The 144,179-nt window shown below is 34.0% G+C and overlaps 3 protein-coding genes and 1 non-coding gene across 5 annotated transcripts; all 4 read left to right on the forward strand.

The window, feature by feature from the left end:
- The first annotated feature begins 4,111 nt into the window (after positions 1-4,111).
- LOC111048049 (carboxypeptidase Q) lies at positions 4,112-19,628 on the forward strand. The gene is made up of 7 exons (XM_039425357.1): positions 4,112-4,201; positions 4,460-4,983; positions 6,497-6,647; positions 9,659-9,908; positions 13,537-13,777; positions 16,511-16,693; positions 19,014-19,628. Exons 2-7 carry the CDS (start codon positions 4,607-4,609, stop codon positions 19,270-19,272), a joined length of 1,461 nt encoding a protein of 486 aa, XP_039281291.1. The 5' UTR covers positions 4,112-4,201; positions 4,460-4,606; the 3' UTR covers positions 19,273-19,628.
- Positions 19,629-22,060: 2,432 nt separating this feature from the next.
- LOC111048038 lies at positions 22,061-40,773 on the forward strand. Its single transcript, XM_022333883.2, has 6 exons — positions 22,061-22,189; positions 24,891-25,050; positions 27,621-27,917; positions 33,757-33,954; positions 38,287-38,434; positions 40,122-40,773. Exons 3-6 carry the CDS (start codon positions 27,654-27,656, stop codon positions 40,139-40,141), a joined length of 630 nt encoding a protein of 209 aa, XP_022189575.2. The 5' UTR covers positions 22,061-22,189; positions 24,891-25,050; positions 27,621-27,653; the 3' UTR covers positions 40,142-40,773.
- A 3,972-nt stretch (positions 40,774-44,745) lies between these two features.
- LOC111046468 (U3 small nucleolar RNA-associated protein 6 homolog) lies at positions 44,746-90,489 on the forward strand. 2 transcript variants are annotated; one of them, XM_039425358.1, is made up of 11 exons: positions 44,746-45,003; positions 50,588-50,714; positions 52,418-52,558; positions 70,286-70,520; positions 71,920-72,079; positions 75,756-75,866; positions 79,047-79,248; positions 80,214-80,345; positions 81,567-81,821; positions 86,889-87,159; positions 89,818-90,489. In XM_039425358.1, exons 1-11 carry the CDS (start codon positions 44,909-44,911, stop codon positions 89,964-89,966), a joined length of 1,878 nt encoding a protein of 625 aa, XP_039281292.1. In that variant the 5' UTR covers positions 44,746-44,908; the 3' UTR covers positions 89,967-90,489. The 2 variants fall into 2 exon arrangements, with proteins under 2 accessions (XP_039281292.1, XP_039281293.1); XM_039425359.1 differs by lacking the exon at positions 75,756-75,866 and having other exon boundaries at positions 89,818-90,486.
- A 5,472-nt stretch (positions 90,490-95,961) lies between these two features.
- Trnar-ucg lies at positions 95,962-96,034 on the forward strand. Its single transcript has one exon. It is a non-coding gene; the product is annotated as a tRNA-Arg (tRNA).
- The last annotated feature ends 48,145 nt before the right edge of the window (positions 96,035-144,179 follow it).

Here is a 144,179-nt window from a genome sequence, read left to right on the forward strand (position 1 = left end):
AAGTTGATGCTACCATTTATTTCATAAGTTGGCCTAACTTTGAGTAATTAAGGCTAACCACCTGTACTACTTGTTTCACTCTATAACGCCTCAACTGGAAATTCCATTTTCACGTCCAAATATTTGTCCAAACTAGATTCTCCCATCATTTGAATCCCTTTATTGAAAATAGTAGATTTGTCAAGTTATTTATCATTTTTTATCATCAACCAGAAATAATTTTATTAAAATTGTTTGTTTTAACTTAATGATATTTTAGTAAAGCTTCTACATTTTGATTTGCACTAAAAAAACCAATAATAGTATTCTTCGCGTCAGGCAACAGTAGAGGACTCTTTAATTTTTATACAGGCCCGACAGTTGAGACCTACGACCGTAGAGGACTGAAAAACAGTCCTCTACGGTCGCAGGCCTCGACTGTCGCGCCCCCAATCTTCTAACTGAAATTAAATAATTCCAACTAAAACTACTGATTCATAAATAATCTTATATAAATCACTTTTTACTTTAAGAAGTAAAACAGTACTTTTTCAACTTATTTGTTAAGTTTGGACTTGCTTTAAGACACTGGTCTGTGGCACTGGGCTCCATCTTTAGTGTTCAACAGTGGGTACTCTAGTAGAATATTAAAGTATTCCCTGCCTTTTAAAGATGGGGCCCCATTGTCTTGAAACGCGTGCAGACTTAAAACGTATACTTTTGAATAAATGGGGATTCATAGGAGTAATTATATATAATAAGAGACGCTAGGACTGTTTTTGTACGTTTGAACCATCAATACGTTGTAGTATGGATATTAGACTCGAATTTCAAGAAAACTGCTACCAACAGGGGGGGGGGCACTTCGGCGAGCGTCAAGCGCACCGTAAGACCGAAAAGAAGAAAAATAAATGATTTAATAAATTAATTATAAATTCAATTTAATCAATTGGAAATTTCTTTATATTAGGTTTGAGATAAAAGTTAAATAATGGAATAAAGAAATTGAAGAAAAAGAATTGACCAATAACACAGTAAAATATTCCCACATGTCAGAATCAGTGTCTGCGTATGACTAAGTGCAAATATTCTTTTCATATAAGTTTCAATGGGGCCATTCATGCCTTCTTAGACATATATCAATTATTACAGTGAACCAAAGGAGTTCTGATGTAAAGCAAGTCAAAATTACGACTTTCGAGGCTTAACATTTTTATAATGAATTTTCTGTTGCTCTGCATATTATATAGGCTAAAAAGATAGTAATCTATAAAATATATTTTTTTAAATTCTAGATCGGAAACACCATGGTAGGCTAATTGTAAATTGTCTATATTTCCATATATAGTAATTTTCATCATACTATTTGATCAAATGCTCGGCATTTTCGAATCCTCTTCAATATAGCACATTATCATTTGTTAGTATTTGTAGATAGATGATAGCCCATTTGAATGGAATTATTTGTAATCTTCAATGGACTAGTAGTACATTCATTTCGCTCAAAATGTCATCGACCATGTTTACTCATGCATGAATCGTATATAGTATGATAACCTCTATTGACTTGAACTTTCTACAAGATAAATAATTCATTATTGCTTATAATGATCATCATAATCAAAATATTTTTTGTCGATGATAGTGAACTAAGTTATGATAAACTCAAATAGTTCTCAATTCAACAATTAGGCTGCTATTTTTTATTTTGTCCCTTGAGATGATTATTATAATATTTATAATTTATTAATGGAAATAAATGCAAGATTTTTGATAAATGTAAATTTTGATTTCCCGTTTTATAATGATCATTTATTATAACTTATACATTTAATTAGCTTGATAAAAGGCCCAAAAAGTGTGGTATCCTTTAGGTTGAGTTAAATTTTTTTGGGTCTGTAATGGAATGAAACTGTCAAATATATACACAGCTTCTGATCTGCTAGACACCATCTGATGTGGCTGGTGAAGCCACGAAATCTATATATATAAAAGCGAAATGGCACTCACTCACTGACTGACTGACTGACTCACTCACTCACTCACTCGCAGAACTAAAAATCTACCGGACCAAAAACGTCCAAATTTGGGTAGGTATGTTCAGTTGGCCCTTTAGAGGCGCACTAAGAAATCTTTTGGCAATATTTTAACTCTAAGGGTAGTTTTTAAGGGTTTGAAGTTCGTCTTTTAGCATGTATATTCTTCTTCTCCCAATCTCTTAATTATAATTGAAATTTCCATATCATATGTTACTATAGAACTATAATCTAGATAGAGTACCTCTTCGAAACAGTTGTTAACTGGCAACTAAATTAATAATTTTGTCAGATTGGCATTAAGTTGAGTTGACTTTGTTAGGTTGGCACCAAGTTGAAGATTTAAATGCATTTATCGCGGAAAAATTGATTGGGCACTGCTACTTCAATCCTGGGAATATTATATTACTAGCCGTCAGGCTCGCTTCGCTCGCCATATCCGTTTAGCCAGACGTTTAGTCTGGACCCTCGACTGGATTGTCCTAACATATGATAAAAATGCTTAAATGAAAAATGCAGGCGAGCGAAGCGAGCCTGCTGATCTCATTCCTAGACGATCCAGGGGGGCGGAGACCCCTGGCTAGACGGATATGGCGAGCGAAGCGAGCCTGACGGCTAGTGGCTTATATAATCGTTCACATAGCTTTATTTAATAATAAGACTCGTTATATCAAAATCAAAACTTGTAACACAACTTCATAAATATTATGCGACCCTTAAATATTATTAAAGTTGGATATTAATAATATGACTCAAGTTGAGTCAGTATGCTTGGCTAGTGCGGACGGTCTGTGAATAGCTCCTCCATTAATATAATACTCCCCCCAGACGACACTATGCCATGGGGATGAAAACGCATCACAATGATTTGCTTTGTGTACTGTTTTTTTTGTGGAATAATTGAATAAAGGCCATTTATCATTATTATTATTATTATTACTCATTCCAAACAATACACACGACTCTAATTTATGGTGTAGCGACAGTATATTTTTGACTTCTTCGAGTGAAATCCTTGTTATCGTACGTGAAGTACTTTTATATCCCTCAAATAGCTTACAGATAGAGGGATACTATCGCACTGTTGTAATATTCAAATAAATAAATTGGCTGTGGCTTCATTCACCTATTGAACTGGACAATTTTTTCAGGGTGGTAGGCTGACATGATTTCTTATCAAACTAATTTACTGTGCTTGAATATAATTATGTTTTCATTCTCTCCCTATTTTCCAGAACAAACACCTCATTATATAACTTAAATTGTTGACTTCCTGTTTTATCTAAGTTCTCTATGAAGGTGTAAGCTTCAATAATTGATTTCTATTGGTGGTATTCTGTTATTTAAATACATAGACTGTTCTAAGTCTATGTTTTGAAATATGCTTGTGTGTGAATGTGTGCGTGTATTTGTTTCAAATCAAATCACTTTTATTTTGACATCATCATAAATGATACTTTACATTATATAACATTTTGTAGATAATACACTTATCCAACTGGATTTGACAAAACAAAATGAATTTTGTTACCATCATACAAAATTGTGAATCGTTATAATTGGTCAAAACAAATAAACTACTTGCTATATTATAAAAAATTTGTTTGCAAGTAGGAGTCTCTTGTGATTTTTTTTTAATGCTACTACATTCACTTGTAGATTCACTCACTATTCATACAATTGAAGAATAGAAATTACCTGTGTACAAGTACTATTGATTTGCAACGAAATTAATTAATTACAATAAATAAACTGTCAATAAGTTCTGGTTAAATACTAATAAGCCATTTGAAAATCTGTTTTTTAAATGAAAAAATATTATTCTTTTTTCTCAACTCCTGCTCACATACAAAAGCTTCTTGCTTTTTTGTGAGTAGTAAAATTTATTGTTTGCTTCAATTATTTCTTGACATCATCATCATCATCATTTTTAATATTTAATTTAGAACTAATTTTTCATGGTGGAAGTCATCTGTATTTCATATCAAATTTTATTACTGAAGAAGAGTTCTTTTACGGATGATTTTTATGTTACAAATAATGTGAACAATAAAATTGATTCGATTTGATAAAAGTGGTTGACAATTTCAATTTGCGTTTTTCATTGTAGAAAAGTATTACAAGCACAACATCATACACTACACAACTGTAGTTTTTCTCTATTTTTCAGTCTATGAGTGAATTATGTTAGTTTGTTTATTATCAAATATTATATTCCATAAATTATGTTCTGCTGGTCTTTTGAAATTTGTTTTTTCTAGTTTCATAAATATAGTTAATTTAGAATTCCTGGTTTTGATAACTGATCTTGTTAATTTATATTTCTCATCAACTGCAGTGAGACATCTTTTACCTCTCTTGACCTCAATTTTATGATGTCAAATATCTCGAGCGCAGCTCCATCATTCTTGTCATTCATTTTTCAATCAAGTTTTTTTTTACAGGGATGGAAAGTCACTTGAAGAGATAACTGACACAGATTTGTGAAGGCTGCAAGCTGTGTGATTGCTACATTCTAATGATCGGAGGTTTGAATTCACTGACTGTGAACCAAACCACCGCCTCTCAATAACATTATTATTGTATCAGCAATGAAGTTCATTACTCTTTTAATTGTTGTAATTTATGCTTGTAACTGTTTGTGTGTAACTGACGAAGCAATAGCAACAAATGAAATTCCACGAGATGAACAGCGACAGAAATCTGTGGAATGTAGAATAGATGAAGAAGTAAAGCGAGAAATTCTCGGCTATAAGCCTGTTGTCGATAAAATTGTTAATGCTGTAACCAAAGGTGATTTCAAAGGGAAGGTTTACGATGAATTGGCCGCCTTTGTTGATAAGTTTGGTTCTCGTTATTCTGGAACTAAAAACTTGGAGGATGCTATCGATTACATGCAATCGGTGCTCAAAAATCATAATTTGGATAACGTTCACACGGAGCCAGTTACTTTTGATGGATGGTTCAGGTGAGTGATAAATGATAACTTTTCAAAATTAAAAAATTACTTTGTTATGCTCCAAACCATTTTGTACCACTTTAGTAAAATCAAGCATTCACTAGTTGAATTAATGCACATCGATTAACCTTCTTTATTTCTATCTTAGGCCCTGTTGCACAAAAGCCGGTTAAATTTTAACCGTGATTAATTCCATGAGAACCAATCAGAGAAGGCTGTTTTGATAAGACGGTTAAATTTCAACCGTGATTAATTTTATGAGAACCAATCAGAGAAGGTTATTTTGATAAGAAGGCTTCTCTGATTGGTTCTCGTGGTATAAATCACGATTAAAATTTAACCGTCTTATCAAAAAATCCTTCTCTGATTGGTTCTCATGGAATTAATCACGGTTAAAATTTAACCGGCTTTTGTGCAACCGGCACTTTTAGAATCGATTCCTACTATTGACGGCTATTGTATCGTACTCTATTGAACTGCATTAGCACTCAAATAGTACACTATTAATGCTACTGTCTGAGTACTTACTATCTGAGTACTACAAAACTGTATAATTATGTCAAATTTAACTATTTATCTAACTTTGTTCTGTTTCTATACTACGTTGTAATATCAATATACAATATCGGGGCACCGAGCTTCACTCGTTATTTATTTATTGATAAACAGAACTCTATTCTCTAAAATGATTGGAGAAGGACTAACAGGCACAGCCCAAAACTGTTTCTTCCCCGAATTTTGATTTATACACTTTAAATATTCCAAAAAGTAGTTTATGTTCCATACACTTGAATTCAGTCCAAATATTTGAAAACATAAAAGTTCCAATTTAGATTGTTTACATAACAAATTGAATAACAAAATAACACTCACTAATCACTTAGAACTGTAAAATAATGATTAACTTTGAATATTATGATATATACCATCTCATGTCAACAAAATTTCTAGATTTCTCGCGAGATACGGTAAGTTAATTGATTACACATCTGATCTGCCACACAGGCACACGCATCTTCTGTTATCGACAGATGACGAAATCATCATCTGTTTTTCCAAGGATGAATTATTATCCTTTTCATGTCCTTCAGCGAGTTTTCCCAGGGATGAGACCTATAGTGCAATCGAATTTTGATATCATAAACCTACTATATTACAAATTTCGTGAAAATCGTTAGAGCCGTTTTTGAGATCCGTTGAACATAAATAACCATATAACCAGATATAAAAATATAAACAGACATACAGAAATTGCTCGCTTAATATAATAGGATTATCAATTGTTTTAATTGATTTAGTAATGTGTAATAGAAGCATCACAGATTAAATAATTATGTATGATCGATTCATCTTCTGAATTCAGACGCCGACAAAATATAGCTTTGTCAATTATTATTTTTATTTAAACCTATATATTTTTAAATTATGATAACTAGGTACCGTACTCATTTAATTTGGATTTTTGGCTGGCATAATCTAGCATTTTCTGACGTTCTTGAATTATTTTGTGTTTTTTTTCTAGAGGTGAAGAGTATGCCACTCTTATCAAGCCACGTTTGTATGAGATGAAGATTCTGGGTCTAGGAAATTCCATTTCTACTCCCGGCAGTGGTATTGTTGCAGAAGCCTTAGTGGTGAATTCATTCGAAGAACTTGTGGCGAAGTCAGATCAGGTGAGCATAATATTTTCTAGATGCATTCAAATTTAATTCTCGTTTATTAATTATATCTTACTGTAGTAGATAGGTATAGAATTTTCATGCATCAAGACTACAGTGACACCACGTTCATCCGGTATTCGCTTATCCGATATTCCGGTTTATCTGCTATGGTTTCGAGGGAAAAATGAATAACATTGTAGTAAAAATGATTAATCGCAATCACTAAAACCGTCGTCTAATCAAAACCGGATAGACGAGGTTCAAAACGTTTTACAAATGTACCTAGAATGTATTCTAGGCACATTGCGTTTTACTGTACTTTTGAACTACATTCAATATATTTTTTATGATTTCTAATTTTGGTATAATGTACGGTTAAAACTAGTTTACAGTTAAACTAGTTAAACTAGTTTACAGTTAAGTTTACAGTTAAACTAGTTTACGGTTAAACTATTTACAGTTTGATTTTCTTTTGATGCAGCAGTAAAATTAAATTAAATTTGATTTCTCTTTAAAAATATTTCTATTATTAGGCTGCTTACGCAGTGAAGGTTTCAACCAAGACTGGAAAGTATTGTACTTGTACTCTTGCTAATCTTTTACTATGGCAACTTTCGCCTACTGGTGATTTAAACCATGCAAAATTATTTTACTTTATTCAAAACTAATAAACCTGAAAATTTTTGAGCAAAAAGCATGCATCTTTCTGATCTCCATTTGGAAATCACAGCTTCCACAAATTACAAAATATTCTGCTATTAATTATCCAATTTCAAGTCGTTTGGTTATCTCACTAATAATTTCTCAAACTTGTTCCCTTTTGGCAAATCTATTTTTCGTATCAATCCACGTTACATTCAGTGTCTTTATGCAAAATTTCAACAAACAAGCTTTTACACTAAAATAACCACTTGCAGATTATATAAACTGTGAAAATTTTACTCACTGGCTGGAGCATGTTTTCGAATCACGTGGGATTCATTATCAACAAATTTAATCACTGACTGGAGCATTTTTCACTGTTAATAAAGTCTGCAAGTCGTTATTCTAGTGTCAAAACTTGATGAAACATAATTATAGCAGTTTGTAATGGATAGAGAAATTCAGGACTTGAAAATTTCAAGTCGATCAGATCGGTAGCTCAGACGTGATGATGCGAAAGACAATTTACCCCTATCTGTTTTCAATCCCAAGTGATTTTTGAATAATTTCATTGAATTTCGATTTCTATTACCTCGTAATTTATTTATTTAATTATTGGATAGAGCATACAATACAATAGTCGGAAAAGAAAAAAACAGGTTATTGCTCAAAACTTCTACTTCCTAATTTTGTCTTAAATCGTCCAAATATTATGTAGGTTTTTATAATATAATTTTATATATTTTTTGGATAGTTGGATACTTCCTCCATTCATTCCACTGTTCTCTTCAACATTAATTGAATCATAATAATTTTTATGTTATTAAAATTTACAGATGAAAATAAATTGGAAGTTGCATTTGTTCAAATGCTAATTAATGAATAGTTATTATCAAACGAAAATCCCAATTAAATGCTGTAAATCACCTCTAGGACTTCTGCTACTGCAAATATTGACAACAGGGTAAACAGCTAGATGGAAATTCGATGAGCGCTACTATACAAAAATTGAAAGAATAAGACGTTGATATTGTCAATACCACTGTAATATTTCAAAAATCACTATATATCACTATATATTTTCAAAAATTAATTAATATTACAGAATATATTCATGGTAACACCTACCACATCTTCAAATGAACTAATGTGTGGTTGAAGGAACAACAACAACAAACATATTAGTTCAGCTGAAGATGTGGTAGGTATTACCATGAAACCTGGTTCTGTATTATGAATTAATTTTCGGATAAATAAAAGTGGTATTGACAATATGAACGTCTTATTCTTTCAATTTTTGTATAGTAGCGCTCATCAAATTTCCATCTAGCTGTTTACCCTGTTGTCAATTTTTGCAGGAGCAGAAGTCTTCGGTGTGATTTACAGCATTTAATTGGGATTTTCGTGTAATAATAATGTATGATATGAGATTTCAGCGATGGTAATTTTATTTTGACGTATGATGTTATCATCATATGAAAGTAGTCATGTGATTCATTCAAAAAGCCGAATCGTTGATAAAATAAATAATCAAGTTAGTTTTTTACGAGAAAAGCTCAATGTATAGATAAAGAAAATGTAAAATTTGAATGTGTGAAATTAATAAAAGTTATTGATTTATAACACGATATTGATTTATAGAATAAATATCGGGGACCGTGCTTCGCTCTGGAGTACAAAAGCATAAAACATTTATTACTAAAGAAGAAATTATAATAACATTCATACAGAAATGTTTTATCTAATCACAGTAAATTGAGATTAATTCCCAGAGGAATGCGAAAATTCCCCTCACAAAGGCCCAGTTGCACAAAAGCCGGTTAAACTTTAATCCTGATTAACTTCACGTGAACCAAATCAGAGAAGACCATTTCAAAAAGATGGATCTACTGGAATTAATCAGGATTGAAAATAACCCGGTTTTTTGCAACCGACACTGAGTACCTGATTGAATGATTACAAAAGTTCAACAGCTGAGTCATAATTTTGACACAGTCCCACACACATGAACTCGCTCACTCACTTTCATCACCAACAGACGACGAAATAATATTATTATCAACTGTTTTTCAAGGATGAATAATAATTATCCTTTTAATGTCCTTCAGCAAGTTTTCCCAGATATGAAACCTAGTGCAATCGAATCTTTATATTATAAACCTACTATGTTCTGAATTTCGTGAGAATCGTTAGAGCCGTTTTCGAGATCCGGTGAAATACAAACATATAAACATTTAAATATCTAAACACATCCAAACATCTAAACATATCAAAAGAAGTTTCTCGTTTAATAGTATAGGATATAGGATATCCTACAATAATTATTCTTGAAATTTGATTTTTATGTATTTGTTGATTGATTGATGAATGGAATGTGACAGGTGAAAGGTAAAATAGTGGTATACAACGAGGCGTTCAAATCGTACGGAGAGACGGTGAAGTACAGATCGATCGGCGCCATTGAGGCGGCTCGTCACGGCGCGGTCGCCGCCCTGCTACGCTCCGTGACGCCATACTCGCTCTACACGCCGCACACTGGAATGATGCACTACGACCCGAATGTCACCCGCATACCCTTCGCCGCCATCACCATCGAGGACGCCCAGATGCTCCGCAGAATGAGTGAACGAGGTCAGTCTATGTGGAAGACAGATGATAGGAACACACTGTTGCCACGTTTCCGTTTCCATCTCCTTCTACAGGGTGTTTCAGAAGTAGTGTCGAAAATTTTAGGATATTGTTCCTGGATGATAGGAGAACAAATGTCGTATTTCAAGTGTCCAAAACTCAGCGGTTATCCTTATAGCTGCCATTTTGTTTTTTTCACTTAGGAATTTTTATCTCAAGAACGAAATTATGTATTGATCTGAAATTTGGTATGAATATTTATGCTATGAAGATTCAACTTCAAAAAAATATAATAAAAACTTTTTGATGTAAATTTTCAAAATGGCAGCCATTTTAAATTGTTGATTGCAAATTTCACGAAAACCGTTCACTTTACAGAAAATTTACAAGAGACAAAAAAGTTAGCAAATTTCATCAAGATTTCAAGGATACCTCATTTATCAAGATTGGTCCGAGAATAACAGAGGAATTGATGATTATTTTCGTACAGCATGCATGATCATGAACAAACAAGATCATCTGAAAAACATTGTAAAATCAGCTGGATGGTCATATGGCGCCATACCGAGTTTCAAAGCTTCATCTTGAATACAATTTGAATTAAAAATGTAATATTGATGTTTAAATTGTGAAAAGTGGTCATGCATGCAGTACGAAAATAATAAATTTCTATGTTATTCTTTGACCAATCTTAATAAATGAGGTATCCTTGAAATCTTGATAAAATTTGCTAACTTTTGTCTTTTGTAAATTTTCTGTAAAGTGAACGGTTTTCGTGAAATTTGCAATCAAAAGCTTTAAATGGCCGCCGTTTTGAAAATTTACATTCATGCCAAATTTCAGATCAATACATCATTAGTTCTTGAGATAAAAATTCCTAAGTGAAAAAACAAAATGGCAGCTATAAGGATAACCACTGAGTTTTGGACACTTCAAATACATCATTAGTAGTCTCCTATCATCCAGGAACAATACCCTACAATGTTCGACACTACTTCTGAAACACCCTGTATAGTATATAGCTGTGATTCGAGTTATCCCGGTAATATGATCTAATATCAATGCTGATTCTAGTTAATTATGGTAAATTCAAATTCCTATACAAAGACCATAACAAAAATCAACATACAAAGTCAATTTAATCAAAATACAATTATAAATACTGGCGTCATGGTAGGGAGTGCTGAATTGAATGAAATTAGGAAAAATAACTATAGTGAGGTCCACGTTGTAATGGCAGTGGAGAAAGATAGGAGAACAACGTTGCCGATCCTCTTTCTACCTTCTATATACGGTAGCTGATACAGGTTTATTGATATAATACTGCTCATTCTCGTTTAAAATAATAATTTATATTTTATTAAGCAAGAAATTATATTTTCAATAATTTCATAATAAATTTTTATAATAATTATTAAGATAAATAGTTTGTTGATCAATTATCAATTTTACATTGTTGAAAGACGATCTGGCAACAGAGCAAAGAGAGAAAATAATTTTAAAATAATAATTTATTTTTTTATCAAGCAAGAAATGATGTTTTTCAATAATTTCATTATGAATTCTCATAATTTAAGATGAAATATTTTGTTAATTAGGTAACTATTAATTTTACATCGTTGAAAGACGATCTGGCAGCAGTGCAAAGAGAGAAAGAGATAGCGCTATCCGCTTTGTTGAATGATAGACAATGATAGAAATATCATTGCAAATCAAACACTTCCATTATAATGACATGTGGACCTCATTATAGCTAACTATGGGTTCCCATGTAATAGGATATGAAAACTTTGTGTAATAGGAATGGAAGGTGAAGAGGAGTGGAAAAGGGAAAACCGGGAGAGGAAGAGAGGAAAAAAGAGAGAAAAATGGTTTTTCTCCCTCAGGGATGTTGCCCTCGGCTTCGCCTCGGGCTTCAAACTTTTCCCTCAGGGAGAAAAAACAGTACTTTTCACTCTAGATATACAAATAACTATCATTCAAGAAAAAATATTTTTTGAATGATTTTTTTATAGGATCATTTTGTTAGTTCATTATATCGCTTCATAGTGTACAAACGATTTGACAAGGGTATGCGACAGGGTGTCTACCCGTCTTCTTGTCACTTCGGCATTCTGACCATAGGCGACAGCTTATCTCCTAGTGAATAAATATATTGCTGAACGGGTTGAAAAGTTGATGTGGTGACACCCAGACGTCTACCCTTTAGCAAGGGTGCGGAGCTAAAAAAGGATAGAGCTACATGCTTTGTCTAATGACAGACAAGGATAGCAAACCGATGTTAATCAGGTGCTGAATTTCAACGTGAATCTTAAGCTAGGTTTACACTATGTAGCAGAGCTACATGTAGCTCAGCTATATAGCTCTGCTACAAGTTCAAAAAATGACACTGGAGATCTGCTATATAGCAGAAAATGAGCTATCCAAAGTTTTCGGTAAACATCAAAGAGAATCTGAGCTATATGTAGCTCTGCTTTTCAATTTTTAGCTCTGCTCTTTGTCAATTTTTGCTCATAGCAGAGCTAGATGTAGCTGCTGTGGCCTTGAAGGCCGCAGCTGTTTAGTGCCTGCTGGGTTTACCCCAGATATACTGTAGTCATTTTGTCGTCAGAGTGCTAGTAGGCTACTGCGCATTGCGAGCATTTCTTTTTGATTTATATATTATTGTGCAATGATGGAGTATGAATTTGACTGGAATAGAAACAAAATTATCCAATGTCTTCTTTCTCTTCTCTCTGCTGAAAATATCACAGTAGCTGCGGCTGCTGCAAGAACTATCTACCTTCTTCGGCATCTGGCTGGGAACTGAGCAGTGAATACTGGCTTATTCCAAACAATTGGATGGAAGTTGATAAACTGTAATAGAATTGCAAGTTTCCTCAAAAGTAACAACCCACGATAATATGCTAATATCGTGGTACCGAGCTTTGCTCTGGAGTGTAAAAACATAGAAAATTTGTAACGATTTATACTACAGTCCAAATAAAAATCTAGGTTAAGCTACTATCACTCATCAAAATAACAATTTATTCACACTTTAAAAAACAAATACATCAATTACAAATAGATATACTATGAATTCGTTTTAGAATGATATAAGTTACTAAGTTTGCTACAATATTTGTTAATATACTATCTACTATTCTACACTACAAGCATCTAGTTACTATTTTGGACTTTCTGAAGTAAACATGTTTTTTTTAAAAAAAGAGAAATAAACGAAAATAAGTTTTTCATTTCGTGAGATCAGCTGAGGAATAACCCACACATGCACTCGTTCACTCAGTTCCATTACGGTATCGACAGACGACAAAATTTCCAGCTGTTTTTCCAAGGACGTATTTATCCTTTTAATGTCCTTCAGCGAGTTATCCCAGGGTTGAGACCTAGTGGAATCGAATTTTCATATCATAAACCTACTTTGTTCCAAATTTCGTGAGAATCGTTAGAGCCGTTTTCGAGATCCGGTCACATACAGATATATAAACAGAAATTGCTCCTTTAATATTATAGGATTTACCTATGTAACATTCTTCCATACTGCCACATATTCAGTGGGCTGTAACTTGTGTCATATTAATTTTTGTAAAAGAAACCAATTAGAACATGGATACCGTAACGTTTGTTGCAGGTTCAAGGCTGGAGATCGAGCTGAAAATGTCCAACTCGGTGGAGCAGGGCCTGAAGTCGCGCAACTCGGTGGCCGAGCTTGCCGGCAGGAAGCTCGCGGACAGAGTGGTGCTGGTGTCGGGTCACCTGGACAGCTGGGATGTCGGCCAAGGGGCCATGGACGATGGTGCAGGCGCGTTCATATCCTGGTACAGTCTGGCTGTTCTCAACAAGCTGGGTCTCAGACCTAAACGTACCTTGAGGTCAGTTCAAGGCTGAACATACTTGAAATACGCTGTTCTGTTTCAATGTCAAATTTAAAAGTATAGTAGATAATATAAATTTAAAATAGATAGATGTTTAATTCATTCAACACAGTGCACTCACTATTACACAAGCACACAGTTTTGAACGTCCTCAAATTAATACAAATGTAACCGCCCCCAGATGAGGGTAGAAGAGATCTCTAAATTCTAAAGAGCGAGTCATGGGACTGGACAAACAACAAACTTTTGCGTTCTATTAAACTTCTAAATTTTATTGAATTAATTAATCTAATTAAAATTTGGAAAAAAATAATCTATATCGGTTCATTGCACATTCTATAAAACTGCCTGTGGATTTTTGCTAACTATTCGTCTGGAATTTTAACTGTTTACGATGGTAGCGTGAACTTTATTCATTCTACTAATACAGTAAATAATTGGGGATTCGGTCAATTTGGGTTTTCTAAAACATGAGCTAGAAAATATAATGGCACTCACAATCTTTCAAATTAAATCCATTAGGTACTATTAGAATTTTACTACACTAATTGAACTTGACACTAATGGAATTTTGACTCACTAATATTAATCTTCAACAAACATTCACACATTCACTTTTAATAATTCATAAACTAGTTCAACGTAACCCACGGCGGAAAATAATACAAATTAACAAATTTAAACAATTAACACGTTAGTTATTGGGCCGTCGAGGCCCGAGGCTACCTCTGGATTTTAATCTTATTTCGATTCGCGGCTTGATTCGAACTGGTCTTTTTCCACGTAAATCATGTTCCCCTTCCACCAACGAGATGACGGTCCACGTGGAGGCAGAGCACAATTCCGTGGGAAAGGAAAGTGCGAGTTTGAAATATTCCCAAATACTCGTGTATTTTCCATCGCTAATGGAAATACAGTTCCGTGAGAATACTTCAACCCTGCATAAAATTTGAGTCTTCCCGGACGCAAGTTAGAAAAATCTTAATGTGAGAAAATTTATTTTTCAACAGAAAAATAAATTTCTCATGACAAAAAAATCACACGGAAACTCAACTACAAGATTACCAAAGTCTCATTATTGCTAAAGCTCTAATTATACTCTTTTTTAAATGTACCAGATCAATAAATTTATTTCAATATCATAACCATTACACAAATATAAAATACAGCCTACTAAAATCGACTAATTCTCCAAATACAACACCTGCACCGTGAAGTAGGCTTTGTCAGTCAGATATTTTTGAAGGTCGGCTATAAATCTATTAAGAAGAATGCTGGTGGATGCATGCTTTAAATATATAGGGAGCTTATTATAAAATTTGCAGCTTGAATAACTAGGCTTACCCTCAAAAAGCGTCCTCATATGCGGCTGAATAGCATTTAAGTTGTCTCTGCCTCTAGTGTTGTAGGATGAAAAAGTGATGTAGGCGCCGCACCATGACACACCGATTCAACCGAAATATAACCCAGAGAGATGATATAAATTTTCGTATATAGGTTGGAGATGTTTCAAGTTTATAGATGTACATAGACATAATGAAAGTTATGAGCTTGATGTCATTCTCGTTCAATTCCAGTCTAGTGTACCCGTCTACAGAAGAGCAATAAGGAGTGCGTATCGGAGATAAGTCTCAGGTACATTCTATTTTTTACAGTGAGTATAATAATTCTAAAAATCTGGTGTGGCGCACTCACACAACTTTCCTTGCCGTTATGAAAATTGATCACCTGACGCTAGTGTTCACACGCATCTCAAGTCTACTTATAAACAAGGATCTGAGCCAGCTGATGACAGGACAATAACGCTGGAGACATACGAGGTCTGCTATCTCTTCTTAGTGAATCATTTAATAGAATCAACATTTGCCAACAGTTTGCAATTGGATAATCACATTTTCTCGGATTTCGAGCTTATTTTCAATTTTGTGTGAAAGTGTTACTGAACATCAATTGTAGAGGTTTTCATGCTCAATCTTTTCCACTCAATTTTTTTTTTTGTATCTGAAGCCTGACAATTGGGAATCTAAAATCAAACTTTGCATAGATGGGGCGGAGCTCCTGAAATTTTTACAGATATAGGACTTGTGGCAGTTGATAGAGCTTATCAATGACTATTTTAGGTACAAATTTGATCAAAAATCGTTGGAGCCGTTTTCGAGAAAATCGCGAAAAACCCTGTTTTTGACAACCTTTTCTCCATTTTAGCCGCCATCTTGAATTGCATTTGATCGAAATTGTTCGTGTCGGATCCTTATATTGTAAGGACCTTAAGTTCCAAATTTCAAGTCATTCTGTTTTATTGGGAGATGAGATATCGTGTACACAGAAGCACATACACTCATATATATACACACACACACACACACACACACACACACACACACACACACACACAGCAGCAGCGACAATGAATTGAACGCATCCCTACAGGGGTGATTAAATCCAAGGCCCACTATATACCATATAGCCCTCTTTTGTAATACGAAGACCCACTGCATATTTTCCTTTGTAGTACAACCCCAAAGCTGTATACCATATGAAGGGAACAGGGGAAAAACGATCAAAGTCACAAAATATGTTTTCTTCTTCTTCTTTTTCTCCTTCTCATTCTCCTTCTCCTTCTAAGCTGAGAATATTGTTCGTTTTTCCCCTGTGCCCTTCATATGTGAGGTAACAGTAAAAAGTTGCAATAATTCATGAGTGTGTTGAGAATATTGTTTTTGTTTCCAGGGCAGTTCTTTGGACTGTGGAAGAGCTTGGTCTGATTGGCGCAAAGCAGTATGTAAAACGTCACTACAAAGATTTGGATAAATTCGATTTGGTAATGGAGTCTGATGAGGGGACGTTCACACCTTTGGGCATGGAGTTTGCTGGATCCGAAAATGCTGAATGTGTTGTACAAGAGATTCTCAAGTAAGTGATAATAGAAAGTTCATAGAATACTAAATTTGATTGAAAAGTAAGTTGAGTCACTCGAGTACGTAGAAACAAAGGAAAATAAATAAAAATAGAAATCTGAGTACCCTTTTAAATTATTTCGTCACAACATGTTTTGGGTATACAGGGTGTCCCACGAAAGGTGTAGCCGAAGACCATGGATTCTACATTGAATTTGCAACAAAAAATGTCCAGTAAAGTTTTCTTCTATCGACCTTAGTTTTCGAGATATATCGAATTTTTGAAAAACGTCAATAACTATAAAACTATCAGTCAAAATCTAATTCCAAGGAAATTGTTGGAAAGACATTTCCAATAAGATTCATATAATTTGTTCATTTGTTTGACGTTTTTGAACTTTTTATGAGCGTTCAAAGTTGAAAAAGTTCATTCGTCGAGTTCAAAGCCAAATTTCAACCAGTTTGAACACTCATAAAAAGTTCAAAAACGTCAAACAAAGGAATAAATTATATGAATCTTATTTGAAATATCTTCCTCTTTCCAACCATGTCCTTGGAATTAGATTTTGACTGATAGTTTTCTAGTTATTGACGTTTTTTAAAAATATTGAAAAATCGATATATCTCGAAAACTAAGTCGATATAAGAATGTTTTTATAAATACACTTTTCGTGGGACACTCTGTATGATGCCATTATCAAGACATGTTGTGACAAAATAATTTAAAAAGGGTACTTACTTACTTACTGCCATGGCCATACATATCTAAATAGATATTTCGCCGCACCAACAAAGTCCCTCCACCTCTCTCGATTGTCCGCGTCCTCCTCGGTTGCTCCAATTCTCTCCATATCGGCCTTACTTTACTTTACTTTTCTTGTTCGTCACAATTATTAAACTGCATTAAGGGAGCAACGATCCCGCAGTATAAATGACACGTCAAAGTTTAATCTAATATCTACCATCCCTCCTATTTCAACACAACAGATCCCACATAATCAAACATTATTCAACAAGGAATTATGCTAACCTGTACGGACACAATACAATAAGGAATTCCCTGAGTGTTTTTTTTAACTCCTTCAAGCCATCAATTTCTCTTTTGTGAGATGGGATTGAATTAAATATCTTCATTCCCTTATAAAACGGATTACTCTCCAGCAGGCTACTCTTCACTTGACTCCACCATTTCCGTCGTGGTCTTCCTCTCAGTCGTCGTCCTTAAGTAAAAAGGTTACTAAGATTTATATTTTTATTCATATTCAAAAGTAGCCCTAAAGAAAAATGACAAGCAAAGGAATATATTGTTTGTAGTACCCAATGTATATTGGAGAACTGTTTGACTCATCATTTAATTCATAGTGATATCATAGAGAAACGATAGCATAAGTAGATATCCCATGGTATAGGGAATTTATGTCGCAACTTTTACTGTTATCTCAAGCCGATTACTGTCGATTATTGTCAATTTTTACTGTTTTGTTGGGGTGAGAGTGTATGAACGGCACAATTTGAGAGACTACCAGCATCACACAGCTGCATAGGAAAGAACTACGTGAACTATCGGCTTGGGATAACAGTAAAAGTTGCGACATAAACGCCCTATACCATGGGATATCTACTTATGCTATCGTTTCTCTGTGGTGATATTCACTTCAAACTGCTTCTCATTCAATGATGTCAGTTTAAAGTGAATGTACTCTAGCCGCGCTACTAGAGTCGTCGATTAGGAATTGGACCTTAAGAAAGCGTGTTTGGTAACCATCCTCAATAATTTAGAGTCAATTGAACAAACTATGACGGAACTTAATTTAATTGATTTCAATTTCAACTGTTGGATATTATATTGCTCAAATCAACTTTATTATAATAATAAATAATACTAATAACTCAATATTATTCGTTATAAGTGGTAATTGAGTGGAATATTTTTAATCAATTTATTAATTCAAGCCATCTAAATTCAAAATTTATAGTTTTCATGTTTATTTTGGACTAAAATTTTATAAAAATTGTACAAGTGAAATTCTAACCTTATCTTGGACTTTGTCACCTATAAATTGGAAGAAAAGTAGCACAAGGACTATCTTATTATTTTATCTCCCAGTGTTATTACATTAGTGTCATTGGCATTGTAAATAAATAATATATATATATATATATATATATATATATATATATATATATATATATATATATATAAATTGGAAATGGGACAGTTTTGGGCATGAGCCTGTTGTGCCTTACCTCATGTTAAGTATTTGTGCACAATGTGATAAATAAATGAAAAAATAAATATTAATGACAAATTATTAATCGAATCTTACAATTTTCAGATTGATGGATTCGATAAATGCAACGAAATTCCAGAGGGGTAACAAAATGGGAATCGGATCTGACATTGTAGAAATGACAAGTTTGGGTGTGCCTGGTGCTAGTTTACTGAATCAGAACGATAAGTACTTCTATTATCATCATACCAATGCTGATACCATGACAGTAGAAGATCCAGATTCGCTTGATAAGTGCCTGGCTTTATGGGCAGCGTTTTCCTACGTTGTGGCCGATTTGAACAAAAATTTCAAAGACTTTTAGTAAGCTACGATGCTGTTTGCTCAACATCCAGTACTCTCAACGTTTCACAGGTGCAAACTCGGTTGGGCTCATCTGAAATTGCAATGATAAGACAACATTAATTGAGGAGAGATAAGACTAGGAAATAAAGCTATTTTATGAACAAATCAAAGATCAAATACACTGTTGTGCTCCGTCATAATCGTTTCAGCAATCTCTCTTAATGAAATATTTGTCTCATATTCTGATCAAATAGTAATCAGTCCATAATAATATGGATTTATTTATAAATACAACTAATGTACCTATATTTGAATATACTGTATGTAACATATTTTATATTGTGATATATGTATAAAATATTTATTCTTTATTGATGTTTTGATGCAATTCATTTTCTCATTCTGACTCATCCAATTGGTAGATTTTTTGCAAAGAAATTTCAAGTTTGAAAAAATATTTTCTATTCAGTTATATTTATCCTCCTTTAGAAAGTTTATACTAAAGAGAGGTTTTTAAACCTCCGTAATATTCCTCCACACAGACACTCCAATTCTAACCCTCATGGATAATAGTCCTTCATCGTGTTTGTGCTTAAGCAAGCCTAACAGCTGGTTGATGAATTTTTTTACCAGTTAGATTTTTGTATAATATGTTCCCTGTAGTTTGAAAAATGTTTGGTTAGTGATTCATTTTTATAGTTTTATTCATCAGTAGTGGATCACATTAATTTATTTATTTGTCAGTGACAGTGTGGGAGCATACAGAGAAATTACAAAAATTGCTCCCTGATCAATTACAAAACTTTACAAAATAACGAAGAGAAAAGGAAGAGAAATGAAATAAGAATTTTATTTAAAATCTGTCGTTAAATTGAGTAGGCTATTACCATTCTATGTCTAGTCTCATGGCTACAGGTTTACATCGAATAAATAAATAACTTTTGGATAAATAAAATAATGTTTCTACTTTATGATGTAATGATTATGTGATAATCACTGTTCATTGTAATGATTTTAATTTTCATGTAGTTAATTAGTAGTACAGTTACCAATCTACCTAGAATACATTTCTAGGTATTCTAGGTACCTTGACAGTTACTATTTTAAAGTACAGTTACTTAATACCTTTTTTTATTGTAGCTGTAATTATTTAGTAGTAAAAATGTATTTTATTATTTGTAAAAAAACAGAGAACACAATTCATTCAACTCAAAAATGAAGCACCCCATACAAAAGCTTTAAATATAATTAATAACTACATCTTAAAGAATGAAAAATAATAGAGCATTTGAAAAACAGTTACAGTACTAAATAATTAATGTCAAACCAATAAAATACAAAAATTGCACCTTTGAATAGGAGTACGGAATACTAAATTACTAGACATAGTGACTGGAACAGGCTAACCTTCAAATCTTCAAGGCTGTCTGTCAGGAGTCAATCATAGCCTGGTAATTGAATTCTAATTAATATCAATTACTTTCTCAAATTTAATGCCGCTTTTAGAAATGCTACCCCAATTCTTCCCATTCTACTGTAGTTTATTATAAAACTAGCTGGCCCGGCGAACTTCGTTCCACCAAATAGTTGATGCATCTCATGACAGACTTTAGCTGGATGCACACCTGAGGAGGCGCGATGCGGTATTTTGCATCCAGGTGCTTCTTGCCTATTGGTTTCAATGGAAGAACTCACACACACTGAATCGGGCATGGCGTGGAACGGTGTGATAAGGCAATCTCCATAAGATCAACACTTTGAATTACGAAGCTGCGCCTCCTCAGGTGTGCTTAGCCTTAGCTTAATCTGATGCACTATATTTTTATGAAAATTATCCAACAATCAGTATTTACATTTATATCTCGATGTGGACTTCCTATGTGCTTAGTTAGTTGTGCAGCAGTTTGTATTTTTAGATATAGTTGAATGCAGCTTGCTGGGGAAATTGAATGGTTCTTCCGTGCATATTCTGAATTTACAGCATTTCGAATTCTACGACCCAAGTTTGGACGTCGTTCGTACCGCGGCATTATTATTAGAATTGAAATTTTGTAAATCAGTAGAAAGAAAATAGAAAAACAGATCTACCGACTGCTGTTGGATGACGCAATTATAACAGTTGATTTTTATTTCTGTGTGTGACCAGCTCACAAATCTTCTACCATAAGGATTACAAGTAAACTTTGAAAGACCGTAGGAAAGAGTCCTGAAGTCGGATCATAAATTTGACAGGCCATAAACCTGCTCCTGAACATAACAAACAAAGCTGAAAAAAAAATCAAATTCGGTGCACACATAAAAAAGTTATTGAATGTCAAAATTTGAGACTCGATTCTTATTTATATGGATGATATAAGAAACCTACTCATGTCAAACCTGTGGTCTGTGACTGGATTATAGAAATATTCTGACAGCAGATTCAGATGATGAGTGAACTTTTTATAGATTCATCGATTTCTTCATCACGACCAAAAGTTTTAATAATAATTGGAAGGATCTCCCTTAATTCCGTTCTTTCAGAATAGGTTATGAATGTATAATGGGTATATATTTTCCTTAAATATCCTTCTACGCTACTTTCAAGATCAATCTAGCAGTTTTGTAGGTTACTCAAACGTAGTATAAAATTGAAACGTGGATTATTTGGAATATCAACTTGAAGAACGATCGGAACTAATCGAATTTTCAACTCCTAACATGTTTTTAGATACGGTAGCTAGGGAAGCAGTCTGAGTAAGCCCACAAAGATGTGATAACAGCGATTCAGAATGCTCCAACAGCAGTGATGTAACTTCACCCTTTCTGACCCCACGGTGCGGGGGGCCGGGTTGATGCTATGTTATATTTGACGTTTGTCTCGTGCCCAGACTGATCATATTTATCTGAAGATATTAACGACTACGGTAACAATTCGTAGCAGGGGGAGGAATACTAAAGTAAATTATTCAACATCAATACTGTTGTCAAACAAAAAGAGTTATTTCTGAATTCTAGCTATACTTTCCTTATCGTCCTTTTACACAGTCAATAGATATAATTATCATATATTTGGTCAAATCTTTGTTCGTTCATAATATACAAATATTTGCTAGTCTAATAAGTTGAACGTTGATCGTTGATCAAATAAATACAGAATCATAATATTTGACTGTACAATGGTGCCCTTGCTAAGGAAAGGTCAAGGAAAGTTGAACAAAATATTTGTATAATAATACCTATTTCAATCAATTATTGAATAAAATTCAACCAATGACATTTAAAGCAACAATTATTCCAATCAAGTACTTCTAGTTCTTAAACATATCAAATTTTGAATATCTGGTGTGGCGCACTCACACAACTTTCCTTGCAATTATGAAAATTGATCACCTGACGCTAGTGTTCACGCGCATCTCAAGTCTACTATTCAAAGATCTGAGCCAGCTGGTGACAGGACAATAACGCTGGAGACACACGAGGTCTGCTATCCCTTCATAGTGAATGATTTAATAGAATCAACAGTTGCCAACAGTTTGCAATTGAATAATCTCATTTACTCGAATTTCGAGCTTATTTTCAATTTTAGGTGAAAATGTTACTGTAGAAATATTAACTATAGAGATTTCCATGCTCAATCTTTTCCACTTGAAATTTTTTGTTTAAACTGTATCTGAAGCCTGATAATTGGGAATCTAAAATCAAACTTTGCATAGATGGGGCGGAACTCCTGAAATGTTTACATAAATGGGAATTGTGGCAGTTGATAGAGCTTATCAATGACTATTTTAGGTATAAATTTGATCAAAATTGTTGGAGCCGTTTTTGAGAAAATCGCGAAACCCCTGTTTTTGACAATATTTTAGCCGCCATCTTGAATTGCATTTGATCGAAATTGTTCGTGTCGGATCCTTATACTGTAAGGACCCTAAGTTCCAAATTTCAAGTCATTCTGTTAATTGGAGGATGAGGATATTCTATACACATACACTCATACACATACACACACTCATACAGACCTTGAAACGTATAGAAATTTAGAAATTGGGATACCTTAATTTTTTTTCGGAAAGCAATACTTTCCTTACCTATGGTAATAAGGCAAGGAAAGTAAAAATTGTTTGGAAATATTTTTCTCTTGAACACACACTTGAAAAATAAAATTTACTGATATAGCTTTATCACATACTGTTTGGTAGTGGAATACAAGCAAGGTTTGAAGTCCACTCAGTGATATCTTCCAATAATTGAATAATTAATCAATTAAATGATTCGAGTAACGGTTTTAGATGGTAGTGACTATTTCATATAGTGAGGTCCACGTTATAATGGCAGTGGAGAAAGGTAGGAAAAAACGTTGCCGATCCTCTGTCTTGTCAATGCCTTCTGTAGACGGTAGCTGATACTGGTTTTATTCTTTATTTTTTTTTACAATGAAGCACAGATCGGGAGAGAAAAACTAAGAATACCTTGTACTATTATTAATTTATTTCATTGATGTAATATTAACGGTTCATTCTCGTTTAAAATAATCAATTATATTTTATTAAGCAATAAATTTTATATTTATATAATTCCATAACTAAGATGAGATATTTTGTTAATTAATTATTAATTCTACATTGTTTAAAGACGATCTGGCTACAGAGCAAAGCGAGAAAGAGATAGCGCTATCCGCTTTGTTGAATGATAGACAAGGATAGCATAACCATTGCTAATCAAACACTGCCATTATAACGTAACCTCACTATATAGGTACGGTATTGGTAAAAGCAAATCACGGGATGTCATTGTTAAATAATAGTACGTACAGTTTTAGAATGAAAATGAATAATAATTATGAAGATCTGATTTCAGACGAATTATATACATTTTATTCTAATAAGAACATTCTATCGCAAGCAATAATAACTTTCAATTTGTAATTGAGTTCATCTCTGTAGAATAAATCTTCTTATCATTTCCATGCTAAGCAAGTTGCATATCACAGTCGGAAGCTTATTGTCAATTATATAATATACATTTTTTTTCAAGTTAGATAGTGAATAAATGAATGAATGAATGAATTTTATTTGCCAAAAACAAAATACAAAAAAGCTTTAAAAAAATAAATATAAGTATATGATACTGCAATTAAACCAAGAAACATACATTTATTTAATTAGATATAATAACGAAATGATATCCTTTCTATTATAAATAATAGTTATAAAATGAAGATTTAATTTATGTTCATATGCATAAGTAGGTACAGTAGGTGAGGCAAAAACACCGGCAAAAGGAAGATTCCTTGTGCGCCAGTGTGAGTCGTAAATCAGCTTAATCAGGCATGTAATATATCAACTTGAATTTAGCGTATGAAGTGTTCGAAAATGTAATTTGTAATATGAAATTGATTATTGTATAAAAGTCAACGATTGGAAATAATTCAAGTTCAGCCATACCTCTATGACTCTTTTTCTGTGTTTATTATTTCGGAAATTATTATATATTATCAAATAATAATTTATTGTCAAATAAATAATATAAAACTATTTTAGAAAAGAAAGTTTCCAATAGTTAGTAATAATTTGTTGAAACGGTTGTTAGAACACAGTTGCAGATTGATGAAACATGAAGAGCTTATCAGGGTAGATAAAGCTGTTATCAGTTGTTTTTCAGTGGCTGAGACCTATTCAAGCCCGCAGCTTGATGTCAATTTTATCTCGTTTTCATGTCGAGAAAGGTTTCCAGACAGGATTAGGAGGAACGAACCACTTTCCGCTGCCTAGTCTGTTCATTCTAGCTGCAGAACTGCCTCGAGTAGGAGCATTTTAATCCGGTAAGTCCTCCTCTACAAAATTCACTCCTTTTTTCCAAATTCTCTTCTGAAATATTTTCAATTTCCTTATTCTGAAATCATTACTATTTCCAAATTAAGTTCTGGGTATTTTTAATTAATGTCTTTAGGGGTTTAACATACAGATTTTGAAATTGGTTTTTAAAAAAATTGGTATTTTGAAAAATTCGCTGAATACTTGAAACTTTAGTACCGCACTTGAAGTTCGGAACTCCAATCGAAACTACCATCAATTAGCTTATTGTTAAAAAATATAATCTTTAATCTTTAAAATTCCGCATTTATTAAAAAGAAACACACTTTTTGTTGAGCCTATTAGTAGCTTCTTAATAATTTCAAAACTTTTATAGGAAGAAAAATTCAAATTCAAAATTCAAATTCTTGTAACATTGCTCCAGTTTTATTATAATATTCATTCTCTAATTATTCATAGCAACCGAAATTCATTAAGGTACTCAAAAAAGTGAAACATTAATATAATGCAATAAACATGATTTTCAGTCAGGAATGTTCCTGAAAATAGAAAACTAGGCAAGCAGCATGCAACTTTTGGCTTATATTACACATTTTTTGAAATTAAATAATTCTTGCTGAGCTTCTTGTGATTATTATTTTTTTTTAATTCAAGTTTCCTTTTAAATTTATAGTAAGTATAGGTCTACAAATTATTGCATAACTTTGAAAAAGTTATTGTGAAATATATTATATTTATAATAAATAAATATATTAGTGATAATTTATTTTAGCCGCTCGAACAGCCTTAAGGAGAAAAATCTCACATTTATATAACAAAAGCGATATGTAATAGTATAATAATTTATTTTCTAATTCCAGCCTAGCTTAAAATTATAGACTTTTTTGAATTTAGAATTAATTTACTTGAAAATGAAATAATATTAATATAAACTCCAATAAAATTATATTCTAATCTACAAGTTAATTGATGAATAAATAATAACTGAAAACTAACTACAGAAAAAATTCAATTTTCATCCATTTGTAAAAATCTCAAAATATTACGGTATGGAATATCTTGTTTGAAACATTATTCTAGATTACGCTATTTTGTTTCAAAGAGTTTTGTTCTTTTTCTATTATTTATTTCTGATGTTTCTAGGAAAATTAGCTATATCTCTTGATCAATTTTCATCCATTTGTAAAAATCTCAGAATATTACGGTATGGAATATCTTGTTTGAAACATTTTTTCAGATTACGCTAATTTGTTTCAAAGATTTTTGTTCTTTTCCTATTATGTATTTCTGATGTTTCTAGGAAAAGTAGCTAATTAAATGCTCTCTTGATATAGTATTTGATCCTCTGGTCAGTAATTCATAAAATAATATACAGTACTACCTACTGATAAGTAGCTTGAAATCCATTCGAATGAACATTGACAAACTATTATTAAACTATTAAACAAACTACTATTAAATTGACAAACTATTATTTTCAACTTGAAAATGACCTAAGTTATGGTTGAAACTAGTCGTTGTAATATTTCAAATAATAAAGGGTACTAAAAGTTTTCATATTGTTCTTATTAATTTGTAAAAAAGTAGCCCATTCAAGAGAAGTGTTTTTACAAACTATTATGTTTATTCAATTTATATATCTTCATTTTATATGGCAATGAAAAGAATTTTCTACAATAACTTATTTTTCAAAAAAAAAAAAAAATTTTTATTCACCGTTTGCTTCAAGAAGCTAATTTTCTGTAGCTAAAACTGATGTTGAATTTTTCTATTAATTCTATATATATATATATATATGCATTCATAGGCCAAAATTAAAAAAAAAACATAATTTTACACTTAATATTTTAAATACTAATAGAATTTAGAAAGTTCTGGAGCCACTGAAATGCATCTTCTCCAGCATCATGGAATATTAATTCTTATTCTCAGGTTTATATTGGAATCCACTGTAGGCCTATATAATAATTTATTATTGTCATTTTTAAACATCAATAAACTTTTTCAAATCAACTTTTATTACTCTAGTAATTGAAAAAACACAGTTCTATTTTGTGTAGTCAACATTTATTTGACATTAATACAGTCTAGTAGTTACTCTAGTAATTCATGAAATTAACTACAATAAATAGCAGTATAAAAAATATTCGTTATTAATTCGATGCATTACTACTGAATAAATAATAATAATAATTGATGAGTTCTATTTTTGTTATTTTCACTAGATTTACCGAAATGTACCTAGTCGATGATATTTCAATTGAAACTATTCAAACAATAATAAGTACTTGAAAAAATTAAATAATTATTATATGTCTATTAGGTATATCAAGTGAAAATAATGAAAGTTCAAATCGCAGTTCGTATTTGATTAAACAGTTTACATAACTTTACGATTTTTACTCTCAGGTTTTCAATTGCTGTTCATATTATTTGTATATTTGTTCCTATTTACATCTGTCTTATGTAACTTGTATTTTGGAGATTTTTTTAATAATAATAAATTCATTTATTATTCAATAAATATTGTATTCTATTTATCGAAAAATTTACACCGTTTCGTGATTTCTATCCTCAGGTTTTATACGTAAAGATTTGAAAGCAATCGAAAATGAACGGCAACGATCACCAGGTTGATGCAGTGGCCAGGAGGCAGGATGATGACGTCATTCCGACGCTTGCTACCGAAAAAGAGAAAAGGGAATTGGAGAAATTTACTGAAGCTACGGGTCTTCATCCTCCCAAAAAACTTCCCTCACCCCCACCGCTTTGGACTCCGGAAGGTCGTCTGAGATTTCCCTCCAAACTATACGAAGATTTGACAATCATTTCGAGGCCGCTTGATTTGACAACCTGTGTCTACAAGACTGTCAAGGTAAGTTGATTGTCTCACAAGTTTTTATATTATGTAAGTTCATGTTTCTCTATCTATCAAGTAATAATTTTCGATATAATAATTATTATTGATTCAGGTATTTTGAAAGCTCTGAAAGAAAACGGATCTACTAACAAGGCATGCAGTTATATTTAAAAAATCTGGTGTGGCGCACTCACACAACTTTCCTTGCTCATTGATCTATAAGCAATTTAGGGACAATTTAAGCAATTTTGAGGACAATTTAGGGAATAACATTATGCCGATTGGCGGCTAAATAGTTAAAACTACGATTATACTATTGTGATTGTGTTCAGAGTACATTTTCCTTTGTTTGAATTATGAAATTTGAGGATTTTTCAAAAGTTGTCAAAACAGCTGTTCTACAAATAAAATATCGACATGTGTTCTTTTGAATAAACTGCTCTATCTACCCAACGTTAGTAGACAGACTGTATACTAACTTTGCTACCTACCTACATCACGTAGGTATTACATAATCAGAATTACATAATTCTTTTCAGAATTAAATTCTCTACAATTTTAATCGTGAAAAATTATTTGTTCACTGGTCATTAAAGAAAGTTATTGGGCATCAAACGTAGAAGTCTGAGTTTTTCTACTTCGATTTTTTGCATATTTCAACTTTTTTCTCAAAAACTACTCACACTACAGCTTCCAGACTAGTTTTATTCAATTTTCAGATATTTTTCCATATGAATCCAGCATAAGTTTTTTAAAAACTAGTCCCCAAACAATTCAGCATCGGTGTATTTCACCAGAGGAACTGAATTCCGGGCGAAAACTTTCACCCTGTATAGCTCGCTAATGAAGCATTTCTGGATATATGTTTATGAGAACTTTTCTTCTTATTTTTACCTCTACTATCACGTATTAAATTATCTTACCATAATTTTGAATCACTCTGTATATAATATACAGAGTGTTTACGAACTCTCTACCAATGCTCTAGGGCATTGTTCCTGGGTGAAAACATATCTAAATATCATATTTAAATTGTCAGGAAGTTTTCAGTTTCTCACACAGTGGCCATTTTGCCTTTTTCACTTATTTTTTTCTGAATAATGGTGAAACATAAGAAATTGAAACTTTTCACGATCATTTATAACAACTAGAAAAAGCTAGAAAAAATATAATAATTTATGAAAGTCATAGAACAAAATGGCGCCCATTTAAGATTTTGTTTTTTAAATAACTCAGAAACCGTTGGTTTTTACAAAAACTCTACAAGAATAACGTTTTTTAGAAAATTTAATTGCCAATCGATTGGTACCAGATTTTTTAAAATTGGATCAATATTAACTGAGATATGGTAGCTTTTGTTGTTGGTGACCTACCTTTAGAGGGTTATGTAACGTTATTTTATTCTTTGAAATGACCTAAAATCGCTTACTATTAACATTCAATGCAAATAGAGATTGTTGCATCATTGAGGAGATTTTATCAGCATGCCTTGGTTTGCACTGCAACAAACTTTCAGTGGTCACCTATCACTAAAGCTGCCATATCTCAGTTAATATTGGGCCAATCTTACAAAATCTGGTACCAATCGATAGGCAATTGAATTTACTAAAAAAAGTTATTCCTGTAGAGTTTTTGTAAAACCAATGGTTTCTGAGTTATTCAAGAAACACAATTTTAAATGGCCGCCATTTTGTTCTACGAATTTCAATAATTATCATAATTTTTTTCTAGCTTTGTCTAGTTGTTATTAATGATCGTGCAAATTTTCAATTTTGTCTGTTTAACCATTATTCAGAAAAAATTAAGTGAAAAAAAGCAAAATGACCGCTGTGTGAGTTAAGACTTCCGGACAATTTAAATATGATACTGTATTTAGATATGGTTTTCACCACGGTATTTAGATGAAAACGGTAGGGGTCATGAAATGTGTGCGCAGTGGCCAGCCAGCTAGATTACGTCATCACCACCAACCAAGGTTTTTAACACCTATTGGCAATTTTATGAAACTTATTAGTTAAAACCAGATGATTGAATTTTGCTCCTGGTTTTTACCCAGGAACAATGTCCTAGAGTATTGGTAGGGAGATCGTTAACATCCTGTATATGATATTTTTATAGAAATAGAATATGATTTGAATAGTCTATTATTTTGAAGATTATATTTGAATGATAAAGCCTTGTGCATACCACTGCGTTTCGCTTGACGGCAACGTGGTTGAAACTGGATTCCCATATCAGTGAACGTACTGTGAGAATATTATTCCCATAAATTCTAGTTTGACTATCCATACTCGCTCGGACTGAGTGGGAAAAGCACGAATTAAAACTCATGGAAATAGTTATTTGTGCAACTAGTGCGCAAAGTGACAGTTTGCTGCACCGAAAGAAACGTTTACGCCCGAGCCGTAGGCGAGGGCAGAATGGTTTCTTGAGTGCAGCAGAGGAACTTTGCGCACGTATTTCACATTAAGTTTTTCCTACAGTTACCATTGAATATGAAAAGTGGGTAATTATGGGTAAAATTGCCTGAAATCCATCAAATAATGTTTTTCTGTGTAATTTTATTATTGATAAAAACCTTAATCCTAAAATCCTAAAGTCCTCGTTGTCCTTGGTTATAATATATAATGAATAATAATTAGCGCGTTGTGCTTCGTTGCACCTCTGCTCTCCTCTGATTTGCAACATGGCAACACAAAATACTTAGTAGGTTATATGGAGCAACAGTGCAGCAAAATCAAAATGAAGTTGGTAACAGTGACTGCTGTGGCTGCTATAGTGAGCAGAGGTGCAACCAAGCACAACGCGCTAATTATTCATTATATATTATAACCAAGGACAACGAGGACTTTAGGATTTTAGGATTAAGGTTTTTATCAATAATAAAATTACACAGAAAAACATTATTTGATGGATTTCAGGCAATTTTACCCATAATTACCCACTTTTCATATTCAATGGTAACTGTAGGAAAAACTTAATGTGAAATACGTGCGCAAAGTTCCTCTGCTGCACTCAAGAAACCATTCTGCCCTCGCCTACGGCTCGGGCGTAAACGTTTCTTTCGGTGCAGCAAACTGTCACTTTGCGCACTAGTTGCACAATAGTTATTTGTGCAACTAGTGCGCAAAGTGACAGTTTGCTGCATCGAAAGAAACGTTTACGCCCGAGCCGTAGGCGAGGGCGGAATGGTTTCTTGAGTGCAGCAAACGAACTTTGCGCACGTATTTCACATTAAATTTTTCCTACAGTTACCATTGAATATGAAAAGTGGGTAATTATGGGTAAAATTGCCTGAATAATGTAGTAGTGTTTGAATGGCGGGGGGCAGCTGTGTGGTGTGTGCTGTGGTGGCACTGTGCTGTCGTTGTCCTCCATTATAATATCTACTTAATAATTAGCGCGTTGTGCTTCGTTGCACCTCTGCTCACTATAGCAGCCACAGCAGTCACTGTTACCAACTTAATTTTGATTTTGCTGCACTGGTGCTCCATATAACCTACTAACTATTTTGCGTTGTCATGCTGCAAATCTGGAGTACGCAAAGTACTCACTTTGCGCACTAGTGCGGAAAAGTGATTCTTTGCAGCCTGCAATCAGTGCACAAATTGTCACTTTTCAGGGTATCTGTAGGAAAATAACTATTTCAGTGTGCGACTCACTTTCACTGATACTAATATGAGGGAATTCACATCGAAGTCGCCATCTTGAATCGTCAGAGCTTTTTTCCGCGAAAACCAACTTTAGTAATCTGTTAGGATTTCGGAAAGATTCGCTTTATACTTGATTTGACCTGCAGTATAGGCCTAATTGTGTGAGATCTATGAGTTTATTGCATGTGACTACTCTTATTTCCCTATCTTTAAAAGAATCGGATATTAGAAAATGAAATAAATTTTCTAATAGTATGAGAAATACGTAGTATAATTGATTGAAACATGAAATCGTTAATATCATGTATTAACTTGAGACCTCTTCTATTTAATGTTTCCTAACCAGTACCCTTTTCCTATATTATTTTCTTTTAGGGGCACAACCAAAACCTGTTCCATAGAGACTTTTCTCATTCTAACAGCAAAAGAGTTCTAGTTTATTCAATTACAAGATGAATTAGATACCGGTAAACCGGGGTGACTTTGTCCCAATTTTGGGGAGTTGAGATTTTAAACCGCTTGCAACAAATCTCTCGAAATATTTTTTATTGTATACTGCAATGTTGGAAGAGTATTTTTCATTATAAAAAATTCATATATTTCTCCACTTAAACAAAGATATATTTTTTTAAATTAAGAGACAATGTCAACCAGGGTGGGGTGACTTTGTCTCACTTTGAAAAAAGTTCATTTTCAAGATTTAGACAAAGTAAAACAAACTACATATTAACTTTTAAATTGAATAATGACATTGAAAACAAATTTAATGAAATCCACTTCAAAAAATCACAAATTATTTTTTGAAAAATATTTCAGTTTCTGCTGTCTTAGATCTTTTTTAGCGTCGAGGCATGTTGGCTCCAGCTGCAGTATCAGCTAAAAATGAATATTAAGATCATATTGATCTCATGCAAGGTGAATATTTCGTTTTATTAGGTAGAATACCGTACATGATATTTATCATATTTTGGATTGTATTTGCATCATATCCTGCATAATATCACCATTTTTATACTGGGACAAAGTAACCTCAAGTTTAACCTAAAAGTGACCTCGTTGTATTTAACTAGTAACAGAACCCTAACCAGTTTAACTATGGATATTATATATATCAAATCAAATCAAATTAGCTTTATTCCTCAAAAATATACATTACAGGAAATTGAACACACTTTACATAGATACAGGAATACCCCTACAAGACTATTCGTCTGTGTGTAGGGGTGAGTTCTGGGTAGCCTAAAATATATCAGGCTGCTAAGTTAAATAAAGTAATAAATTAAATTGTGAGGAGAAAAAATAAATATTAATATTTGGTTAATAAATAATGAATGAGTTAGATAACTAACTACAAAGAAATTATATTTACTTAAAATATAAATAGAAGTAATTTGAAAAGTTAATGGAAACATTCAAATGGAATGCTAGTAAAAAAATAAATAAATAAAAATAGATAAGGAAAAAAAATTAAAAAAATGATAGAACATGATAGAGCAGGGACAAGCAGAGCCTCAGGTAAGATTTTGGAATTGAAAAAAAATATATATATGAAGGGATATGAATAAGAGAAATGGAAATATCTGGGTGTATTCCAAGCATCGTAGAGGATGATAGATTAATGCCAGTACATTGACCGATGTACATATATACCAATTGAAATATAATAAAAAGGCCAAAATAATATGTACTCACCGATATCATAAGTCGATTAGTAATAAGTTTTCTAATAGGAAGTTTTCCGACAACGAAATCACAAGAAGAAAGCAAGTAGTTTGGTTTTATGCCAATAATTCAACTAATATATCGAGATTCAACAAGATATCGATTGTAGAACCTCGATAATGATCAGGGCTACGGCTATCAATGTTGAACTTCGACTTCGGATAACAGAGATCGGAGATGAACAAGATTTGAATATTTTTCCGCGAGGTGGGACAAAGTTACCCTGGTCGACGGTACCCTATAAAAATCTTCCATTGATCATGAAATATAATTATTATGACTTCCATTACTGAATGATAACATTCAGATAAACAATTTTCTGACTCTAGCTGATTAAAGTCTAGAACTTATTAGCTAAAACCCGAGCTCGGAAACCGTTTTTAATACATGTAATTATAACGCTGGCTATAAATCGAAATCATTTTATTTTTTTTTATTTCTTCATTTGCAAATCATTTTAAACTTTTTGTATTTTACAGAACTCAAACTTTCTCTTTCTCTCACGTTTCTTGTGTGATCAAGCCGAAAGGACAGTAGGTTGTTTGCGGAGCACCGCAGGTGATATGATTACCTATATCTTGAATCCAAATTTAATCAAAGATGTAGATGATTTTTTGTGCTCAGCGCTTGATTGTGTGGAAACCACCGTGCCTTGTATCAAAAAGTCTCCTGCTACGGTGAGTAAAAGCTTAATTTTGAAAAGTTTGTATCAAATTAGTTACGCTCATGTCTATCTGTCTGTAAATTACTAATTTTTCAACGCAATTTTGCACCATTTCCTGACTAGCTAGAGACTTGAAATTTCAGACTTGAACTTGAACCAGTTTACAATGCACTATTTACTCATTTGTCGTATAAATTGATTAATTTATTTATTCGCCCTTTTTGAGAATAAGTAACAGGATATCATTAGAAATGCATAGGAATAAATCTGTAGCGAGTTATCATTTCAATTCACATGGAAGATAACAACATACGAAATCAAATCATCTGAATATATCAGGTCTTTTTTAAAACTTTTAAGAGCTTGGCTAATGTCTTCCCAAGAATTAGTTTTTCTTGATGCAACACTGACATAAGTATGAATATGTTTATAAAGAAGCAGGTACTAATAATATATACAGATTAAACTTTTTTTTTCTCTTTTCAATAATTAGAATCGTGAATAACACATGTGAGAAATATATCGTAGAGTAGTAATGGTTTTTTTAATACATTCATATAAAATAATAATGATAGTCTATATTTTTTGAATATTCAAGATAAATTGTACTGGCTTTATATTTTTGTTCACATTGGTTTGCAGACGTCACGGAGTGCAAGAGATTTTTAATTACGCAGTGGCTACAGTTTTACGGTAGGCCTAACCGTAGCTCCAGTTCGCGTTCCGGTAAAGTTATGAATTCGTTTGCGCATGCGCCAACATACTTCGTTTGTCACAGCACTCATTACCGGAGCTTACCTTGTCTAAATACAGCATTGTAATGCCTATATATATATATATATATAATTGAAATGAATTTGAATTTGAAAAATAAATAAAAAATAAATTCGTATGGCTTTTGTTGGTGGGGAGTTCCCTTTCGGGAATGTTCCACCGCCTGAATATATAATTTAAGCCGTCAATGGGCCTTACGACTGTCATACTTCAGCCGGGACCGACAGTTTAACGTGCCCATCCGATAACACGGGAGTGATCTGGTTAAAAAACTTTTGGTAATGAGAGGGGTTCGAACCCGGGATCTCTATGCTGCTACGCAAGCACTCTATCCACTAGACCACGGATCACTCCAATTTGAAAAATGAATTTGATAATTATATCCATATACGCATTACAATGCTGTATTTAGACAAGGTAAGCTTAGTGTGTATATGCGGATGTATGGTGTAGCAGATCTGAATAGAGCATAATTATATTGTAGCAGCTGAAAATTGAACACCAACTGAAACTGAAAGTATCACCTCTGAAGTTGTTTCGTAATCTATCTTTCGGGCTTTCGGGTACAGAACCCCCCTCTACACCCACCACCACACCACGAAAAAAATCGGGAGTTTAGGTGATAAATAGCTTAGGTCTATAATGATTCTTAGGCTCTTCGCATAGCTTTTCCTTAAACTTACTTTTTTTTGGTTGATGTCACTTGGACTTACTTTTCATTACACCACCATGAGAACATTTGTACTTATGAGTATATACAAGCTCATCCTTTAAAATTTTATTTTCTTTTCACTACTATATTTTTTTAAATCCTGGAAGTATGTAAACTTCATGATTGAAACAATAGGTTACTTAGAAATCATAACCATCCATGTGACCAAAAACCACCAACACTACAATGCACATGTAAATAGTTGTATCCGCGCATGCGCAAATCTTTACCGGAACGCCAACTGGAGCTACGGTTACCGTAACTGTAGCCAATCAATCAATCAATCAATCAATCTCTTTATTCAAAACATACATCAAAATGTACATGAATGTGTCTTTCTTTATTATTTTCAAAATAATAAAATAAATACAAGTAAAAAACAAAATACATCAACAATAGGTAGTCTAAATACATAATGAGTTGGCACTATAAAATTCTTCATAACTGTATAATTCTAATTCCACGATATACTTTTTCAGTTTGTTTTTAAACCTTGTAATATCTTTTTCATGATTAATCTTAGTAGGAAGGTAAGTGATGAATTTGATGCCCATATAGGTCGGGCTTTGTTTGTACTTCTCTTTACTATGTTCTTTGATAATAAAGTTGTTCCTATTTCTTGTATTATAGTCATGCACACTGGTTTGCCTGGGGAATTTGTCTTCATTATTTTTACGTGTAATATTGTTTTATAAATATAAAGTCCATACACAGTCATTATTCTAACTTTTTAAAAATGTCCTGCACGACTCTTGTCTATTTAAATTAAATATTTTTCTTACTGCTTCTTTTTGGAGTTTTAATATCCTATTCAAGTTAAATGCACTAGTCCCACCATAAATCTCAATGCCATATGAAATATGAGAGTGGACAGTGGCATAATACACGGATCTCAAAGTTAATAAATTACAAATGGGTGCCAGCCTTCTTAGTGCAAATATTCCTGTACTTACTTTTTTACATACTCTTGATACCTGCTCTTCCCAATTGAGTTTGTTATCTAGATCTACGCCTAAAAATTTTATGTTATTTAGGTTATTTAGCTTCAGTGTACTTTTTCTTTTGGGATTTCTACAGGTGAAATGTACAAATTTCGTTTTATCATTATTTAATAAAAGGTTCATTTTACTTAAAACGTTTTTTAAAAGCAATATTGTGTCATTACATTTTTCTTCGATTATATCCAAATCTTTGTCGAATATGCTTAAACTAATGTCATCAGCGTACATACAAAATTTAGTACTTTCAATTACTAAAAGTTATTACGTGAAGTAAAGTGAAGTTACGTGAAGTTATACGGCTAGTAAAAAATATAAATCTAAGTACTAGATTTACTAGATTGGAAACTAATTCCATCACTTGATAATGGATGGCATCATAAAGCCGAAACATGTTACGCCTAAATAGATAAAACCACAGCGTTTTAATTACGGTAATGCCGGACTCAAAAATAAATGTATTTTATTTTGTATAATTTTAAATCAAGTTATAACCAATTTGTATTTTTTTAGTAATGATGATTTTTTCATTTTTTCTGTTAGTTGACCACGAATACTGGTTAGAGTTCCTACTTTTTTAAATTGTAATTTGCTATTTTTTTGTGAAAAGGAATCAGTGAATTCTAAATATGATCATAATGATATTTATCGCTAATTTAATTGGGAAGAGACAAAACATCAGTTTCGTGGGATTCTATTCTCTCCCATGATACGTTCGAATTTATCATAAGTCTTGCATGATCATTCCAGATTTGACAAACTATCATGCAAGACTGAATTGGATGGCAGCGTTCACCGTTCATATACTCTCAAATAACAGATGCTCTATTCAGATGAGCATTCCAGAGTGGAACACAGTGTTAGACAAATCACCAGTCAAATGAGTTATACCATAGCCAGCGTAGGCCTAGAATCGAATACATGATTGGTGAAAAAGATCAGCTGGTATTTTTAAAAATCTTTTCCACCAATCATGTATTCGATTCTAGGCCTACGCTGCGACGTTGCAATATCGTAGGCCGGGGCCTTGTATTAGAGGTGGCTATGGTTATACTCGAATGTGATGTAATGTGACAATTATTAATGAAATAAAATTGGCTGTATTTGATTGCTTTGTCAAATTTCTAAAAGCTACTATTTACATCGGTGCAAATGTTCTAATTCTAATGTCTCTTCCTCTTCCTCAGGATCAAGCAGTGCTAGTCTAAGGGCCAAGCCACACAAAGCTGTTTTTTTCAGGCGTTTTAAAAGGAGTCGGCAGGGCAGGAAGCTCTCGGATAGGTTTGGCGTCCGGGAATTAGCTGATAACCAATTGGAGAGCTTCCTACCCTGCCTACTCGTCTGAAAAACGCTTAGTGTGGCTTGGTCCTAAACCTTGAGCTTGAATAGAATGTGAGTGCGGGTTATATGAGATGTTGAAATAGTTATTGGTGTTAATAGTTGAGTGAGTGAGTGACTACACAACCGATTTTCAAAGTGATTATTTTTCAATCCTCTTTCAAGTTTTATTTTGATAATAATAATCACCATAACACACTTGAAGAGTGAAACATATAACTAATTCTTAAATGATAAATTTTTATCTGCCAATCGATTTTAATTTGAAAATACTGCTATGATTGAGTTATGCTATGTTTATTTATTATTATCATCAATAAAAGCAATAGTTATTTCATATTGTTCCGATTTTTTCCATTCATTTCCTATTGATCACTGTTAGGAACTTCTATTTCATGACTAACTAAAGATCATTGTTACTCTTACCTAATATTATCCTGTTATAATATTTATTAAACGAAAGTCGAAATCATTTTATTCCTTCAATAAAGCAATATTAAATTATATAATTTATTGTTTCCAGATGATGGTGTATGTATGCACAGGAAAGTGTGCACTGGATTGCGTGTGTCAAACAATTGAGCTTACTATTGAAATAGCCGGCAAACTGATAAATTTAGTTATTTGTAAGAAGTACAGACAGAAAGTATTAGACGACATCAATTCACAAGGTCAGTTGCACATTGTCGTGTTTATAACCACTTCTCACATTGAAAATTCAAATTTTATGATAAGATCGTGTTTAGATGTTTCTGGAGCTACAAACCTTCAATTAAATACTTTAATTCAGGAATCTTGTTCGAATTAGATTAGATACTGTATTATTATTATTCATTCCAAATACTATTGATTTGAATAGAAAACATGGAATCCCAATTCCCAATCAACTAAGTGAAAAATGAATGGTCTCTTGAAAAATGATTGCAGACTTTCTTACACATCTCATTTCACTATTTAGTGTTCGAAAATAACGTTTCAGTTGATGAGATTATGCTCTCTCATGTTTTTAGATCAATGAATTCTCCCACTTCAATCCTTCTTTCTGTTTATCTCTTTTCTGTATAGGGCTACTTGTAATATAAATATAAAGAAAATAAAAATCTCAGTACCCTTTTTTAAAATATTTTATCGCAACATGTTTCGGTCATTTATGCCATTTTCAAGTGATATGAGTTAAATCATAACACTCAAAATTAACTCATATCACTTGAAAATGGCATAAATGACCGAAACATGTTGTGATAAAATATTTTTAAAAGGGTACTGAGATTTTCATTTTCTTTATATTTACTTCTTTCTGTTCTATGGGACTAGATCTATACACTATCATCACAAGAATATTTTTTGCTACTATGCAATTCAGCTAAAATTCATTAGATGATCAGATCTCTCCTAAATATCAATGCTCAACTCTGAATTGATACGTTTTTTTGACTAATGAGCCGATAGGTGTATTGTAATCATATTGAAATTATTGTAAATTCAAATTATTATTGATAATGAAAAACATTCTCATTTGCTCGAATTTCACATCTAGACCAAGTCATAGGAATATAAACTAGTAGACATTAGTTGAACGATTTGTAATGAATATCACTCCCTCGCATTTGCTAGTTTTTATTGATACAGTACAATATTGTGAAAATTTAATCCAGTCATCATAATCTCGTGAATATCGAATTTATTTTATTGAAGTACAAACCAAAAAAGGATATTTAGAATGGATTAAGAAGGATCTAAGAGAAACTATCGCCAAAAAAGGGAAAATCCAAACTTTATGCGTCCTATTCACTTGAGATGAATCACAATAGGTGTATTTTTAACGATAGCACCTAGCTGAAAATCGTTGATTGCATGACTACAAAACAACGTCGAGTGATGAAAATGTCATACTATTATAGACAAATCTAGTCTCACATTATCACATTTACAGATACTTACTGATGGGCTGTGCTATTTTAAAGAGGAAGAACTTCATGATACTGTAAATTGATTGAATTTTTTGTGAATATATTGTGAAATTATGCGTGAGAATAGTTAGTTGCATTAGCAAAGTGTAAAATTTTGAAAATTTGACTAAAAAATTAAAAAAAATTGTCAAAAAAAATTGACAAAAATGCCATACGCTAAAAAAATAAATGCATTAGCACTTTTATTATTTTTAGTCAATGAAAAAACACATACCGTTACTAGTCCATCATAAGATGCTAACAATTAATACATATTGTGGACATTATTGCGAATAAACTTGAGTAGAATCAATATTTTACAATTTTTTTACAAAAAAAAATATTTATGAGGGTAGAACATTTTTGTTGATGCCTTATGTTTGTTCAATTTTATTTATGTCTGTTTCAGTGATACCTACTAGGACCTGATCGTTGGGTGGTCAGAATAGTCCAAGCAGCTAGAACCTGACTTCAAAATTTCTAAATGTAGAGTGTAGTAATCGTTCAACAAATGAGTTTAAGTGTAATTATATAATTTATCATTTCAATGTGATTTTATCATGAAATTTTTAATGATGATTGAATGTGATTGAATGCGAGTCTTGAAAGTTTTCTTTGTTATTTGTTGAAATCATTGTAAGAGAAAATTTTAAGTGTCATAGCCATGAATCTTGACAATGTTATATTTTATTTTCATATTAATTTCGTATTGCAGTCATTTTTTCAATTGTGATATTTTTGTCACTCGTAATGAACGCCTGTGATTGAGAACTGGACATTGTAGTACAAGCTATGAAAATTACTTCAGTGTTTTTGTAAACTATTTATTGTTATCAATGTAATATTGCTCGTTATTGGGCTTTAGAAAGCACATAATAAGTATTGTAATGAAAATGTTATACCAATGTATCCTTTTATGATGAATATTGAATGTTGTTTTTAAATGTTTCATTCGAAATCTTGAATGTCGATTTATTTGAATGTTTTTAGCGTACGTACTTGATTCAAAAATGTTTGAATAGTGAATGAAATTTTTTATAAATAAATACTTTCCCACATTATACCGTTGTTGAAATCATTGCGAATCCTTCTTGGAATTTTATCAATTTCAAGTTCAGTTACTTATTCAACATTTTGTCCAAAAATTTACTATTAATACTGAAGAATTAGTTACTAGTAATACGAGAGAGTTAAAAACTCCAATATAAATGAGTGTATTGTCTCTAAAAACATTTTATTCTCAATTGAAATTATTGTCTGTAGATAGGTTTCAGTTGTACCTATATTTAATAAAAGAGAATAATATTCTCATTGTTATCTGTATTAGAAAACTCTTAAATCAGAATTGAAATTGATATTTTATTAGAATTGAAATGAAATGTAAATCTAGAATTGATTCATGTGGGCCAAGTATGTCAACTATGCTTAAAAACCTTCATATTATTTCAGAGTTATAGCAATATTATTCAAGCAGAATGCAGCTTGTTAGAAACTACAGTGAGGTCCACGTTATTATGGCAGTAAAGAAAGATAGGAGAAAAACGTTGCCAAGTCTCTCCATTTTGCCACTGACTGTACACAGCTGTTACTCAATTCATCCCATTAAATTTAATCAAATAATAATTATCATTTCCTTGATAAAATAATTAATTTAATGTCAAATTAATCAAGAAAATATATATTTTCATAATTTGATTCAAAAATTTGCTTTCATAACTGAGATCAGATTTTTATTTTTATACAAACTTGAAATGGCGGCTAATCTGAAAAACTGTGATACAATAATCTGAATTTCAAAACAACAGAAAATTAAGTTATTTGGTAGGTATTCTATTACAATTTCTTTTTAAAATTATAGAAAAATAGAAATCCTGTTTAAAAATAAGTATTTCAATGGATTAATTCTGAAATAACTTTTCAATATTATTTATACCGGTATGAGTAGGTCTAATCTATACGGGTAGGCTAACTGAAGCATGGATGAAGTCTAGGATGGTTAGTTATCAACTTTTAAAATGCCATTTCAGGTATTTTAATTTGTGTTTCTCATACGGTAATGTTTAGAAATTATTTCATTGTTTCAAAAATACATTTTAAATCAATTATACGACTTGTGTACTCAAGTATTTTGATAGAATGAAGAAACAAAAATGGCGGCTGAGAATTGTTTGGTCAGTTTTATACAGTCACTGTCAAAAGTGAATATAAAATATTCTGGCAAATAGACAACATTGCAAAGCGAGAGAGAGATAGTGCTTTCTGTTTTGTTGTATGATAGAAAAGGACAGCAACAGTATTGTCAATCCTGCACTGCCATTATAACGTGAACCTCACTATAGTAGTGAATATCTAGCGTCTATTAGAAATTTCAATTTCAATTTTATTGATGTCATGCATTGTACAATAATACAATATTGACACAAGTCAAATACATAGTCACATTGGTAAATTACATTGTAAAAAATATTAAGATATTAAAATGACAAAATTAACTCAATTCGATGACAAGAATCACATCATTCTAAAAATGTCTCAATTCAAAAAGTTCCATTACACTGTAAAAGGATTTTTCAATCAGCCAGTCCTTCAACTCAATCTTCAACAGAACTTCAGAGTCAATCTCAGATATAACAGGTGGGAGAGGGTTCAATATTTTCCTGCTCATGTGATCAGGACTACCTTGGAAAAAAGACGTTCTATGAGCATCTAGTCTTAGAGCATTCCTAGACCTCGTGTTGTACCCGTGTATATCCGATCCTCTAGCCCAGGAAGCTCTATGTTTGAGTCCATGTAGTGCAGCTTCGAGTATGTATACAGGGAAGCGTCAGAATCCTTGCACTTTGGAACAGTGGTTTGCAAGGAGTTCTGGGAGGTTTCCCCAACATCATCCTGACCACTCGCCTCTGTGTCTTGAATACTCTGACAATTCCAGTTGATGAGCCCCAGAAGATCAAGCCGTATGTCAGTAAAGGTTGAAAGTAGCCATAATAAGCCGAGAATACTACTTTCTTGATCACACTCATCGTTAATCTTGAGAACTTTACATCAAAAGAGTACTTGGAATGATGTTTTATTTTAACTTGACCACGTACCTTTATTTAATGACTCATTATGTGAACATATATCATAGCCACCTCTAATACATGTATTAGAGGTGGCTATGCATATACATACGACTCAAAAGTGTTGTGTATGCGTTCCTTGAGAAATCATGTCGAACAACGAAACTATATTCACGTATTTCAAACTATCATTCATATTAACTCGAAACTAAGTGATCACAAGCAACTTCAATATATCAAATATCAATACTGCACGTCGCAAAAAACCGAGTTATCTTCGAATAAACAGGAACCAAAAACCAAAAAGTACGTCAGGCCATTCTCATTCTTATCTCACGCATTCTAATCTCGTCACTATTATAGTGTGGTTCGGAAAACATTCCAATCATTCTAAAAATCTAAGGGCAAGAAGGACAGAACCCTTGTACCCTTCAATCACTTTATAAAAAAGTCACAAAAGCAGAAAAACCAGAGACTTGGGTTTTCTTTGAAATCTTGCAGTGAAAGTATTATTCAGTGCAGAAGTTTTCTTTATATCAACAAGATTTTATATCACAAGAGTTCACGAAAGAGTGATAATTTTTTATTAAAGTACCTATAAGAAAAAAAATAAACGTAGAAAACTTGATGTCTGCACAATGCCTAGTTTTTCCGAGTGTTATCATGAAAAGCTAGGGCTCATTTGAATTACTATGCATGACTGTACCTAGATAATAAATAATCCTTTGATAGAAGAAGTAACTTTGTCTCCCAAATTGCTTAGAGGTCTACTGTCTTTAATAGAATAGAATACAGATTTTTTGTGATATTGAAAAGCAGTATAAATGAATAGAAATAATAATCTAAATGTCAAACTACTGTATAAGCATATGGAATATATATACTGTAGTATATAACATACAGCACAATAGATAGATTCAACAAGGAGACTGGCTTGTAAGCATAGTTCCGATTCTATTCTCACAATTTGCAATATCACAACATTGTACTTTGTTTTTTTTTCTGTTTCGTACACTATTTTCAACCGATAATCATGAAAATGGTACCAAATTGTTCAGAAAGATTTGCATTTGGGCATCTCTTGCCTTAGGCCTACCACCAAATTTCAATTTTCCAACTATAAAATGACATTAATTAAAAGTCGATGAACTTGGAGAAAATTTGGCAAAGTTTGACCTTCAATAGAAAAAAATGGGTGATATCAAAATTTGGAGGTAAGACGTGAGATGTCCAAATCTTTCTGAGAACAATTTGGTACCATCTTCATGATTATCGGTTTGAAAATAGCGTCCGAACAGAAAAGAACGGAGTGCCTGTTTTAGCCCTTTTTTCCGAACAGGAACAGTGCTCTTACGATGACTCGAATACGCTGCGCTTCGTGTTGATAAAACAAAATTGGATTCTATTTTATGCCTATTTTCAATTGAGAGAAACCGTCATATTATTTCTGGGGGTTTTCCGGAGATTCCGGCACTCAAATCAAATCAAAATCAAAAAAATTTTTTTTTTGACTCCGGGTGATCCGGCGCGATACGGTGCTGACTGAAACCGAGAGCACAGAATAGGTAGCCTAGAGTGGCGAGGGTGGTTTGTATTGGTATTGATTCCGGGTGATTGGTGATCTATTCCGGGGAAACTTTTGGGTAATTCCGTCAATTGCCATTGGCATCACTGGTTTGTTCATTTTGGCACAGATTCTGGCACATTCTACATACAGTATGGAAACTCGGCTTGTGCCCTGGCACAAAAATCCGCCTTCTTGTTAGAAAGTTCCGCATTGTAATATAATTTTGGAGGCTCGGATCACTTTACTGATCCGGATCAATTGATCTCGTTCACTGACGTGAGCCAATCAAAAGACCAGGATTGTAATCTCTGACAAGATGGCGCAGTCACGTGACGTGTCTGATATTTGTGCCATGTAAAAAGCATTGGTTGGATAGGTGTTTGATTACTAGTTTTCATTCTGTATCTATTCTGAGATTCTGGTTTGTGTCTACTGTCTAGTGTCAACTTTCAAGTCAACTCAACAGGTCTGATCTGAGTTATCTGAGGTCAACACCGAAATTGAACTACCTAGTGCATAGTACATACCAAGTACTATCTTATAGGTTAACCGGCTTAATTGTACATCATGGCTATGGCAGAATCTAAAAATGAAGGTGAAGATCTTCATGATGAGTTGGAGTTGATGGAGAAGCTGGATCTATTCACAAAGGATGAGATTAAGTAAATAATAATCTGTTCTATTATTCAATTATATGATCACATTTGTACACTTGCTTGCATGTCTTGGGTACAGTTCACATAATCCTTTGAGTCTATAGTCCAAGAGATATTACTATTTACACGTCTCTCTCTCGAAAACAGAGAGGCCCGTTTGCCTTCACTGTTTCCTTCATCAATCATTCCCACTACCTAACAGCATACTACTCCTTATTAATGTGTCATTATCCAATTGTTAGCAGCATGATTAGTCCTCTCCACTTCTCTGTCAATGCTACAAACTGTAGAAGGATGAAGCCAGATGTGACCTAACCAAGCCTTACCTGATGGAAACTGAGCAAGCCCAACCTCACCTAAACTAGCCATAACTAACCGCACGTAAGAAAGATCTTACCTAACCTAATCCAACCAAACTGAACTTTATATTAGCCTACCCACACTAACATAGCCACCTCTAACACAAGGCCCCGGCCTACGATATTGCAACGTCGCAGCGTAGGCCTAGAATCTTAATACATGATTGGTGAAAAAGATCAGCTGGTATTTTAAAAAATCTTTTTCACCAATCATGTATTAGACTCTAGGCCTACACTGTGACGTTGCAATATCGTAGGCCGGGGCCTTGTATTTGAGGTGGCTCTGACACTAACCATGTCTAACCTAACCAAGCCTAATGTGATAGTTGAACTAGGCTAGGTTAGATTGGTTAGGCTACTGGCTGCACTTTAGTATATGGACCGTGGAATCTAGCATTGAGACCTACATAGATCGATAGAGGAAATCAAGACGAGATCAACTATGTATAACATTGTTGTCGATTTCCAAGGATTAGCTGAAAAAACATGGCGGAAAGTTCAAAATTTTTATATCAAATTTTATTTTTAATATTTTTTTTATGGCTACAATATTTTTAAAACCAGTGCTATCTTATGTAAAATTTGACGAGAAATCTAATGAAACTAATTTCAGGTTCGTAACTTCAGTAGTTTTTGAGATATTGCAAAAAAATGTGCGAAAAAGTGCAAATTTTTGGTTTAAAAGAGGTGAACCGGTTTGCATGGTGATTGATAGGTATTTTAATCGGCTACTAACCGATTGGGCTTGGTTGCGATACTTGCCTACATATTGCGATACTTGTTCTCAAACCCCTCAAATGTGTCTTGATTGTTTCAATGCAGTGCACTAACAAACAGAATAATTCAAGATCAAATTGAAGAGACTGGCATTTCTACCTAATTATAGTTTTTCTTTCCAGATAGGGGTGTTCAGACAAAAAATAAATATTTGATTATACTTTTAACTTCCTAGGCTGAGTTTCTCAGAAATTTTTACCTTATTTCATTTTTTACTATTGTATTACTGTAAATGTTTGCCTGATTTCATTTTTTACTATTGTATTACTATAATTTACTACTTGAAATGATTATTTACTAGACAATATTTCCAGAATAAATAATTTTTGTTATGATAATTACATTTTTTCATTTACTTTGGTAAAGACAAAGTCTGTGCCAATTTGCTCAAACCACGGGCCAAACCAAGTACACATACATGTTCACTGTGGGCCACGCTATAGTCTTGCCATTAGAAATGCATTTGTAGTCATTCAATGAAATATAACATCCTGAGTCTTGGCATTCAATGTGACAAGTAGGTTAACAGGGAGATTGACAAGAATAGTAACAGCATTCACATAGATGACACACCTTAAGCTGCGTACAGAAATACGCGCTTCCAACCCGCTCCGCGCACGATCCGCATTCGTTCCTCCATCGCTCTGCAGTCGCTCCGCCTCCGCTCTGCAGTCGCACCGATCATGAACGTTACGGGAGATGTTAGCTCTTCTCGCGTTCCACTCTTGCTCCCCGGTCGATCATCAATCGATCTGCTCGAGTGACGTTCGGTTGCGGAGCAGAGCGAAAGTCTGTACGCACCTTTACAGTTCACAACTTAGTCAAAAATGAGGAGCAGCCCTTATATTGAACATTCAAAGTATTCAGTCAATGAATAATATGCTCTCTCCATCAATTTATTCTTCACAACTTACTTGAATTTCATTTTTGGCAGCTCTTCAACAGCTGAGGAAAGACTGTTGTAAATTTTTATCTGCTGAAATAGGTGGCTGTCCCTTGTTTTAGAAAGCCTTACCTGTGGGATTGAAATATCATTTCTATGCCGGGTTGTGTATTCATGATTGTTTCCCTTACATGAGTAAGATTCTAAATAGGTTTTGACATGCAGATAGCTACTCATTATGAAAATTGAAGGGTCTGTCAATATCCTCATTCTTCGAAAGCTTTCTCAAGCTCTCTGTTTCTCAAGTTGTCTAACACTCTCATTGCCTTTTTTTGCCATATGTGTGTGTGTGTGTGTGTGTGTGTGTGTGTGTGTGTGTGTGTGTGTGTGTGTGTGTGTGTGTGTGTATATGTGCGTCTGTGTACACGATATCTCATCTCCCAATTAACGGAATGACTTGAAATTTGGAACTTGAGGTATACTTTTGGTCCTTACGATATAAGTATTCGACACGAACAATTTCGATCTGATGCAATTCAAAATGGCGGCTAAAATGGCGAAAATGTTGTCAAAAACAGGGTTTTTCGCGATTTTCTCGAAAACGGCTCCAACGATTTTGATCAGATTTACACCTAAGATAGTTATTGATAAGCTCTATCAACTGCCACAAGTCCCATATCTGTGAAAATTTCAGGAGCTCCGCCCCATCTATGCAAAGTTTGATTTTAGATTTCCAATTATCAGGTCTCAGATATAATTTAAACGAAAAATTTCTAGTGGAAAAGATTGAACATGAAAATCTCTTCAATTAATGTCTAGTAACATTTTCACCTAAAATTTAAAATAAGCTCGAGATCCGAGAAAATGTTATTATTTCAATTGCAAACTGTTGGCAACTGTTGATTCTATTGAATTATTCACTATGAAAAGATAGCAGACTTCGTGTGTCTCCTGCCTTATTGTTCCGTCACCAGCTGGCTCAAATCTTTGAATAGTAGACTTGAGATGCGCGGTAACACTAGCGTCAGGTGATCAATTTTCATAACGGCAAGGAAAGTTGTGTGAGTGCACCACACCAGATTTTTACCTATATAAGTTGAATGTTGACCCATCCTCTGTCCACTATTGTGGATGTTCAGGACATTATAAAAATCTAATCTAATCTAATCTACATATTTTCCTCCACTTTTCTTAGAAGACCCATCTCTCTGTGTTACAACCTTACTTATATCAAGTCAGACACCTGCATGATCAGAAATGATATCTTGCGGCAGAATAGAGACATAAAAATACTCAGAAGAAATGTTCAAATGAATGCTGTCCAAGCAGGCATTGAAACGAGTTGGAGTTTTGTTAGAACTGTAAAGATCAAATAATCTTGAAACACCCAGCAGCTCTAAAGTTTCTCTACTATTCTCATCCAAAAGATTCACATTTAGATCCCCAGCCACAGCCAGCCAATCTCGTTCTTTCTCATGTACTTATTGACATGAAGAAGAAGGTACTCAAGACTCTCAACAAAAATCTGAAATTAGCCTGTGGTGAACGATAAATGCATAGAATTATTAGATTGGACTTCGTCAACCTAATAGCCGATGCTTCACAAACACTATCCTGACAAAAGTTTGATACGTCAATACACTTGAAAGAGTGCCTGTTTTAACAAAAATTGTTGATCCACCATAAGATGTTCCTCTCGCATAAATACTGGTTAATACAAAACTGTCAGGCACATAACTAGTAGTTCTGTGAACAGTAGACCTCACGCAGTATTTTCATCCACAAGTACCTGATTGAAACTATAGACCTTATGGAAATACAGTATTAGACTGGCTTCTCCACACATCTGTGTAATCACTTGTCAGCTGATTTATGATGAATAATTCAAATAGTCTGATTTTTACTCTAATATTGGCGTATGAAGGAGGCTCCTTTTTCCTTTTATATTATCCTTGAAATGCAAAATTTCCAAAAACCTTGTATATACGTCGACGCGCAATTTAAAAAGGAACATACCTGTCACATTTCATGAAAATCTATTAACGCGTTTCGCCGTAAATGCGAAACTTATAAATATATAAACATTTAAACATTAAGAGAAATGCCAAACCGTCGACTTGAATCTTAGACCTCACTTCGCTCGGTCAATAATCAACTTCTTCTTTACATAACCAATGTTCATTTACACACACTACGGTATGACAGTAGGTTTTGAGCCAAGAACTGCCTCCAACTGACCAAGCTTACCTCTAAGAGATCTTATATTGAGCAGGAAAATGTTTTTGTCACCTTTATAAAAAGGAGCTCTATTCTGAGCCTTGTCGTTATTTACAAGTTTGAATAACTGCTGCTAAAATGTCCTTTTTATATAGGTGACATAATTATGTTGACCCGTTTATGTACTAAGTTAACTGTACTTTTGTTCGTTCGTTCGTGTCAGGTGGTTATATATGCCAATATTTGAGTGATAATCAACTGTTACAGCAGCTTTGTCATTAAAGATGAAGAGGTCATATCTTGTGCATTCTGGAGCAAGACAGCATTTTAAGAGGTGGCCTCATCTGATTGTACATCAGCACAGTCGCAGTGCAGGTCGTCAATCTGCCTTCAGGTTGTGCAGTTTTCTCCTGTGCAAGCACATTCAGCTCTGAGTTAACTGTACTGAAGCGAAGAAATTTTACAACACAGTCTGAGGAATTTGTTCTTCTTTCTCGATCCCCTTCTGCCTCACAGCGTAGGGTGGTTTGAAGATTCCTCGGCCCAGCGTCTCCACTCCCCACGATCCTCAGCCAATCTTTTCATCCGCTGCCAGTTTTTACCCCTAGCAGCCCCCATTCTTTCGACATTGTTTTCAAACGTTATTCTTGGTCGTCCTCTTTGCCTCACTCCAATAGGTTTCATTTCCCATATTTGTTTGGTCTTTCTCTCGTTTGTCATCCTTGTTACATGACCGAACCATTTCAACTGCCTTTCTTGCATTTTGCCAACCAGGGGTTCAATCTCCACTTCCTGCCTTATGACTTCGTACCTTATCCTGTCTCTTCTTGTTTTTCCCACAATCTTTCTAAGGAATTTCATTTCAGATACTCTGATTTTTTGGGCTTGCCTTTCAACAACTGACTAGCTTTCTGTGCCATAGAGGATAGTAGGTACATACACTGCTTGGTATATTCTCCTCTTCGCCGTTTTACTGACTTCTCTTTTACCCAATAGAGTATTATTTATTGAATAAAATATATTATTGGCTTTTTTGATTCTATTCAGAACTTCACTGTCAATCCTTCCATCTCTTCTTATTTTGACTCCCAAGTAATCATATTCATCTTCTTGTTTCATTTGTTTTCCTTCCAGAAAAAGTTCTATTTGCTCCTCTTCATCTTTCCCAACATGCATTAGCCTACTTTGCTTTTATCAATATTAAGCTGCATTCCTTTCCATTTCAGAATCTCATGCCATTATGAGGAATTTCAATTCCATAAATATTAAATTGCTAATTTTATCAGGAATAGGCAGCATGTTGTATTTCCATGAATATGTGCGAGGTAACGGTTTTCTCCATTTTTATTTACAGAACAATTAAAAAGAAGAGGGAGGATTTCGAAGCCACGTTGGCTCGTCACTCGAGTAACAAAGAGGATGTTCTCCAGTACATTGAGAGCGAGGTAGCAATTCTCAAGACGGTTCGATCTCGAAAATTGGTAAAGTCGTGATTTATTTATTCAATTTTAGTGTTAAGGTGTGTACAGACTTATGCGCCACGAACATGAGAAAAGCGAAATGCCTCATCACTGATGATAAGCAAAATGCACTTGTTACGCATAAGTGACGCGTAAGTCTGTACGCACCTTTAGATGAATAGCATGTCAAACGTAATTGAAGCATTGAATTGGAGAAAACTCTCTATTCAGTGCAATTTGCATAATTACACTGGTAAAGGCTTAATTTGTTAATTCGTAATCTCTGAATCTTTATGAAAAGCTCTGATCTTTATGAAATAATTTGATTGTTTTGAGGTACATAGCCCAATAATTTGATTGTTATAATATAGCCTACATAGTCTTAAATGTACCTACAATAGCCCAATAATTTTATTGTCATAATGTACATAGCCTTCATGAAGTTTAATAATAGTTTCACCATCTATTTTATTTCTTGAAGCTGTAGGCTATTCATTCATTCATTTCAATACTGTATTTTGTCTTGATATATAAGCGGAGTTGGATGATTGGTTAAAATAGTTATTGAATTTAAGTTGAGAATAATCCTCATGATTCATAATACCCATGATGTAGGTACTTTAAACTTTCCTTTGCGAATCTATTCCATCATAATTCATAATCATTTTTAATTATTCCATTCTATCATCATCATTATTTTTATTCTTTATTTTTCAATCTAGTCTGTAAACGCATATTTTTATCATTATATATTTTAAATAATTTGCTGATATTTCATTTATCTAATCTGATCTAAAATCTTCAAGTTTATAATATTCCTCTAAATAAGGCAACTATCTATTACGTATTTAATTTGGTAATTTGGATTGATTGATTGTAAAGAACTTAAGTACATCTTTATCTCTCTCGCAGTGTCAAAAGTAATATCTTTCTGATCTTTGGTATGTTATTGACCTTAGGTATAGGTATGTCAATATATTTCTTTTTAATTGTTTGGTTTGTAGCTACAACTTTTAATTTTGTTGGGCCATGTTTTTTTTGCATAATTCTCATTGTAAATGTAATTTCAGTTACCCCTTGATAATAATAAAATAATGTGTATTCAACATTGTTGCTAGGGTGATTTACCGGTAGTAGTGCAATTGTTTTTTTTTATGGTTTTACAATTAATAAATTGTAAATTTTCAAACTTCTTCGTTCTGTCAGAATATCCTGAATAGTTTTGATTTTTTTCTGAATAATTATTGCAATATTATAATCATTAACTCACCCTTTATCTTGATAATCTGTATCTATTGGTAATTCGAGATCTCCTGGTTCCATTATACATGACCAATACAATTCATATATATTACTATTCATTCATAGTTGAGTATGATATTGTAACCTATGTTTTAATGTATAAATAAATATTTATCAATTTTATTACTATAAATAATATAAAATCAATATAAAAATGGTAAATTTTGAATAATATTCTGATTATATTACAGAATTTAGGGGTATAGGACGTTTTGGCAACTCTATGGCTTATCTATTTTTAACTTTCAGTGATAAAAAATACTGAGTTCGGCAAAGTTAACATTGCTGCTCAAACTTTGCCAAGACATAAGTCATTCAATATTATTACTTTGAATGAATGAATTATTTTTCGAGGGACAATACTGTATTCATGTTCAAACTCTCTCACGTGCGCCTTTCAACTGGATCTTCAATGCTTACAGGAAAAAGAACTGCCGTCAAACAAATCCACTATCGAATATGCTATCGCTAATCGTGTCAAAAGTTTGTTCAATGATGCAATACGAAGATATTCCGACGATGTTAAAATTTGGATATCCTACGTCAACTTCTGCAAGCAAATTGTAAGTTGTAAACTCTTTAATATTTTCCAAATAACGTGAAATTTTTAAAAAAATTCTAGAAATAAACTGATGAAATTAAAAAAGTCCTTGGCGTTACAGCTCATTTAGAGCCTTGACCTCCTTCAAAAAGCCTCTCCACTCGTCTTTATCGGCAGCCTTACGTCTCCATCCCCTGACACCCAGCTTCCTAATTGACCGAGCGAAGTGAGGTCTAAGATTCAAGTCGACGGTTTGGCATTTCTCTTAATATTTAAATGTCGCCTAGATGTCTTCTAGTTTTCTCGCGCTAAATTCCGGAAAGCGTTATATGATAATTAAATCTTGTGTAAGCATGATCTGATCAAATAAATAGTTAGTGTATCAGTGTGGATGTGCTTATGGTTTGGGACGTCGTTATAACTGCGCGAGGTCTACTGTTCACAGAACTACTAGTATTGTAAGCAGTGTTTCCTGCTCTGTTTAGGGTTCTTATATTCCAGGTAGCAAGGAAAAGTTCTCTCTTTTTTCTGGGATTTTTGCGTCTTTCGGTTGTTCCTATTTTATTATTAGTTGTCCGTGTATTTTTCCTGTTATTCCGGTCCCATTCCGAGGCTTTTTTTAGTTTTCGTAACAATACTTTTTTACATGGCAAGGGGGTTAGCCTTGCGCCCAAACCCTAACCTGGAGGACCAGGGTCGTTTTTATAGAGTCGTTATCTCCTATAGTGAGGTCCACGTAATGACAGTATTTGATCAATTTTAATTTTGCTATCCTTGTCTATCAATTGACAAAGCCGGTGGTAATATCCTTTTTTAGGTTCACAACGATGCCAATTATGTTTTTGACAGTGTAGAAATATAATTAATTAATACAGAGAATCGGCATCGCTATTCTTTTATCTTTATCCACTGCCATTATAACGTGGACCTCACTATAGACACTTGCTTTCTCTGCACCTCTCAGAATGTGCCTAACCTGGATTTGATTCGAGTTAACTCCCTAGGCTCTTCCGCCGTTGGAATTTCTCCTCATCCGCCTTAAGGTAGGCGCACACAGATCGTCATCGGACGGATGGCACGCATCGGACGGATCGGATGATTAGATTTGATGCATTGTTTTCAATTGAAGTGCGCATACCTATACGATGCGGATAGGTATCTGCACTCCAATTAAAAACAATGCACAAAATCTAATCAACCGATCCGTCCGATGCGTGCCGTCCGTCCGATGACGATCTGTGTGCGCCTACCTTTAGAGGCCGTTGACAGGTTCTGGCGAGGTGCAGGACGACTTGAAATGGGGTGATCAGATGCAGCAGGGTCTCTTGCATAGGATATCTGCTATTCTGTTCTCGCTGAGGTGTTTCATTGATTGAGTACTTTATTTATCCCATTCTTCGGAAAGAATATTAAAAATAGACATTGATATGTCCAAAGCTCCGCCAATTTATGTAGATGAATAACAATATAATTATCTATAGTTATTATATTATAAATTGCTTTTTCATATCATATACAGTTCAATAATTATTTTCTTAGTCTAAATTATGTAAATTCATCCATAATTTTGCTGTATTGTAAGCTATTGTATACTAGTAGCTCTGCGAACAGTAGACCTCGCTCATGAATACAACTTTCAATCTAACTTACAATCAACTTACAATCAATGAGAAGGGCCAGTACAGTAATTACAGTATATTGTGAAGATTTAGCCATGTCATCTATTATTTTCTCAATTGAAAGTGCTAGAGGCACTGTTTCCAGGGACACTGGACTTATCAAGGAGTACCTTTATATCAAATACATACCTTTTAAATGAAAAAGATTAAGAAATTGTCAAAAAACCACAGATTCATTGATACTCAGAAAGACCGATTTTGGTCATTATCAGAGATTGACAATGGTGTAATTACCGAAACAGGTATTTCTAAGTATCAATAAATCTGTGTTTTTTACAATTTCTTGGTCTTTTTAATTTAATGTTAATAATTACCACAATATCAACTTCTCAACTACACAAAAAGGAAAAAAAATACCTTTATACCTTTACATACAAATTTTTCTCTACAACTGCAGTATTGGACTCCAATACAATAAAGATTTTTTAAAATAATTTATCCAATTAATTTGTTAAATCAATTCAATAATAATAATAATAATAATAATAATAATAATAATAATAATAATAATAATAATTTCAATTTCAATTTATTTCATTTAAAGTTACATAGTATCATATACATACAGTGTTTTGTTGCTCCTCTAGCTTAGAGCTAATTGAGGAGTATTCAAATTTCATACTACATCATAATAGTTATACATTCCATAATAACACTGCAAATGAAAATTTTTGTAAAGTGTTCAATAAACTAAATTGAAAGTCTATCTGGGATTATATTAAAGTTCTAATTTCTACCACTTGAATCACAACATTAGTCACTCTATATTCTACTAAATCGGTGATCAACCTTGCAGACATTATTGTCTCTTGCATTTAGGTGGCTGTGAACAGCTGACTAGCTGAACCAACATGCACATCAACAATAATTTTACAACACACACACAGTCATAGAATGCAAAAACATAACCTATCCTCCAAAAAAACATTTATTAGCCTATACTACAAACTGTAATATACACTCTCTTAATCATTTTCACTGCTTCTAAAGCACTTTTTTGTTTACAATATTAAAATCATTCTTATTATTTATTCATCCATAGTTTTTTCTTTTCCATTTCCCATTGTACAGTGCAGTTTGTTATTGTCTACTATGTGCAAACTAACCTATCTACTAACTAACCTATTAGAATATTATCAATAATCTTCAACATATATTTCTATTCAAACAATTCCTATAAAATAATTCTTAAGTTTAGTTTTTATTTCATTTCTTTGTAAATTTTTCAATTCTGGTGGCAAATCGTTCAACAGGTAAGGGATTCTGTATTTTAATAGGTTCTTACCATAATTATTACTATAACGCTGTGCTCTAAATAGCCTATTTCTCAAACCATAACTTATTTCGTTTATTTCCCTTAATTCATCTTCAAAATAATGTCTGGACAAATCAGTGTATTTTGCGAGAGATTCTGGTGTCATAATACCCAATATTCCAAGCTCGACTCCATTAAATAATGTATTTGCTACTCTTCTAACTACATCATACAACGGCTGTCTCAAATACACTGGTGCTAAACTATGAATTGTAATACCATAGAATATTATACTTTGAATCATAGAGAAATAGATAATTCTTTTAATATTTATTGGAAAACAGTGGCTAATTCTAGAGCATTTGTATAAAGCAGCTTTCATAATTCGCAGCATCCTATTATTGTGTGAATTGAATTTCATGTCTGCATCAAAAACAACTCCTAGATGCTTAATATTCTCACTGTATTCCAAATGCTGACACCCGCATGTGTTTCTCAAATTATTATATCTTAGACATTCTGCTTTATGGCAAATTAATTTATAATTGTACAAACCTACGTTAATTCTAGGATTTCTAAATATAATTACCTTTGTTTTCTGTGAATTTATCTTGATACCGTTGTTGAAAAAATATTTATTAGCCAAATTGAGATCCTCTTGCATGTATCTTATGCCCATCATTAGATCAGTGTGTGTCATATATAGCAGGTTGTCATCCGCATACTGCAGCACCTTACTTTTGAAACTGAGACTAGCTAGATCGTTTACGTACAGATTAAATAGAACAGGAGACAAAATGCTGCCCTGAATAAGTCCACAGGATTGATTATAATCGGTACTAATATATTCACCTATACTAACATGTATTTTTCTATTTTCAAAATAGTTTTCAAACAAGTTGAATAGCTTTCCACGAATACCTATTCTATTGATTTTTTGTAACATAATTTCATAATTAACCAAATCATATGCTTTTGTCAAATCTGTTGCAACAGTTATGACAAATTTATTGTCATTTAAAGCTTCAAATATATTTTCTGTTAGTTTTTCTAATAAATCTATTGTTGATTTTTTGGAATAAACCCATATTGAGCATTATTTATTATGTTCTGATTGATCAGGTATTGATTCAATTGCATACAGATGAAATGTTCTAGAATTTTCATAATTACTGAGATTGATCCTATTGGCCTATAAGAACCTACATTTTTCTTTGCTCCATTCTTGAAAATTGGTCTGAGATGTGTTATTTTTAGACGCTGAGGTATTTTTCCTGTTTCAATTATCCTATTAATCAAATGCATCAGGATCAGCTTTAGATAGAAAATGTTATTTATGATATCTTTTGGCCTAATTTTGTCAGGTCCTGCAGATGATCTATTGTTTAGTTTGTTAATGATACTATAAAGTTGATGTTCTTTCATTTTTTTAAAATTCATACTCATCCTATCCCCTATTGTATAGTTACCTTCTTTTAAATATGGTATTATATCAAAGTGTTGCCCGTTCATTTCTGTTGTAATTTCTTCTATTTTTTCTTTAAAGCTGTTTTTAAATTTCTCTGTTAGGTTCATAATTTGATGATCTTCATTGATATTGAAATTTAACTTAATTGATTCCTTTAGAGACGGCCTATTCTTCTTATTTATAAAATGATTGATGATTTCCCAAATTTTCTTAGTATTGTTGGAGTTATCATTGAAAGCCCTATAATAATATTTCCTTTTCTCATTACGAATCATGTCTGTTAACTTATTTCGTATGTTTCTAAACTGATTTCTCAAATCCACATTATGTTTATCTCTTTTAACCATTTGCCATAAATAGTTCTTTCTCTCTATCATCAGCTTAATTCTATCATTGAACCAGGAATTATGTAGTTGCTTAGTTTTTTGTTTAACCTTTATGACACTTTTAGCATATATATTTTCGAACCTCTGAACTATATCATTATAAATATCTGATGGTTCTCTTAAGTCTAGAATCGGCCACCAATTTTCAGTTTGAATCAATTCATTTACTCTCCCCGTTAAAATGACACTTTTATATTCATTTTCCATAGTCTGGTGTGTACCATCTGTACATGTTTCTAACAATTTAATCCCTGTCCAGTAATGGTCTGCAATTTTGCTTTCAATCAAAAATGAAATATAAGAGTTGTTAGGATCTAACTTTACATTAACATGATCTAGGCATGATGATACAACTGTGTTACCATATGTTTCCTCTCTAGTTGGCTTTTGTATAGTATTGTATAAACCATAAGAGTAGAGTACACTTATATAATTATTTGAACCATACATATCTGACAGGTAACATATATTTATATCTCCTACCATGATAATGTTTTTTTCTTGACTCATTCTTTCTGATGTTAAAAGCCTCTCCAATTCTTCATTAAATAAATTCACATTTTGATTAGGTGGTCTATAAATAGCTATGATTATTATTGTCGTATTTCTATCACAAAACTTAAAGATATTAATTCAGCAGAAACAAAATCTATTTCATTTTTCTCAACTTTAATACCTGCTCTGTAAAAAATTCCCAATCCACCTCCCCCTCTCCCATCGGACCTACATTTAAATAGACTTGTAAAACCCTGAATTCCATACAAATTTGTTTCTTCACTATTAATATTAATTTCGCTAAGCACAAGAATATCTATTTCATTGATTATACTGTTAGTTTCTGCTCTCAATGTATCCCAATTTTTTCTGAGTGATCTAATATTGGTGCATAAAATATTTAGTTCATTCACTGTCTTGTTCTTCTTCAAAAATTCTTTGGACTGATCCAAGTCTTGAAATACTCTGAAATCCCTGTCGTTATTTAAATCTTCTTCATTTAATTGAAAAATTTTGATTTCTAGAAAGTTTTATGGTTATATTTTTATTTACCTATAATATTATTGTTTGGTAGATTTATTAGGGAGAAAAGATAGTAACTTAACCTTATTGAGCTACTAATTAAATTGTAAATGTAGTATCCTGGCCTTGAGAACTTTTAATTACCGTATCTTTATATTATTTTTTCTAAATCTTCAAACCTTATTATTTTTATTGCTCTAGCTGTCTCATCTTTTTTAATCATTATTCTGTCCCCATTCATCCACAGAAATTTGTATTTCTTTGTGATTTTCATTTCCTTCACTTTTTTGAATAAATTGTTGAAATAGGGGGTAAGATGGTCATTGAAGTAAATTGATTTGACTGTCTTGGTCTCGTTGAACATGGACGTGGTAGGTCTAATCGCCCTGGCCTTTTTAACTATCATATCCCTCACTGATCGAGAGCTCAGCTGTAGGATAGTTGGGCTTTCTGCATTCTTCGATGGCAGGCGATGAGTAGTTATGTCTTCTCTTCTCAGTTCAATATCCATCTTCTTCATAAGCGTGAGTATTTTCTCTTTCAGATCCTCATTCCTCGAAAACGGAATACTGGATATGATGATGTTTCTGCTTCTTCCATACTGTCGCTCACATTCCAAGTCCACTCTTAAGTCATCAATATCACTTTTTAAGATTTCTGTCTTCTTTTTAAGGTTTTTATTTCTTCTAAAACCCCCCCAATTTTCTCTTCAATTCCGGTGAACAGCTTCTTCATTTCCTCCATTTTTTTCACCATCACTGCTTCATGGTCACTGAGCATCTTCTCCACTAGACGTTTCAGCATCAAATGTGTCCCATCGGTGAGTTCTTCTTCAGTACTGTTTTTCCTTGGTCTTGCTGCACCCCTACATTGAGGACACTCCCATTCTGCTTTTTTTTGGACACTTTTCGCCTTCCATGTTGACTTAGATACTCCCGAACAGTGAAAGTGATATTCCAATTGACACTTACCACAAGCCACACAATCGTTATCAATCGGCAAAGCCTTATCGCAGACTGAACAATCCATATTTAATCTATTGATAATATTTCACTGAATAGCAGTTAAATTCTAAGATTGTTGGTTAAAGTTTTTGTTTTCCTAACCTCACTTTTTCGAAATCTAGGCTTACCGACTTCAAAGTTCCCGTGACTCGTAGCAAATATTATTTACACAATAATTATCAAGTTCTCTGCCAAAAAATAACTTAAAACATTATTATTTTCTTTCAACTTTTATACTGAAGCACTTATTTCTCACTTGCTTATTCTTACGTTATTATAATAGTCACTGCCTTCGTAATAATGATGATTATTAATAATAATAATAATAATAATAATAAGATGATTCAATTCAATTATTCTATCTTAATCATAATAATTTATTTTATAATGATATATTATTAGAATAAGATAAAACAATATTAGTATTATCTGCAAAAAAACCTGGCAGGAACGAGAATTGAACCTGGGTCCCACAGTGTGACAGACCACGGTCTAACCGACTCGACCACCATGTGCTCGTAACAATTGATGCGAAAAAGTATGAGAATGAATTGCTGTATCTTCAAAGACACATCCTTTCTGGATTGAGCTTAGTTCGCGGCTTTTTAAATATCACAAAAAAACCAGAGGTTTTATCAAAAATCGTTACACATACGTTTCTGCGCCTTGTTTCAAAATAATTTCAAGATATAATATATAATATTATATAATATATAATATAATATTATATATTATATTCTATATAATATACAGGCTGTCCAACCAAGGTTGTAACAGCCGTTGACCATAGATTCTACACGACATTTCATGCTATATTCTAGATTCAGGCTATATGCTATAGAAAATAATGCAAAATCAGGTGATTTAACCCTAGGATCACCACTTGATGCATAATTATGCATGCTGTTTGTTAATTTCCTCATTTTGAAGGTGTTCATTCTAGATATTAGCATTTTTGAACACTTTATCATGGAACTTACCTTTCGAATTTATACTCATTCGAAAGCTTATGAAATAGAAAAGTTTTCGAAATATTGAAACCACTATAATCACCCGGAGAAAAACCGGTTTGAAATTTCACTTTGAATTAGAAGAATAGCATTTTTTCAAGTTTAAGCCCTAATAAAAAACTACAAAATATCTCACAACAAATAAAATTACATTAATCTTGTTTGAAATGTTTTTCTATTTCCAACAGTACCCTTGAAATTGAAATTCAACCAGTAGTTTTCGAGTTATTGAGTATTTAAGGACCGGAAGTAGGCATATTCTGAAAATATAGAAAAATCGATATATCTTGAAAACTGAGGTCGATAGGAAAAGAGTTTACAAAACATTTTTTGTCAGAAATGTCGAGTAGAATCTATAGTCAACGGCTGTTACAATCTTGGTGGGACACTCTTTATAGACTGATATTGTTTGTGATGTATGTATAGGTATTTGTGTTGTAAAGATGTCATATTTTGATCATATAGATGTGTGTCACTATTCCATTAATGGCAAGATCAAGAATATATAATCAAAATGAAATTCAACAATAATTTGATAATTTTGACGAAGTTTTGTACTATAATTAAAGAAATTCTAGAAATGTTCACTGTGGTCTATTTTATGTACGTTGTATGAAGTTCTACCATGGCCTATATTATTAATTTCTTTTGGTTTCCACTAGCAAATGCAAATATTGTGGATAATACTATGCTCATTGTTGTGATTTTTTCGAAGTCGTGCTACGTCCTATACTATCAATTAGTATGGATTAGTAATATATATATATATTACTTAGTAATATCATAGAGAAACAATAGCATAAGTAGATATACCACGGTATAGGGCGTTTATGTCGCAACTTTTACTGTTATCTCAAGCCTATAGTCCACGTAGCTCTTTCATGTGAAGCTTTATGACGCTGGTAGTCTCTCATGTTGTGCTGTTCATACACTCTTACCCGGTCAAAACAGTAAAAATCGACAGTAATCGGCTTGAGATAACAGTAAAAGTTGCGACATAAACGCCACATACCATGGGATATCTACTTACGTGATTGTTTCTCTATGGTAATATACAGAGTGAGTCATATGTATGGGAACCCTTCAATAAGTTGGAGACTGTTGTATATATAATACTGTAACTTCCAGGATTATTAAAATAATCTAGGTAAATACTTACCTTTTGACGTACAAATGAATTTCAACCCATCATCAGCGGGTGACTTAGGGGTTGTAACTCGAATATTCTAAATGTGAACACACTTTGTGTGGTATATCATTTTAAAGGCCTTTTTAAAACAAGAAAGATGGCATCGATAAAAATGCTGTTCTATGATACTTGTATCTGTGCCGGGCACTCTCTTTAATTCAGGCCTTTTCCCAAGTTATAATAGTAAATTTAATACGCAATAGACTAGAGCCATTATTGTAAGTGAGTTAGCGAAATAAATTATTTTCTCTCTCTATTATGAACGGCCATGACTTCGAGTTTCCCATGATAGATATTTAAAAATTGTGGCTCCGAGTCGTCGAGGAATGTAGATTATGGAATTATCTCTAAAACTTAGCCTTCTTGTCGCGACATAAAGTGCGATAAGTTGGAAAACAGCAAGCATTGAAATTATAACAAACTACCGATTTTGCAGTTACTATTTGGTCCAAAGGCTCTAGAAGCCACGCGACGATTGGTCAAATTGATTCCTTTCGCCCAATAGGAGACCTGTTTCTAAATACAGTAGTGGGGCGATTCCCCAGCCGACAGACCAGATTACGTTCCGGAGGACACTTTGCTAGGAGCACTACGAGAGTAAAGATGTAGTCACTATGTTTCCCCCTTTTTGGGCAGGTTTATAAGTTTATTTCAGTAGTTAATGTAGGAGCTAGTTTTATTTTTTTATTAATGTTTAAATTTACTAGTAGTGCCATGTCCTGAAAGGTTTAATTGTGTTTCTTCATCATGTACGAATAATTGTTTCTTCAAATAACCGCTAAGGTACGTAAACTAAGGTTAAAATATAATTTAGGGAAATTTAATTGATTGAAACTTCCATAAGAGTATTGAATTAATTAAGCCTGTTATTTTTCAAGTTAATAATGTTGATTGAGAATAATCCTTTTGATTTTATTAGTGATGGAAGATACTTATAAATTTTTTTTCTAAAGAAGTATAGAAAGTTTTCCGTTACGTTACATTTGAGTTATTGTTTCTGGAGATATATTATCGTAGAGTATTGCTGAAAGTCCGGAAGATAGCCTTTAAATTGGAATGAAACTTTTAAGAATTGTTCATATTGAGTTTATGACATTTTTTTAATTTATATTTTTCAGACTCTGTTTTCTTATGTCATTAAGGCTTTTGAATGATTTAGTAAATTTTTTATGATAGAAAAAAGTTTTTCTTCTCCAGGAAATTAATATTAATGAATGTTCAAATTTTAATACAATTTAAATTATTTTCTATGTGTCTACTAATTTTATTTAATTAAAGGTAAAAACTATCCACAAGATGAATCTTATAAGGCAAACATTATCTTTCCTTAAAGTGAAATTTTCAATATTTTTTTCTTTTATTGTGTTATAAAGTGTCTTGTTTTATTAGGTGATAAATTCATAATTTCAGTTGATACTAGTTTTTGGACTTGTATTTGTAGGTAAATCAAATCATAAACTCTGGAATGTTCATTTTTAATTAAGGTTCTGAGCAGTTTTGGGCGAATGCCCGTTATTTACACTTGGATTGCGTCCTATAGTTCATAAATAATAAATAAAATAAATGTTGGCTGGCGCACAAGTTTCCAACAATACTAGCCGAGCTACTATATGAAAAATTATATTTGATTTCGCAAACCAAACGAAAAATATCATATAAGTTAGCATCATTTCAATTTGATTATTTGTGAAGAAAGATCCATTAATTCTGATAAAAGATCAGTAGTTTAAAGATAAAAATCTATATAAAATGAGGATTCAAAGAATGAGAGAATTTAATTAATTGTAATCAATAGATAACTCCTGTTTTAGCTTTTGATGAATTGTAGGAAGAGTTAGAAATTAATGCTGTAATACATTTATTTACAGCGGTTCATGTGTGTCCCCAAACCAACTTCTTGTACTACCACCCCTTTGGTTCCGCAACTTTATGTAACACCGCTTCAAGACACCCGTTCAGACGACAGGTCTAGGGACGTAAGAGGACGTCGCCGTCAAGCCAAATTCAACCGGTAAAAGCTCACCGCCAAAAACAAGGTACTGTAACCCCGACGATAAAGCAACGTACAGACCAACGAAAGTGCAGTGTAGTGAAACAAAGGTTCATTCGAGAATGTCAATCAAAAGTGGGGATTCAAAATTATTATGAAATGGGTTATATGGGTTACTATCGACGAAACTTGGGTTCAACGGGCTTTTCTTTCTTGAGTAATTTTATGTTGAAGTTAATTATTTGTTATTTGATGACTGATATTGTTTGGTTTTGTGACGTATTGCTATCTAAACGGGGATAGTAATGCGCCCCCGAATCAGATGAAGAATGTCAACAAAGTAACATGAAATTGTTGTTTCTGTTGTTCGATTTTAGTTGCCAATGTTTATTGAAGCTGTTTGTATTTTTTAATTATTTCAAATTGTAGTGTTATTCTATAGTATAAACCTATTAAATCAGGCATGGCAAGATTAATTGAAGTTTTCTTGACTCTAGCCCGTTCACCTGCATGAATTAGGTGTAGACTCAGGTATTTTCTAGATGTGTCGGCCTATTTCTAAATCTAAATTTTATTCAAATTATCTTATCTATTATCTTTTAAAAAGTGCAGGCACACAACTGCGCCACTCTGCTGTCTAGAGATATTAAATCTCTGGAATTCAAATTTTCTAAAAAATTAAATTTTTCATAACTTACTCTAATCATACTAGATCAATTTTTCTGAGTCTATACTTAATAATTCATTCTGTGAACGTGTTAACTGTCAATATTTTGGGTTTGGAGTTGAATGAATAATTTATTGTTGCTACTCCAATTTTTCTGAAGTTTAAATAATTGTAGATGAAACAGGAAAGTTATTCAGTTATGTTAAACCATTGAAATGAAAATCTTTTGAAGTGCTTAAAGATAAAGTTAGGTATCATTGAAGCTCAAGTTGAAAGTATTCTAAAACTTTATATTGAAATTGATTGACAAATTAAAGGTTTAACGATAGAATAAAAATTGGTAGAAGAAACTAAGATAGGTGAAAAACAACTGATTCTAAGTGCTGGATAAATTTTTTGCATTCTGTAATTCCGTGAATGATGATAGAAATTATTGTAATGTCAACGTACGTATTCTGGTCTCACGTCTGGTAGTTGAATATCATTATAGTAGTAGTGAAAGGGAATATTGAGATTTTAAAGGTCAACCAAATTAAATTAGGAAAATTCGGAAATTATTATGGGAGAATGTTTGAGGAAAATAGGAAATTTTTTTGATAAGTTTAGGTAGATCGAAGGTAATCAGAGAATAAATAGGAAACTGTTTTATTAGTTATTGTTGATATGTAATTTTGAAAAGTTGATGAGTAGTTTTGGCCTTGAGATGTTTAAACTAAATAATTGGGTATTGTAGATTAAAGTTGAAACGATAATCAAATCCTTGGGAATTTGTATGAAAATAAGTTGATTCAGATGAGGTTGTTAAGTCCCTTTATCAGTAATGTTTATTCTCGAAAAGGTGAATCAGTTTTATTATTGGAAATATTTTTTTTTAGGTGTGATTTTTGCGGTAGGCATGCGTAGTGATAGTGTAAGATCCGTTGTGTTGATGACGTGTCCTGTAGACTGTGGGGAATTTTTTTGTTTAGTTGAGACTCAAGATTTAGAGGAGGACAAGGGGATGTCCTGCCTATGTGTGTTGTTGTTGAATTTAGGTAATCGGCGCGAGTGTAGGTCCGTGTCCAGAGAGAACGGAGCACTGCCCGATAGTTGTCCATGTAACAAATCAAGGAATTTAGCTGTGACTAACCTTGCAAATTTGTACGGTGGAATTGTATAATTTTAGCGAAAGGCACCGAAGATGGTGTGAGCTAAGATTTTTTTTGTATCTAGTAAGCGGTCTGGTTCATTCGAGAGTTATGGGGCTCGTCAGTAGAATAACATAAACCGAAATCTAGAATATTCAGTGAGTCTTCGTAGTGATTGTAAGGAAAACAATCAGCGTAATGCAGTTTAGGGAAGCCCAGTCAAAGGTTCGTTAATGTTTGGTAGGAAAGTCAGCCGCAAAAACACAAGTAATAATTGGTAAAGAAGGGATATTATTGAGTTTAAAGTTGCTTAGAAATTTAGTATGGAAACGAAAATTGAAAGTTTTAGACAATGAATATTTAAAGTGATTAGTTAAGGTATACAAATAAAATAACAGAGAAAAAATTCTCGAGTAGGTAATGTTAAAATGGTTATCAGTGAAAGTAGAAATAAATACTGGAACAGTACTGAACGGGTTAAATTAAAATAAAATTAACAGTGAAATTCTTCTAGTTGAATTTGAAATGAAAAGGGAAAATCTCTTGAGTTAAGCATGAGTTTAAATTATTCTGTAATTGAGAGTTGAAAGGTTGATTAAAAATTTAAATGGGGATATAAAGTAGAAATATGTAGGAAAATTCGTGTCAAAAAGGAAATAGAATTTTTGTTGGGAAAATTAAATTGAGGTAATTAACAGTAGTAGGACCCTTTAGAGATAAGTAGTCAAAAAGAATTAATAAAAAAAAAAAATGGGAAAATCTTTAATGAAATGATAAATTTTTTAATGATGAATAGTAAAATTGCAATCAAGTTTTCCATGCGAATAAGTTGGGATGTTTTGAGATCTAGTAGAATAATTGAAACTAGTTGGATATGAAGTTTATTGTTGAGAAATAATTATGTGAGGCTCCAGTAAGGTTGAAAATGTCAGTGAACTTGAGAATCAGTAATAGTGTATTAGTAGTCTATTAATGTGTTAATGTATTGGTAAATTTCATAATGTTGATAATCCGAAGTCAAACATTAGAAGTCCTAAGCTAGTTGATCGAGCTGGATTATCATGTTATTAAATCATGCCTTGAGAATTACTCTTCCAGTGTTTAGAGAAAATGTCACGTACTTTGAGTTTGCGATAAATAATAGCCTGGCACTCGATCATAGTTTTGTTTTGACTAGCGTTCTGTGGTAGAGGTTTCCTACTGGAATATTTATAATGAAAAGTGTTCTTCTCATGATTGCGGAATGCAAAATTGCGCTTGTGTCATATAGCTCTCGCGTTGATCTAATAATGCAATTTCAATCATTATTATCTTTGAATCGTAGCCTATGTAGAATAGTATTGCCTACTAAATTGCTTTATATTGTTAAAAATATATTACACTCTCAACTCTATAGTAATGATAGTTAGATTTAAATACATTCAGCTGAGTGAAAAAGTTTCATCCTTTACTATTATAATCAATGTACTTCATATTTTACAACAGCAGAGTAACATAGAACCAATTAAAACTATGATGTCTTTTGAACGTTTTCCCTTGTTACAGTTTGCCAAGAAAATAACCAGGGACTCAATAAAGTGATTGAAGTATTCAAAGATTATTATACTCGGTCCATCTTTAGTGCCTACTTAAAACTGCTGAATTTCGGAATGATTAAAGAGATTTCTTTTGAAGAGGGCCCCGCTTCAAATTGGATCCTACTATCAATCCAGAAATTCGACTCTCCAAATCATACAGAATGCCTCTATGGTAACATATCCTGATTAGATTTCTTTTTGCGTGTTTCACACCAGGAAGGAAGGGGAGTGTGCCGGGCACTCTCTTTAATTCAGGCCTTTTCCCAAGTTATAATAGTAAATTTAATACACAATAGACTAGAGCCATTATTGTAAGTGAGTTAGCGAAATAAATTATTTTCTCTCTCTATTATGAACGGCCATGACTTCGAGTTTCCCATGATAGATATTTAAAAATTGTGGCTCCGAGTCGTCGAGGAATGTAGATTATGGAATTATCTCTAAAACTTAGCCTTCTTGTCGCGACATAAAGTGCGATAAGTTGGAAAACAGCAAGCATTGAAATTATAACAAACTACCGATTTTGCAGTTACTATTTGGTCCAAAGGCTCTAGAAGCCACGCGACGATTGGTCAAATTGATTCCTTTCGCCCAATAGGAGACCTGTTTCTAAATACAGTAGTGGGGCGATTCCCCAGCCGACAGACCAGATTACGTTCCGGAGGACACTTTGCTAGGAGCACTACGAGAGTAAAGATGTAGTCACTATGTTTCCCCCTTTTTGGGCAGGTTTATAAGTTTATTTCAGTAGTTAATGTAGGAGCTAGTTTTATTTTTTTATTAATGTTTAAATTTACTAGTAGTGCCATGTCCTGAAAGGTTTAATTGTGTTTCTTCATCATGTACGAATAATTGTTTCTTCAAATAACCGCTAAGGTACGTAAACTAAGGTTAAAATATAATTTAGGGAAATTTAATTGATTGAAACTTCCATAAGAGTATTGAATTAATTAAGCCTGTTATTTTTCAAGGTAATAATGTTGATTGAGAATAATCCTTTTGATTTTATTAGTGATGGAAGATACTTATAAATTTTTTTTCTAAAGAAGTATAGAAAGTTTTCCGTTACGTTACATTTGAGTTATTGTTTCTGGAGATATATTATCGTAGAGTATTGCTGAAAGTCCGGAAGATAGCCTTTAAATTGGAATGAAACTTTTAAGAATTGTTCATATTGAGTTTATGACATTTTTTTAATTTATATTTTTCAGACTCTGTTTTCTTATGTCATTAAGGCTTTTGAATGATTTAGTAAATTTTTTATGATAGAAATCTTAATAGATGAAGAAGAAAGTTTTTCTTCTCCAGGAAATTAATATTAATGAATGTTCAAATTTTAATACAATTTAAATTATTTTCTATGTGTCTACTAATTTTATTTAATTAAGGTAAAAACTATCCACAAGATGAATCTTATAAGGCAAACATTATCTTTCCTTAAAGTGAAATTTTCAATATTTTTTTCTTTTATTGTGTTATAAAGTGTCTTGTTTTATTAGGTGATAAATTCATAATTTCAGTTGATACTAGTTTTTGGACTTGTATTGTAGGTAAATCAAATCATAAACTCTGGAATGTTCATTTTTAATTAAGGTTCTGAGCAGTTTTGGGCGAATGCCCGTTATTTACACTTGGATTGCGTCCTATAGTTCATAAATAATAAATAAAATAAATGTTGGCTGGCGCACAAGTTTCCAACAATACTAGCCGAGCTACTATATGAAAAATTATATTTGATTTCGCAAACCAAACGAAAAATATCATATAAGTTAGCATCATTTCAATTTGAATTATTGTGAAGAAAGATCCATTAATTCTGATAAAAAGAATCAGTAGTTTAAAGATAAAAATCTATATAAAATGAGGATTCAAAGATGAGAGAATTTAATTAATTGTAATCAATAGATAACTCCTGTTTTAGCTTTTGATGAATTGTAGGAAGAGTTAGAAATTAATGCTGTAATACATTTATTTACAGCGGTTCATGTGTGTCCCCAAACCAACTTCTTGTACTACCACCCCTTTGGTTCCGCAACTTTATGTAACACCGCTTCAAGACACCCGTTCAGACGACAGGTCTAGGGACGTAAGAGGACGTCGCCGTCAAGCCAAATTCAACCGGTAAAAGCTCACCGCCAAAAACAAGGTACTGTAACTCCGACGATAAAGCAACGTACAGACCAACGAAAGTGCAGTGTAGTGAAACAAAGGTTCATTCGAGAATGTCAATCAAAAGTGGGGATTCAAAATTATTATGAAATGGGTTATATGGGTTACTATCGACGAAACTTGGGTTCAACGGGCTTTTCTTTCTTGAGTAATTTTATGTTGAAGTTAATTATTTGTTATTTGATGACTGATATTGTTTGGTTTTGTGACGTATTGCTATCTAAACGGGGATAGTAATGCGCCCCCGAATCAGATGAAGAATGTCAACAAAGTAACATGAAATTGTTGTTTCTGTTGTTCGATTTTAGTTGCCAATGTTTATTGAAGCTGTTTGTATTTTTTAATTATTTCAAATTGTAGTGTTATTCTATAGTATAAACCTATTAAATCAGGCATGGCAAGATTAATTGAAGTTTTCTTGACTCTAGCCCGTTCACCTGCATGAATTAGGTGTAGACTCAGGTATTTTCTAGATGTGTCTGCCTATTTCTAAATTCTAAATTTTATTCAAAATTATCTTATCTATTATCTTTTAAAAAGTGCAGGCACATATCCAAAATGGCGGCTGATTGAAGTTCTAGTTTTTAAGGAAATGAGGGGTTGTAACTCAAATATTTTGAATGTTAACACCCATTGTGTGATGTATAATTTTAAATGCCTTTTCAAAACGTGAAAGATGACATCAAAAAATTGTTCTTTGATACATTTATCCAAAATGGCGGCTGATCGAACTTTATCAATTATTTCTTAAAAGGCATTAAAAATGATGTATCACACAATGGGTGTTCACATTCAGAATGTTTGAGTTACAACCCCACATATCCTTAAAAACTAAAACTTCAATAAGTCGCTATTTTGGATTCAAGTATCATAGAACATTTCTATCGATACCATCTTTCTTGTTTTAAAAAGGCCTTTAAAATTATGTACCATACAATGTGTGTTTACATTTAAAATATTTGAGCTACAACCCCTAAGTCACACCCTGATGAGGGGTTGAAATTCAGTTGTACGTCAAAAGGTAGAGTATTTGACCAGTAAATTATCCTGAAAGCTATAGTATTGTATCTACAACAGTCTCCAATTTATTAGAGGGTTCCCATTCATATGACTCACTCTGTATATTAGTAATTATACTATGAATTAGTATGAAATTATGCACAACATTTTCAGATATCCATTTCATTCGTCGATTGTTGATGATTTTGCAGGGTTTACATTCGTCTGGTAGTCAGGTGTTCCAGCAAATGTTGAAGTATCACAGCGACAAGGTGGGTGTGTTCGTTCTTGCCGCCAACTGGGAGTTGGAGGAGTGCAAAAACATTGAAAAGGCGCGCAACCATTTACAGGCCGGACTGCATATTCACAAGGACTCTGAAAAACTTTACATTCAGCTTTTCCGTCTCGAATTGACGTCCATCAGTAAAAAACTGAATGAGGAACAAGGTGAGTTGCTACACAGCTAAAGCGTTTATCATATAATTTATTTTAAAATTCGAAAGTTTTTCACATTTTGAATTTGTGATCGATATGAGATTACATTCTGAACAACACTCGTGAATTTGATTTGTATATTAAACTATAGTGCATTACATGAACCAAAGTCAAAGTTCTTAAGACATGAACTGCATTACAGTATAAAATATTTTGAAGTTCGAGGATCATTCAAATTTTTTATTTGTACTAGTAATAGTCCAGTCTCTATATACATCGGTGCTTGCATTTCTTTTTTACACACACATACAAGTTTAATACAGAGAATAACAAAAAGAATACATGCAAACAACAACAACAACATCAACAATACACATTAGAACAAAATAAAAAGAAAGTGGTGCAAAAAAAGGATGGAAGATTGAATTTATACAATTTGTATTCTAAGCTGCGTACACATATACGTTCTTCCAACCCGCACCGAGCACGCTCCTCCCTCGTACCGCCCTCGTTCCCCCATCGAACTACAGTCGCGCCGCCCACGCACCCATCATGAACGTTACCGAAGATGTTAGATCTTCTCGCGTTCCCCGGTCGAACCATTGTTGCTCCCCGGTCGATCATCAATCGCTCTGCTGGAGTGACGTTCGGTTGCGGAGCAGAGCGAAAGTCTGTACGCCCCTATAGACTACAATTTATATTGTAGTTCTGATTTTTTAATATATTGTTTGGATACATAAGAGAAGTCCAGAGCCAACTTTTTCATGCAAAATTTTCTTGTGCTAGACACAGGATGTTCGAAAATACGAAGTTTTTGGGCCAACCTGCATCTAGCACAAGGAAATATTTCATGAAAAAATTTAATATAAAGAAAACTTCTTTATTATGCAACTATTTTTTACTTGACAGTAAATACAGTTTACTTTTGAGTCGACAGTATTGACTAATAAATATAGGTTATGAGTTTTTATTTTGAAAGGATTAACCAGCTAAAACAGAAAAATTAATTTTCTCATTCAATGGGAGAAAATATTCCATTGTAATCAGGTTGAATAAATTAAGTTGGATCCAAGATAGCAGATCAGATTTTTGAAGCCACAGAAAAGCAGTTTTTCAATCAAAATAGGATCCCCAAACTTCTTAATTAGTTCTTCTTCACTGTTACTTCTCTCTTACTTCCTCTCTGTGATAGCTCTCTTAATTCTTCCCTGGAATTTTTGAAACTGAGGAGCCAGTAAACAATGATCCTTTACTATCAATAACTATTCATATTTCTAAACACATTCACTTGAAAATTCGAGAAAACTATATATGCTTCAAAAACAACCACCTTCCAAAATGTTCGACATTGTCTTTTATTTGGGAAGGACTAGCGCGTGTTAATGGCTCAAATATCAATGATTGATTCCAGATAAATCTACGCCCAATCCAGATGAGTCGATCTACACGCCTCTTGATGCCATCTACGACACCGCTGTGAGAAAAATTAACAACGTGCAATTCATGGTTCAGCTGTTGGAACGCGCCAAGCCCTACGAATTCACCGCCAATCTGCAGAACAAAATCGTAGCGTACGTAATGAAAATACTATTCCTTAAAATATTGAAAGCTCATGTTTAGGTAGGGAGGTGAGTATGTACTTCTTATTTATGAACCAAACTTGAAAAAACTCCTTAACTAGCGAAATGTTTCCCATTTATTTATGATCAGGGATTTGATCACTTTTGATAATGATCCATTTGTTTCAGCATTGAACAAATATCAAATAATAAAAAAAACAAAGATATTTCAAATCTCACTATAATATTTATTAAAAACTTTAAAACAGTACCATGGTTTCACGTTTACCAACGCATCATCAGCTGTACTGAGGAATGAAGAGATTTCACAACATCACCATCAATTCTACTAATTTTATTAAATATCATATAGCTCAATTGATGCTTTGATACTAAATTTATACTTTAATCTACTGATTGGACTGAGCGCTAAGTAACATAATGATGACAGTTGATGCTACTCAACTCTAGTGTGAAGTGTGACCTGATTATGATCATTCTATTATAAGTAGTTCTTTAAAATTCTATACTGATAGCTCCAGAATGTCCAGAAATAACAAACTGTCTAAAAATAGAGATTCAAAAGAATGGGGCCTGGGGGTTTTTTGGCCTGCAAAACATTTTTCTGACCCTGAGAATTGGCCAGGATGTTTTTGAGGGACTGACCTCTAGAGAGGATTTGGTTGTTACTGAGTATGATGCCCTATAGTGAGGTCCATGTTATAATGACAGTATTTGATCAACTTCAGTTTTGCTATCTTCGTCTATCATTCAACAAAGCCGGTGGTACTATCCTTTTCTAGGTCTACAACGATGACAATTATGTTTTTGACGGTGTAGAAATGTAATTAATTAATGCAGATAATTGGCATCGCTATTCTTCTATCTTTATCCATTATATCTTTGCCATTATAACGTGGACCACACTATAGGTATGTGCTCATTATAATAAATTATAATTATATGAAAATAATGATATGTGGAGTGAGAATAGCGTTTGACTCAATAGGTTGAAATAAACAGTTCACCAAACTTGAAGCAATAGGTTTTAAAAATAATTCTCCAAACTGGTTTAAAAGCTATGAGGATAGGAAACAAAAATGTCCATTGAATGGTGTGGACAGAGAGTTGACAGGGGTTGATTAAAGTGTTGTGCAGGGAAATACCTTGGGTCCACTACTCTATAATCTTAATCTTCTATATAATATATATATATATATATATATATATATATATATATATATATATATATATAAATGCGAAATGGCACTCACTCACTCACTCACTCGCAGAACTAAAAATCTACCGGACAAAAAACGTTCAAATTTGGTAGGTATGTTCAGTTGGCCCTTTAGAGGCGCAATAAGAAATCTTTTGGCGATATTTTAACTCTAAGGATGGTTTTTAAGGGTTTAAAGTTCGTCTTTTAGCATGTATATTCTTCTTATTTCAATATCTTGAAATTATAATTGAAATGTCTATACCATATGTTAATATAGAACTATAATCTAGAGAGAGTATCTCTTCGAAACAGTTGTTCTGGTAACTAAATTAAAAATTTTGTCAGGTTGGCAAGTCAAGTTGAGTTGACTTTGTTAGGTTAGCACCAAGTTGAAAATTGAAATGCATTTATCCAGGACCTCCTAAATATCAATTTATCCAGTACCTCTTATATACCTTTTTAGGAGGTCCTGATTTATCGCGGAAAAAATTGATTGGGTACTGCTACTTCAATCAGAGCTATTCCTGGGAATATTATATTACTAGCCGTCAGGCTCGCTTCGCTCGCCATATCCGTTTAGCCAGACGTTTAGTCTGGACCCCCGACTGGATCGTCCTAATATATGATAAAAATATGACATAACATTTCAAATTTTGTTGGTGTGTTCAGTTGGCCCTTTAGAGGCGCAATAAGAACGGATTTGGAAAAATTTCCAAAGATACGCCCAAAATCTGCGTTTTTTAGCGTTTTCTCAGCTTCATCGAGAACAAATAAACAGAAAATGTTCAAATTTACTACAGAAGCTTAGCTGGGGTGCAATAATGTTGTGTTAGAAGGAATTTGAAATAACGCCAAAGATACGCCCAAAATTAGGGCCAAAATTTTCTCAGCTTTTCTGAGTTTCCTCACCTTTTTCAATAATTGATGGAAATATATTAAAACAAATTCAGTACACAGGTTTAGCTGAGGTGGAAGAATTTTGTTAGCCAAAGATACGCCGATATAGTAACAGGTGTTTTTCGAGATCAAATTGACATAATACGTTCAAATTTGGTACAGAGGTTCCGCTGAGGTCTACATGCAGGCGAGCGAAGCGAGCCCACTTATCTCATTTTTGGACGATCCAGTCGGGGGTCCAGGGGGCGGAGCCCCCTGGCTAGACGGACATGGCAAGCGAAGCGAGCCTGACGGCTAGTTTAATATATATCAATAATATTTCCGAAGTTGAACCTACATGGACATGGTCAGCTGTATCTTTATACCGCACTGGTGTCTTCTGTAGACCTAGTAAAGTTGAAAAACTGATTCGAAAATAACATGTTGTCAATAAATATTGGAAAAACCAAGTGTTTACCTGTTTTTCTACGAAACAGCCCTGGACCCATGGAGCTGCATGTGATGGATGTGACTGTCCACTGTCCACCCATTCAACAACTCAAACAGTTCAAATAACTGGTTATTATTTTTTATTATAAACTGTGTTAAGTGGCTTATGTGCAGTATCTCAGGCGTAGACTGAACTATGCATTTGGGCAGGAGATTATCTCCTGCATTCTGGGTGCTGGTCACTCCAAATCCGTTTATCATGCTTGTGTGCGGACACTGCTTCAGTATATTACAATACCGGGTGTCTATAAATGAATATCGGGGTTTTAACGCTTTATAAGATTTATTACATTATACTAACAGTTATTAATGATATGTCAAATGAAAGAGCAACTCAAACAGTTTTTGTTCGTTGGTGAGCAAGATGGTGCGCCACCTCACTGGCATAACGAAGTACGCGATTGGTTGAACGTAACTGTACCCGACCGCTGGATTAGCCGCAAGGGGCCCAATGACAGAGCTTGCTATGGGTGGCCTCCACGGTCACCCGACCTAACGCCATGCGATTTTTACCTTTGAGGTTTCATCAAGGATCGTGTGTATGTGTCTCCGTTACCAGCTGACCTCCTTGGATTACGAAAGAGGATTGAAGCAGCTGTTGCAACAATTACAGAAGACACACTACTCAACGTTTGGGAAGAACTCGGCTATAGACTTGATGTGTGCCGTGTGTCAAATGGTGCTCACATAGAACACTTGTAAGCTTGTATATAAAACTGTTTGAGTTGCTCTTTCATTTGACATATCATTAATAATTGTTAGTATAATTTAATAAATCTTATAACTTAAAGCGTTAAAACCCCAATATTCATTTATAGACACCCGGTATTAGTAACTTTAAAAAACTTGAGTTTTTGTACTATTAATCAACCCCTAGTACTTCAACAATTTTATATGATATATTTTATCTTTAAATGTGATTTTTCACTTCCTGAAGTACTGTGGGTGATTAATAGTACAATATTAGTATTAAATTTAACATTTTATACACTTGCAATGATGTTTTTAATTTATTTTGTAATGTATTTATCTCTGAATAAAATTGTATTGAATTATGTTTTTTACTTTTTTTTCTTATAGTGATATGCAGGAGAAGTTCCCCAAAGAAGAAGTCACTTGGGATACTGTAGCCAAAATGGCCCTGTATAATACTAATAACAAGAAGAAATCTTCTGCAAAAGAAAGATTGAGGTAAATTTTCATTGTGTTCAAAAACGCAATCAAATTTAGTTGTTTTGGACTCTTTTTATTCTATTATTTCAATGACGTAATTTATAAACTGTATTTTTTCATAACAGGATCTTATCGGCTATCAATCACCTAATAGAATCTTTTTAGTAATGTGGTTGGATCACCACAGCAATCTTGGCTTGAAAAAATCTTGAATTAGTCTGTTAAGACGAACCTAAAATATTATAAGATTAGTGCAAAACAGCCCAAATCTCTCCAAAACAGCATTTTGAAGAAATTTCTAAAAATTGTAGTATTTTTGTGTTATGAGCAGAGAGAACCCTTCAATTTATTACAGGTTTTTTTTTGCAATTTACAAATTTATTTGTTTTACAGGTTTTTTTTTACAATTTACAAATTTATTTGTTGGAATTTACTATTTATTTGTTGTAAATAAATAAATAAAAATGTGGTGTGGCGCAATCACACAACTTTCCTTGCCGTTATGAAAATTGATCACCTGATGCTAGTGTTCCCGCGCATCTCAAGTCTACTACTATTCAAATTTCAAAGATCTGAGCCAGCTGGTGACAGGACAATAACGCTGGAAACACACGAGGTCTGCTATCTCTTCATAGTGAATTATTTAATAGAATCAACAGTTGCCAAGAGTTTGCAATTGAAATAATCACATTTTCTCAAATTTCGAGCTTATTTTCAATTTTAGGTGAAAATGTAACTGAACATTAATTGTAGAGATTTTTATGCTCAATCTTTTCCACTTAAAATTTTTTGTTTAAATTGTATCTGAAGCCTGATAGTTGGGAATCTAAAGTCAAACTTTGCATAGATTGGGCGGAGCTCCTGAAATTTTTACAGATATGAGACTTGTGGCAGTTGATAGAGCTTATCAACGACTATTCTAGGTATGAATTTGATCAAAATCGTTGGAGCCGTTTTCGAGAAAATCGCAAAAAGCCCTGTTTTTGACAACATTTTCGTCATTTCAGCCGCCATCTTTAATTGAATTTGATCGAAATTGTTCGTGTCGGATCACTATATTGTAATTACCTTGAGTTCCAAATTTCAAGTCATTCCGTTAATTGGGAGATGAGATATCGTGTACACAGACGCACATACACTCATACACACACACACACACACACACACACACACACACACACACACACACACACACACACACACACACACACACACACACATACAGACCATTACCCAAAAACCACTTTTTTGGACTCAGGGGACCTTGAAACGTATAGAAATTTACAAATTGGGGTACCTTAATTTTTCTCGGAAAGCAATACTTTCCTTACCTATGGTAATAGGGCAAGGAAAGTAAAAACCGCAACAGTATACTGCAGCGGGAACCAAAGTTACGAGCGCATGATACTCTTGTTTAATAGGCTCTGTGCTATAACCAATATAATTAATAACATAACTATTTATCAGCTTAAAAATAATTTTCTGCTGGTTAAAAAATCAAAACACACCTGAAACTAATTCTATATTCCATACCTATACTATTTATGGAATTCCAATTTTTCATATTGAATATAGTTTGTTATTACTCAGAATTCATAATCTAGTTTAATCAATTACTATTTGTTGAATATTTCATTATAAACGACCTAAATTTACTGTCATTAGGTCCATTATCATCATCCATATGAACCTATATGAAATTCCAATTTTTCATAGTTTGAATATAGTTTTTTATTACTCAGAATTCAGAATCTCGTTTAATCAATTACTATTTGTTGAATATTTCATCATAAACGACCTAAATTTATTGTTATTCTAGACGAGCAGATTTTAGTATACTGTAGTTGTCTTTGATTTAATTGATAAATTCAGGCATCTGTGCTTTCAACTTAGAAACGATATACTTATATAACATCACTTTTGCTGAAACCTCTTGAAATCCATACGTGGATCCATAAAAACTTTGGTGAGAATTTGTACAGTTGAACCCAATATAGTGGAACTCACGATATGAAGAAAAATTCATTGTATCGGGGTATTCTTTATAACAAGAGTACTTTTTAAAATTGTAACTTGTAATTCTAGAGTAACATTAAATTGATACGTTACAAGGCTGACCCCTTAAGCCTAGTTTACATAGTCTTTGGATATTGTCATCACGTGGTTGCGGATTGTCGGAGGCCAGGCCAGTTAAACGAGAAAATGTTTATACGCGGCCAACTATTGGACCGGCAGTTGACAGCTAAACATGTCCGAGCTCTCGTCATCTGTTGTGACTGAACTGGCAAAACCAAGACAGCGCACTGGCCTACATCGTTCACACAGCGCCAATTATCGCGACAACTGAGATTCCGAGTGGGGGGGGGCTCGCTGGGCCCAATTGACTGTCCATAGTCTACTCCCGGAGACAGTTGAATTTCGGGACAGTTGGCAAGACAATTGGCCTGAAGTGTTTATACGAAGACAATAATTTTATGCTAGTTAGTTGCCTTATGACAATTGTCTCGCCAATTGGCATCGTATAAACTAGGCTTAAACAGCTGAACTGGCAAAACCAAGACAGCGCTACTGGCCTACACCGTTCACACGGCGCCAATTGTCGCGACAACTGAGATTCCGAGTGGTGGGGGGCTCGCTGGGCCCAATTGACTGTCCATAGTCTACTCCCGGAAACAGTTGAATTTCGGGACAGTTGGCAAGACAATTGGCCTGAAGTGTTTATACGAAGACAATAATTTTATGCTAGTTAGTTGCCTTATGACAATTGTCTCGCCAATTGGCATCGTATAAACTAGGCTTTACAGTGGAGATTAGTGTCTCTTCCCTTCAAATTTACAGCTGTATGTAGTAGATATTTAGTAGTCTACTCGTCGTATTTCTGCCAAAATGTTACATTCATAGTGACTATCATTGGTTTCGAAAATGTCTTTTAGTATACTGTCTAAGGATAGCCTGTACTACTATTTCCACAGTGAAATATTTGTCTTTTTTATTATTAGAAATTATAGTGATATCTAGATAATATGTGATATCTAATACGTAGATATTTGTAGTAAGAATTATTGCAATTGCGGTGAAATACCCTAAAAGATTCTGAAACTGCAGTCTGCAGATATTGACAACTGAAATATGTTATTTTCCATTGAATTATCCGATTTTATCATATTAATAAATGAATAACACTTTTTTAATTCACAGCAACTGCGTCAGTGAGTACAAAACAGCAGTGAAGAACGTAAATACAGAGAAAATGTGGAGTATGTACCTTGAGACATTAATCAACGTGCAGAATGACAACGTTCAGTTCCCTTTACCTAATTACAAGAGGAAGCTGAATTGCCAAGCTTTCAGTGCCGCTGATGAAGCTATCAATCTTTCTGAAAAGTACTATCTGCTGTGGGTGAGTGCATTTATTACATCTCTGTTCATAAAAAAGAATAATTTATTACAATATTAGTGTCTGATACAATTTTTTTAGTAACTCAATCTTGAGCATAAGTTCAAGTAAATTTTAAGTTTGAATCTAGTCAAGTAAGACTTCAGTGAGTCAATCTTGAAATGAATTAAAAGAGAAATACAAGTAGAAATAAGATAAAAGGTCAGCTGTGTCAAATCAAATGAAAATCATCGTGAAACCGCACAGAGCAAAGACCTTGAAATTGAAGGCCGCCATTGGGGTATTTTAGCACGAGATATTATATCTATATATTTGTAATGTTATAGATTACAAAGGCTTTGGTATGTAATAATCTTATAGGTTGCCCCCTCAATGGCCGATTTCAATTCCAAGTACGACACTAGCGCTGCATGTGAGTCTATGCAGCTTTAAGGTCTTTGGCACAGAGCATAACCTAACCTAAGAGGATTCTCATAATTGCAACGTTTTATTGTTATGTCCAAAAAAATCATGAAACACTTCTGTTAACCATCTTGAATTGAAATTTATTACAGAATAGCTTGTTATTAACAACATATTAGAACTAATTTGAATCATAATTATAATTATATGGTGTATGGCGGTCATCAGCGAATGTAACTACAGTTAAATTTTCTCTCAATAGGTAATAGTACCTAGGTAATATTACTAATGTACCTAGAATACAATGTATTCAACATACATTGTATTCTAGGTACCTTGGAAATTATCTACCAATTACCTAGAATACAATGTATTCAACATACATTGTATTCTAGGTACCTTGGAAATTACCCTTAAAACGTTTCTATTTTGATAATTTGATAGTATCCAAATCGGAAAGCTTTGAATAATGTCACCAGTAAAGATTTCCCAAATACCTGTTGCACAGCCTTGATACGAATAAATATTGTAATGCTCATCTAGTTCTTGTGTTTATTAAACAATAGATCGAGCAGCTGCGGAAAGACATGCCGTGTTTTGAACCGTTGAAAAAGTCGCAAGTTGATGACACAAAGAAGCAGACGTCAGGCAGCCAAGACGACTCTAGCCCTGAAAAGCTGGCTGAATTCCCTCCTCAGGTAACACATTAAATTGTTCTCATTTGAACTATATCATAGAGAAACAATAGCGTAAGTAGATATCCCATGGTATAGGGCGTTTATGTCGCAACTTTTACTGTTATCTCAAGCCGATTATTGTTGATTTTTACTGTTTTGACCGGGTAAGAGTGTATGAACGGCACAAAATTGGGGGACTACCAGCGTCATAAAGCTTCACGGGAAAGAACTACGTGGACTATCGGCTTGAGATAACAGTAAAAGTTGCGACATAAATGCCCTATACCATGGGATATCTACTTATGCTATTGTTTCTCTACGACTATATTCACTGAAATTAACTCATTGAAGCTGTATAATAACCAGCTTCGCATTGGAGAAAATCATCAATTTCTGTTAGTAGGTGTAGTTGAACGTACTGACTCACTACCTCCGTAAACAAAGCCGTAGCGCATTCGTGTGACGTCAGCACAGGTAGGACTCCTACACCGATAAAAATTCGTTGATTTCAGTTGATCTATATCAGCTAGTGTTTTTATTGGTGCAGGAGTCCTACCTGTGCTGATGTCACACGAATGCACTATGGCTTTGTTTACGGAGGTAGTGACTGACTTGCTTTTCTGTTCACTTTTGATGGATACATTATTTCATCTGAGAGTTTACCTTTTGAAAGTGACAGTTATTTTATTGTAAGTTGGATTAGGATTGTACATAAAAGTTACAAATCAAATTACCCATTTTAACTTATATTTTTTTATTTGTCACATGTTTCATCTTTGAATTCTTTTTCAAGTGAATAAGCATAATAAAAACGTTAAATGTCAACAATAATAATAACGAATACTTGTATAATATGAACTCTCTATGAACTTTAATAATACACTAATATTTTCTAGAGTCAACAAATTACTGCTGTTTGATTACTGATAAATGCATAATATGAACAGCTATCTTCAATAGACACCAAATTATTCAATAGTAAAGACTAGTTACTCGACTTTAGGTCCATAAGCAGTCTAAATACTAACGATTTGTTGTGAAGGAGCAAACTAGCAAAATAATAATAATAAACTGGCATATGAGAATTATGCAGAAAGCAGCAATTCTTGGTACAACTAATATTGTACGCAAGTTTCTAAGCCTCTAATCTAGAAAAAAAGTGAATGATTCTCTGCTTTGAAGTGCAACTATGTAGTCTTGAGATCAGGATATATTATAATAATTGAAATTATTGTATTGCAGGAGAGTTCAGGTGACAAGAGTTCATCGTCGAAGAGTACAAGTTGGGAGACACTGTGCCAGGTCCTAGAGAAGGCGACAGAGAAACACAGCTCTAGTTTTGCTCTTTGGGACAAGCGTCTCAGTCTGAACATGACGTGGGGTGGCGATGCTGCTGTAGATGCTATCTTTGAACAGGCAATCGTACATCTGCAGGAGAACTCGCTTCCGCTTTGGAAGCTGATGCTGCAATACTGGCAGCTCACTGACCCCGATAAGGTAACCCGTGCTTTGCACTGCAGCTATGAAAAAAGTTAGCTGCAACACTCTCACCTATTCTACTTGTATCTAAATATTATGGTCTTCGGTTTTACTGTAGCAGTATTAATGAGAATAGAAAAGGCAGTATCCATTTGGAAAAGGGCTAACCGTTTGAAAAAGGCTATCACCTTTAGAAAAGGCTGTCGCCTTAAACCTAGACCTTCTTCTACCTTTCAGGTAGAATGATAATAATGATCAAAATATTTTTGATGAAATTTATCCCATTATTCTGCATATTTCCAACCAATCAATTTCCACTAGCTACCGTATTCTAAGTTATTTTCAAAGACCTTAAAGATGCATAGACTCACATGCAGCGCTAGTGTCGTACTTGGAATTGAAATCCGCCATTGAGGGGGCAACCCATAAGATTATTACATACCAATGCCACCAATGCCTTTGTGATCTATAGTATTACAAATAAATAATATATAATATCTCGTGCTAAAATACCCCTATGGCGGCCTTCAATTTCAAGTAAGAGCTATCATTGGGAAGGCATAGGCATTGTGGGTCTATATCTCTTTAAGGTCTTTGGTTATTTTAGATTATTTTAATAAGAATATTTATTGGCCATTAAACAAATATAGATGCAATAGGCTTCGTCAATTAACATAATACATAGTCAAACATATATCACATAAAAAATAATTATGATATAGGTATTCAAGTTACAATTCTATGGTACTAGTATCACAGTCCATGAACTCTTTAATATTATAAAATGGATTTTTTCCAAGCCATTAATTACTGTCTTAAAGCGTTTTACATGCAAATTTCTTATTCTAAGAGGAAGCTTATTGAATAATACATATCTTTGATACATATGACTTTTATGTGTCTTGGACAGTCTTACGTAAGGAGTTTGGAGATCAGTGTCAATTCTAGTATTATATTCATGATTATCAGTGATTCGAGAGAAATTGTTCAATTTGTTCTTAACCTGTAGCAAATTGTGATATACACTGTGATTCAATAGTTATTTGTGCAACTAGTGCGCAAAGTGACAGTTTGCTGCACCGAAAGAAACGTTTACGCCCGAGCCGTAGGCGAGGGCGGAATGGTTTCTTGAGTGCAGCAGAGGAACTTTGCGCACGTATTTCACATTAAGTTTTTTCTACAGTTACCATTGAATATGAAAAGTGGGTAATTATGGGTAAAATTGCCTGAAATGCATCAAATGTTTTTCTGTGTAATTTTATTATTGATAAAAACCTTAATTTATTGTCAAATTGAATAAAAATGTTGTCCTTGGTTATAATATATAATGTAATAATTAGCGCGTTGTGCTTCGTTGCACCTCTGCTCACTATAGCAGCAGCCCAGTCACTGTTACCAACTTCATTTTGATTTTGCTGCACTGTTGCTCCATATAACCTACTAAGTATTTTGCGTTGCCATGTTGCAAATCTGGAGTGCAGAAAAATTTTTCCCGCACTAGAGCGGAAAAGTGATTCTTTGCGTTCTGTAATCAGTGCAGCAATGGCCACTTTTCAACGTAACTGTAGGAAAAAAGAATACCACAACTTTGAAAATTGATAACTCTGCAAACAATAAACGGAGAGTAAAGCACTATCTGTCATCGATTTGAGGAAGCTCTAAAGTTTTTTTAGTTCCTTATTTAGTCCCATTGGCACTCATCTGTCCGTTCCTATTTGAATGAAAACTATCCGAGGCAATGGATCGGCTGCGAAGCAGCTCGAGACAGAGCACTTCATCACTGGTCTCCAAGAAGCCCTGACCTCACCCCCTGAGATTTTTTTCTATGGGGGTACGTTAAAGATAAGGTGTATCGACCGTCTCTACCAACTAACATTGAGGAGCTCAAACAAGAAATAACAGCAGCTATACAAACTGTTACGCCTGATATATACTACTGAGGGTGAGGAACGAGTTCGAGTATCGTATTGATATCACTCAAGTGTCTGGAGGGGGTCAAATTGAACATTTGTGAACTTGTTTTCTAGTGGGGAAAAACTTAATTTAATACTCTCCATTATGATTTATAACCCAAGTTTCTATTATGTTTCCTTGATTAAATACAGATTTTCAAAGTTGTGGTATTCTTTTCGAATCATTCTGTATATACAATGAAGGTAATTAAGCTATTTTAGCCAGTAAACCGTTTTGCTACTTAAAATAAATGACTGCATTTTGGTATTTGAATAACAAAATAGTTTGGTAATTTCATTTTAATAATAATTATTGTCTAAAATAGGGCTATGTTCAGCATTAAAAAATTAATTAATTGAAACTTCAATTTGATTTCAGGCTGAAAGATTGATGGAGAGAGGCTCAAATCAGACAGATCAGCCGAATTTATGCAACCCGCTAAGAGTAATACGGCTGGAATGGATTGCTCTGACCCAGGGGCTTGCAGCTGCTCGCAAGCTTTATTACAGATTAGCCGAAGACCCTCCTACTTCCCTGCAGCTGCATCGAAAGATGATGGCGCTTGAGAATATGCAGCCCAGAAAGAGCATCAAAGACTTACGCATTGTGGGTCTATATCTCTTTAAGGTCTTTGGTTATTTTAGATTATTTTAATAAGAATATTTATTGGCCATTAAACAAATATAGATGCAATAGGCTTCGTCAATTAACATAATACATAGTCAAACATATATCACATAAAAAATAATTATGATATAGGTATTCAAGTTACAATTCTATGGTACTAGTATCACAGTCCATGAACTCTTTAATATTATAAAATGGATTTTTCCAAGCCATTAATTACTGTCTTAAAGCGTTTTACATGCAAATTTCTTATTCTAAGAGGAAGCTTATTGAATAATACATATATTTGATACATATGACTTTTATGTGTCTTGGACAGTCTTACGTAAGGAGTTTGGAGATCAGTGTCAATTCTAGTATTATATTCATGATTATCAGTGTTTCGAGAGAAATTGTTCAATTTGTTCTTAACCTGTAGCAAATTGTGATATACACTGTGATTCAATAGTTATTTGTGCAACTAGTGCGCAAAGTGACAGTTTGCTGCACCGAAAGAAACGTTTACGCCCGAGCCGTAGGCGAGGGCGGAATGGTTTCTTGAGTGCAGCAGAGGAACTTTGCTCACGTATTTCACATTAAGTTTTTCCTACAGTTACCATTGAATATGAAAAGTGGGTAATTATGGGTAAAATTGCCTGAAATGCATCAAATGTTTTTCTGTGTAATTTTATTATTGATAAAAACCTTAATTTATTGTCAAATTGAATAAAAATGTTGTCCTTGGTTATAATATCTAATACTAATAATTTGCGCGTTGTGCTTCGTTGCACCTCTGCTCACTATAGCAGCCACAGCAGTCACTGTTACCAACTTCATTTTGATTTTGCTGCACTGTTGCTCCATATAACCTACTAAGTATTTTGCGTTGCCATGTTGCAAATCTGGAGTGCAGAAAAATTTTTCCCGCACTAGAGCGGAAAAGTGATTCTTTGCGTTCTGTAATCAGTGCAGCAATGGCCACTTTTCAACGTAACTGTAGGAAAAAAGAATACCACAACTTTGAAAATTGATAACTCTGCAAAGAATAAACGGAGAGTAAAGCACTATCTGTCATCGATTTGAGGAAGCTCTGAAGTTTTTTTAGTTCCTTATTTAGTCCCATTGGCACTCATCTGTCCGTTCCTATTTGAATGAAAACTATCCGAGGCAATGGATCGGCTGCGAAGCAGCTCGAGACAGAGCACTTCATCACTGGTCTCCAAGAAGCCCTGACCTCACCCCCTGAGATTTTTTTCTATGGGGGTACGTTAAAGATAAGGTGTATCGACCGCCTCTACCAACTAACATTGAGGAGCTCAAACAAGAAATAACAGCAGCTATACAAACTGTTACGCCTGATATACTACTGAGGGTGAGGAACGAGTTCGAGTATCGTATTGATATCACTCAAGTGTCTGGAGGGGGTCACATTTAACATTTGTGAACTTGTTTTCTAGTGGGGAAAAACTTAATTTAATACTCTCCAATATGATTTATAACCCACGTTTCTATTATGTTTCCTTGATTAAATACAGATTTTCAAAGTTGTGGTATTCTTTTCGAATCATTCTGTATATACAATGAAGGTAATTAAGCTATTTTAGCCAGTAAACCGTTTTCTACTTAAAATAAATGACTGCATTTTGGTATTTGAATAACAAAATAGTTTGGTAATTTCATTTCAATAATAATTATTGTCTAAAATAGGGCTATGTTCAGCATTAAAAAATTGATTTATTGAAATTTCAATTTGATTTCAGGCTGAAAGATTGATGGAGAGAGGCTCAAATCAGACAGATCAGCCGAATTTATGCAACCCACTGAGAGTTATACGGCTGGAATGGATTGCTCTGACCCAGGGGCTTGCAGCTGCTCGCAAGCTTTATTACAGATTAGCCGAAGACCCTCCTACTTCCCTGCAGCTGCATCGAAAGATGATGGCGCTTGAAAATATGCAGCCCAGAAAGAGCACTTCATCACTGGTCTCCAAGAAGCCCTGACCTCACCCCCTGAGATTTTTTCTATGGGGGTACGTTAAAGATAAGGTGTATCGACCGCCTCTACCAACTAACATTGAGGAGCTCAAACAAGAAATAACATCAGCTATACAAACTGTTACGCCTGATATACTACTGAGGGTGAGGAACGAGTTCGAGTATCGTATTGATATCACTCAAGTGTCTGGAGGGGGTCACATTTAACATTTGTGAACTTGTTTTCTAGTGGGGAAAAACTTAATTTAATACTCTCCAATATGATTTATAACCCAAGTTTCTATTATGTTTCCTTGATTAAATACAGATTTTCAAAGTTGTGGTATTCTTTTCGAATCATTCTGTATATACAATGAAGGTAATTAAGCTATTTTAGCCAGTAAACCGTTTTGCTACTTAAAATAAATGACTGCATTTTGGTATTTGAATAACAAAATAGTTTGGTAATTTCATTTCAATAATAATTATTGTCTAAAATAGGGCTATGTTCAGCATTAAAAATTGATTTATTGAAATTTCAATTTGATTTCAGGCTGAAAGATTGATGGAGAGAGGCTCAAATCAGACAGATCAGCCGAATTTATGCAACCCGCTGAGAGTAATACGGCTGGAATGGATTGCTCTGACCCAGGGGCTTGCAGCTGCTCGCAAGCTTTATTACAGATTAGCCGAAGACCCTCCTACTTCCCTGCAGCTGCATCGAAAGATGATGGCGCTTGAAAATATGCAGCCCAGAAAGAGCATCAAAGACTTACGCATGTACCACATATTAACGTGTCTCGAATTCGGCGCTGATAATGTGGGTAGGTACTATGAAATCCTTATTTAAAAAATTCTATTTGTCGTACTGATGGAGAGAACCATTACCAAATAAATCAGAAAACATTGTAATAACTTGACCCTCAATTACACGCTAAGCGGCATAGCGTACCGCACTTCTGCATATTTGTACTTTCAAGGTGGCTGCAATGGCTGCCATTTTCCAATGCTGCGACATTTTCGTTCATCATACCTTTCCGTAGTAGATGAGGGTTGGAAGGAGTGTGGGGACGTTTCTTTAGTGTGCAGCTGACTGTTGAAGTCGGAAGACCTCATTTTTAAGATAAATCAACTTCACAATATTGCACTCAATAATTTTTTCTTTCTATAATTTTATTTTTATTTTTTATTGCTAAAGTTGATAACCACTTTTCCTTATATACTATTATTAGTATTTTGTATTTTTGTTTTCTTTGCAAAACCAACAATTATTATTAGATAGAATATACAATTTTCTCAATTTCTATTTGAATAACTAAGGCTATCATATTCAAAAAGTTTTTTCTCATTTTCATCACCTATGTACAGCTCAAATTCTATGAAGAAAGATTTTAAAACACACAATTTACATATAGCGGCACTCGGTGCCGCGCGCGTGTAATATCATTAGGAGGCGCCTAGCGTGTAGTTGAGGGTTAACCATGGCGGCAAACCAATGGGACACCACTGATGATCTAGTCTAATACGGGCTCAAATATCTTGATATATGATGAAAAATGTATTGTATAATATCTTACGATAGTCATTGTAAACGTTATACCAAACTAAACTAAATTTACAAGTGGCTTGTTCCAAAACAATAATATTATCGACCTTTTATGTGCAGGTTTTATATTTATTATGGAAAAATATTTTTTTTGTCAAAATTAATGGTGGTGCAATTTAGCAGTTTTTTGACAGAGCTCAAACTTTACTGCTTGGAATAAGGCGCCAGCAAATTTGAACGAATCAAGCGGCCCTTGGTGTGTTTAGACTATTTGTCAATAGATGATAACTTTTGTAGGATATTTTGTCAATAAACGTTGAAAAAATTGATAAAGTTTTCAATGAAACTATGAGGAAGATTAGTGGGACATTGAGACCAACAGAGACTGAGTGGCTGCCTGTGCTTAGTAACATCATGCCTTAGATCTCAGGAGGGTTGAGAAGATGAACAGGTTCATTTCCCAGTTGCAACAAATTCATGGAGGTCTCCCAGACTCTAGAGATTTGGCTAACCCTCCACCAAGGCGCCTCAAGTCAAGAAAATACTCAATACTTGATGGACAGGAAGAAATAAGCAGTGTGAAGGAGTTATGGAGACTGAGATGGTTGCAGGGAGAGGTTAAGAACAGAAGTCTTGTGGATGACCCCAATGACATTGTCCCTGGCACCCAGCTGAGATGTAGAGAGTGGTGTGGCCTTGACCGGTTCAGGACGCAGGGTGTAAGGTGTGCTGAGTTGACGACAGCATGGGAATACACCTCTGACCCTCTGTGCCAATGTGCCCGTTCTGGGAACATGAAACGTGGTAAATTGTCCGATTCACAATTTACCCGGTGAAAAGTTTTGCGTCCCATGGGAACAATTTTGACAGATTCTGTACCAGTAACAAATTCCTGCCCCACCATCGAAGACTGGTAAATTGTGACAGTTTACATTTGAAGAGCTCTGATTGGTCGATTGAATTGTAGTCTGCTTGCTTCTCTGCGCTTGCGTAGGCAAAACAAGATATCTTCTGCTTTCTCCACATTTTAGAACCATTCTATTGTCTATTGAACTATTATGAAAAATCAACCTGTCCTGACACCATAATGATAATAAAAATAAAATGTTTCCATTTACAACATAGCCAACCTAGAACCTACCTGTATAAAGTATTCTTTAATCTGCTATAGCCAACATAGAATATTTGCGTGCACCAGCACCAGCTACTTGATTTGAATTTGTACTATTGCGTTAAATCATAAAATTAATTTTATAATTGAAATCCTATTATATTAAGCGAACAATTTCTGTATTTATATATCTGGTTATTTTTATATCAGGCTATTTATGTTTAACGGATCTCGAAAACGGCTCTAACGATCTTCACGAAATTTGGAACATAGTAGATTTATGATGTAGAGATTCGATTGCACTAGGTCTCATCCTTGAGAAAACTCGCTGAACGACATTAAAAGGATAATTCATCCTTAGCTGAAACAGCTGTGGATAGTAAAAAAAGGGAGTATGTGAAAAATCAAAATTGTGCTCACTATAACCTTAGTGTCCGGTTTCCCATTAGGGAACTTTGGACTATATACGGCGAGGTGGAACTACCTTTGGGTCTCCCCACCATTCAAAGCCATACGCTGATAATAATAATAATAACATATACATACATACAAATAGAACCGTCGAGAAATTCTTTCGGGGCTGTTCCCTGAAAAACGACCATTTGACTGGACTATTTTCTGTTGGAGGTTAGACTATTTTTGTATTATTATTTATCGTTAATGCTATTTCATTTCATAGTAGAAACTGCTGTCAAACAGCCGTTTTTTGTTCGAAGTCATTCGCTAATGTGTGTGTACAAGCATGTGTGTACACTCTTGTCCTGCCGTTAGTGGCCACCCTTAGTAAGCTGAACAACCCTTCTATGTTGTGCTTTACTTTTTCAGATGTGTGGATGAACTATTTGAAGTTTGAGAAGATACACGGCAAACACTCGAATATGGCAGACATCTACCACCAGGCCTGCACCAAACTAAAGGAGTCTCTCATCGAAGAATTCAAAAACGAATTTGACTTGGAATTGAAGAAGACCTAATTCCAATCGGGTGACACTCACAGCATCCAGTTTTCAGAAGATCTCTATTATATTATATTATTATTGATGTTGTATTTGTAAATGTGTGTAAATGAGTGTTTGAATTGACACTCCCATTCCCATAAGTACATAATTATAAACAAATTACTTGCCACTTTTTGCTACCCCAAATGAGCTTATTCATATAATTTTTAAATGTATTTATTTATCTATATTTTTTACAAAGAAACACTAATCAATAAACACTCGACATCTATCTATATATACTAATCACTTCAATTGTATAGTTCCTTTATTGCCAAATCAGGAATAATTATTACTGTAATATTATATTAAGTATGACATGGAATTCTCATTGTTGTGTGTTGTGTACTGCATGAGCAAGAAAACGTTTTATGTACAAGAGATTTTCAGTTCATATCAAATCGTATTAGCTATAAGTATTTGGGAGTAACAGTCGACAGTTGAAATTTTGTATATTGATTCTTAATTTACCGAGCATGATTACAGGCCTATCTTAATCGTATAGGTATGTGCACTCCAATTGAAAACAATGCATCAAATCTAATCGTCCGAATTCTTCAAGATGTTTGTTGGTTTGTCAAGTATTTTTTTACTTTCCTTGTTTATTAGACCCTTGCGGAGCACGATTTTCTTTTGCTAGTACCCAATAAAGTGAAGAGGATGATGTATAATTTTATAGCCTTGGGAGAATCCGTTATGCAATTCTCTTGAAACGATTCAAGGTTTTGAATAAAGAAGTATTTTATTTTTGTTTAATTTTAGAAAATTAATTCAGTAAGAAATTATTATTTTATTTTCTAGTAAGAAATTATTATTTTATTTTCCAGTAAGAAATTATTATTTTATTTTCCAGTAAGAAATTACTATTTTATTTTCCAGTAAGAAATTATTATTTTATTTTCCAGAAAGAAATTAGTTTAAATTTAATTTAAAGTTTAATTTAATTTTTAATTTAGTTCTAAATGTTAGTATTACACCTGCTCTAGAACATGGGTTTCCCATAGTTGAGTAGGTTAATTTCCGAAAAAATGCAACTTATATTTCTAGTAAATTTCATTCATTGTATTTTTGAATATTATGTACATTTTATTGATTAGATTATTTATTTGTATATTAATGGAAATAAAATTTATTTGTATTTGTATTATTATTTAAGGAATGAGAGCTATGTTTTACCATTAACTTCGAATAATTTAACCAGAAATACCTTAATCTATATCGTTATAAAAACATGCAATAATTTACAAGATAATTGTGCTAAGTTTGTTAATATGCACTAAAAATAAATTTAAAAATTTGGTTGGGTAATAATTATGCTCATATAATTATATATTTTGAACTTTCAGCAATGAGAACATAACCTATTTTTTTGACATGTAATTCAGTATTAAATTTTGGGATGCCTGTTATTCTTTCCCAATCATATTTATATAATTTGTATATTGTATCCACAAATGAATAAATAATTAAATTCATGAATAATTGTTGTAATTATTTACCATATAATTGTGCTAAGTTTGTTATTATGCGCTTACTGAAAATAAATTTGGTTTACTTGAAAATTTGGTTGCATGATTATGCTCATAATCAATGTATCTAGAATACAAGGTACTGGCAATACCTACTATTACTTAAGTAATGGTAATAGTACTTGAATAATAGTAGGTATTGGTAGGCCTACTGGCCACGAAACAAATCCAAACCAGCTGGTCGGTGTGACGTCATTGGTGTTCTAAAAGTCTATTCTTCCTATTTTTTACTTTCCTTGCCCTATTAACATAGGCAAGGAAAGTATTGCTTTCCGAAAAAATACAGGTACCCCAATTTCTAAATTTCTATACGTTTCATGGTCCCCTCTGAGTCCAAAAAAGTGGTTTTTGGGTATTGGTATGTATGTGTTTGTGTTTGTGTGTGTATGTGCGTCTGTGTACACGATATCTCATCTCCCAATCAACGGAATGATTTGAAATTTGGAACTTATAAGGTCCTTACAATATAAGGATTCGACACGTTCAATATCGACCAAATGCAATTCAAGATGGCGGCTAAATTAGCGAAAATGTTGTCAAGAACAGGGTTTTTCGCGATTTTCTCAAAAACGGCTCCAACGATTTTGATCAAATTCATACCTAGAATAGTCATTGATGAGCTCTATTAACTGCCACAAGTCCCATATCTGTAGAAAATTTCAGGAGCTCCGCCCCATCTATGCAAAGTTCGATTTTAGATTCCCAATTATCAGGCTTCAGATACAATTTAAACAAAACATTTCAAGTGGAAATGATTGACCATGAAAATCTCTACAATTAATGTTTAGTAACATTTTCACCTAAAATTGAAAATTAACTCGAAATTCGAGAAAATGTGATTATTCAATTGCAAACTGTTGGCAACCGTTGATTCTATTAAATCATTCACTATGAAGAGATAGCAGACCTCGTGTATCTCCAGCGTTATTGTCCTGTCACCAGCTGACTCAGATCTTTGAATAGTTGACTTGAAATGCGCGTGAACACTAGCGTCAGGTGATCAATTTTCATAACGGCAAGGAAAGTTGTGTGAGTGCGCCACACCAGATTTTCCAATATGAGCAACTTTTTAAGTATTTTTCTCAAAAAGTAAATAACTTCAAGTCCCATCGACATTCCCTACGATTTATATTATTCACATTTATATTAAATACAATATTTATCTTCATTTTTTTTATAAATTCAATACTTTTGGACGGCTGGACCTTTCAGAATGATCGATTTGGGTAAGAGCCTGCACATCGAATACCTGTTGCTCTCTAATTGAAAATTAACATGCTTTCCCTGGCTCTTTTGTAATTCAATTACTCAATGCTAAAGAATTTGATGAATCGATCATTCTTCTTCTCTTCTTCATCCTCGCCACTTCCCGTTATGCGGGGTCGGCTTTACCAATCCTGAGACGCCATTCCTTCTGATTATAGGCATCGTTTGTAGAAAGATCTAAATTTTTCATGTCCTTCTGGACATTCGTCATCCAGGTAGTTTTTGGCCTACATCTTTTTCTTGTTTGTGTAGCCATGGAGAGGCACTTTTTCACCACGTGATCGTCGGATCCTCGCATAACATGACCATACCACCTCAGCCTGGACTCTCACGAATCGATCATTGAATAAGTAAATGAAAAACGTGAACATGAATTAAAGTATAATATTATTTCTCTCAAAATCCTTGATATCTTATCTGTATAGCCTACTGTATGTATATTACATAGAATCAGTAGAGTGCCGGTTCAACATCTTTAATCCTTTAGGAGTGCACTCTTAATTCAGGAAAAAATGATAAACACATATCCACATACTTTAACCAGGTAATAGTTGTGTGCTACGGTCATATACAATATATTTATCTTTATTTTTCTCGAGCAACTTTGTATTTATTTTTATAAAAAAGTACATAACTTTCAAGTCCCATCGACATCTCTTACGATTTATACAATATTTATATTTATCTTTCATTTTTATTAGAAATTTATCACTTTTGAACTCCCATATCTTCCAGAATTCTCGATAATGTAAGGGCATACAGGTTTGGAGATAGAGAACTCTCATTTGATATTACGAGAAGGGATACACGTAGAAGGAATGAATAGATTTAATTTGGCAACATTTGAAAAGATGAATGGCTTGAAAGGTTTTCTACTGGAGGATTTTTATTTAAAGTCTTAATATCCAAACAATTATAAAGTTGAAAAAAGGTATACCTACTGAAATGCATTTCAATTAGTAATACTTTGAATGATAATATAGGCCTACATTCTTTCAATCACTGTTTTAAAATCATAATAATTACGCTTGGCTTGAATACTTTAATAGTTATCTTGAGCTTTCTCGTTATTTATTACGTTGTACACATTCCTTTGTTCATTGTGATATTCTTCTGCAAACTCAACCAATTTCTATCCTTTCAAAATTGATTCTAATACCAATCTCAATGCAGAAGACATATAAAGGAAAAGCTAAGATTAATTTGATGAAAGTGAAATCAAGAGCGGTTGCAGAGAATAAAGGTTGTTAGTGCAGGGCATTCCATCAGTGATTTGGAAGGAGTATGTGGATGATCAATGGATGAAGATGGTAAGCGCACCACTTTCCTTCCTTATCCTTCAAATATGTTGTTTAGACTGCACTTACCACCTACATAACACATGAAATTAATCCCAGCTATTTTTCACATTAAAGAATTTTGGGACCTATGTAGCGTAGAGTGACACTCATAACTCTTATCCATGTATCTCATTTACCCAAAACATGTTATTTACCACCTTTTCCACTAACCCCTTCATTTGTTCTCGTATTGTGAAACTATTCTATTTACTTTGAGAAATAGACAATTCTGATAAAAATGCTAATGGATTGAATAAATGAGACATAATTTGAAAAATATAGATACATAGATAGATAAATGCCTTTTATTTACACTTTACAATTTCAAAAGTGATGTGGGCGAAATTGAGGCAATACCGTAAGAGCCCCCTCTTCCACTTAAATCACGATTATTAGTTACATTACATAAAAATAATAGTATACTTTACAATTCAAAAATAAATCATTGGAATATCAATCAATATAGGATATCAATCATAGGAAAATAGATCGTAGGAATATGAATTAATTCTCTCAAATATTATAGTATCTTATAATATTGTCGATTCATAGGACAACTGGTCGGTTGAATGTCTGTTTGGAAGCCTCCGAAGGACGACAACCTCTTCAACCATCTCGGAGGGCACTCTTATAGTCTTATTCAAGGAAAGAGGCTCCCACACACTTAGACCAGTATAGATGTGTGGTACGGAAAAACCTATTCCATCATTGAATAGAGGAGTATTTTGTGCAGATTTTAATAAGCAAAATACGATTTTTGCCTATCATTGGGGGTGGGGGGAGATTAGAACCCCCAACCCCCCCATCATTACGCCCCTGAATAGTTGTGAGGTTGTGCATTTCTTTCCAGGCTCTTATCAATTTTGACTTTCTTAAATAGGTATGTGTTTCATCTTGATTTAATAACCTAATTTTTCCAAATAACCTTAATCATAATACATTTCATAATACATCACGGGATTGGTGAACTTTTTATCTAAAGTATTTATTCCAGATATAATTTATATTTTTGAACTACCTATCTGTGGAATTAACGCAGCATAAAGTACAAAATTGGTACGCTACAGGAAATATTATAGCAACATCAATTGAACAGAAAAGGTGAGAATGATTCCTTAGAAATGAATTTTCATTCCTTGAAACATGATTGAACTCCTCACTATCAAATATTCTTATAAATAGAAAATTATTTTTGTAAAAGTTTTGATTTAAAATCTGAAAATAATTTGGCCTTTGATAGGCTGAATCTAATATTAGGCATTATTTTTTGTAGAAATATTGATTTAGGATTTCAAGAAATTGATTGAACAATATCAATAGGGCCTACATAGACTACCTATATTTTGTAGTTATATATTAATATAATACATTATGGTATATCAATGTAGGTAGGCAATATGTGTATCTGTTCCATATCATGAAAAACTGCTATTCATCATGATTATTTCTCCATTCTCAAGATTTGGACTACTACTGTACCTATTAGGCTAGTTTATTTTCTTAATCATATTCTTGTACTTTTTAATTTGTATTGTTATCATGTAATAGAGAGTTGAAAGGGCCGACTGAGCCCTAACTTCGCTCTCTAGGAAAAATAAAGACAGTCATATAATAATATAGCCTACCTAAGACTAAGAATTCCGAAATCGGCAATATATCTTCAACATTGTTAAGGAGGTTAATAATTTTGAATTGCTGGAAATATGGAAAATAATGTTAACAAAATTTGTTAAATGATGTCTATTTAAATGAAGAAATAGGTTATTGAGCAGATACCAGCTCAGTTAGTTCATTCTACTCGCATTCAAGAGTAACAATTTTTCAGTTGCTTCACAAGACCGTGTGGCCTAATGGATAAGGCGTCGGACTTCGGATCCGAAGATTGCAGGTTCGAGTCCTGTCACGGTCGAGATTTTTTTGCTGGTTAATTCCTATGTAGTCTACATAGATTATTCTAAAAATAATCAGTTCCACTTTATTGAGCACAATAAGATTTGAGATTTGTCCAGAACAAAATCATTAGCGTTATTAGTAATAATTGAAAAATTAAAATGAAATTTATTCTCCTTTTGTAAAACAAAATTTTTTACAAAGAATCTCTCTTAGAATTAAATTATTGAAAATCCGTCAACTCCTAAATTTGTCAAAATCCTTAGCGTTAACATAGTAATTCAACTAAAACTCAACACTCTCATTCTAAAAAACAATAATATAAACACTTCATTTATAAGAATTTTATTTTCCGATATTTATTACATTTTATTGCTATTTTTGTTCCTATTTCGTTATTATCTCTGTTCATTTTGTATTTGTGTTTTCTGTTAACGACATGTTTAAGTGGTAGAGAAGACATATTACTGTCCAAACTTCACCACGTCAACAAATAGAAAAGTTACAGATTCAAAAATGGGATATTTTCCAAGGTTTCTATTTGAAAATTCTGGAAACTCACTACTTCCACCTATACAATTCATACATCTTGAAATATTATAAAGTAATTATGGAAAATCACGTGAAAGTACAATTAAATTTTAAGTTTAATTAAAAAGTACAATATAATTGAAAGTACAATTAAATTTGAAGAAGATCCTCAGAAATTTTGTATAGGGTGGAAGGGAAATAATCGCAAAATAGAAAACCCGGTTCTACAACGAAAATACAAATTTTTCACTGTAATAACTTCTCAGGGCCTTACTAATCAACCAATCAAATTAATAATTTGGCTAATATTGTTATACAAGGGTTATGTTCCATCAGAATCATCCATTAGTACTTAATTTCAGTATTTCCTAGTGGAGACCTAGTGGTTCTCATAAGGCCATCTCAAGGATCAACATTTCAAATACTTAGACTTCTGACACAATGATCATATTATCTCTACAGCTCATTCTTCCCGAAATCATGTATCATAATTGAATAAAAAAAATATTATAAAAAAATTGGAAATTGATTCCTGTGTAAGACTTACTTCAACTCATATTTCCATACACAAAAAATGCCGTAACAGCCATTTGACTGCACTAAATTTGTAATTCTCGTTTTAATTGTATTTTAAAAAGTGAAAGTGACATAACCAACATTTTGATTTGGACTGTACAGTATAAATTGGAAATGGGGCAATTTTGGGCATGAGCCTGTTGTGCCTATCCTCATGTTAAGTATTTGTACACAATGTGATAAATAAATAAATGAATGAATAAAAAAATAAATAAATAAATATTAATATTTATTCATCCACTTGTTATGTATAGTATACATACTATATAAACTTATTTTAATTTTCAGATTATTACCACAAAAGGTAGTCTACTGTTTTCCATTTTTAATTCTACAAAGATTATCCCACTGTTTAACACTTTACTTGCCCTATTACCATAAGTAAGGAAAGTATTGCTTTCCGAAAAAAATGAAGGTACTCAAATTTCCAAGTTTCTATACGTTTCAAGGTCCCCTGAGTCCAAAAAAGTGGTTTTTTGGGTATTGGTCTGTATGAGCGTAACTGTGTATGTGTACACGATATCTCATCTCCCAATTAACGCAATGATTTGAAATTTGGAACTTATGGTCCTAACAATATAAGGATCCGACACGAACAATTTAGATCAAATGCAATTCAAGATGGCGGCTAAAATGACGAAAATATATTCAAAAACAGTGGTCTTCGCGATTTTCTGGAACGATTTTGATCAAGTTTATAACTAAAATAATTAACTGCCATGAGTCTATCATGAGCCTCATCTATGCAAAGTTTGATTTTAGATTCCCAATTATCAGGCTTCAGATACAATTTAAACAAAAAATTTCAAGTGGAAAAGATTGAGCATTAAAATCTCTACAATTAATGTTTAGTAACATTTTCACCAAGCATCAGCAAAATAATCTCGAAATTCGAGAGAATGTGATCATTCAAATATTGCAAACTGTTGGCAACTGTTGATTCTATTAAATCATTCACTATGAAGAAAGAGATAGCAGACCTCGTGTGTCTCCAGCGTTATTGTCCTGTCACCAGCTGGCTCAGATCTTTGAATAGTAGAGTTCAGATGCGCCTATAATAATAATATCGAGTGACCTGGCTGGCTCAGGTCTGGTGTCAGAGTTTTCAGGTCGCAACTGATCAATTTCAGAGCCTCTGACATGACCTAACGACTGCTTTTTAGGCAGCCGGGACCGACGGCTTAACGTGTCCATCCGAAACACGGGAGTGGCCCGAGATAAATATCTTGCCCGGGCCGGGATTTGAACCCGGGCCTCTGAATCATGAAGCCAGCATCTGATCCACTCGACTACGGCCACTCCAAGAGATGCGCCTGAACACTAGCGTCAGGTGATTAATTTTCATACCGCCAAGGAAAGTTGTGTGAGTGCGCCACACCAGATTTTCTCATTTTGCTTTCGAGTTTATTGTAATTAAAATCACCTCACTTGTATGGTTTACTTTATTAAAATTAATAAAAACTATATAAAAACTTGAAGGACCCTTTTATTTAAAACATTTCAACAACACTAGTTTCGGCCTAAATTAGGCCAAAGTAGGCCGAAACTAGTTGTTGAAATGTTTTAAAGTTTTAAAATGTTTTAAATAAAAAGGCTACTTCATGTTTTTATTAATTTCATTGTACATTTATACTAATTTAGGACACTACTACCAAGAAAGATAAGTTATAAATTCTAAATTTTTCATAGGTAAACATTCTACTTGCTCTGCTACTACTTACACTTACATTTTGCCTGGATCAAATCTTGAGGGGGGGGGGGCATTAGTTTAGAGAGTGAAGGTTTGGAATATAGGACTAAGCAGTTGTCACGTTATTCTTTATATTTAAATAACGATTAGCCTCCTGCTTGGCATCAGTCGGTAAAGCATGAGATTTAATATAATTAGGGCGTGGTTTTCTAATAGTATTCAGTCTTAAAAAATCTTGTTAGGCCTAGATATGGGCTTCTCCAATAACTCTTGTAATTCAATAAATAATAAATATATATATAAATGATACTTATACTATAGAGATGAGGAATATAAAATAAATTGCACACCATGAAAATTTCACACATATATTACACAAATAATGCAAAGATCAATCGAGGCAAAAAATATATATAGAGCGATAAAAAATATAATATAAAAATAGAACAATATTTGAAATCAATAAAAATATCACAGGCTAAACTTTATATTCTAGATTTGTGGCACGAATCATTACCATGTGCCTTTATCTTGAAATCATATGCATTCTTGGCATGTAGCTGTGACATGTACTTGCTAATACTTGTCGGCTTGGATAATTCAATCAAAAATATGTGCTCTAAGATCAGCTTGATAAATTAGCTACTAATAATCCAAATATATCTATATTAAAATCTCTAGTATTTAGTAGATTTATTTGTATCGAATATATATTTTCATCTCAGGGTGCAAGATTCGGCACCTGACGGAATAGGTAGAGCCATTCATCTAGTGAATTAGAACTATGATAAATTATCGCAAATTGTATTGCAAAAAATTAAATATTGTATGCATACGTTAGATAGCCTAGATTTCGTACTTCTTTGATTAAATAGAAATTTCTAAAATATTGATCTATATATTTTTCTTTCAATTAAATACCTTTAATACTAATTTTTACTTGCGCAAGTATTACTCTTATTAATTTCTTAATTATAATAACCCTTTCGGCGAGCTAGCTTTGATCATCAGATTATTTCGAAGCACTAGGGCGCCCATCACTAAATTCAAATTTAATCACTCACGTGTCGAAAATCTTCTTGTAAGCCGCCGATGTCGATCCAACTCCATGTGGTCCGGGAATATGGTAGCCGGAATCGTCTCCTCCAAGGGTTTATAAATTTAATTAAAATGAAAAATGACTTCTGCTTCACAATAGCATCACGAAGTCTTTTAAGAAATTTAATAATTTACTTTAACTTTAAATTTTTACAAAATTATTAATAAGGTACTTCGCTCTAAAATATTTGGGGTCCTCTTATGGTGGCATCTGGCTGGCGAGTGCTGGTTCTTCCTTCTCAAGTTTTACAGATTCTCTTTCCGACTTTCAAATTAGCATAAAATTTAAATATCTCAATCCTCCGCCATTAAATTCAAATAGATCTTACAAAAAATGCCAAAATATTGCTTAGATTATATGATTAATAATTTCTTTGCATTCGAGCCATATTGATAACATAGATTACACAAATTTTTACACGAAAACTAGTACATTTATATAAATATATATAAATATTTTTAAATTGGCCTACAGTTGCCGCCTATTAACTGCCGTTTTACTATTGGTGCATGCAAATTTTTATTAGGTATTCATGCGCCTGGTAACTCTTATTTCCTGAATACATTAAATTATTTTTATTTGGTTTTTTATTTATGCCCTTTGCATGCTAGTTAATATTCTATATATTAATATTAATTCCATGCTAACTAATAATTAGCCACGTGGACGGGTGTTTTCTCACATTGCACACCGTCTGATTGCAATAAAGCTCTGCCAAGGGGTTTTGGTCAGATTCTACGTTCTTCGGTTTGATCGATCTCTAGGTCACCGATCTGTGAATACATCTACCTAACCTCAATCTTCAAATATTTTATAAATAATCTATTTATGAGTAGTAAACTTTCTTCAAATCCTTTTTAAGTTCTTGTACCATTTAGCCAGAACAAGCTGATGCTATCTTATCTTGATTATTATCTGCTTGGCGATATTAGCCAATTACTTTATTTTTAGACCTATTACTATTTCTGTTAGGGTTTTTTCTCTACCCAAATTTAAATATGTTACACGCGCCCCTGGGTTTGAATTCAAAATATTTGAGAATCACAATGTTTTTAATGAAAACCCACCCTTCAAATACACTGATATACACTATACTTTATTTATAAATTATACTCTCCTACTTCTATCACATTTCGCAGACATATTTGCTGCATCTCCTTTATACCTTTATCAAAAACAATAACAAATTCTCCTCTTCAACACACATAAAAATATCATACATATAAACTTCTAAACGTACTCCTCCTGACACCATTTACAACACAGTAATTTTTAAATTCGCCGCTTGCAGGGCTGCCAACTTAACTACACACATTTCATAATTCTCATAAATGATTTCTTTTAGACAATAATTTCGATTCATAAACTTCTGGGCTTATGTCTTATAGTATTTCTTAGGTCTTAATATAAATAATTTTCTATACATCAGGTACAATACTTTTCTTTTGCTAATGGCTTTTTGGTTTTTTGGTAGCTTGTATTCACTTTAACTCTTTTCAGGTAACAAACGTGGCATAATTAAAAGTAATAAATATAAAACATATAAATAAATATATCGACATTAATAAATATAATAAATAACAATAATAAATAACTCTTTGGGTACAGTACTTCTTTTTATAAACATATGTTCAACAGATATTACATTCATTTGATTTGGGTGGCTTTTGGTCAGCTGTTCGCTGGTTCTACAGAATTTGCTGTCGAGTTTCATAACTATTAACCTAACTGCTCAATTTTTTCTCTTAAAAAGGTAATTAACAAATTTTAATTTTATTATCCCCGCTTGTGTCCTTTTTTATCTGATGTATATAATTTAATTACATATTTAAAATTTATTCTTTTTCTTATTGCAGGCTTCTAACGGTTGGAAGGAATTAAAACATTGGATTGTTGCCACGCGGTCCTATACCAAGATTAAATTTATTAAGGAAGGTTAGTAATCGGTTTGATAATAATGTTTTCCTTGATTTCTTATCATATTTATTTTAAATTTGACGATATAGCATGTAAAATTGTTGTGGTTTACTTGCATCTTCTTGCATTCTGTTTGTAGATGTTGTAGGCTGGTAAGGTTATCTGCTATCCGTTGGTGAGGCTGTCCTAATTGATAATTTATCTTCATGAATATAAAACCCTTGTATCTTGTATACTCTTTCTTCCAACAACTCCTTGTTCCTTTACTAATTATTTCTTTTAATTGATCCAAAGCCTTCCATTTATTTTCTTTCAAGACTATCCACTTAAATTCATTATTAGGCTTCATCATCATAATAAACAAATTCAATAATATAACACTTCCAATCATCAATAATAGATCCATTTAACAACAACAATACAATATTTTTCGTCCTATCCACAACACAGTCTTTTACTAATATCACAGCCATAATAACAAATATTAAACACCAAATCCAAACATTTATCATCTCTTTAATAGTATTATCTCTCATCATATAATAGTCAGGTACTTCCATTTTCTTAATATTATTTTTTAATTCTTCCAATCTTATTAGCCACCGTTTATCCTTTATTAGTTCCCACAAGTAATCCATTTTATTGTTGCCCATGCACGAATCCATAATAGTCCTTTTAGTTCCATTTTTAATCCATTTCTTTGATCCATTTTGCCGGTCACATAGCTGGTTTGCCCTCTTGAAACGTATGTGCCGCGGATGCACGCCGTCGGTCCCTTCCTGTCCTCTTCGGTGTCGGTCCGGTGTCCTCTTCGGGCGTTTGAACCGTGCATGCGGCCGGTATGCGCGCGCGTGGTTCCTCCTTCGTCGCTTCTTCCGCCTCCGGGCCTTGCGATGCATGCTCCTCTCCCGAATGCCGTCCTCTCCGTCCTGATGTCGGCCGTCCGGTGTCCTCGGGCGCTTCCGTCTCCGGGCCTTGCGATGGTCGCTCCTCTTATCCGGTAGTCCGTCCTCCTGGTGTCATCCTCTTGGTCCTCTATCCTGGGTTCCTTGGGTGCCTTGGTGGGGTCGAATGATGCGCGGGTGCGGTGGCGGTCTCCTCCTGGCGATTGTTTATTTTTGGCAGTGGTGGGATTTCAGCATTATTATAGTGTATCGGTTCTTGTTGTAGGGTTGTGGCCGGTAGTGATTCTTCGGTGGCGGGTTGCTCTTCGGCGGGGAACAGGATACTTAAAATGGGTTGATGTTTGCGGCTGGTTTTAATTGCATTGTTGGCGGCGGTTTTTTGTGGTTGGATATTGGGGGTATCATATAGTCCTGGTTTATTAGCTGTAGTTTTCTGCATATCTGGTGGCGGGTCGTTGGGTGCTGGGTTCTGGGTTTTTTGTTGATTCAATCCTATTGCATGTGCTAATGTATAAGTTGTACTAATTTGATGAGGTGGTGGTTTATAATTTCTATTATGATTATTCTGATTGTAATCATTATTTGTGTTAAGTCGATCACGGCCATAATAATACTTTCTTTTCATAGGTTTGCTGTGGATAATGGTTTGTTTGACGATTCTGAAAAATTCTATTATTCCAGCTGTTATTTTGATTATGATTATAGCGGCGTTTAAATTGAGGAGTAGATCGAGAGTGATCATATGATACTGGTTCATAGTTTTGGCTAGTATACTGATTACTTTTTGAGTTGTGTTGATTTTGTGCGTATCTCTGGTCTGAACGGTGGTTTGATATTGCCATCACAGACTGTATGCCATATAAAATGATTTATCAGCTGTTTGCAATCAGTAATGGGTTGTGTGGCGAGTGCCATTCTAACTTGATACGGTAGCTTCTTTAAAATAATACTTGCTAATGCCGATTCATTAATGGGCTCGCTCAATTGAGAATTTTTAAACTGTAGGGCAGTGACGAAAGTGGTACATGCACCGTCTAAGTTAGGGTTGAAATCGCATGATATAATGTCCGCTAGCACGTCCAACTGTTTACTTCTGCTCCAATACTGTTCCAGGAAGACAGCTACAAACTCATCCAATGATGTAAATTCATGGGCTCTACTCCGAAAGAACATCAGGGGTTCGCCAATCAATAAACTAGTCAAACGAAGACGCCAAAAATTCCAAGAGGTGGGTGTTAATGATTGAATTAGTTTTATCTGATCTATAAATTCTTTAGGTTGGAGATAGCGGTCTGTATTGTCAAAACGGCCTAATTCATTGAAACTGTGTAGTGAATCAAACGTTGCTATGGGAATAGGCTCTATATTCTCGTGCGGAAATTGATGTATTTGACTTTCAAGTTGTACTAACTTCTCTTGGCCTGTTTCCAATGACTAGAAGCTTCTGTTTCATTATCTACTACTTCGGCATTTAATTCAGATGAAAATAATTGCTGTTCTCTAACGGCTGTCTCCAATGAATTAAGTTGTACTTTGTTTTGATTTATATCAGAATTTAGGTGAGCTATTTGTGTAGATTTACTATTCTGTTGTTTATTTATGGAAATAAGTTGACTATTGTTCCTGTTTGTAGCTATTTCATGAATTTGTGAAGTGTTTTGTGCTGGTAGGTTATCTATTCTTTCCGCAGTCTCCTTACCCATTCTTACCGATGTATCCTTCAGTGATTCCCGCATTTCCTTCATTTCCGCCTTCAAGTCCTTCATTGCCATGGTCATTGTTTTTTCTAAACTATTAGAAAATGACTTGATCATCCCCTCTACTATAACCCTTCTTATTGCTTCTTGGGAGACATTTAACGGTTTATTACTGTTCACAGGATTCTTGGCGGTGACTGAAGAGATCTGGGCGTTGGACTCCATCGCGCCCCCCTCAGCGTCGATCTCCGCTACTATCGCCGTCTGCAGTGTGTCTGCTACCTTACTTTGCGTGGACGAAAAGAGACTCATATTTTAAAAATGGATTAAGTGTCAAGTGTTTGTTAAAAAAGTGAAAGTTTTGGCCAACAAGGCATTAATAAGGACACAAATGAGGATAGGCCTATGGACATTACAAGCCAGGTAACCTATTTATTACTTAAGCTCTTATAATATAATAATACTATTCATTGATTTCTGACTAGCAGTTTAGGCCCATAAAATATAATAGCTCTCTCTATAAAAATGTATTTTTTTACAGTAATAATATAAAATTTTCTTTAAAACATATAATTTCTTTTTATTTAAAGCTATTGATTCCCCAAAAAGTAATACAAATTTCCCTTCGCCAGTTTTCCTCACAACTCGTATAAGTTATCTATAATTTTCAATATGGTTATTGACCTAATTTCAAATAATTATTCAATGAGCTTGGCTCTCATCATCAGTCCCACGTTGGTACGACATGTCTTTATGCTGTATCCGTGGCCTATCACGTTGGGCGACATGTCTTTGTGTCGTATCCGTTATTCTTTATATTTAAATAACGATTAGCCTCCTGCTTGGCATCAGTCGGTAAAGCATGAGATTTAATATAATTAGGGCGTGGTTTTCTAATAGTATTCAGTCTTAAAAAATCTTGTTAGGCCTAGATATGGGCTTCTCCAATAACTCTTGTAATTCAATAAATAATAAATATATATATAAATGATACTTATACTATAGAGATGAGGAATATAAAATAAATTGCACACCATGAAAATTTCACACATATATTACACAAATAATGCAAAGATCAATCGAGGCAAAAAATATATATAGAGCGATAAAAAATATAATATAAAAAATAGAACAATATTGAAATCAATAAAAATATCACAGGCTAAACTTTATATTCTAGATTTGTGGCACGAATCATTACCATGTGCCTTTATCTTGAAATCATATGCATTCTTTGCATGTAGCTGTGACATGTACTTGCTAATACTTGTCGGCTTGGATAATTCAATCAAAAATATGTGCTCTAAGATCAGCTTGATAAATTAGCTACTAATAATCCAAATATATATATATATTAAAATCTCTAGTATTTAGTAGATTTATTTGTATCGAATATATATTTTCATCTCAGGGTGCAAGATTCGGCACCTGACGGAATAGGTAGAGCCATTCATCTAGTGAATTAGAACTATGATAAATTATCGCAATTGTATTGCAAAAAATTAAATATTGTATGCATACGTTAGATAGCCTAGATTTCGTACTTCTTTGATTAAATAGAAATTTCTAAAATATGATCTATATATTTTTCTTTCAATTAAATACCTTTAATACTAATTTTTACTTGCGCAAGTATTACTCTTATTAATTTCTTAATTTATAATAACCCTTTCGGCGAGCTAGCTTTGATCATCAGATTATTTCGAAGCACTAGGGCGCCCATCACTAAATTCAAATTTAAATCACTCACGTGTCGAAAATCTTCTTGTAAGCCGCCGATGTCGATCCAACTCCATGTGGTCCGGGAATATGGTAGCCGGAATCGTCTCCTCCAAGGGTTTATAAATTTAATTAAAATGAAAAATGACTTCTGCTTCACAATAGCATCACGAAGTCTTTTAAGAAATTTAATAATTTACTTTAACTTTAATTTTTACAAAATTATTAATAAGGTACTTCGCTCTAAAATATTTGGGGTCCTCTTATGGTGGCATCTGGCTGGCGAGTGCTGGTTCTTCCTTCTCAAGTTTTACAGATTCTCTTTCCGACTTTCAAATTAGCATAAAATTTAAATATCTCAATCCTCCGCCATTAAATTCAAATAGATCTTACAAAAAATGCCAAGATATTGCTTAGATTATATGATTAATAATTTCTTTGCATTCGAGCCATATGATAACATAGATCACACAAATTTTTACACGAAAACTAGTACATTTATATAAATATATATAAATATTTTTAATTGGCCTACAGTTGCCGCCTATTAACTGCCGTTTTACTATTGGTGCATGCAAATTTTTATTAGGTATTCATGCGCCTGGTAACTCTTATTTCCTGAATACATTAAATTATTTTTATTTGGTTTTTTATTTATGCCCTTTGCATGCTAGTTAATATTCTATATATTAATATTAATTCCATGCTAACTAATAATTAGCCACGTGGACGGGTGTTTTCTCACATTGCACACCGTCTGATTGCAATAAAGCTCTGCCAAGGGGTTTTGGTCAGATTCTACGTTCTTCGGTTTGATCGATCTCTAGGTCACCGATCTGTGAATACATCTACCTAACCTCAATCTTCAAATATTTTATAAATAATCTATTTATGAGTAGTAAACTTTCTTCAAATCCTTTTTAAGTTCTTGTACCATTTAGCCAGAACAAGCTGATGCTATCTTATCTTGATTATTATCTGCTTGGCGATATTAGCCAATTACTTTATTTTTAGACCTATTACTATTTCTGTTAGGGTTTTTTCTCTACCCAAATTTAAATATGTTCATCTTCCTCAACCTCTTCCTCATCCTCATCCTCCTCATGCTTCTCATGCTCCTACTCATCCTCATCCTCATCCTCCTCCTCATCCCCATCCCCATCCTCCTCATCCTCCTCATGCTTCTCATCCTCCTCATGCTTCTCATCCTCCTCCTACTCATCCTCATCCTCCTCCTCATACCCATCCCCATCCTCCTCATCCTCCTCATGCTTCTCCTCATCCTCCTCATCCTCCTCATGCTCCTCCTCCTCTTCATTCTCCTCCTCAACCTCATGCTCCTCATCCTCATCATCCTTTTTATAGATTTTTTATGTTGTTTCTCCTTCATAGATTTCGTCTGATTAAATATTCAATCCTCATCCTCATCCCCATCCTCCTCATCCTCCTCATGCTTCTCCTCATCCTCCTCATGATCCTCATCCTCATCATCCTCCTCCACCTTCTCCTCCTCATCCTCCTCCTCCTCCTCCTCATCCTCCTCATCCTCCTCATCCTCATCCTCATTCTCCTCCTCCTCATCCTCATGCAGTGGCAGGCACATTGAGCAGCCTAGCAGCATCGCAACGGGTGATAAATGAAAGAAAGCAATTAACCCGGGTCGCCAACGAGGAATGAGGATTAGAACAAAAGAGGCTGCGAACAAAGCCTGGAATAATTCATGTTTACACAAGTCAAGAGGTTTACAAATGTTCTTCTCCGTTCGTCCTCCAGTCGCCGCGTGGACCGAGTCTGAGTCTGACTGATCTGCGGATGTAGTATTGCCCGCGGCTGTCCCTCCCCCCTCCTGACACCCCCTAAAATCGCAAACAATCCTTGCAAATATTAGTTAAATGAGCGGCTGCATTATAAACGACCCGCCGGTTGCTGCTGTCTCGCAGCTCGTAGCGCTTCTTCCAACACCCCCCTGACACCCCTGACACCCCTGACACTCCAACAATCCCCCCCACAGTGTAAACCACTAGCGCACTCTGACGTCGCTTCTAAGCTGTTTCAAATTCGCCTATAAAGAATTGAGCACTCCATTAGCCAGCCAGCCCAGCTTGGCCCATTCTTTTCTCCATCACCGAGCTGCTGGCTGTTCTGCAACAATGCCCACCACAAATTTACGGGCTGTTAAACTCGCACTAGTTTCCTCTTTTTTTGTTCTAGCTCGAAAAAATGTTTGCGGAAATAAACGGTTGTTTGGTAATAATATGCCAACTGCAGACTGATATTGATGGCACTGCTGGCTGGCACTTGAGAGCTGCTTCACTGGAGTATTTTTTGTAGTCCTGAATAAGTGCTGTAAAAAACTATCAATCTGCATTCAAATATTGTATAAATGAGTTGTTGCTTATTGGATGAATAAATATGAATATAAAAAGGATTAAATTGATGAAATTCAATAAAATAAAAAATTGACCGAGCGAAGTGAGGTCTAAGATTCAAGTCGACGGTTTTTGCATTCCTCTTTATGTTTTTATATTTTCATGTTTTTATGTTCCGCATTTACGGCGAAACGCGGTAATAGATTATCATGGAATTTGACAGGTATGTTCCTTTTTAAATTGCGCGTCGACGTATATACAAGGTTTTTGGAAATTTTGCATTTCAAGGATAATATAAAAGGAAAAAAGCCTTCTTCATACGCCAATATTAGAGTAAAAATCAGACCATAGAATTATTCAACATAACTCAACTGTCGAGTGGATTATAAATTGCATGCCATGACGTATGCAATTCATTATCTCAATGTAACTTGGTAAAAAATTAGCAGCTATGTGGACTATAAATTGCATGCCTCATTGCATGCCTCATTGAATGCAATTTTTATGCACTATTAAATAGGATGCAAAGAACTCATAACAGCTCGTCTGGGCGCCTAGATGTCTTCTGGTTTTTCTCGCGCTAAATTCCGGAAAGCGTTATATGATAATTAATTAAATCTTGTGTAAACATGATCTGATCAAATAAGTAGTTGGTGTATCAGTGTGGATGTGCTTATGGTTTGGGACGTCGTTATAACTGCGCGAGGTCTACTGTTCACAGAACTACTAGTAGAATTAAGTTTGTTTGTCGGTAATTCTTTTAAATTATATTTTTAATATGTGAATATTTCCTATTTTAGTTGAAAATATCGGGGCACCAAGCTTCGCTCGTTATTTTTTTATTTATGAACAGAACAACACAATTCTCTAAAATGATCGTGTTTATATTTCACAGCTGGCTATAAGTCATCTTATGAATTTCGGGGATGCGATATTTTGATTTTTCACATACTCACTCGCTCACTCACTTTTTTACTATCCACAGCTGTTTCAGCCAAGGATGAATTATCATTTCAATGTCGTTCAGCGAGTTTTTCCAAGGATGAGACCTAGTGTAATCGAATTTTTATATTATAAACCTACTATGCTCCAAATTTCGTGAAAATCGTTTGAGCCGTTTTCGAGATCCGTTGAAGATAAATATATACCCAAATAACCATATAACCATTTATAAATATATACAGAAATTGCTCGCTTAATATAATAGGATAATGTAAAATATTTCTTCTATGTTTAGTTTTGAAGCATCTAAATTTGAAAATCTTCTTTGTGAAAATACTTGAGGACTGAACTTTCCTTGCTCTATTACAATAGGTATTGCTTTCCGAAAAACATTAAGGTACTCCAATTTCTATACGTTTTTTTGAATTGAAGAACTACAAGGCTCAACTTATTTTGGACTATGTGCTATCTAAATTTGGGAAAGGAATAGCAGAAGGTTACCTTATTTTCCTTCTCCCTATCATTTTCTCCCTATAATGCACTTACTGCATGAATATGAATGAAGAATAAATGTGAAGTTGAAGGGCTGCTATATACGTGAAAACAGCCACAGTGAAGCCTTCATGTGCCGTGCTACTATCAATGAGCTCTTCTGCTCAACACCTAGGATGAAAATTTTCAACTCTATTGAAAATTAGAGATGGTATTTATGAGTTTTGCAATGAGTTAACAAGCCCTCTTAGGCAGCAAAGATCAGCTGTTTTCCATACGGAGAGTGACGGTTTTCTCGCCAGAGCAGTGTTGGGTGGGGGGGGGACCCATTCATCACAGTCTGACAGGACAATTTCCCCGCGGGATTCAATCTCTGGCTCGGGGATTCCTTTTCGCACGCGACCGCGCAAGGGGGTGAGGGGGGGGGGTTGATAAGGTGGCATGTGTAGAGGGCAACAAAAGGAAGGATGCGAAGAAGACGCGAACTTCATATTCCGCTGACCCTGGCACAACAAAGAAATATGTGGTCGACTAACTGTCAACTGGTGGCTGACTTTCATATTTCCCTTCCGTCTTTCTTATTCTGCCACCCACTTTCCGCGCTCGAAATAGGCTTCTTTCTTCGTGAAGCTCTCGGGAAACATCCATTCATGCGGAACAATATGAAAAAGTAATAATATCTTCTCGCCCCTAACCTCAAATTAGAAAAGAAGTCACTGTGAGGAGTTGATTTCAACTTTCATTGTATCCAAAAAGATTTCATCATTCTGATATTATTATTGTGATGAAAAGGGTTTTAATTGGGTCTTGTACTGATATCCCAACTGATTCCTTTTTTTCATCGGTAACTTGTTCAATCTACCAAATTGATCAGTGATCAATGTTCAAATGATGATCAATTGATCAAATGTTCAATTTGATAAATTGAACAAGTTCTGTTTTGATAAAAAGGGGAAGTTTCATCATGATAGACCTACTACAGCTGCGTTTACACCAAAGTTATATTAACAAAATTTTAATAACTTAATCCTTATAGATTCTATTAGATTAAACATAACTTATCCAAGGTCTTTATATACAGGTCTTGACACTCGTGTTCCTTATGGAGCGGCCATTTTATGGGGTCTTTATGACGGTACATTTGAAAATCCAATCCAATTCAATTTGCTCGTAACAAAATTATGCATTTTAAAAACAAAATTCTAGTTCAGATAATATGTGAATTCGAGTTTTCAATTTTTGATAATGAAATTTCAATAATAAATGCTTCAATTATTCATTTCTTCATTATTAAAAATTGTTCTTATTCTTGTAACTTAAGGATTATGATTCATGAGGCATTGGGACAAGACAGAAATATGCGAGGCCAACTTCAAAAAGAGTTTTAAGTTCCCGATCAATTAAATCTAAAAATCAACAATTCAGTTCCTAGTTGTAATCCAAATATTATTATTCTGTCGGAACAATTTATTTTTCCTACAGTTACGTTGAAAAGTGGCCATTGCTGCACTGATTACAGAACGCAAAGAATCACTTTTCCGCTCTAGTGCGGGAAAAATTTTTCTGCACTCCAGATTTGCAACATGGCAACGCAAAATACTTAGTAGGTTATATGGAGCAACAGTGAAGCAAAATCAAAATGAAGTTGGTAACAGTGACTGGGCTGCTATAGTGAGCAGAGGTGCAACGAAGCACAACGCGCACATTATTAAGTATATATTATTATAATGGAGGACAACGAGGACTTTAGGATTTTAGGATTAAGGTTTTTATCAATAATAAAATTACACAGAAAAACATTTGATGGATTTCAGGCAATTTTACCCATAATTACCCACTTTTCATATTCAATGGTAACTGTAGGAAAAACTTAATGTGAAATACGTGCGCAAAGTTCCTCTGCTGCACTCAAGAAACCATTCCGCCCTCGCCTACGGCTCGGGCGTAAACGTTTCTTTCGGTGCAGCAAACTGTCACTTTGCGCACTAGTTGCACAAATAACTATTACAATTCAAAGCCAAACAATATCCCTTGAACAATATAACAAAATAACACATCATGTTGTTCAATCTATAATGATAACAGCTGATAAATTTGAAAATTGGTAAACTAGAACCCCATAAAATGGCGATTTTGCAATGCATCACGGGACTGTGTCATGACCTGTATTCATAGACCTTGAACTTACCTATCTTACACATGATGAAGATATGTGTTTGTCAAGTTCCGTTCAATCTAATAGAATGTATAAGGATTAAGTTATTAACATTTTGTTAATAGCTTTGGTGTAAACCCAGCTTAAGGATACGGACCTGCTAAGGAGGTTGAAAGTTACATTTCGTGAATTTTTATCTGTCTTCATGGAGATGAGCTGAATTTAAATTTATTGCAATTAGTCAATGCAATTACTTTGAAAACAATGCGATAATAATAATTGGAAGATATTGCTTTTTCTAAGGAGTACACCAATAAGCAATAACAATAAATACCTCAAACAGATGGAATTGGATAGAGAATGCATTTATTCAAATGCTGATTAATATATAATCATTGTTTAACGAAAATCCTAAATAAATGCTGTAAATCACCCCGGAGACTTCTGCTACTGCAGACATTGACAACAGGGTTAAGTATGGAAGACTTCCATCTAGCTGTTAACCCTGTTGTCAATGTCTGCAGTAGCAGAAGTCTTCGGGGTGATTTACAACATTTATTTAGGATTTCCGTTAAATAATAAATAAATACCTCAAACAGTTCCTTAAAAGATATGCTGTATTGATTTTTTTAAGGAGGAATTACATAAAAATCGGAAGAAAATTTGGAGGAAAGACAACAGTAATGGTTCGACATATGCATGTGGATATTAAGAGTATCATAAGCACATTCTCACTGAAAAGTCTGAAATTCTTAACAAAACGGGAGCTATTATGATTTTTCTATAGATCACAATTCACTGCTGTAAGCTCTGAGTTGTAATCCTTCTATAATCGTTCTATAAGAAGGAAATTATCTCAGACACAAATTACATATTTCTCACAGTCTCAATTTCCTTAATCGTTGCTCATCTACCAGGATGGCGTTGAGAAGAAACTGACATCATAAGAAAATTTACTTGAAGCAATTTGCGTGGAAGCCTCAGTCTTATTGAAGCAGAGAGTTCACTGTCTCCTAAAACGTTGGTGTTGTGTATTCAGTTGTACAGTAGTGGTAGTAGTAGGTCTAGGTGATGGGTGGGGAGGGGAGAGGTGGTAAGAAGCTGAGGTTGTTATCTGAGGAGCTGAGTCTGAGAAACAAGCATCTCTTGGCAGTAAGCGAGAGTAATGCGATTACCCTGGATGAGGGAATTGATGTGATTGGAAGAAACAGCAATTGCTGCTGGTGTGTTGTTGGGGGGGGGGGGGGTGTTGGAGTGAGAGGAGTGGAGGCCACCAATTATTCCCTTTCCTCCTCAATCCTTGCCATCGGTAAACTTCTTTCCACTTAACTCTCTCCCTCGAATTACGATTTATAATTCCTTTTGAAGCGAGGTAAAGACTTTTGCAGCCAACAATCTTTCCTCTAAACCCAGTTTGATGTTCATTTAGGGAATTGATCCATCTGAGGAGATTTCCAAGAGAACTTGACTAAGATTTAACTGCAACTTGACCTTGAACAATGAAAGTCACGTGTCTAGCTGAATGAGTTAATTGATTTCTATTCAAATGCGATTCAGACATCTTACACAAAATTTTTTGAACATTATTGTTCTATTAATCCGCTAAATATCGGGGACCGAGCTTCTCTCTGGAGTACAAAAGCATAAACAATTTATTACGAGAGAAGAAATATTATAATAGTATTAAATTTATAGTTCATACAGAAATGTTCTATCTAATCACAGTGAATTGAGATTAACTCCCAGAGGAATGCAAAAATTTCCCTCACAAAGGTCCGGTTGCACAAAAGCCGGTTATATTATCTGATTAATTCCACGTGAACCAAATCAGAGATCATTTCAAAAAGATGGTACTACTGGAATTAATCAGTATTAAAAATAACCCGGCTTTTTTGCAACCGGCACTAAGTACCTGATTGAATGATTACAAAAGTTCAACAGCTGAGTCATAATTTTGACTCAGTCCCACACACATGAACTCGCTCACTCACTTCCATCATCAACAGACGACGAAATAATTATTATCGGCTGTTTTTCCAAGGATGAATAATAATTATCATTATAATATCCTTCAGCGAATTTTCCCAGTGATGAGACCTAGTGCAATCAAATTTTTATATTATAAACCTACTATGTTCTGAATTTCGTGAGAATAGTTAGAGCCGTTTTCGAGATCCGGTGAAATACAAACATATAAACATCCAAACATCTAAACATATGAACAGAAATTGCTCATTTAATAGTCTAGTATAATAATGCTTCAAAAAAACTATTTTATCTTTCAAAAGATGTGAATATTTTACTGCAACATATTTTTGTCATTTAGGGGTGATCGTAGGCTGGTGAAGTAGATCGTGACTGAGAACACCTTGGGTACCTTATTATTTGTTTTTAATGATGATGTTTCTGTACTGATAACAATGTGATAGTTGGAAGATTTATTAGAAATTGCAGTTGACCAACTGCTGGAGTAATAATAATTCTCCATTACAATGGTAATAAAGTTCATAATCTTCAGAAATTGCTGGAGTAATAATAATTCTCCATTACAATGGTAATAACGTTCATAATCTTCAGAAATTGCTCACACTATCCAGTGTTATTCTCTGCCTTACTCAATTATGTTCTGTTTACAGTCAATCAGGTTCGTAATTGAATTCTTTATTCATTATTATTTAGAGTTGTAACTCCAAACGAGTAGGGATTATACTTGAGCCTGCATGTAAAGAGAGGCGTAACTGTGTATCCATTTATTTGGCCAAACTTCCATTCCAACAACATCGGTGTTTCGTATCACATAAAAGGTCAAGGATAATATAATTATGAATCCTTCAGCACCTAATGAAGACTGGCGTCCTCCATGACTAAACAACTACATTAAGCGACACTGTTGTCGATTCAAGCTTTTGATTTATGTTTGCTCAAATATCGGTTAACGGATAATGAGATTGGCTGTGCTATTCATTCTGATGAAGTCTTTTTTAGGGACTTGTCCATCAGAGTGAACAAAAGAAATGCATTAGCACACTTCAACATTTATTTAGTTACATATTGTAGTTAATGTCAGATTTTGTAAGTGAACGAGTCGGTGCTGAATTAAATTGAATATTTAATCAGACGAAATCTATGAAGGAGAAACAACATAAAAAATCTGGAGTGGCACTCTCACACAACCTTCCTTGCCGTTATGAAAATTGATCACATGATGCTAGTGTTCACGCACATCTTCAAAGATCTGAGCCAGCTGGTGACAGGACAATAACGCTGGAGACACACGAGGTCTGCTGTCTGCTTGAATGATTAAATAGAATCAACAGTGTTGCTAACAGTTTGCAATTGAATAATCACATTCTCTCAAATTTCGAGATTATTTTCCTGATGCTTGGTGACTAAACATTAATTGTAGAGATTTTCATGCTCAATCTTTTCAAATTGAAATTTTTTGAAATGTATCAGAAGCCAGGTAATTGGGAATCCAAAATAAAACTTTGCATAGATGAGGCGGAGCTCCTGAAATTTTTACAGATATGGGACTTGTGGCAATTGATAGAGCTTATCAATGACTATTTTAGGTATAAATTTGATCGGAATCGTTGGAATCGTTTGCAATCGAATAAACACATTTTCAATTTCAGGTGAAAATGTTACTGAACATTAATTGTAGAGTTTTTTATGCGTAATCTTTTCCACTTGAATTTTTTTTGTTTAAACTGTATCTGAAGCCTGAAAATTGGGAATCTAAAATCAAACTTTGCATAGATGAGGCGGAGCTCCTGAAAGTTTTACAGATATGGGGCTTGTGGCAGTTGATAGAGCTTATCAATGACTATTCTAGGTATAAATTTGATCGAAATCGTTGGAACCTTTTTGGAAAAAATCGGGGAAAACCCTGTTTTGACGCCATTCTAGCCGTCATCTTGCATTGCATTTGATCGAAATAATTGTTCCTATGGCAATAGGGCAAGGGAAGTAAAACTATTACAAGATATTACTAATATTACTAGATATTACTAAAGATATTACCAGATATTACTGGATATTACTAGATATTAGTGTCAACAGAACAAACATGTAGCTTAGGAGGGGAAAGGGATTTGTGATGAGAACAAAAAAATTATTACAAAAGTAAAACTATTACAAGATATTACTAAGATTACTAGATATTACTAGATATTACTGGATATTACTAGATATTACTAGATATTAGTTTCAACAGAACAAACATGAAGCTTAGGAGAGGAAAGGGGTTTGTGATGAGAACAACAAGCATTAGTTGCAGTTGACAGAAAACCGCCGACAATAAACAAAAGTTTATGAGCATCGCCGTCGCTGTATGCTACTTTATTGCCCAGCAAACACATGGGTCGCCTCTCCAACTGTGCCTACTCTAATCTCTCAACATTCTCAAAATAATTTATTCCTTTCTAAGTGCGCGAGCATTTCGTGATTCAGATCCAAACGTCTCCAATCTTGACATTAAGTTGGATTCCTGTGTTACCTGCTTCACTCAACAGTATGCAATCGATTTATAACGATAAGCAATCATTTTAAATTGGCAGAAATAAAAAATTACAACATCATAGAAATACATAATAAAAGCAATACAAATTTTACAACATGGGAAAATAATATTTAAAAATAAAATGAAATGCCAATTGAGTATTTGCATCTCGAGGTACTAGAACTGTTTGAGATGGTGATATAAAGATTGATTACAAAACTAGCGCCAAAAAGTGGTTACTGAGGCCGACAGTCGCATATATGGAGTGACACATATTACATAACAGTATCGATGATTCATCGATCTCAGCTTCGAAGTATATTGTACAATGATGTACAAGTTTATAAGGCTACATGAGACTTCTAAAAAAGGTATCTATACTCTCACATTCCATTACAATTAATCTCTTGACATGTCTCAAAAACCTTGATCGTATCTTGCTCTGCCTTATCTTCAAGTGCAGCAGGTTGTAGAACTTTGGAAATACAGATGGTATGGAAATAAATTAGAAATTGCATTTGTTCAAATAATGAATAATTAGAATATTTGATGAGAGCTACTATCCAAAAACTATTTGCCAGCCCTGGAATCGAACCCGGTACCTCCTAATTATTGCTAGTCAGGAATGTTTACTCGTACACCAAACTCGGGTTCGGTTCCCGGGCTGGCAAATAATTTTTGGGTAGTAGCTCTCATCGAATTTCCATCTACCTGTTAATCCTGTTGTCGATATTTGCAGTATCAGAAGTCTTCAGGGTGATAAACATCATTTAATTAGTAATTAGTTATTCATTTCAAATATTCAATTTGAGATAGTTTTCGCAAAAATAATAGTCTCGTGAAAACTAGACATGATTGGCCCAGTCTCTAAACTTATTCTTTAGAAATTTAGAACAGTTTACAATCATTCTTAAAAGTGAAATAGAGTATGCTATTAAAAGATCTAAGGGGAGACAGGCTGTGGGTCTGGATGAAATTCCTGTGGAATTGTTGAAGCTCATGAATGACAGCACACTTCAAATAATGGTAAATCTTTTTAATGCCATCTACCAGTCTGGTATCATACCAAACGAGTGGCTTCAATCAACGTTTGTGCTTCTTCCAAAGAAAAATAATGCTAAGGAATGTGCTGAGCATAGAACTATAGCATTGATGAGTCACACCCTGAAGGTATTCCTCAAAATCATTCATAAAAGAATTTTTAATAAGTTAGAGGCTTATATGAGTGACACACAACTGGGTTTTCGAAGTGGCCTTGGCACAAGAGAAGCATTGTTTGGAGTAAGTGTATTGATGCAAAGATGCCTGGATGTAAATATGGATCTTTATATGTGTTTTAATGGTTATGAAAAAGCCTTTGATAAGGTACGGCATGACAAACTGTATGAAATTCTCAAAGATAAAAATTTGACAGTAGAGATATTAACATAATTACCAATTTATACTGGAATCAAACAGCAAAGATCAGAGTTGAGAATGAGATGACTGGGGAGATTAAGATTTGTGGTGTTCGTCAGGGATATGTCCTTCCACCATTCTTGTTTAATGTCTACAGTGAAGCCATTTGTCAAGAAGCTTTAATGGAGCAAAATGTTGGTCTTTCCATAAATGGAGTAACTATTAATAATTTACGCTATGCAGATGACACACTTCTGATAGCGGGAAGTGAGAATGAGTTGCAGCAATTACTAGAAAATAAGAATAACTACAGCAATAACTATGGGTTGAAGCTAAATCTTAAGAAAACCAAGTGCATGATTGTCTAGAAAAAGCAGAGAGTGCCAATTAATATTGTAGTGGACAATACACCTATTGAGAGAGTCACAGCATATAAGTATCTTGGAGCATGGATTATTGAAGTGAACGATCAGACCAGGGAGATCAAAGGTCGAGTGGAAATAGCACGACAGGTGTTCATAAAAATGAAAAGATTTATGAGTAGCCGAGATATTAAACTAGAACTTAGAATACGCATGCTGCGTTGTTATGTGTTTTCTACATTGCTGTACGGTTTGAAAAAGTCAAACCTCAGAGAAGAAAATTGTAATATTTGGGCCATGTAATGAGGGGTGAAAAGTATGAGCTTTTGAGACTTATATTGTGAGGAAGGATCATGGGAAAGAGGAGTGTGGGAAGAAGGAGGATATCCTGGCTGCGTAATTTGAGAGAATGGTATGGCTGCAACTCAAGGGAACTATTCAAGGCTGCAATCAATAAAGTGAAAATTGCCGTGATGATTCCCAACCTCCGATAGGAGAAGGAACCATAAGAAGAAGACAATTAAAGAAGTTATTTAATATCAATGATGGACATTAGGGTAAGGATGATCAGCTTGGTTCATCTATTCAATTGAATATCTAAATATAATTCTATCGTGATTACGGTTAATGGAAATTAATGAGAAATTGCATTTATTATATATTTTTGGAATATTCTTGTTTAATAATATTATTACAGTTTTTCTTCAGGGAAATATTTTTTTACCTATGAAGTTTTGATCCTCATATTAATAAAGTTCTGATTGGAACATACAATAATTCTCTTCTAGAAAACTATCATTTAGGAAAGAGTCATAGTTTAGTTTAGAGAGAAAGTTGACCTCGTGAGAAGAAAATGGCAAAAAACTCCCACTCACCTAAGTATTGGCTGGTCGTTCGACTGGAAGCTGTAAGTAATCGTGGATGACAAACACACGTGCTCTTATCTCTTCCTCCTCTTCTTTCTCCAGTTCTGACTCTCAACTGCCAACTCTCCTTTTTCTTTTATCTGCACCTCTCTTTGCAGTCCTTTTTTCCGAGCGACCCCTATCTCTCTTTCCGACGCTGATAATATGTACTCCCGGTATCTCAACTAATACCAGTAGCTTGTCTTCTTTGACCAACCTCTTTATTAAATTTTCCACCCCATCAACTATAGTCTGCCCTTGATAACGTACGGTCTCAGATGTTGGTCTTTGCTGGATCCGCGTTGAAAGTAGATAGCAGATGCTCAAATAGAAACATTCGCTTTGCTCTGGCTCGAAAAGTAGTTTAGTAGTTTCACAAAATTGCGCACGGGTCAACTTCATTTTTCTTACATCATTTAGAGAAGTGGAGATCATCAGTGCGAACACCTACATCATACACTAATAAGAAAATTGCTGCTGTAATCATATAATTTCAGTAAAATAACGTCATCTATATAATAAGAGAGAGTAGGGTTGTGTTTGTTCGTGTGTTTGTTTGTTCATTTGTTCGCATCAAAACATGTCAACTTGTGGATTGCATACCGGAAAAACGGGAATGATTTAGATCTCCAAATTTTGAACATAGATTCTAAAAATATCAATCTCGTGCACCTGGAAGCCCAAATTTCAATTTTCCTTCTAGATTTTTCAGAATTAGTGTTCAAACTTCATTAATCTATACTTATAAAATTCTCATCTCACTGACTCACTGATCACGATTTCTGGAAAACTACTGGATGAATTGCAACAAAACTTGAAATATAGCTTCCTTAAACGTCCTAGGTGCTCACTAAGAAAACTTTTGGCGATATTACAACTCTAAGGGTGGTTTTTAAGGGTTTAAAGTTCGTCTTTTAGCATGTATATTCTTCTTCTCCCAATCTCCTTATTATAATAGAAATGTCCATATCATATGTTATTATAGATCTATAATCTAGAGAGAGTACCTCTTCGAAACAGTTGTTAACTGGCAACTCAATTAATAATTTTGACAGGTTGGCATTAAGTTGAGATGACTTCATTAGGTTGGCACCAAGTTGAAGAACGAATCAAAATGCATTTATCGAGAGCAAATTGATTGGGCACTGCTGCTTCAATCAGAGCAATTCCTGGGAGATAGTTTTTATTTTTCATAAAACAAACTTTTATGACGGGAGTTGCTTCTATCAAGTGATCCTATTCTATCAAGACTAATTTAATTTTGTTTGTATATCAAACGATAACTGCTTAAACAATTTCGATGAAATTATAATAATTCAGTATGATGTATGGGGGGTATTTTCAAAACTTCAGAAGTGTCCGCTGTGGAATCTGTTTGCAAAAAATGAGGAAATTCGGCCAAAATTTAACTTGGGCGGAAGAAAGGGGTCATTTATTAAAACGGCCAAATAGCTGTTGTTCCTTTTCCCAATATTCTACAAAATTCGCTGCAATTGGACTACTATTTTACAGAGCACTTCCAACACATCAATGATTAATCAAATGATTTGACTCAATAGTTTTTATGCCAAGTTGTGGCCTGATCTCAAAAACGATTATAACAATGTTGGTAGAATTTAGATTATAAATGGTTCACAAAAATAATCTTATCTTTCAATTCCCGAAGCGAAGCACGGGTGCCCTGCTAGTTGATCATGAACTAGGTTGTGATCATCTTGCTTCTTCACAATCAAGATAACTGGTTTATTGATACTCTTCATCTTAATATTATTTGCCATCAAATGTTAGAGATCTACCTTATCATAGTTTTAGAAAGACAATAAACATTTTCTTAAGTGACAACACTTTTTATAGTTTGACTGAATTTTATGAGAACTCCTTCAATTGATGTTTAGTCTTATAAAATACTATATATTTTATACCAATATGCATAAAAAATTTATATTTGTTACTTACGAGCTACCTAGATGGTATAAGTTTATATTGAGTGGGATTTCAACCCAAATTATTATTGTAATGTTTCTTTTAAATACTTTGACATTGTCTAATGCAATTTTGTAATTGTTCTTTGACAAAAATAAAATGATTATTATGTATTATGAGTTTTTAATGTGAATTGGATGAACATCCAATCAATTTAATTTGAAGGATGTGAATTGGAAGTGATTTGAATTCAATGTAAATTGATTTTGAAGGGAAATTATTTGTGAGATGATATTAAGTACTATTCGCACAGAGCCAGCTCAAACCACATATCAATTGAAACTGGATTGATTACATAAAAGTGTTTTCGGCTATAACGTAGTCTATTTCAAGTTTATTTCAAATTGAGTAGTACATGAAATTCAACTTGTTCTGGAAACCTCACAGTAATTTTGAGGGTCAAGTGTAAGAGAGGACCGACTGCGCCCCAACTTCGCTCTCATAGGTCAAAAATAAAGGCAGTTATTTCATTCTATTCTATTCTAATTATTCAGAAAATGTTCAATCGATACACAACCAATCAACAGGAAAAATTGATTCATCTACAATTTCTCTGATGTCCAACTCAATAAATCAGAACAGATTGGTTACAGTATCGCACATCTTTGACAGTGCATATATGAATAACAATACTTTATTATACAGGATTTGCCTCAGAGCAGCATTTTAGTGCAACGGCAGACGGGTACCTAGCTTGGATGGAACAAGGGGCGCTTCTCTTGTTTTATGATCTACAGCCAGAGCAGCGATATGGACTCGTCACCAAGATGGAGAATGGAGCATGTGACCGATTTATAGACATCCTGGATTCTACCTTTCTGGCACTCGCAATAACAACCCAGTCTGCCTTTGCAGTAGGCGATCACCCTGCTACAGTATGTGATTGTGTACGAGAAAAGGTTTACACCTTGGGAAGCTTTGAGCTTTTTGTGAGTTCTTCATCTACCGTCTTCCGCGATTTCCAATGCACGCAAATTCTTCCATTCATTCATCTGGTGGAGTCGTTCCTTGATAGATACACACAATTTATTTTCCACTGATTTTTTTCTCTTTAGAAATCTCTATTCAGAAACTGAAAAATTTAGGTAGTTGAGGGAATTTAAACGTAAAAAATTCCATCAATAAAATTCTAATAAATAGGAAATTTTCACATCCACTAGTCGAGAGGAAATCTGCTTCATCTTTGTTATGATGAGTCAAAGCTGTTTGATGAATAATTGATCGTCTACGTGAGTGAGGTCTATGTTTCAACTCGATTTGCTTTTGTCTGTCTGTATGTAACGTGATTACGGCCAAACGCCTTGATAGAATTCGGTGAGATTTGGCAGGAATATTCCTTTTTCAACTGCGCGTCGATGTACATACATAAGGTTGGTTTTTGAAATTTTGTATTAAGGATAATATGAAAAGAAAAGGAATTCCTCCATACTCTGATATCACTATAATTATGAATAATAAACTGTGAAGATAGGATCAATAGAAATAAAATTAAAAATGATTAAATGAACTAAATGATTGAATGAATGCTGAAGAAATTATAATATTATTGATTGGAAAAAAAATGAAATAGTTGAGAAATATTTTTATCAGATGGAAAGATTATCACGGAACTGGATAAATTATCATAATATGGGATAGAAATTGAAACGGGAACTGAGTTTTTTAACATAAGTGAGTTTTTGATCTTGGAGAGAACAAATAACAGTTTTTAAGAGTAAATTATCATTCAACTGAATCAACTAGAACAGGTGACATCAGGTACTTGTGGATGAGAAAACTGCGTGAGGTCTACTGTTCACAGAACTACTAGTATTATCATGGTTATAGTTACTGTAACCTGAACCATAAAGTAAAGAAAACTATATTATTATTTTATTTTTTCTATCATCTCTGCCTAAACTAACCCAGAAAGTCATCCGATTGGTTAATTCTCATCAACGGCTGATTATCATCAAATAGTAGAGCATTCTGGGTGGCCAACAGCTTATTATCATTATATTGTAGACAATTCTTGGTGGCCAACAGCTGAATATCATCAAATAGTAGTTCATTCTGGGTGGCCAACAGCTGATTATCATCAATAGTAGACCATTCTGGGAGGCCAACAGGTGATTATCATCAAATATTGTAGACCATTCAGGGTGGCCAACAGCTGATTATCATTAAATAGTAGACCATTTTGAGTGGCTTGTTGGAATGCTCGTCAGTGGCCAGCTTAATGACGCAGTCAGTGGAACTTCTAGAGCTAGTTTGATGCAAAACATAATGTAGGATTTGGTTTAAAAATAAAATAAGATCAAACAATAAAAAAATATCAGTTACTCCTTTCGGAAAAAAATGTCACGATTTTCAGAAAAATGTCTCGTTAATGTAGTTCTAAAATACATATTCAACATATTTTAATTTTGTGGAAACTCTTTTGCACTCCCAACTCTTCTAGTGAAAAAAGTCAATAACTAACCATCAATGATCTCCAGACTTCAGCCAAAGTCACTCATAAATCATGCGAAAGAACTTCATGCTTCTTCCACTTACTCATATATATACTTGAGTTGATTTGTACACTATACTGTACGTTCGCTTTCTAAGCCTTAGTCAAGTTATAGAATAGACACGCCCCATACTGAAAGTCGATGAAGTCAACATCTACTGCCATATCGTCCCATCGTGACGTCAGCATTGTATAGAAAACTTTTCTGTAGACTTTGTTTACATTGTTTTCCATAGCAGATTGTGTCTATTTCAGATGGAAGTAAATTATTTAAGATTATTATACATAGAAAGATAAGATCTTTCTTATTTAGAAACTCTACAGAAAAGTTTTCTATCCGATGCTGACGTCACGATGAGGCGATATGGCAGTAAATGTTGGCTTTATCGACTTTCAGTATCAATATACAAAGAAGCGTGTCTATTCTGTAACTGGTCTAAGTTCTGAGCTGATAGTGGTTATAGTGGAGTGGATTCCCATTTTCTCAGTTGAGACTACTTGTACACTGGAGTGTACATTGTCAGCTATCGTATAACAAACAACAACTATACAGGTAGCAGTTGCCATAGTTGAGCTGTGGAGTTCTTGAAAAGTTGTATTTTGAGAGAGAGGTCAGGTCTGGATAGAGTGAAATCAATATGTACACTATACTGCACACTGGGTCTGAGGAGTTCTTAAATATTTCCACAATATTATATCACATCCAAAACCCTTTCAATTTCTATACTTAGGACTGAATTCACTAGAACGAAAACTTGGTTTAAGCGCCAGTTGATTCTAAATAAACAAAAAATCATAATATAATATTATTAAATCAGTTCATAATCATCTGACTTAGAACCAACTACCGCTTAAACCTAGCTTTCGTTTTTGGTGAATTTAGGCCTTAGTTAACTAGTAGTTCTGTGAACAGTAGACCTCGCGCTCAATGACTTACATTGACCTGTTGTTATGTTTTCTCAAAAATAATTAATAATTTATCAATTTTAAATGTCCAGAAAAAGTCATAAATAAACATAGAGCTTTCTGTCCTATCGTACCGTAACGTGTCGTCCCGGAATGTGAGTGTGAGCGCTGTTATCAGGTATGGCTGCAACTGTCTACAACGTTGATGGAAAGATACAATTTTCAAGATGTTCGATGTTTTTGAACGGGTAGTATTATAGTCCACTAGACAGCTGATTTATGATGAATAATTCTAAAGTCTGATTCTTACGGTAATATTGGCGTTCAAAGGAGTCTCCTTTTCCTTTTATATTATCCTTGAAATGCAAAATTTTACAAAAACCTTGTATATACGTCGACGCGCAATTTAAAAAGGAACATACCTGTCAAGTTTCATAAAAATCTATTACCACGTATCGCCGTGAATGCGCAACATATAAACATTTAAACATTAAGAGAAATGCCAAACCGTCGACTTCAATCTTAGACCTCACTTCGCTCAGTCAATAATCATAATTCATTACCAAAAAGAATCAATCTATAACGTATGAATCAGTAATTGCGTTTCCCTCTCCCATTTTATCACACTTAGATCTGTATTAGTCACTGAAGGCTGCTGAGTTCAAAAAACCTTCTCTGGGAAATTTTATTTATAACAAGTGTCAGAGCCGCAACTTGTCAAATGGTGTGCGGTGAGCCACATTTAATTATTAGTGGGGCAGTTCGGCTCAGACGTGCACGCCTTGATGAACGACGAGAGAATATGGGGGAAGAGGATGAGGAGGACGATGAGGTGGGGTGGTGGAGGAGGGGGAGGAGGAGGAGGATAGCTGAGACACGGAGTGGCGGCTAAATCAAGATGAATCGTGCGACTAAAGGCAGCCGCCACCCCGGCCAAAGGAAATCCGGCCTCACGAGATTTCCAAAGTATTTTTTCCTCATCGGCGAGTCTGTGGAAACAGCAGCAGAGCAGGCAGCGGCGACGAATCGCACTAAATCACAGCGTTATCTGGAGATAAGGATGCCTGGCCAAATCCCCGGCCGCCGACACCGGCTTTGCACCGGGACACTTTCACCCCACCCCTACTATCCGTCAAGCACAATCTAATGGAGTAACTGCACTCAGTCTGTGCGCGCTTGCTGGACCAGCATGCAGCAGCTCGCCTCGCCATCAATCATGATAGCCTCGCACGCCACGCCTCACTGATCATGCTGGAAGAAGCGCCCGTTTAGACAATGCATTATTTAGGCGAGCGAAGCTGGGTGCTGGATCTCAGGCGAGCGAAACTGGATGCTGGATCACTGGCAATATTATGAATGAAATGGTAATGTACCTCTCACTTAATATGAGGGTCAAATTTGAAATGTGTATTCGAATTTTTGTTTTTAATGATATTTAATAAGTTACGTTTATGGTTGGGAAAACAATCCTATTCAAAACTCACCTACTCTTCTACTACTACTGGTCTACTGTATTTTAGAACTAGGGGGTAACCCGTGCTTCGCAAGGGTCTATCTGAAAACTGCAAAATGAGAACTTGACGTAATACAACATTTGAAATTTGAAAATAGGCCTATAACCATCCTTGGTTGATGAAGAATCTTTATGCAAAATTTCAAACCAATCAGTCCAGTAGTTCAGACGTGATGATGTGTCAAACATAATTTTCCTACATCTCGAATGCTACAAACGAAGGCCAATGATAGGCCTACAGCATGAAGACTATGTCCATTTCATTTGTACTGGTGGCAAAATTTCACATTAAAAATAATTATTTGATAAAATCCAAGTTCAATTGTAATGAAAACAAATTCCTTCAAAAAATAATCGATAATAATACGTTTCGAGGGAAAAAATTAAGAACGAAAAAATTGGGAAGCATCGTGATTCGAACCCAGGAACCACCACTCCATAAGCTAGCGGTTTACCGTTGCTCTACACTGTTGTTCGAAAATGTTGGTCTTGTAACAGCATTATAACCTCCTCATAAAAAAACACACTTTGGGCTAAGGAACATCATGTACGGTAGAATAGATGAATTTGAACATTAATTCTGAAAAATCTAGAAGGAAAATCAATTTGGGCTTCCAGGCGCACGACATTGATATTTTTAGAATCTATGTTGTAAATTTGGAGATCTAAATCATTCCCGTTTTTCCTGTATGCAATACACAAGTTGACATGTTTTGATGCGAACAAACAAACAAACACAACCCTACTCTCTCTTATTATATAGATTCAACTTGTTCACAAGTTTTTTTTTAACTGATATGAATTACTAGTTCTGTTTACAGTAGACCTCGCGCAGTTATGAACCACAGCCTCCTCTTATACTGTCCATCAAAGTAAATCCTGTCTGTATGTCGTGTCAGCGAGATATCTATGTGAAAACGGCTAATGACTGTTGGGGTTGGAGTATCAAAAATGCTAATATCTAAAGCTAATCTCCTTCAAAGCATACTGGCAACTGGTCAGCCCGAGTTCAAAGCAGAGAAAGGTCGAGAGATAATACTATGTTATTTTAGTTATCAATTGCATGTTTATTCAATTGTATGAACGATCAATAGTTCATTTGATAGTGTATATAAATTGCATTCAATGAGGGATGCAATCAATAGTCCACACAGCAGCTGATTTATTACCAAGTTACATTGAGATATTGAATTGCTTGCGTCGTTGCATGCAATTTATAATCCACTCGACAGCAGATTTATGATGAATATTACTATGATATGATTTTTACTCTAATATTGGCGTATGAAGGAGGCTCCTTTTCCTTTTATATTATCCTTGAAATACAAAATTTCCAAAAACCTTGTATATACGTCAAAGCGCAATTTAAAAAGGAACATGACTGTCAAATTTCATGAAAATCTATTGGTGCGTTTCGCCGTAAATGCGGAAAATATGAACATTTAAACATAAAGAGAAATGCGAAGTAACCATCGACTTGAATCTTAGACTTCACTTCGCTCGGTCAACAAAAGTCATTAACATATCTCAATAACAAGGAATTTCCTGTTAAAGACACGAGTTATTAACTTTTGTTAAGAAAAATATATTTGTCGATTCAGTTGAGTATTTTTGTTAATAACTCGTCTTATTAACTCCAGTGTAAACGCAGCTTAAGTAAACAATATCAGTAACCAAATAATACGCTTTGTAACCAGAATAAGATTAGGTTAGGCTTAGATGTAATAATATAAATTGACTATACTCCGTGCAAACCTCCTTCAGACTTGGAGGAATTTGCGGCGCAGAGAAATGGAGGGAGATCAGCCAATTGCAGTGATGGATTGAGTCAGTCGAGTCTGTGATCGCAGAGGAAACTTCCTAAGTTTAACATGAGCGCTTGAATACTCACTGGAAATTATAGAACGTAGGCCAGTACACAACGGCAACATAGCAGCCGTTGTATTCCTGCCGCTGTATGGCTTCTCTGCTGCGCATGTCCATCCCAAGTCCGAAGTTAATTTGAACGGAGTATAGTCAGATGCTTAGTAGGTATGAAGTAGAAGGAATAAGCCGAGTTACACTCATGAAGGCGGATTCCCTCATCAGTGAACATGTATGGTACAGTGAGAATATTACTCCCATAGATTTTAATGAGACTATTCATACGATCACGACCGCGCTGAAAGGGAAAATTCTCATTATAACTCATTGGAATTATATTTTCACTGTACCTGTCACTCACTCTGATACTGATGTAAGGGAATCCAGCTTAACAATTTATAAAATTCGAGAACTAGCAATCCATTCAAAAGCCTGAGACTGTTTTACTTATTAATTTAATTTTTTGTTAGAAACTTGGAGAGAAGAGCTGCCCGTCATCTTGGAAAATACTTCTCCACATTGGAGAATCCTATTATATTAAGCGAGAAATTTCTGTATATATCTGGTTATTTTTATAACTGGTTATTTTTATATCTGGCTATTTTTATATCTGGTTATTTATGTTTTACGGATCTCGAAAACGGCTCTAACGATTTTCACGGAATTTGAAACATAGTAGGTTCATGATATAAAGATTCGATTGTACTAGGTCTCATTCTTTGGAAAACTCGCTGAACGACATTGAAAGGATAATTCATCCTTGGAAAACAGATGATAATTTCGTCGTCTCTCGATGCGTGTGCCTGTGTGGGAGAGAGATAGAATTATTTCTTGATGTGTAATCATAATCAATCAGCGAGAAATTTTATCAAGCTAGACAATTTAATCGATTTGATCAATATAATCTGATTTGTTGACATGACATGATAATCCTCCTAAACTAGAGTATAATTATCATAATTTTCAAAGTTGATCATTATTTGACAATTTCAAGTGATTAGTGAGTGTTATTTTGTTATTTAAATTGGTTTGTATATAATCTAAATTATGACTTTTTTGTTTTCAAATGTTTGAACAGAAAATTGAACCTGAATTCAAGTGTATGGAACATAACCTACTTTCTGGACTATTTATAGTGTATAAATCAAAATTCGGGAAAGAAACAGTTTTGAGCTGTGCTGTTAATAAACATGTGATTCTCATCACAGCATACTCTACTGCAATGACACCATATGTTTTCTTTACAGTTGAGTATGTTCCCTAGTTCCGAAATAGGAACAGCAAAACTACTACAAAAATACACCTTCAGCGCTCCAGTTGGAAGTTTTGTCAACTTCCACAAAATTCCTGATTTGGAATTTGTAAACTTCGTAAATTAAGCTATGTTTATAAAATGCATGTAGTAACTTCAGCACAAGCAGGTAATGTTATCTATTTCTCAATTATTCTTCTTTGGATTATTATGACAAAAAATAGTGTACGTTACTTGGACGTGAATGTCTTTTGCAGTGCTCGAATGAAATTCTAAACATCATTCTCGCCTGCAAAAGGCTCCTTCCCGTCCATGTGACGTAAGATACAAGTTCTTCACTTGGACGTGAATGTCTTTTGCAGTGCTCGAATGAAATTCTAAACATCATTCTCGCCTGCAAAAGGCTCCTTCCCGTCCATGTGACGTAAGATACTATCACCAATGATTATGATAATAATATTAATGTTTGAAGAGTTTACATTGCTATTGGCTCTTTCAGTAATATTGTCTAGGACTGGTAGGCCTACAGTGAGTCTCAGTATTTTCAATGGTCCATCAATATTGTTTTCTTGGATAAGTCTATTATCATCAAAACTCACTTCTGTTATAGTTGATGCACGAGTCGATTGCAAGTCCGCTTTTATAACCTCACTTCCTGAAACATTTTCGTCATTTACTTTGGAAAGTTATTAAGGCTACAAAGTTATTAAGGAATATTATTCAGGCTACAACAGTACCGTAATCTATAGTGTGTGGTATAAATTGTAACACATATAATGAATTCCTGTCAAAACGATGTGGGTTCCTTTGAAATGATTGAGAAATACAGGAAGCACTCTCCTGGATATTGTACAAATGAACCTGAGAGAAACACAACCACCCTCTAATCAGAGTCCATCAGATTTGTTGGGCTATCATTAAGGTTGGGCCTTTTGAATGTAAATAAATTATCATCAGCCGGAATGCTACTCCAGGCAACATCAACAATGTTAGTGAGAGCTTCAGGGATGAATAATTATCGTTATTGAATTGATGAACCGAACTGGGTTAGACATTATTGTTTCAGAGGCCGCCGGCCTAATTCTTGTTTTTCGTTATCCACAATAACGGAGAACAAGTTATAGAATTTGCCAGTCGCAACACAAAGAAAGCTTCAGTTGGCAGTCGTTTCTGATTAGCTGTGTATTCCCAGCAGCCCCTCACCACTCCCTGCCGCCACAGTCGGGCAAAGGTTGTTTTCCCGCTGCTGAGGCAGAATACCGTAGCGATTCCTCCTCCACACTAATCCACTGCCTTCTGTATATCATTGCCCGGCAACCGAGTAAGAGCGACTCAGGTCGACAACGCGGTCTGAATATTATTAACGACAATGTCCGTTGTAATGAAAATGTAATTAATCATTTCCCGTGAACATACGGATTCTCTATACAAAGCAACGACACGGAGTCAGTCTGGCTGGCCACTCACACCTCTTCACTTATTCTAGCCAAATAAATGTTATGCATCCTGTTCACGAGTCTTACTATCTCCAATTAGTTTGTTGCGAACCTAGAGAGAACAAAATTACATGTTTTCTCGGAATCCGTTCAATGTTCTATATACACTCCCATGCGTATTGGCCGCCGCCTCCAAAACTCAGTCTACTAATTTCAGATTTCCAGTGTGAGAGCAAGCAAACAAGTCTACATTACAAGCTTTCTTGGACCGTGTTGAGAATAAAATCGGGGTGTTTTCGGACTCACACCTCCAAAGTCTTGCTTCTCATTATTATATTTGGATATACTATTATTGAGAGTTAGATTTCAATATTGTAGCTTCAACTTCAAAGTTTAAGTGGAGCATTTCTCACTAGCCAACAAGTTGCAAAGAGGTAGGTTTAAAGGTTTTCTGACCCACACCTCCAGGATCTTGCTTCTAATATATTTGAATACAATATTATTGAAAGTAGGATTTTTTCAATTTCAAAGTTTTAAGTGTAGCATTTCTCACCAGCCCACAAGTTGCAGAAAGGTGGAGATTCTATGAAGACTTTCTGATTCTGACTCACGCCTCCAGGATCTTGTTTTTAATATATTTGAATATACTATTGATAGTTTTTAGATTCCAATTGTAATTTCAACTTCAAAGTTTGAAGTGGAGCATTTCTCACTAACTCATAAGTTGCAGTAAGGTAGGAGATTCTATAAAGGTTTTCTGACTGAAACATCTATTACTTTCCCAACATTCATCTTCAGAAATAGCATTTTATGATCTGAAATTACAAAGAGTTGAAATCTGGCAAGAAATCTGTCGATTTCCCTAACATTCAATTCCATGTTAGCATTTCTATGATCTGAAATTAATTACAAAGAGTTGAAACATTTCAAATTGAACATGGAATTATTGTACTTCTCCATGAAAGTACTTCTCCATGGTATTGAATGATATAATAATTATGTTGTAATCTTGCTGGATTAGGTCTGCTGTCAGAGGTTTCAGATACTACAGTACTACCTGATCAATTTTATGGTATTGAATGCATATTTCTTTTCGATGCTGGAAAACAATGTTTTATCAAAAACAGCTCAGCATGTCACTAGTATTATTGAATAGAAAATTCTGAGTCACTGGGTGGATTTAATTAAAGCTAGATTTCAATGAGCAATTGATGAGAATTATTTAAAGTATAATTATTATTCAACGAAAATCCTAATTAAATGCTGTAAATCACCCTGAAGACTCCTGCTACTGCAAATATTGACAACAGGGTTAACAGCTAGATGAAAATTCGATGAGAGCTACTATCCAAAAATTATTTTCCAGCCTGGGAATCGAACCTGGAATCTCCTAATTGCTAGTCAGGAATGCTTACCCTCACACCAAACTGACAATCTCTGAACAGCAACGCTCATTTTATACGAAGCCATAGCGGCCAACCAGTCTACAGATGGAATTAAATTAGAGATTGCATTTGTTCAAATACCAATTAATGTATTACAAGAACTAAATTAATTATTTTAAGAACTATTTGCAAATTATTCTTTATTTTGTAATAACGTATTTCTTCAGGGCTATTTGATTCTTGGAAAATGGATTGAACATTCGAAATTAATAGTTGTTTTTTAGTATTTCATATTAAAAAGTTTTTTTCAAAAGGTACTAATGGTATTATTTTTTAACTATTTTTATTAATTTTTACTGTAGGCCTACATTCCTGTAGTGTAATAAATGAAGCTCAATAGCTCTGGTGCAAAAATCAGTATTTGTGAGATAGAGTAGAAATTATAATTCGTTGTGAGCTTAATTATAAAGTGCGCCCTGAGTGATGGAAGGTAGCTTTACCTAGCCTGAGAGTTGTTGGTTCTCTTTGAAGGGTTCTTAGCAGCAGAAGTAGCATTGAAGCTCTCTACTTGATTCGGGCAGGCATCGTCTTAACGGTTTACCTCAACTTGTTACCTCATCACCGAAACAAGTACTCAGCATCCCATCGCCTAATTAACAGCACCTCAATTTTCTCTGTAACTGAAATCTCCTTATAAAACAGCAGCCTTTGCGAGTAATGTGAGCTGGCGAAGTATATTGAGTCGTTTAAAACAGAATTAAGTTACAATAAGAGCTCTTAATAGTGTATGCAGTCTATCATTTTCTTGTACCTGACCTACTTAACAAAATCCATGCATATGTTATATTATATTTGTTGATCAATGAACTATTCTATAGTGATGTCCACGTTATAATGGCAGTGTACGATTGACAATACTATTGCTGTCCTTTTCTATCATACAACAAAACAGATAGCGCTATCCCTCTCTAGCTTTGCAATGTTGTCAGTTTGCCAGAATATTTTATTTTTACTTTTGGCAGAGACTGTACAAAAGTAGACTAACAATTCTCAGCCGCCATTTTTTTACTTCATTCTATTAAAATACTTTGGTACACAAGTCATATAATTGATTTGAAATGTATTTTTGAAACAATGGAATAGTTTTTAGACATTACCGTATGAGAAACACAAATTAAAATACTTGAAATGACATTCTAAAAGCAACCATACTAGACTTCATCCATGCTTCAGTTAGCCAACACGTTCAGGTTAGACCTACTCGTACCGGTATAAATAATATTGAAAGGTTATTTCAGAATTATTTCCATTGAAATTACTTATTTTAAAAAGGATTTCTATTTTACTATCATTTTAAAAAGAAATTGGAATAGAATACCTACCAAATAACTCAATTTATGTTGTTTTGAAATTCAGACTGGTGTATCACAGCTTTTTAAATTAGCCGCCATTTCAGGTTTGTATAAAAATAAAAATCTGATCTTAGTTATGGAAGAGCATTTTTGAATCAAATTATGAAAAAATATATTTTCTTGATTAATTTGACATTAAATTGATTATTTTATCAAGGAAATGATAATTATTATTAGATCAATTATTTTAATGGGATGAATTGAGTAACAGCTGTGTACAATCAGTGGCAAAAGGGAGAGACTTGGCAACGTTTTTCTCCTATCTTTCTTCACTGCCATTATAACGTGGACCTCACTATACTCTTCTCAATTCTATCCTTCTTTGAATGAAATTTCAAATTCATTCAATGCAAAATTGATTGAAGTCAACCCCATAGGCTCAACTCACACTTACGCGACTCAGGTCGAGAAGAGACTCGACTCTAGTCGAGAGCATGTGTTTCCAAATGGTGACGTCGCGGAGACTAGAATCGATGATCTGAGTGTCACCATTTGGAAACACATGCTCTCGACTAGAGTCGAGTCTCTTCTCGACCTGAGTCGCGTAAGTATGAGTTGACCCTTAGTCAACGGTTCATTCCCCTCAATATTAATCCAGAAGTCACTTAATATAGAGTCAGTTTGTGAAGTTTACATTATTATTTGCATTATTACAAGAAACTATTAAAATACTATATTCGACTGTATAATACTCTGTTATTACTTCCCACATTACTTGTACATTATCACTGAGAGGTGTGTTATGAGAAAATATAATTCATCTATGCTCGTGGACGGTTTAGGAATGGAATAAGAATACATTTTCATTTTATTTCATTCGCTTATTAGTTTAATGATACAAGATTATTATGTAAAATGCTTTGGGGTGGATCAACAGGTACAATCCAAAACTGTTCCTCCCCCGAATTTTGATTCATTAAAAATATCGGGGCACCGAGCTTCGCTCCTTATTTTTATTTATTGATAAACAGAACACAATTCTCTAAAATGATCGTGTTTATATTATTTCACAGCTGGCTATACGTCATCTTATGAATTTTCGGGGATGCGATATTTTGATTTTTCACATACTCATTTTTTTACTATCCACAGCTGTTTCAGCCAATAATGAATTATTATCCTTTTAATGTCGTTCAGCGAGTTTTCCCAAGGATGAGACCTAGAGCAATCGAATCTTTATATCATAAACCTACTATGTTCCAAATTTCGTGAAAATCGTTAGAGCCGTTTTCGAGATCTTTTAAACATAAATAACCAGATATAAAAATAACCAGATATAGACCTAATAATAACCAGATATCAAAATAAACAGATATAAAAATAACCACATATAAAAATAACCAGATATATAAATACAGAAATTGCTCGCTTAATATAATGGGATAGTTCAGAAAATAGGTTATGGTTTCTTCACTTTATAAAATTTTGTCTAATCTTCTCACCAAACACTTGGATCGATAAATTTTGGATTTGGAAAGATATCCATATTAATTATTGGACTATTGAAAACGTTTGTTCCATTACACTCAAAACCAATAAAAATTTTTGTCTTATCTGGTCATTTATAACTATTTTAAAGTTGTAATGCTGTACTGATTGAAATTGTTTATTCACATAGCACGAATAAGTGATTGCCAATCACGCTGCAAGTATTGTTTTTATGCTTGTTGATCAAGTAAAATTGGATGAATGCTTTATCAAACGCTGGTCGATCAGTGCATTGCTTCAATAAACAAAGCAGTTGATTTATTCACAGCTAAATGACGTTACAAATTATTCAAATAACGGACATATTGCAGCGGCCACGTCAAAACACACAGAAAACACACGAACGCGCTCTGACACCACCACCACTGCAGTCGAGTGTAATGTAATTTCATTATTGCTTCAAGGCCCTGCAGCGTTGACGTTTCCATTAGCCAAGTCGATAAAATTCGGTAACGTTGCTGCTGCTGATAATAATAAATCGCTAGTGGAGTGATGCACTGTATCTGGCCACTCTAACCTCGGCCAAGCAAATAAAATTAGGTGCTGAATTTTCCATCGTTATACCTGCTATTTTCAACAGGAACGATACTTTTTTATTGTAAATTGAAACCCGTGGCAATTGTGTGAAGTGACCTGTGACCAGCAACAGAGGATCATTCGCAAAGTATCCGATTAAACTACAGCTACAAAGCTATTATACAGCATTTTCATTGGATTAGCGGTGTTTCAAGGGCTTTTCACGAGAACATTATTATTATAAACTTGATTTATATTCTTCTCATCCATCTCTCTCACTGCAGTAGATTGTAACCAACGGTAAATGTTGATTCTTGATTTGACTTCAATCTTGGTTGACGATTAATTATTATTAATGAGTGGTTGAGGAATCAAGACAGACATGTTTTCAGGAAGTTCATAATTTTACCAATTTTTTATGATATTATATTATTATAAAAAGAGAGCTTATTGACCGAGCGAAGTGAGCTCTAAGATTCAAGTCGACGGTTTTGCATTTCTCTTTATGTTTAAATGTTTATATGCGAAACGCAGCAATGGATTTTCATGAAATTTGACAGGTATGTTCCTTTTTAAATTATGCGTCGACTTATATATAAGGTCTTTTAAAATTTTGCATTTAAAGGATAATACAAAAGGAAAAGGAGTTTCCTTCGAACGATAATATTACCGTAAAAATCAGACTATAGAATTATTCATCATAAATCAGCTGTCGAGTGGATTATAAATTGCATGCCATGACGCATGCGATTCAATATATCAATGTAACTTGGTAAAAAATCATCTGCAGTGTGTACTATTAATTGCATGCCTCATTGAATGTAATTTTTATGCACTATTAAATGAACTATTGATTGCATGCAATAACGCATGCAATTAATAACTGAAATAACATAGTATTGTCTCTCGACCTTTCTCTGCTTTGAACTCGGGCTGTCCTGTTGCCAGTATGTCTTGAAGGAGATTAGCTTTTGATGTCAGCATTTTTGATACACCAACCTCAACAGCCATTAGCCGTTTTCACACAGATATTTCGCCGACCCGACATACAGACAGGATTTACTCTGATGGACAGTATAAGAGGAGGCTGTGGTTCATAACTGCGCGAGGTCTACTGTTCACAGAGCTACTAGTTGGTAATGATTGAATACATAAAAAATCTGTTGTGGTACACTCACACAACTTTCCTTGCTCATTGAACTGTAAGCCTCATTTTTAGAGGAGAATAATTTAGGGCAATAACATAATGACGACTGGCGGAAAAATATTTGCAACTACAATCAGACTACTGTGTATGTGTATAATTATATATATAATTGTTTTCAGAGTACTTTTTCCTTTGTGTAAATTGTGAAATTCGATTATTTTTTTAAAAGTCGTCAAAACAGCTGCTCTACAGATGAAATATCTCGACTATGAGTGTGTTCTTTTTATAAACTGCTCTACCTACCTACCTCATGCACCAGAAGGAGGTTTCAAAGTCCATTTCTCAAGGAAGGGGTGGACCCCCCATTAGTTTCCCAGGAGAAAGACTCATGCCAGTTGATAGAGCTGATGAATAACTATACAGGGTATGAATATGAAAAAATCGGTCAAGTAATTTTTGAGAAAATCGTGAAAAACATGGTTTTTTGGTCATCATCCGCCATTTTTCTCAAGAATATTACGGAGCTCCTGGAATTTTCCCAGAAATGAGACTTATGTCAGTTGATAGGGCTTATAAATAGCTATCCATGGTATGAATTTGAAGGAAATCGTTGAAGCCGTTTTCGAGAAAACCGTGAAAAACATGGTTTTTTAGTCATTATCCGCCATTTTTCTCAAGAATTTTACGGAGCTCCTGGAATTTTCCCAGAAATGAGACTTATGTCAGTTGATAGGGCTTATAAATAGCTATCCATGATATAAATTTGGAAGAAATCTTTGAAGCCGTTTTCGAGAAAACTGTGAAAAACATGGTTTTTTAGTCATTATCCGCCATTTTTCTCAAGAATTTTACGGAGCTCCTGGAATTTTCCCAGAAATGAGACTTATGTCAGTTGATAGGGCTTATAAATAGCTATCCATGGTATAAATTTGAAGATTATCGTTAGAGCCGTTTTTGAGAAAAACGTAAAAAACATGGTTTTTTAGTAATTATCCGCCATTTTTTCCGCCATCTTGAATTGAATTTTATTGAATTTCTTATTGTCGGATCCTTATGGTATAAGGACCTTAAGTTTAAAATTTCAAGTCAATCGGTTGATTAGGAATGGAGTTATCGTGTTCACAGACATACACACATACACACACACACACACATACACACACACACATACACACACACACATACACACACACAGACCAACACCCAAAAATCATGTTTTTGGACTCAGGGGACCTTGAAACGTATAGAAAACTTGAAATTAGGGTACTTTAATTTTTTTTGGAAAGCAATACTTTCCTTACCTATGGTAATAGGGCAAGGAAAGTAAAAATGAGTATCAGCTTCCCGATTGATATTAGCGATCGATTCTCTGTTTATAGTGAGGATTGGAGAGTTTCATCAGTAAGTTTAATGGGCATAAGAGTTTTGTGAGCATAATTTATTCAGTATAATACATCAAAAAAACAACAATACAACTGAAAAATACTAGAATAGACTAAATATGCAAAAAAACAATTGAAAAGAAGATTAATATTAAAATGTTTTAGTGTTGTAAGAGTCTATGGTCTAATCTAAACTAAGATGCTTCCAATCATTGAAAGTTCTAGGAAGGGTGTAGAGTGTACAGAATTGAAAGGGAAGATAAAAATCTAACATAATTATAATATTATCATTATTTAGCGTATGACAGATACACAACAAATATATAGCTCATGAGTCTCAAATGCCTAGATATACACTGTAGACTTCCAAATTCTTTGAGATGTTGTGTAGTTTTCAGTCAGGAGAACATAAGTCTGTCTGACCGCCATCATTTGCTAGTCCATTTAGCGTTACCCAATGTGCACCATGGAGGCAAATTAACGTTACACATACTTATACGAATAACAATATGATAATAAGAATTATTCTTCATTTCAGACCCGGCTACGTGGAATTTATTAAATTTAATATAGAATACAATTTTTGCAATGAATAACCTTTTCTGATAATCAGTACCCGAGAGATCACTAGTAGCAACTAGCTATCCATTCTTCAATGAATTGAATTCAGTGTCAGAGTTTCAATTTGAATGAAGCTTTGAGTGCATTTAGTTGTTTTCAGTATAGAATTTAAATCTACGAAATAAGAGCTCAAAACTGAATGAATTGGTGATAGATTATTGGAGTGTGAAATAGAGCGATAAAATTTATAAACTTTGAAAGGCAAGTCACTGAATGAATGCAAAACATTAGCAACCCACATTTCAAGTTCCCATTGATTCGGCACACTTTAAATTGCAAACGAATAGTCCAGTTGGCTGATGCAAGAGTTTTCCAATCGAACATTTGCATTGTTCAATTAAGCCGCAGTGAGGGGGTCTGTGGTTCTCCTATTTTGCATTTTTATCCATTAAACTCCAAACGTAGTAGTTCTAAACTGATCACATCCTCAACAACTCCTTCTCTAATGGAATCCGGAAAACTCGATGTTGGTAACAGCTGGTTTCTGCCCGTCAGCTCCATGATTACTCTCTCAAGTTTGAAAATATTACCGTTTCGAAGATTATACTCGTACTACCAAACTTCATCGTACGAAAGACTTCTCTGATGGATACGAGAACTATCCGTTTTTCAACTCCAGTGATTGGGATATAAATTGAAAACTATCTTTCATCAGTTGAAAACTGGAAATTATTATCCAATAGGAAGTGGTTTTGATTGATCAGGTTGCTACAGTAAGTTATCTCATTTAAACTCGAGAAACACGATTTCTTGGGAAATCTGAAAAATGTCTGCTTGTAAACTTCCAACTATACTAGTTTCATCTAACTTCTTAAATATTGCAAGGTATGAAACTATTTTAAACCCAGTAGAATCAAGCAACTGGAAAATTTTGAAATTTTCAATCTAACAAATGAAAAGTTTTAATCTTCTGTCATATCCATCTTGATAACAAGGTTCTCCAAAAGCAAAGCTAGCAGTGTTTGTAGGCTCCCCATTATTTTGAGGATGAGAACCATCAATAAAAACGTACGGTAATCTCTTATGACATTTGTTGGTGGGGAGTGTCTTGCGGGGAGGTGCCACCTCGCTTGACCTATAGTTCAAGCTGTCAATGGGCCTTACGACTGTCATTCTTCAGCCGGGACCGACACACATTTAACGTACTCTTCAGATAACACGGGGGTGACCTGGTTGAAAACTTTTTTATGATAAAAGGGTTGAAGCCCGGAATCTCAAGGCCGCTACGGAAGCACTCTACTGATCCACAGATCACTCCAGGCCTCAATGAATTACTGATTTCTTTCAAAACTTTATGAGAGCTTGTTCGAATAAAATTGGCTCCTAGCTCTATCAAGTCTTGAAAGATTGTCATAGAATAAAAACCAAATAACATTAAATTTATATGTATGTACTGATTCTACTGAATGAATAAATGGAATTGAAACGGAAAATAAAAATTAATTGAAATCAGAATTTTGTTTCAGATGTTTGAAAGACTTCATGATGATAAAGGTGGAGGTATTTTTAAATCTTGCTCTGAATCCTTGATCAATTGAAATAATTAATATCAATACTTTGATATAGATACTTTTCTATAGTGTGTTCATCGAAAGTGAGAAAAAACATAGTGTTTGCGCTTGTGTAAGTATAATAGAAGTAATGACTCATATCTGCGTATATATTACACTTATTTCATACTTATACTCATAATTATTATGCTTACACCAATATTTCATATTATTCTTACACTCGTATCTGCTTATATCACACTTATTTTATACTCTTATACTAAGTATAAGTACTAAGTAGAAGGAATTCTGTTATCAATTCGGATCTTAAACTTTCTAAATTCAAAATTAATTGTTTCAAGTGTTTGTGTTTTGTTTCAATGTGGAAAGTAGCGAAGAATTGGAAAGTCACACATAACCTTTATTTGGACAATTTATTTTATGAAATTGGGATGAAAAGAAGTTTTGGACTGTAGTCTGTTTCTTTGTCCTTAAGTTGATTGTAAATGATAAATGATACCATGCTTATGCTTATGCTATGGTATACTTATGCTTATACCATAGACTAAGCAAACAGATAGATCTGTGCTTACACTTATACATTGTCCCTCCTTTCGGTGGTCAGATGATAGTTTACAATCGAGCAAAGTATATCGCGCTACATGCTGAGTTTCAGCGCACTCAGTGTCAGTGCAGAGTTTGTTTGTTTACCTCGATAGTTCAAAAATGGATGACTACAGTTCGAAGGGTCGAAAGGGTTTTCTGAAAGGAAGGTGAGCTGAACAGAGCTGAGCACCGCACTCCACAGCCAATGACGCCCTGGGGAGCTCTGTGATTCGTCATATCACTACCAGGGACAGAATAGCTTTATGATCGGCACCGCGACGCTCATAAAACGTTGATTGGACCAACTCACAACCACCACAAAGTCGTTTATTCGTTGGAAAGCCAGTTTCCAGCTCTTTATACATGAATTTCTATGGTTTTCACTGCGTGTCAGACAAAAATAACAAAGCGTCTAATAAGTGGAATTGCATCACGCAAAAATGTGAACCGTTTTAATGATGAATATCAGTAGCATAACCAGAAAGAAACACAAATATACCAGGATCAAAATGTGAACCGCTTGAATGATAAATACCCAAAACATAACTATAGAATAGAACACAAATATATTACAAATATTGATTACACTATTTTTGAATACCCAACATTCATTGATTATATTAATCAAATTTTATTAACTGCGACGGAATTGTCCCAATTTTGTAGTGTTTCATAGCTCAGTTTGAAAAAGACATGTTGTTGAATAGAGTTGTCAAGTGATAGTACATAGTAGAGTATATAATACAACCAAATCAAATAATTCATCTTATACTATTAAACGAGCAATTTCTGTTTATATGTTTCGATGTTTATATGTTTATATATCTGTATGTGACCGGATCTCTAAAACGGCTCTAACGATTCTCACGAAATTTGGAACAAAGTAGGTTTATGATATGAAAATTCGATTGCACTAGGTCTCAACCCTGGGATAACTCGCTGAAGGACATTAAGAGGATAAATACGTCCTTGGAAAACAGCTGACAATTTTGTCGTCTGTCGATACCGTAATGGAAGTCAGTGAACGAGTGAATGCATGGGATCATTCAGCTGATCTCACGAGAAGAAAAATTCAGCAAGAAAAACTTATTTTCGTTAATTTAGTAACTAGATGCTGTTAGTGTAGAATAGTACATAGGATATTAGCAAATATTGTAGCAAACATAGTATATCATTCCAGATAGAATTCATAGTAATGTATATCTATTTGTAATTGATGATGTGTTTTTTTTGAAGTGTGAATAAATTGTTATTTTGATGAGTGATAGGAGCTCGACCTAGATTTTGATTTGAACTGTAGTATAAATTTGAAAAAGGACAGTTTTGGGCATAAGCCTGTTGTGCCTCCTCATATAACTGTAAAAATAATTGTAGGACTGAGAAAATGAATAAATAAATATAAACTATAAATTCAATCTTTCGTTATAAATTTTTTATGCTTTTACACTCCAGAGCAAAGCTCGTTCCCCCAATATAGAAAAATTATATACTATAGCCGGAGCGTCTGAAAACCTCCTGACAAGGGTGGTTGTTTTGGTGGTTGATGCTCTGTTAGATTCGATTGACAAGTGGTTGAAACCATAGGAATAATTATGATATCTGGAAATTTTCTATTTTGGGGGGCTCTAGGACGACCCCCCCCCAATTTTTTCAACTTTTGAACGGCCCATTTCTCAGTTCAAGAGAACTTTTTTGTTCAGCGCCGCTACATTACTAGATTGCTAGAATAAAATTTTGACCGGGTCGGGTGGGGTGCGGGGGGGAGCTTAATTTTCGATGAGTATATATTTATTTATTCAAATTCCAACGGTACACAAATCACTTTCACAAATAAAAGATATTCAATAGAAAAAAAGTTGCAGACAATAATAGAAACACAATATATAATGAAATTATAAAAATATTTATCTATAATTTATAATAAAGGAGAAATCAGCTTATACACCTATGGGATAGGAAATTCACGAATGACGCATTATCAAGTCTGAACTACTCCACTGATTAACTTGAAATTCTGCGCATAGATTCTTCATTTACCGAGGATGCGTATATAGGCCTATTTTCAATTCTTCAAGATCCTAGTAAATCAAGTTTCCAAATTGCAAATAATAAAAACAGCAAAACAACAAGTAGATAACAAGAACATAGTTAACAGGACTAGATCATAAAAGTTCAACAAAATATACATATAACATTATATATTAAACGAAAATCCAAATTAGATGCTGTAATTCACCCCGAAGACTTCTGCTACTGCAAATATTGACAACAGGGTAAACAGCTTGATGGAAATTCGATGAGCGCCACTATTCGAAAATTATTTGTCAGCCCGGGAATGGGTCATGTGTCTCTATACCCGGTTATGTGTCTGTATACACATAATATTATGAAAGGGTAATTTACATTAAAACATTTAACAATTTTAACAATTTAACATCTTACAATGTTTTACATTAACCAATCTAACATTCAACATTATAACATTATTTTATAACATTTTAAGAACAACATCAACAACAAAACAAAAACTAAGAGAAGGAACATTGCCCCATCAACATGAAGAACATTCCTCCTGAATATTGTTGTTCGTCTGTGCATGAGTGATATCTATTAAAATTATTCTTATTATATCAATGACCGAGCGAAGTGAGGTCTAAGATCCAAGTCGAAGGTTTGGCATTTCTCTTAATGTTTTAAATGTTTGAATGTTTGAATGTTTGAATGTTAGATTTTCATAAAGTTTGACAGGTATGTTTGACAGGTATATTAATTGCTTGTCGACGTATATACAAGGTTTTTGGAATTTTTGTATTTCAAGGATAATATAAAAGGAAAAAGGAGCCTCCTTCATACGTCAATATTGGAGTAAAAATCAGACTATGGATTTATTCATCATAAATCAGCTAACAAGTGATTACACAGATGTGTGGAGAAGCCAGTCTATTGCTGTATTTCCATAAGGTCTATAGTTTCAATCAGGTACATGTGGTTGAGAACACTGCGTGAGGTCTACTGTTCACAGAACTACTAGTCTAATTGGAAGAAAATAACATTTCTCAATACAAGAAATGCTCTTCTCAATACCTGCCATACCCATATTATTTAACGAGAGACTATTATCCTCCACAATATTTTCTCACAGAGTATTCAGTCCACCTCCATTCTCTCCACCTAACAACCATGCTCGATTCCTGCAGAGTCTGAACAACCGTCTTGCTCCGTAACGGCACAACGTTATTTACTCGACTTAATAAGGCTGTGGACCGAGGATGTTGAAGACGGTGTGTCTGTATTGTTCAAGGGGTCAGGCGAGGTGAGAAATGACTGCTATTAGCGCAACACTATCTGCTGAATCGACTGAAGAATGGTCTCTGGACTGTTTTGCACGTGCTAGTGCCGTGCCGGACTCGCGGCA

The sequence above is a fragment of the Nilaparvata lugens genome, chromosome 3 (assembly GCF_014356525.2).
Source record: "Nilaparvata lugens isolate BPH chromosome 3, ASM1435652v1, whole genome shotgun sequence".
NCBI classification, from domain to species: domain Eukaryota; kingdom Metazoa; phylum Arthropoda; class Insecta; order Hemiptera; family Delphacidae; genus Nilaparvata; species Nilaparvata lugens.

Bases quoted from the DNA above. Each gene is read 5' to 3' on its own strand.
- LOC111048038 (XM_022333883.2), top strand. From the start codon at position 27,654: ATGAACGGCAACGATCACCAGGTTGATGCAGTGGCCAGGAGGCAGGAT. The intron at 27,918-33,756 runs GTAAGTTGATTG...TGTATTTTACAG, and splicing joins GTGTCTACAAGACTGTCAAG to AACTCAAACTTTCTCTTTCT. The intron at 38,435-40,121 runs GTCAGTTGCACA...TGTCTGTTTCAG, and splicing joins AGACGACATCAATTCACAAG to TGATACCTACTAGGACCTGA.
- LOC111046468 (XM_039425358.1), top strand. From the start codon at position 44,909: ATGGCTATGGCAGAATCTAAAAATGAAGGTGAAGATCTTCATGATGAG. The intron at 70,521-71,919 runs GTGAGTTGCTAC...GATTGATTCCAG, and splicing joins AAAACTGAATGAGGAACAAG to ATAAATCTACGCCCAATCCA. The intron at 81,822-86,888 runs GTAACCCGTGCT...ATTTGATTTCAG, and splicing joins AGCTCACTGACCCCGATAAG to GCTGAAAGATTGATGGAGAG.
- LOC111048049 (XM_039425357.1), top strand. From the start codon at position 4,607: ATGAAGTTCATTACTCTTTTAATTGTTGTAATTTATGCTTGTAACTGT. The intron at 9,909-13,536 runs GTCAGTCTATGT...CGTTTGTTGCAG, and splicing joins CCGCAGAATGAGTGAACGAG to GTTCAAGGCTGGAGATCGAG. The intron at 13,778-16,510 runs GTCAGTTCAAGG...TTTTGTTTCCAG, and splicing joins AGACCTAAACGTACCTTGAG to GGCAGTTCTTTGGACTGTGG.